This window comes from Leptinotarsa decemlineata, unplaced genomic scaffold (assembly GCF_025532065.1).
Source record: "Leptinotarsa decemlineata unplaced genomic scaffold, Ldec_3_MD MMD2_P_RNA_scaffold_14, whole genome shotgun sequence".
Classification (NCBI taxonomy): domain Eukaryota; kingdom Metazoa; phylum Arthropoda; class Insecta; order Coleoptera; family Chrysomelidae; genus Leptinotarsa; species Leptinotarsa decemlineata.
The window spans coordinates 7,484,824-7,629,002 of record NW_027412528.1 but is presented as its reverse complement, the minus strand read 5'-3'; the positions used below and the strand labels follow the sequence as shown (position 1 = coordinate 7,629,002).

The 144,179-nt window shown below is 34.6% G+C and overlaps 4 protein-coding genes and 2 long non-coding RNA genes across 7 annotated transcripts; 4 read left to right on the top strand and 2 right to left on the bottom strand.

Moving 5' to 3' along the window:
* The first annotated feature begins 9,949 nt into the window (after nucleotides 1-9,949).
* LOC141482416 (KRAB-A domain-containing protein 2-like) lies at nucleotides 9,950-11,053 on the top strand. The gene is made up of 3 exons (XM_074175613.1): nucleotides 9,950-10,270; nucleotides 10,428-10,618; nucleotides 10,804-11,053. The coding sequence occupies exons 1-3, from the start codon at nucleotides 9,950-9,952 to the stop codon at nucleotides 11,051-11,053; spliced, it is 762 nt and encodes a 253-aa protein (XP_074031714.1).
* Nucleotides 11,054-18,460: 7,407 nt separating this feature from the next.
* Nucleotides 18,461-27,261, top strand: LOC141483337 (uncharacterized). Of its 2 annotated transcripts, XM_074177856.1 has the most exons (4): nucleotides 18,461-19,147; nucleotides 24,035-25,154; nucleotides 26,605-26,826; nucleotides 26,880-27,261. In XM_074177856.1, exons 2-4 carry the CDS (start codon nucleotides 25,151-25,153, stop codon nucleotides 27,143-27,145), a joined length of 492 nt encoding a protein of 163 aa, XP_074033957.1. In that variant the 5' UTR covers nucleotides 18,461-19,147; nucleotides 24,035-25,150; the 3' UTR covers nucleotides 27,146-27,261. The 2 variants fall into 2 exon arrangements, with proteins under 2 accessions (XP_074033957.1, XP_074033951.1); XM_074177850.1 differs by lacking the exon at nucleotides 24,035-25,154 and having other exon boundaries at nucleotides 18,467-19,147.
* A 13,675-nt stretch (nucleotides 27,262-40,936) lies between these two features.
* LOC141483330 (uncharacterized) lies at nucleotides 40,937-42,238 on the top strand. Its single transcript, XM_074177841.1, has 3 exons — nucleotides 40,937-41,412; nucleotides 41,503-41,715; nucleotides 41,918-42,238. Exons 1-3 carry the CDS (start codon nucleotides 41,348-41,350, stop codon nucleotides 42,033-42,035), a joined length of 396 nt encoding a protein of 131 aa, XP_074033942.1. The 5' UTR covers nucleotides 40,937-41,347; the 3' UTR covers nucleotides 42,036-42,238.
* A 12,086-nt stretch (nucleotides 42,239-54,324) lies between these two features.
* LOC141483326 (uncharacterized) lies at nucleotides 54,325-58,188 on the bottom strand. The gene is made up of 3 exons (XR_012466014.1): nucleotides 56,208-58,188; nucleotides 55,961-56,109; nucleotides 54,325-54,458 (listed from the first exon to the last, which is right to left on the bottom strand). It is a non-coding gene; the product is annotated as an uncharacterized lncRNA (long non-coding RNA).
* Nucleotides 58,189-97,296: 39,108 nt separating this feature from the next.
* Nucleotides 97,297-99,015, top strand: LOC141482412 (zinc finger BED domain-containing protein 5-like). The gene has a single exon (XM_074175593.1). The coding sequence runs from the start codon at nucleotides 97,297-97,299 to the stop codon at nucleotides 99,013-99,015; it is 1,719 nt and encodes a 572-aa protein (XP_074031694.1).
* A 22,159-nt stretch (nucleotides 99,016-121,174) lies between these two features.
* Nucleotides 121,175-134,628, bottom strand: LOC141483252 (uncharacterized). The gene is made up of 3 exons (XR_012465983.1): nucleotides 132,880-134,628; nucleotides 127,917-128,160; nucleotides 121,175-123,963 (listed from the first exon to the last, which is right to left on the bottom strand). It is a non-coding gene; the product is annotated as an uncharacterized lncRNA (long non-coding RNA).
* Between the last annotated feature and the right edge of the window lie 9,551 nt (nucleotides 134,629-144,179).

The following is a 144,179-nucleotide window of genomic DNA, read 5'->3' as shown; positions in this document are numbered from 1 at the left end:
TAGGTGGGAATATACTAATTCCCAAAATTCAGCGAAATTCATTGATAGCTTATGAAAGAATGAACAAATAAACAAATAACCAACTGCAACTGTGAGATAATTTATAGTTCAACAAAATTGCTCTAAAGTTAAATATCCGAATTCGCATTATTTACTGAGCTGTAAACCTGAAAACTTGAAAAAACTCGAGGAAATCGTTAATTTTTATAAACAAATGCCTAAAACAACAAATTAACAGTAACTAAAGAATACGTGCAAAAAAACGTTTGAAAGATAATTCAATTATCTACAAAAACGATCTGAATGACTATTGTCGTATCTTTAATAGTTTGAAAGTTAGTTGAGCATTAAAGTCAACAAATGAATTAGCTGCTGCAACTTTTGCAGCACGTGCGTTTTCAAAATTGAATAAATAATGGGAAAAAAATATTTTCGGTTTTTTTATGCTCGTGGTTGTTTCTGTAATTTTTTAACTTTCAAGATAAAAATAAAACTATGAGGAGAATTTATTTATAACAAATTGTTAAGTTAATAAACAAATGAAAAGTTAATGAATTTTATTCTGTTACTCGACAGAAAAGTTTTAATTATGATTTTAGAAAAGAAAAAATGTCTTAACTGATAATTTGAACAGTAGATATATAAAAAACTATTATAAACAATCAAATATCATAATTAAGATTTTTTTTTTCATAATTGACAGTTCCTTATGAAGTTTTAAATTTTTTTTTTCCAAATATTGAAATAGTCTATTCATTTATAAAAAATTATAAACGAATGTAAATAAAAATTATTCGTTTTAGTTTATAAAAGTCTTTTATTGATATAAAAACAATAAAATAATAATGAATGAAGATAAAATGTATTTAAAACATCATTGTGTTTCTTCTTTTTTTGTTTACTTTTAATAATTATTATAAAGGAAGTATTGAAATTTTCAAAACTTTCATCACGCAATCTCCTTTTGTATGAGAAGGGCTCCACGAAGCGAAAATATTTTACGGTAATTCAAATATTTATTTTACTTTGAACGATGAAGGAAGTTTTAGAAAATGTTATTAATTTACAATTGTCTAGATTATTGAAAAATTAACTTCAATAAAAAATTCTAATGTGAATCAGTTCTCTATGGCGTTTAGATTATATCATAAAAATTATTTGCAAGTTATTTTCAGCGTTAAATTAAAATTATAAATAATGGAAACACCGTTTCGGGAATCGTAACTCTTTTTTGGTAAATTTCCTCCTCTTCAAATCACAATGATCTAGACAATAATCCGGATCGAATAAGCCTAACCACTTAATTTTACAAAAATATGTCCATTTAACAGGAATATAAACTTAAAGCCCAGACTAATTCATACAAACGTAAGTATTCATATATTCGTGAACTCATACACTAACAAAGTCACCGACAAAGAGAGGACAGCGCAATGTTGTGACATATCCGGGTCTCACTTTGCACGCAGCAATTAAATCGAAGGCACCTTTGGAATACACGAATGAAAATATACGGGAGGAACAGCGACCTCAAGCGTCCAACCATTGAACTGAAATATATGCGGTGAACGGGCTTTCATACCAAATGAGGTCAAATTTTTTTTTTTGCGAAATGACAATATCTTGTGGTGAGATACTCATTATAACTATTTAATTCACGAAACAAAGTGAGGTCCGTATATTGGTCCTCACTTTGTCGCGGACCTCACTTCAACCGTAATTTTTCCATGGAAGTGGCTCACTTCCTACTCTGGGAGACTATATATATATATATATATATATATATATATATATATATATATATATATATATATATATATATATATATATATATATATATATATATATATATATATATATATGCATATATATATATATATATACATATATATATATATATATATATATATATATATATATATATATATATATATATATATATATATATATATATAAGTAAGAAAACATATAATCCTTACAAAAAGGATTTTATAACTTCTATTCAATTATCTGCGAGCGCTTTCGACATCGTATCATGATCTAGGCTCTACTCAAACTGAACGTGTCATCCTGTTGTATGTATATTAAATACTGGAAATAAAGGAAAATTAGTTGCATCATTCAAATATACATATATATATATATATATATATATATATATATATATATATATATATATATATATATATATATATATATATATATATATATATATATATACAAGGATCTCGTCTTGTATCCCTGTGTATATAGAGTTCATCAGGTGTAGAATGGGTAGGGAAAGGCATGATTGAATTTTTGTTGGGATCTCACATTTGACCCATTTTATGCAATTTTATACTTCAGAAGTTCCTCGATGTTGCCTACAGAGGGTGTGGCAGTAACATACACCGGTATCAGCTCAATATGCATTTTACGGTAAACCTGAGATCCGGTAAATTTGACGTTATTGTGGATCTCATATCACCTTGCATTCCTCAAGACATATGTTAACATTACATCCTGATCTTTTGTGTTCGTTATGATTTGTTTCGCAAGTGTGCTCTTGCTAAATGGTGAAATATTTTATTGAACGTTGTCGAATGAGATTGCTAAAAAGGACATTACTCTTGATACATGCAATTCTGTAGGTCGTCAGATTTTCTAAATTTTTAGATATAGGTTTTATTTTAGTTATCAAGAAAAGCAATTTTAGTTTGTAGAAGTTTTTGTAACTGGACAGGGCGAGCCACAAAAAGCATTGAATGTCTAATATATATCAAGAAATTTGTCCACACATGCGTATTTTCTGTTGATTTCTGGATTTTATTTTCTTCAGACAAATCTGATCGAACTTTTTAGAAGAATTATTCCGTTCGTGTGTCTACAGGGTTGGCCAAAAAGTTGTTGAATGTCGGCCACCTCTTATGGGAAATTCTGTCTATGTTCCTGTGGATTGTTTATTGAATTATCGATATGATTTTCTGTGCAATTGACAGAATTTTTGTTTAGTGTATCAGAATGTATTCCTCGTTGGTAAAATTTGTATGCCCATATACAGGGTGTCCCATAATGATGGTAGAATATTCACTTTATTTTAGGGCTAAAAGTTCCAATAAACATATACCCTAAGATGAATAATGACCGATTTTCTGGGTGTTGAAAGTGACAAAAAATATATGTTTTCCAGATTAACTCCATAACGGCTCAACTTCTCTTAATGAAATTTGGTATGTCACATGACAGCATTCACTTCCAAATTTCAATGCAAATCATGTGTTCGTAACTTCAAACAAGAGCGTACGGCAGGTGGGTGCCCCTAATCGCCCCTCCCCAGATTTCACGCCACTGGATTAATATCGATTTCGTCTTCTTTTTCTCAATCCAGAATATTTCCTACACAAAAAAGGGATGAGTTTCGTTTCACAAATATCAACGCTTTTCAAGATATATTAAGTTGAATAAGGGCGTGCGTATCAAAATCTCCTGATTTTTGAAAGGATGGTGTAGGTAACTATTTATAACATTATAACCAACAGATTTCGTACCTTGCCATGAGTATGACTTTAAGTATTTAGAAAATTGTTGGCATTTTTGAGGGTTTTTGTTAACAGAAATTTCCCGATATAGAAAAACTTACATAGCAGCTAATGAGTATCCATATAACATACGCATACACTTATTCAACTTCAAATATCTGGAAATTCTTATATTTTCATTGGCCTTTGATATGTGTGCCAAATTTTAGATTATTCTGAGGATTGGATGTGGCTAAAAATTAAATTTCAAAATTCTTAAATTTATTATTATTATTACATTAATAATAATTATAATAAAAGTTTGTACTGTCGTCGGTCCTTGATGTGTAAGCCGTATTTTAGATTATTCGAAAGATTGGAAGCAGGTGGAATTTATAATTAATAAATTCACATCAATATTTTTTTTCATAAAAGGATGTCCCAGTCAGGCCCTAGCTCCGGAGCCCCGATACTTCCGGAGGCCGCACTGGATCATTTACTCAGGTAACCACTCCCCACGTCCGTGGGGTGAGTGATTACTGGGTCCAAGAATCATGTGCCCTGAGTAGCCGTAGTGAACCTAGGAAGATGGTCTTCTGCATTCTTCCGGCTAAGATTTCTGTCGCATCACGGCAAACCGGTATGATTTTTAGATTGGAGAGCAGCGTGTCCATCATTCCACCGAGAACCCCTATGATCAGAACCACCATTTTTACAAAATGGTTTGGGTAGAGCCTGCGGAGTTCTAAGAGTAAGTCTCGATATTTTGTGCGTTTTTCCTTCTCTTTTCGGACGATGCGATGTTCGTTTCGCCAGGAGACGAAAACTCTATGGCGAAGATTGTCTTACTTTGATGGTCGAGGACATCATTATAATCATCATTATTATTATAATTATTATCATTACATTCTCATCACGAAATTCTTGTATTGTCATTGGTTCTTGACATGTGTGCCAAATTTTATATTCATCAGACGATTGGAAGTAAGTGAAAATTAACTTCCAAGATTTTATTACATTACTTGTTAGTTACAGGTAAACCAAATAAAAGCGTGTTAAAAAAGAAATAATTTTTTGCCACCTAGCATGGGTTGATAATGAGCAGCACATCGTCGACTAGAAGAGTGTTGTTCAACAGGAAACACGCGTAAACTTTTATGAAATCAACAAAATGTGATTATATTACCGCAGTCATAAATAAACTTTTTTTTGACTGTTAGAAATCCTTATTTAGACACATTTCATATTATTGCTCGCGTTCTCTTGTGAAAGTAGAGTAGAAAGGTTAAGTCTTTTAGTCGATGATGGAATGGTAATAATTCTGTAGACTGTAACGGAGTAATAATATCCTTGGTGAAAAGGAATAACACAATTATAGAAACTTACCATCTATTTCCTTATTTGTTTCCAATAAGGATCTCACGTTGGTGTGAGTTTACAGAACATACAAATCTAATACAACACGTGGACAACTCTTTCTATGGATCTCGTTTCGAAAATTTTTTAACAAAAACCCAAAATTCAAAATTGTTTCCCCTCTCAAGGGGTAGAGGTTTGATGAGTCATTATAATGCTACTAATTATAAATATGCTTCAGAATTTACACTCTTTCAGGTAGATCTCGGGTTGTCTTAATTTTAATAAGATCTCATCTTGTATATATATAGATACAGAGATATAGATATTATTGAGTGTGTATGATATAAATCAAAAGGAGAAAATTCGTGGACAGGACACTCAATATATATATATATATATATATATATATATATATATATATATATATATATATATATATATATATATATATATATATATATATATATATATATATATATTGTTATGATATTTATTGTTTTTAAGAATCTTGACCAATGAGACTAGTTAATAAGTTTGTTCATTTAAAATATAGGTTAGATACGTTACCTCAGTTAGAAATTTCTTATCGTTTGTTCTCAATCCAGTATTGAAAAGATCAGTCACCAGATATATATTTTCCTGAAACACAAAAACAAATTAATAAAACCATTTAGATCAATATTAGAAAACAAAACAACATTACAATTTATTCAAATTATCCAAATCAATATTTTGAAAGAGTTTCAATTTGTGAAAGAGAAAACACTCAGTATATGAAAAAACCATGTAACTAAAATATTGTTTAGCCTACTAGGTGAGAGAATTGGAGATGAGCTCATGAATTTTGCCAAATGCAAATTTCAAAAATTAATTTTGTAAAATACAGAACATGAATTGTTATAAAACAACCAATATTGTAAATATTAGATATTAGAGTTTGTTTATGAGTAAAATGGTAAATAAACTTGGTGTAGTTTGAGTGAAGTGCCAAAATTTACAAATCAGAAGGTTTTGACAGCATTTAGAATTTTCCAAAAATTTATTGCCAAGGAGATGGGGAGTTTGTTGCTAATAAACTAAGAAAATTTGATGGCAGATATCGCGCAACCGCTCAGCATAGGATAAGCAATGTTTTGTTCGAACTAGAAATGGAAAAGTACAATTTCTCTCGAGGTTGCAAAGAATTTTGTCCTCAGCAATTGCCGCATTGTGCTCCAACAATGCCAAGAAGTTCTACACCACTTAGTACAGCAAGCACTAGTACCACAGGAGTATCACAATTATCACCTCATGACAATAATAGTCAAACCGGTTATTCTCAAAGATTTTCAGAAGATTATCAAAAATTGACGCATTGTGGTCCAACAATGCCAAGGAGTACTACACCACTTAGTACAGCAATCAGTAGTACCACAGGACTATCACCTTATGAGAATAATAATAGTCTAACCGGTTATTTTAAAACATTTCCAGGAGATGATGGTTCCTTGCTGATTTTGTAAGCGTTTATTATTAGATTTGCAGAAACTCACATTTTGTTTTTAAATACTTGCGTATTATATTTTTACTTATGTTTTCAATATTTTCTCGACAATCATACTAGATTAGGTAGCATCCCAAAATGTTTTTTCTCACATTATTGTCGAAAAAATATTATAAACAATTTTGTTTCATTTAGAATAAACGTTTATTTTAACTAAGTATCTCTATTATTATCACTTACCTGAACATAGTCACTCAAACAGTCGATAATATCTTGACATACTTCTGGTACTATTTCGGAAATTAACTGTTTGGATACCTTGAAAAGATGTTGCAAACTTGTAAAACGAATTTCCTGTAGCAAGAAACCGAAGAGTCAGTGCTAGCCTTTCTTCTGCTGGAATAGCCTTTCTGTACGACGTGTCTTGTCGCTCTATTCTTGGCTTTATACAATTTAACAACAAAAAGAAATCTTCTTCAGACATCCTGGTCATATTTTAAAAGAGCTCACTCGTTTTATTATCGGCCAAAAGATCTTTCAATAAACCGGTGCTATTTTCAGTTAGCTGTCTTTTTCCGTTCAGATATAATTGCGAAGACCATCGTTTTGGTTTTTTCTTTTTTTTCTTTTTCAATAAACTACCTAAAATTATAAAATACGGCCATATTTATGCACTATTACAGGCACACATGAAAATGCTCACCACATTTATGGATCGATTCCGTACCACGCCTCGTGCGTCCACTATTCAGGTCCCTAAAAAATTATGTCTTCCCGAGGCCGAACCGAATCCGAAGCAAATGGTTCGGCCTCGGACTGCCTCATTCGCGTTCGTGCTCATATGCGTACCCGCCTTAATAAAATCAATATTTCAAAATTCAGATTTCAGTTTTATACTCCATAATGGGATCAAACCCGAAACCGGTCGTATAAATAAAATTTTCCAGTGGTATTTGGACAGAAGTGTTTTTATTCATTTCATTTAAGTGATCATGAATCAACATAAAGTAAACAAGTCATCAATCACACAAATTTTGGTATGAATATTTCTACTCCATTAAAACAGTATTGTGAAATAGCATTTTCACTTTATTTGACAACTGAAATTCCATTAACAGCAACTGCTAATAAAGAAGTTGATCTTAAAAATATGATCCACATCTTCAACAGCAATTGGAGGTTCGAAGTCTCCATTCAAGCCGGTAACGATATCAACATTAAAAAATGGAATAAAGTCACCATAGTTCCACTTGAAAGTGATCTTAAAAAATTAAAATTATATGTGATCGAAAAAGCGAAGTCAGCGAAGGCGACTTTAAAAATAGGCCCAAATAGTAAGGAGGGGTATATAACTTTGTTCGAAACAATTTATTGTAGAGTATTTTTCTAACAGAAAAAGACCTGGAGAACTTCAACGAATTCCTTCACATACTTATTTAAATTCTGGAACAAATAATACAAACAACTATGCTGAGTTTGACTTTATTATATCAGATGCTGAAAAAAAACTACTGAAACGTTTTGAAAGGGTAGAGATTAGAGGGTAAAGGGAAAGGGGAATTGCCGCATTATTTAGTGAAGATGTCCAAGACAACATAAAAAGTCTTCCGGAAGTAAGATCCAATTTGGTTTACAAAGAAAATCCCTATTTGTTTGGAACAACTGGTTTATTAGGACCTATTACGGGATATAAAGTTTTGGAAAAATATGATCGTTTAAGTGGAGCAAAAAACCCTTCTGCAACTTGTACCAAATTACGAAAGTTTTTGGCCACATTATCTTAACTATTGTCACTAAAGAATTCTGAAGTTGACCAACTAGCAACTTTTATGGGCCATACACTTGGAGTACATAAAAATAATTATCGACTGCCAGATGATATACATCAAATGGCAAAATTGTCTAAACTGATTTTATTAATGGAAGGGGGAAATATTCGTGAATATAAAGAAAAACTCTGGACGAAATTGATGTCGAACTTGAAGAGGATTTATTGAAAAACGAGGATGAGAATGATCACGTAGATGACAAAGAAGCTGAAAATAGTTATATAAACACTGAAATTATAAGAAGTGAGATAATAATCCCGCTTAGTACTGACGAAATACGAAAAGGGGGAAATAAACTAGAATGTAGCCAAACGAAAAAAATAAACAAAAAAGGGAAAAAAAGAAAACTCGTACCATGGACAGCAGAACAAAAGAGCATAGTAAAAAATTTTTTTGCAAAAAAAATTAAAAACGAAAAACCACCAAAACAGTCAGAATATCAATACTTAATACAACAAAATGGCGATTTATTAGCGAACAAAGATTGGAAAAAAATCAAGGTTTTCATTCAAAATTTTTGTTATAACAAAAATCTGAATAGTTGACGCGTTTTATTTACAAAATGAATTTGAAATTCTTTATTTCAACAATTCAAAGCAATTCGTTAAAAAAAAAATAAATTTGTTATTACAGAAAAATTGTGATAAATTTTATTTCTTATGTTCCATATGTATTGAAATTCATTCAATGTTATTCACCCTAAAGAGATATTTATTTTGTTTACTACTCAAAAACCCCCTTTGTTCCTTTGTTGGAAAGGGTTGAATTTTATTTTCACATGCATTATCAAATACTCTTTACCTATATTCCGTTTAGTATTTAACATCAATCTCCATTTCTATCAAAATAGCAGAGCAACTTTATTTTTTAAGATTAGAATGTATTTTAGTGATTGTTTATTGTTTTGATGAATTGCTTTATTATTTTTATTTATCTGTCACAGAACTTAATAGGTAATAAATGTATATGTTACGGTTAAAGTATTTACTTGGCTAGTATATAAACTAGTTGGATAGTATACAAACTAACCAACTGCCTGGTTATTTTGATGAAAAATCATATTTTCACTAAAATAGCTACGAGTAATGGCTGGTTTGTATACTATCCAGCTAGTTTATAAACTATACAAAATTTATCGCTAAAACACAAACCACAAGGAAATTATACAAATTAGCTAGCATTGTTGGCTAGTTTGTAAACCATCCACATTAGTTGGATAAAGTCTGAACCTGATATTGGTAGTAATACAAAATAACCAACGAGTTGGTTAGTATGTAAACCAACCAACGCGAGTTGGTTATTATGTAAGCCAACCAATTCTCTTTGGGTAATTTAGTGGGGTTATGTTTCGTCAAGTGTTGTGTCTTGTGACGGTATACAGTTGTGTCTCGTTAAATTTGTTTGAGAATAGGAATCGGTTTATTAAAAATGAATCAACAGCAACAATTTGAAAAGCTATTATTAGAAGTTTACGACCAAAAGTCGCAAAATTCAAAATTAATGAATGATAGTGATTATAGTGAACTTTTGCAACGTATCAAGAGAATACGCGAAACTGAACCTGACAGTATTAACAAGAGTGATTATCATGTGATAAATACTTATGATTTACAAAGAATCGAATCATCTCATGTAATTCTACATAGAAGATCTGGAAAGATTATTTTACGTTCAAATGAATGTTATGATGCGATTAAAGCTGCCCATCAGGGAACTGGGCATGGAGGGCGTCAAGCAACAAAAAATTATTAAACGAAAAGTATCACAACTTGACACAGGAAATGGTAAAATTGTTTATTGAAACTTGTGAAAACTGTCAGCTTAAACGGAACAAAACTAAAAAGGGAATTGTTGCCAAACCAATTGTTTCAAATCATTTGAACTCTCAATGCCAAATCGATCTCATCGACTTACAAACTAGAACAGATGGTGACTACAAATTTATTTTTGTCTACCAAGGCCACCTAACCAAATACGTCAGGTTGAGAGCGCTAAAAACAAAGAAAGCTAAAGAAATAGCTGAGCACCTATTAGAAGTATTTGCAGACTTAGGAAGCCCTTGCGTGTTGCAGAGCGACAATGGCCGAGAATTTGCAAACCAGGTGGGTATTAGGGTAAAAGGCATGCTAGAAAGGACATGACACTGTTTATGGGCATTTTGGCCCTCTGTATTTTTTATATCTCGTAGCTGACATCAAAATTTTTTTTGTTGCTTATATGGATGAAATAAAACAAAATCAATACATTTTGATTTTGTAGGTGATTGAGGAATTAGTCGGAATGTGGCCTGACTGCCATATTGTGCATGGTAAACCGAGTCATTTACAATCACAAGGTTCAGTGGAGAGGGCGAACCAAGATATAGAGAACAAGTTAGCGTCGTGGATGAAAGATAATAACTCGACAAAATGGAGCGAAGGTTTAAAAATCGTTCAATTTCAAAAAAATCGGTGAGTAGGCTTGTATTTTGAAATCTAAGAAAAGGAACTGTGTTTTTCTAATTCATTTGCCAGTTGTGAAAACGACGCAGCGGCATAATTTTGGATCTGTTTTGTTTGCGTAAGTATAGGTGAATAGAACAGCGACTCTGTGTTTGTATAAGTTGCATTTCATCTCAGTTCATTGTTTTTTGTAGCTGCTTTCATTCTGGTATTGGACGCAGTCCTTATGAAGCTTTATATGTTGTAAAATGTAGAGACGGTTTAAATAACCTCCCTGTTTCTATCACAAACATTAAATTCATATGTACAGAAGAAGAACTGGAAACATTATTATCTTCCAGTAATGACACCGAGAATGAAGTGGAAAAAGAATCACATTCTTCGAATAATTTTGTACCCGATGAAAAATCTACCGTCACTGAAGAGGAAATGGCCGCCCAATAATTGTCTGGTACGTATCTATAAAGTATTTTCACATTATTCCACAATGCAACCTAATTTCTTTTAGATTTAATTGTAAATGCTACGCTGGTTGTGCTGCCCGATAATACTCATAGCCCAGTTGTATTCGCAGATAATACTGAAACCCCAATTTAGTCGAAGTTAATACTGAAACCGCAGTTTCACCTGAAAATAATACTGAAACCCCAGTTTCGCTCCAAGTTAATTGAACCTCAGTTTTATTTAAAGAACAAGCAAAGGCATTGCTCTCTAGTGAAACAACAGAAAATGCTCTCAATGAATCATTACCACAAAAATGTTTATTATGTTCTGAAGAAAACGTATGTGACCATTGTCAGAACAAAAACAATATTAAAGCGATAAGGGATTCATGCCAGGAAAGTCTAAAAAGGCAAGCACAAAAAATGCTACAAACTTCTCGCAAAAAATTTAAACCAGGAACTGTTGGCATGTCCGTGAGAGTACCCATTCCAGATGTAGATCGAAGTCGGTCAGATCATAGAAATATATTGGGCGTCATAATGAGTGTAGAAGATGAATTTTACCGAATTGGAACTGTTCACGGTGTCCTTAAACAGCTCTATTCCCGAAACGAATTTGAAATATGTAAGCAACAATTTTTAAAGTTGGGAAATGTCAAGACGGACACCGAAATAACATTACAAAGCGCTGCAGAAAAATTTTCGGTATCGTGTTCAACCCAAGGATATGTGCGATGCCACTGCAAGAAGAGTTGTGCGAATAAAAAGTGTAAATGTCTTGCATATGGATATACGTGTAATAGTAAGTGCCACAACAGTGCAACTTGCTCCAACAAATAATACTGTTCTTTGTTTGGTGGTTTGAATGTCCTGACATATTTTATTGTTAATATTTTGTCACCTGGTATTATTTAAGTTATATTTCTTTTATTTTTTCTGAATTAATAATATGTACCTGTAACAATCTTACATTGTACCAATCTTACATTGTTCCAATAAAGAAACCATTTTTGACTAAGGATTTCACTATCCTAAACTAAATTAACCCAAGAGAATTGATTAGTTTGTAATAGTTAGTTTGTAATACATAATAACCAACTCGTTGGTTATTATGTATTACTGCCAATATCAGGTTCACACTTTATCCAACTAATGTGGATAGTTTACAAACTAGCCAAAAATGCTAGATAATTTGTGTAATTTTCTTGTGGTTTGTGTTTTAGCGATAAATTTTGTATAGTTTATAAACTAGCTGGATAGTATACAAACTAGCCATTACTCGTAGCTATTTTAGTGAAAATATGATTTTTCATCAAAATAACCAGGCAGTTGGTTAGTTTGTATACTATCCAACTAGTTTATATACTAGCCAAGTAAATACTTTAACCGTAACATATATATCTAAGTACGTCTAATATTTATTCAACGGTTCCATTTCTTACAAACCACATTCCTGACAACTCTTCTGTTAAATTATCGTTATCAGTAATAATAATAATAATAATAATAATAATATTTATTTAACAAAGAATTATTACATACACTCTCAATTCATTATTGAAGAATGTGTGTAAACAAACACAGAGAAAATTCACAAAGGCTAACCTGTGCGTGGATCACTAAGGTTATTATACAATGAATTCTAAAATAAGTAACTAGTTATTTGTAAATATATAGTAAATTTATAAAATATTGGATGAAATATCGGAAAGTAATTAAATACATTAATGAAATATATGAAATAATTATTTATAATTTTAAATGATACACAAGTAGATACGATTTCAGAACATGGATACATTTCAATTTGCATTTTTGAGGTCTATCAAAGAGTGTATCTCATTTCTTGGTTTCATATTGATCCATTTCTTGGCTTCCCGCTTAAATAGGGACAGTAAATTGAGATTCTTAATTTCAGTTGGAATTTTATTGAATAGTTTGGGAGCAAGAAAAACATCTCTGTCCAATAGTTTTAGTCATCTTAGGTACTTTCAAGGCTTCTTTCTTATATCGAGTGTTGTATATATGATGTACGTGTTTGCTTGATGAAATATATTTTCTTTGGTATACTAAGAGTGTGAGTTAAAAAGTTCGGCGTATATCAAGAAACCCTGATTCCCCATAAAGATCATTACTAGAATAGACACATTTTTTACCAAGTATAATTTTTATGAGCCATTTCTGTAGTGTTTTGAGATTTTTCAGGTAGTTGTTAGTTACTCCACCCTAAGCAATAATTCCATAATTGATGATTGTTTGAACAAGTGTATAATACATGATGCGTAGGTGATGTATATCAAAAATTTTTTTTAATATTAGAATTTACTCAAAAAGAATCGGAGTTTTTTTATTATGTTACAGATGTGAGCATCCCATCTCAAATGTCTATCTATTGTGATACCGAGATATTCAACAGTTCTGTTTTCCATCAGAAGCATAGATTGGTTTTCAATTCTAACTTCAACTCGGTCGAAATCGGGTAAGTTTGGTTCATAACTGGTCAGTGGTAAGTATACTGTTTTTCCAACATTTACTGTCAGAAGTTTACTATTGAAGAACTTTAAATTGTACTTTTGTACAAAACTGAAAATTCGTTTTTTTATAATTTTTTCTAATATTTTACTAATATTCGAAATAACTGAAATAGGTCTATAATTTGTAAGGGAACTTTTAGTTCCTGACTTATAGAGAGGTTTTATTACAGCAATTTTCAATATTTCTGGAAATACACCAGTTTCCAAGACCAAATTTACGATTCTTTCAATAGGATAAATTAAGAGGTCAATGCATTTCTTGATGGTATCTGATCTTATTCCGCCCAGTCCTGTGGCCTCATTTGATTTCAGTTCTTATGAACTGAATATATATATATATATATATATATATATATATATATATATATATATATATATATATAATAAAGCTAATAAACATTAGCGAAAGCTCGGGCAGCTAAAAAGAGTAAATATTTATTCTAATCAGACCGAATCCCCGAAAAAACTTCTATTCTATATATATATATATATATATATATATATATATATATATATATATATATATATGATTCTGGCATTTTTTCAACATTATTATGAATACCATTTTCGTGTAAAGTTGTAATAGAACATATAACATATTTAAGAGATAGTCCATGGCTCAAAGTACAGGTAATAGAATTAAATCGGAATCAAACAATGTCGTCTCCGCAATATATATATATATATATATATATATATATATATATATATATATATATATATATATATATATATATATATATATATATATATATATATATATAGTTGAAGTCAGAAAAATTGTAGGAGAATGGCAATGGCATGTCGGAAGATTGTACGCAAGTTAACGTTAATCGTTAATCCGTTAACGCGTGATAAACATTGCATTTTTTATATTGTTGCGTTAATAATCTACTTATAAAAACTTTTTTGGGTTGTGGGAGTTGACAGCTTAGAAACAAAAAAAACGAAGTGTATAATAATTAGAATGTGTAATTTTAATTTATTCATCTGACATAATGTGGATATTATTGCCCTTCATGAACATCAATACGTTGGAGTTCTCGTCTGAAATTGAGGCTCGTTTCGGCGTTAAAATATATTCTTAAAAAAGACGTAAAACTGCAGGGCTTGTATAGCAGTATTATATTAAATAAACAGATTTATGAATATCGGTTCCCCGAGTAACACTGCATCGTTGAACGAGTCTGGATCAATGAATTAACGATTTACTTAACGTACTTGAAATTTAACGAGTTAAACGATTAACGGATTAACGAGTTAACGCCCAGCTCTGGCAATAAGACATACAGGGTGTTTGGTAGCTGGGTGCAAACCTTCAAGGGGGTGATACACTAGCCCATGTAGAACATATTCATACAAACATTTTTATTTTCTAGCGCATTTTTGATTTTTAAGGGAACTTTTACGATTTTTAGTACAAAAACCCAAAATTGGTCAATAAAATGCTAATAACTTCTAATCTTAACAGAAATGTCCGGTTTTTTAAATTTATTTCAGTAGTCTTATGTGTCCCCAATCGTACTAAAGTAGTTTGAAGCACCATTGTGTCCAAAAAAGTTATGTACAGAGCATTTAAACTTTACAAAAAAAGAAAGAAAATAAAAAATCTGATCTTTAATGCCAATTAAAAAAATAAATAAAATACATAGAGGTGTTCAGACACCTTTAAAAACATGCTTAGTTACTGCTCTTTCGTTTGAGGTATCATTTACCTAGCTAAGTCTTGAACTTTTTTAATTAGGGTACCTGAACCAGTTAAAGGTCGTAAATATGGATATTTGAAAAATTAAAAAAAAAGTAATTTAAATGAAATTCAGCTCAAAAACCTTTAAACGAAAATCCTAAAGCAATATCCGATATTATTTTTAGACTTACATGGAATAATAATAAACTTAGCCCAACTTGAAACCAGAGAAAACTGAACAAAGGCCGGTGCCGGTGGCATTTTACAACAAAGAATTGGACCTGAAGCTAGTCATTAATTGGAATGCATTGTATTGTTATGAATTAGACCTTATGCTAGGGCCATAAACTTGCTTTTGAGTTGATCATTTTTTAGGTACGTGAGTTGAGTAATCATCGTGGACCACTCGCCGGGTCGGTTAAGTTGGCCAAACAAGTTCTCTAGTCACTGCTTTGCCCTTTCGAGTTGCGAGTAGACGTTGGTTTTGTGTTCCAAATTTTTGTTATTCAACGTGTTCAGTTGTAGCCTGTCGCTCCTGCAGGTGTTGTTTATTTTGGACTATCGAACTTTTTGTTGTGTGTGCTGCCATGGCTGAGTTTACGAGTCATGAACAAGCCGATATCATTTTTATGTATGGCAGAGCTGATGGTAACGTTAACCGAACCGCAGTTATTTTATTGCAGGGTGCCTAATGTCCGTGTGTTTTCCAACACATATCGTAGGCTGTCTGAATCTGGTATTCATCATGCTGAACCTGCAGTAAATCCAGGAAGACATAATGTCAATGTTGAGGAGCAAATTCTCGCAGCCTCCTTCGAAGCGGATCCTACCAGCATCAGAGTTGTAGCGAGAGATTTAAACCTTCCGATATGGAAATTGTGGAGTACGATGCACAACGAAATAAATATCCGTTTCACGGCACGGGTGTGCAAGGCTTGGAGGAAACGGATCCGGCGAGACGGATACGGTTCTGCCGTTTTTTGCTAAACGCAGATATTGACGACACGTGGTTCTTAAATTCCATCCTCTGGACTGACGAATCGAAGTTCTCCAGGGAAGGAATTATTAATTTCCACAACCTTCATGAATTTGAACACCAACAATAAATTTTTATAGTACAAAACACTTTTTCCTTTAATTCCACAAAAATCCATATTCACGACCTTTAACTGGTTCAGGTACCCTAATTAAAAAAGTTCAAGACTAAGCTAGGTAAATGATACCTCAAACGAAAGAGCAGTAACTAAGCATGTTTTCAAAGGTGTCTGAACACCTCTATGTATTTTATTTATTTTTTTAATTGGCATTAAAGATCAGATTTTTTATTTTCTTTCTTTTTTTGTAGAGCTTAAATGCTCTGTACATAACTTTTTTGGACACAATGGTGCTTCAAACTACTTTAGTACGATTGGGGACACATAAGACTACTGAAATAAATTTAAAAAACCGGACATTTCTGTTAAGATTAGAAGTTATTAGCATTTAATTGACCAATTTTGGGTTTTTGTACAAAAAATCGTAATAGTTCTCTTAAAAATCAAAAACCCACTAGAAAATAAAAATGTTTATATGAATATGTTCTACATGGGCTAGTATATCACCCCCTTAAAGGTTTGCACCCATCTACCAAACACCCTGTATTTCGAGTTAAATTAGCCACCTATCCAGTAAAACAAGAAGTACAAAGAATAGTATATAAGACAAACTAAGTGATTTCAACAAAGTAATACTATTGTCTTTAGGTCTTTATCTACCATTGTCATGAGGTAGATATCGAAAGTCATACAATTGAATACAAAACGCTTTTTTAGCTTATGATTATGTCCAACATAGTTGGATAGACTATTTATAGCAATTAGTAACATCGAAATTTTTTCGAAAATGGTGTGAATCGAATAGCCAGACAATGCACAGTCTGACAAAATGGAGTCGAGATTTTAGAAAAGATTTCAGTAATAATTAATAAAATTGATTGAAATAAAATGAAAATTACAGCGACCTCTCATGGGTAAGGTTGGAATCTTGAAGAGAAGAAGAGAGAGAGAGACCTGCGATAAGAAAACAAGGTTGAACTTGAATTATACAGGTTATTTTTACCTAGATGGCGGGAGTAGGAAATGCATTGAAAAATATGTTATTTAAATATTAAGAAAATTAAAGAAATTCAAATAATCAAACGTATAGCATAACCTATATGAGGCGTTTCAACACCGATGATTCGCTTTTAACAAATTTTACAGTAGACAAAAAAAATTATAAAATATCTATTTTTTAATGAAGACATAAGTACGTGAATGCCATACCCCTTGTTAACTTTCGAATGGGGCAAGATATCAGAGTCGGACAAAATTTGTCCTCTATCTGTATGGATTCTACTGATTTCTATAAAATGCAGAATTATTGTATAGACAATTTTACACCGACCAATAAGGAATATTTATTATAAAAAATTATATATCAGTATTAACATCAACAATTTTGTGACTCATCTGGTTATAAAAATTGACTCCTCGCATATATTATGATAATGTTATCCTCATGATTTTGAGGATTATTGATCATATACATTCCAAACAAGAGAAAAAAGCTATTTTTCATAGACATAAAATAATAAAATTGAATTCAAAATAGTTTTTGAAAATATTTTTTTTGAATTTCTACTTACTCCATCGTTATTCAAAAAAAACTCCACGAAGATAAGTAGAAAGAAATTAAGTTGAAAATAAAATCTCAACAAAGATGTGTGAATTATGCAAAGAAGTTACTTTCAGATACAAACCAGAATGAATATTGAATAATCATTTTTTCTATTCAATTTATTTCTAATTATTATACAAACTGTACATAAGTGATATTTTGAAGTCAACAATCATGGAATATATCATAATATTGTTCTTGTCTCCCATTTTACTTTTATGTTTTTCATCGAATTTATATTAGAATATATCATTTCTCTCAAATCTTATTTTGTAAAATTTTGGTAAATCAATATATATATATAATCTATATCACTAAAAATAACTTGAATATTTGCCAATGGTTGATAACATTTATTGTGACTATTAGATTTCTTGAAGATCTCGTTAAATGGTTATGTGGATCCCTCTTAATTTTGACACTTATTTTAGTGTTTTCGTATTTGTTTATTCAACAAAACAAGTTTGACTTCATTACAACTGTAAAAATGTAGTGTATAACGTTGCAATATTTTTAAATTATATATTTAAGAGTAATGACAGCCAACAAACAACAATAACAAGATCGGCCGAATTCCTCGAATTAAACATTAACACAGTGGAGAATCCTGATAAAGTACAAGTTATACCAAAAAACTATTCTAATTAGAATTCAACCTGTTGAATTTTCAAATGGTTCTCGATAGCTCACAGTCCGTACTTATGTCACTTAGTAAGAACAAGAAATTCAACGTTACCGATATATCAGCCATATTGCAGCTATCTATCTTTGATGCATGAGTCAAGAGTCAATGTTCTCTTTCTAAAAGCAAATCCAACCTATAATTTCAATATTGTCAATGTGTACAAATTATAACAAACGAATTCGCTACCCACTGGACAGATAGTCTTAGTAGCTGAGGCCAATATATGAAGAAGAAGAAGAACAACAAACGAAGTTGTGTGTTTTTGAGTGATAGGTGATAACTGATAAACTGATGTAAATGTAAATTTTATAGACCACTAAAACGTAGGATTCCGGTCAGCAGCGTGGTTTATGGTCATGTATTACCTAGTAAAATTTGAAGATGGGATTTACTACATTTGTAGTAAATCTCGAATAAATAAAACCACCACTTCTATAAGTGTGAGGTATACTGGAGGGGCTTGGTATTCAGCTACAATTATAGCTTCTAACAGTAAGTATATATGCCTACCATGTAGACTAAAAATCAAAAATTCATTCATCATAACAAATGCTATAATATGAAGGTAAAAAGAAGGTACTTAATATACTGAATTTCTTAAGTAAAGAAATGGAAAAGTGCATTCCAGAATTGGTAGGTTTGTCCTGGAGGAGGATTATATATCAATTAATAATATGTAATGGTGTTGATCTTCTAACAAAGATTTAGTCAATGTATGTGTGACATCTTTCACTTGATCTGAATGCTGCTGATTAATGTATTTACAAATAAATATAGAATTCTAGTGAATGATTGATTCCATATTATTTTTTAGATTGCATTCAAAAGTACTATGCTGAATAAATATGTTGAAGCAGTCTTTATTTTTGAAATTAATTTTTGAGTATGAATATAAAATTGTCAATTAGAACTATTGAGTTATTATAAAAAATGTACTTTTTTGGACCAAATTCCAAAATTTCAGAATTGAATTCAATAAGATGACTATGTAGTAGAAGCCTAGAAGTACACATCTAACCTAACCTAACCTAACCATTTTCAGATGATAAATCTGCCCTAGTAACATTGAAAACACAACTGGAGAAAGAAGAACACATCATAATCCATTCTGATGTAGAAACTGAAACAAGAAACCAAGATACAAACAATGATTTGGAAACTGAAGAATTGTTACAACCATATGCAGCCATAGTTGAAAACTCAAATATAGACACTATATCAGTTACTACCGAAAAGGACCTCAAAAAAGACAAATTTCCTGACAAATGTGAAGCTGCTGAATATAATTCAGTTAGTTTTGAGATATGATTAAGGATCCTATTTCTGTTAATGAAAACACACTCCTTTACACAAAAAATAACAACAGTATCACTCTGCAAAATTTACCAAAAAAAAAATTTTATTTTCATTTCAAGTAATTATCTGATAAATAGCAAAGGTAATGTGAGTTCGACAAATTTTGAGATGGAGAAAAATAATGTGACACTGGATATTGAAAAACGTATACCAACTGTTGTTGCTTCGTATGAAAATCCTATTTTGAATATGGAAGAGATACCTTCAAATGATGGAAATGTAATACATGATTTTCCGGAAATAAAGAAAAATCTTTATTTGAATAACATGAACCCAAGTTGTAGTGGAATATTGAACAGATCAACACTTTCTAATACAAATAAGAAAAATTCATAGTACCTGATGTTTTAGAAAATGATCTACAAGAAGTTATGTTCTTTTCAAAAAGATGTGACCATCTGAAATAGTTCAAAATGATTTTTAATTGATATCTCTTTGAAACAAAACAATATCATTTTAAAAAGGTGAAGGTTTGCTCAGTCCAGTTGATTCTATTTGTGGATTGTTAATTTCCATCAAGATACTACATGCCACTATCTGCTGCAGAGTGGACGATAATTATATATAATACCTAGGTGCACTCCAAGGGATATATACAGGGTGTCCCTGGACTTCCTCTTTTCCTCTCGGGAATGTATAGATGGGGTCAAAATATCACCAGTACTTCATATAACTTTTTTTCCTAAAAGTCTTCGTAACCAAGTTACGGGCCCTCGAAGTTACAAAATGAAAAATGTTTTTCTTTGATAACTTTTCAAGTGAATATTCAAAATCATCCAAATTTTGGTAATTGACTAAACAAATGAATTCCGTCGATGAGCTTTCATGCAGGAGTCAGTTGTTTTGCTACAAAATCAGGAACGGACTACCCCCGATGGTCCACACCCCAAAACTTTGAAATGACAGATATTTTTCAACAAAATAAGGTTACTTGGACAATTTTATGAATAAAAGTACTCGTGTGGAAAGTCGATCGGAGCAACGAGTCTTGATAAAAATGTAGTTCTACTCGACGACATCAAACCCGCTCGTCCACCATTATTTGAAATGAATAATTATCAAAGCAGAAATAATAATGATAACGTTAATTCAACAACATTTATAACAGGAATAATACAAAGTATGCTAAAATGAAGTCGTAAACAAAAAGTACAGTACCTATATGGAAGTTTAAGTCACAATTGTGATAGCAGATATTTTTTCAAAAGAAATATCAAGTTCTGTAGATTCGTGGTGTTTTTAAACTAACAAGCTACTCTACTATAAAATATCGAATTCATTCCATATTTTGTATGTACATAATACGTGTGGAATAATCACGTTTCGTGTTGATCAGTTATCTGAATCTCATGAAACTCAACATTCAAATGTTTCAAATTCTTCTTCACAGCTAAACTGTTGAGGAGTTTCACTGATAATTATAATTTTATGGGAGAAATTCTTTAACACGAATCTAAATTTAGCTGAAAAAAACGCACATCGGAAAAAATATTTACTATACTAATAAAAAGCAAACGAATGAACTACAAAAACGGCTGCACATGATCAGGTGAAAAATATCCAGGGAATAATATTTCTTTCACAGATGTTGACAAAAAAACCTTTTAAAAAGTGTTGATAAAAAATGAGAAACTGGAATGCGATTTTGTTTTGTTGAGTGGTGCGTTGTCATTGTATTGTCAATTTTCTATAGGATATTTTGAATTTTTTTGATATGGCCGAACAGTTTACATTCAATGAATATGCAGATATGCATGTATTTTATGGACGAGCATTTTGTAATGCTGCAGAAGCTCGTCGTCTGTATTCCGAGCATTTTCCCAATCGAACGGTACCATCAAGAGAAACATTCGAGCGTGTCGATCGCAGCTTGAGGGAGATAGGTATGTAATAATTGATAATTAATTTGAGCACGTTGTTTTATTTCGATATTATTGTAGGTACAGTTTTGCCAAAACGAGGTGGTGAGGGCGCTCCTAGGACTGTACGTACCGTTGTATTGGAGGAAAATATTTTGGAAGCCGTCGCTGATGATCCTTCAATGAGCATCAGAAATCTATCAGAACAGTTCCATACATCCAAGTCGACTATTCATAGAATAATTAGGGAACAACTGCTCCACCCATTTCACATCCAGAAGGTACATGCCATGACACCTCAAGATTTTCCAGCACGACTGGAATATGCCAATTGGTAGGCAAAGAGAGGATATGACTTTTATTAATCGAGTTTTATTCACTGATGAAGCAGGTTTCAGTAGAGATGGAGTTATCAACTCTCATAATCTCCATATATGGGCCGAAGAAAATCCCCATGGGATATTGCAAACCAAACACCAACGGAAATTCAACGTGAATGTTTGGGCTGGTATCATAGGAAACCATCTTATAGGACCATTCGTTCTACAGGACCGATTGAATGGAGAACGTTAGTTGGAGTTCATTCAGAACGATTTGAATGGACTTTTGGAACATGTTCCATTGCAAACCCGAAGAGATATGTGGTTTATGCATGATGGCGCTCCTCCTCATTTTAGTTTGATTGTGCGTGACCATCTGAACCATATTTTCCACAATAGATGGATTGGTAGAGGTGGGCCATATTCATGGCCATCGCGGTCTCCGGATTTAAATCCATTGGATTTCTTTCTGTGGGGGCATCTAAAAAGCCTTGTTTACGCTACACCTATTCACACAAGAGATGCATTGTTGAATAGAATAACATTACATTGTGAAGCCATACGAAACGACCCTGGAATGCTATTTCAAGTACAGAGAGGGTGTCTTCGCAGACTAAGAAAATGTATAGAGAGAGAAGGTGGTCATATCGAGCAGTTTCTGTAGCGGATTTTTCATTTCTGTTTGCTCTTGAGGCTCTTGAGTTTCGTTAGTTAAACGTGTTTGCATTATAAAAATTCGTTATGAACATTTTACCTATCATTTCCATTTTCCTTAAAAACTAATATTTTCGAATAATGGTAGACATCTCAGGATAAATGTTGTTGAATTAACGTTATCATTATTATTTCTGCTTTGATAATTATTCATTTCAAATAATGGTGGACGAGCGGGTTTGATGTCGTCGAGTGAAACTACATTTTTATCAAGACTCGTTGCTCCGATCGACTTTCCACACGAGTACTTTTATTCATAAAATTGTCCAAGTAACCTTAATTTGTTGAAAAATATTGAAAAATATCTGTCATTTCAAAGTTTTGGGGTGTGTACCATCGGGGGTAGCCCGTTCCTGACTTTGTAGCAAAACAACTGACTCCTGCATGAAAGCTCATCGAAGGAATTCATTTGTTTAGTCAATGACCAAAATTTGGATGATTTTGAATATTCACTTGAAAAGTTATCAAAGAAAAACATTTTTCATTTTGTAACTTCTAGGGCCCGTTACTTGGTAACGAAGGATTTTAGGAAAAAAAGTTATATGAAGTACTGGTGATATTTTGACCCCATCTATACATTCCCGAGAGGAAAAGAGGAAGTCCAGGGACACCCTGTATAGAGTCGATGAAAAGTAGATATCCTGTTTCATTCAGGAATGGTCATTGCAGAAAACCTATACAAAAGGTATAAGTGGGCTGGAGATCCATCAGATAACAACTACTTTCTTGGTTAACACTTCGATGAACATTGGATTACATCTGACGAATTCTCTTGGCAGAGTTCCCACAAGGGTTTATAGCAATCGCTTGCTATAAAGACGGAAACTTGATCGAACCATTCGGGATGATCAAGCTATAGACCGGTTTTGGGATATTTGCCCTTCATCAGCATAAGGTTGGATATATCAGATATAATCCAATGTTCGTCTAGGCATCAGCCATGAAAGTAGTTGTTTTCTGATGGATCTTCATTTTACCATATATCAATGGTATAGGTAAGCTGCAATGAGCATTCCTCTATGAAAATCAGGATACTTTTCAGCATTTAAATGACTTATTATATTTTTTAATTGATATACTTTTCCTTTACCAATGTGCTTTTAATTGTAAATGTTCAATTTTGTTTTTAGCTGAAGATAGAACATTTCTGGTAAAAAGAGTTGGACACAAGCAGCATTCGTGTTAATTTTGTAAGAAAATTCTCTTCCAGTTGCCCAGACATTGGTTCAAAGTTCATTTCAGAGAACCCGAAGTAATGGGATTGCACCAACAAAATTTTCAAAGAAGGAAAAAATAAATGACTTAAGGAAAAAGGGTGATTTTGAGTATAATCAACTGTGTGTAGATAGAGAAAACATTGTTATGAGAAATAGCAATATGGCAGATAGAAAAACTCGTCCTTGCCCCTCATGCTTGGGTTATTTTAGTAAAGATAACTTACGACAATATAAGAAGAAATGTTCACCGAAGAAAGGCGACAGATGCCTTCAAGGAAATTCACTCAGGCTAACTAATTATATTCATGTTAGGGCATCAGAGATGTTGCGAAACCAAATTGCTCCCAATATGTATAAAGATGAAGTTAGCAATCATTTTCTTTTTGATGAAATATGGATAGTTTACGGAAATTTCCTCTGCATTAAATACACTCAGTCTCATCTAAAAACACATATACGGGCCCAACTACGATTACTTGGGCGATTCATGTTACAAGCCAAAATAATAGATCCTAACATCAAGTGTTGTAAAGATTTAATGCATCCTTCTTGCATTGATACAGTGCGAAAGGCAATTGATGTAGTTGCTGGATTGAATCAAGAAAGTGGTATATACAAACATCCTACAAATGCAAGAACTTTGAGCACTGAATTTAAAAAAAATTCAGATGTGGTTTTATCTGAATGTGATAAAAATGAAGACGAACATTTACGTAAATTAACAAAAGCAATGACTCGCCGATATAATTTAGAATTGGCACCTTATATAAACCGAATATGTGAATTAAGTGAAAACAGAAATAACAGGTTGAAAGAAGTAAATAGTTTGCCAGAAAATAAAGACGTTGAGGATTATTTGGAATATTTAACTAAAGCAGCAGATTTCCATCACAATTGTTTAAAAATCAAATTTGTCTTTGAAGATTGGAATAAGTAATGTCAGTATATTTTGGTAGCATTGGCTGTTTTCAATAGAAAACGACCAGGAGAAACACAAAGGATTGAATTAGATGACTTCAATAAAAGAGAATGTGTGAGTGAAAAAGATTTTATAAATCTTACTGAACATGAAAAATTCAAGCTAGTAAATATATTCGTGTTGAATTTAAAGGTAAACTTGGCAATACCACTGCATTACTCGTAGATAAAAACCAGATTCTTCCTTATCTAAAAACTATTATCAAATATAGAGTGAAGGCTGGTGTTCATCCAGAAAACCCATATTTATTTGGCTTTCCATCAAAAGATAAATATAAAACTTATGACACTTACAGATGCAATCGTCTATTTTTAGAAGACAGCGGTATAAATAAAACACTAACACTCACTAATTTGCGAAAACATTTTGCAACAGAAGTTGCTAAGGAAGGTACTTCTCATGAAGAAGAGTTAAGAATTTCAAATTATATGTCACATAAATATAATATCACAAAACATTTTATGATCAAAGCACACCTTTAATAGATATCACAACAGTTTCTCAGCGTCTTGAAAAAAGTGCCAAAAAGAAAATCAGAAGCTCCTGTCCCAAAAAACAATGTAAACAATAATACTTTGAAACTAACAAGAGCTGAAAAGAAAGGTGTTGAAGGCATGGTACTAAAAAAATTGAGAGGGCTAAGAAAGAGCAGGGCTGAAGATGTAGAATATCAACCAGAATCGAATTCTGAAGATGATGAACTGGATCAAAGATTAATTAAATCCTTTCTAGGTACACTTTTATTTCATCTAATCAGTTGACTTGACATAGTATTTTGTAAAATTCTACCTTTTTCTGTATATATTCAGTTGGTTTTTATATTCCATTCAATATTTCATATATTCAAAAAATAGATATTAATGCTATTTAATCATAACTGAAGTTCATATCAAATCTTGACATCACTTTCATAAATAATATTGTAAAAATATTCGTCATTCAAAAGAAACTCTTTTCCATACTATAGAATAAACAGATTCTACAAATAATTAGATTTGGTTGTTATATCTTTTTAACGAGTTATTTGATTTTTATTCAAAACTAACCTAAGAGGAGAAGGCCGATATTGAAACTGGATAATTCACATTGTCATAATCATGCTAGAACTAGTGGTGACAATAGTCAGTGAAGTTACATCCTTTCATTCAGTAGGTCAAGGTTGGTTATTTGTAATCCCTGATACTGTAAAGTTTTAAAAATCGTACTTTTATGGAAATATCTTCAAATAGGGGGATAGATGTCTAAATGGAAATTATCAGGATGGTCTATCAAAACGTTACCAAATTTTTTAAACTAATCATGCTGTATGTTTTAACATCTATATTCCCGATAAACTGATTTCTAAAATAAATTGGCATAAATAATGGCATAATTAAGTGAATAATAATTCAAGTTGAAAAATGTACTTCGAAAGTTTTTAATACTCAAGTTTATGTATCAAAACTTGTAGCCAACAAATGTATTTTTAACATATTATATTATTAAGAAATGACTTATTTTGTAGGTAAATTCAAAAAGAGAAAGTTGTGGAGTTCTGATGAAAAATATGTAACACGAACTTACTTCAAAGATGAATTGGCTAACGATACTTATATTCATTCTGATAAAATACTTAAACTGAAAAGTAAATATGACGAAATACTGAAAAACAGGAGTGTTTCTATGATCAAACAGTGGTTGGAACGAGAAAAAAATGCAATAAAAGAACAAGCAGATGGAGTGAATGGTATAATTTTTCATAATTTTCAAATATATATTTTATATTGGAATATTTCATAGCAAAACGATCAAGATATTCTTCTATGGAAAGAGAGATATTAGAGAGAAGTACTGAAAAACACTCTATTGATGGATCTGAACCTTCATTGGTAGAACTTGAAGAACTAATTGAAGAACATGATGTACTGATGTACACAGAAGTGCTGACTCACTTCTACGCAAGTTCAGATATAGGCAGAGAAAAAGTAAATAATGTGAAGAAAAAAAATAGTTCCCAAAAGTTTCATTATTCCCCTGATTTATTTCTTTTTCTGGCTCTGAATTGAGTAGTGGGTCCGTGGAAACTCACTACCATGTTGATACCATGTATGAATTTTTTGTTCCTTGAAGGTATTTTCTTTCATAATTGTCGATGAAAAATCATTTTCTCCCAAACTTCCATTCAGCACTATTCACTTATAAGTGAATAGTGAATAATAATTATTAAAAAACATTGATGTTTGATATATTTTATTTCATTTTCAAAAGTATGAATGTTTTTCTCCTTCTATTCTTTATTTTTTTTTCAATTCATTCAGTGAAAACTGATTTTTCCCTGAATCTATATCTGTGAGTCTTGAATAAATTGTCTTGAAACAAAGATGTAGTTTTAATATTTTTTTGAAATGGGTCCTTAGTAAGATGTGAAGTTATCATTTGATGAAAACAGTGCTTGTACATAGTAACATTTTCATTTGAGAATAAAGTAATATCAAGCAACCAAGTTTTAATAACAAAAATATTTACAGTAATTTTTTAGTGATTTATTTTTGTGAGTGGAACGTTCAGTAATGCGTATGCGAAGTTGATGTGGGTACTCATTTTCATCGCTACAATATTGCATTCGAAAAGTTCACACATGAACATTGCTTACAATACTTCAGGAAGCTTGGGTCAATATCATTGCTGAACATTAAAATAATATAGTGACGAGTCATCCTGATTTCATCCAGGTTTGGAGACCAGCTCCCCTACCCTTTTGGCTGATTATTGGCCTTGAGAGGGACCAATGGGTACACAACTGATAGATGACGGCATGAAGTCCTTAGACATCAGTGCCGCCCTTCACGGGATACCCCTATCTGGCTGGGGTGGGATGGATGAAAAACTTATTCTTCCTTTAATGGGGGACATGAAGGCCTCATTCGACAGAGTGTCGGGGCCTTCTATATCGGGAGGGGTCGTCTAGAGCATAATCTGTGGCTTCCCTAACTAACGGGTTTAAAATAATATACACATGATTATGAATTAATATAGCATATAACAGGGGTGGCCAACTTGATTAGACATAAGATCTACTGTTTACTAACGAGACCCTGTGCGATCTACCACTCACATACTTCTTGAAATCTTAAATGAAACAGCATTGTGTTCAGTACACAGTCACAAAATATTTTTACTGAACAGTCTTAGGAGTTCCTTTTCGTATCACATATGAGATTGTTTGCTTAAATTTACTTGATACTTTGGAATGGAAGTCTGAGTTGATGATGTTTAATCAACATTTATAGGTCCTATCTGTATATTAGTGTGAGTATTGCGTCGCAGTATCTTCCACTAGTTTAGTATAATCAGGTTTGTAGTTGGAAATTGCCAACCTTAAAGAATCCAATGTATGAGCGTCTGTCAAGCGAGAACGGTGTTTATTTTTTGTTTGTTTTAAGTAAGAAACTGCTGACTCACATAAATATGTTGAACAAAACACGAATGAAGTTGTTTAACACATTTCTTCAAATTTGGATATTTTTCGTTGGAAACCAATGCCCAGAAATGTTGACCTGAGGATGACTTTGCTTTTGGGAATATGTCGCAGCACAGAGTAATAATTTCGTTTTGTAACATCATGTGCTCCATTTGAATTATATCTGCGAATTTTGTAGCCAATTCATAGATATCACTATGATCAATGGAAATTGTAGGTGGGATGTTTTTTCATATGATCCTTGATGTTTACAAATTGTTCAAATGTTTTCTTCTCTATGTCAACTATCATAGACGCTGTTTGACTTTGTCTGGTCTATTTATTTATATTTTTTTCCCTTGCCACGATCGACTGGACTAATGGTCGCGATCGACCGGTCGATCGCGATCGACCGGTTGGCCACCCCTGGCATATAACTTTGGAACAACCTTTCTTCAATATTATGCAATTTTATAAAAAGTTCGCTTATAAACATTGTATGTAAGAAGGAAAATAAATAAAGACTAACTGAAAATTGAAGATTTTTTCTTTGGTAACTTAAAAAACATTTTTCATTTGTTATAATAAGGAAAATCTAAAGCATCTATAGTTCCTGGTAATTCTACTCAGTCTTTTGTCTTTCATATGGGACTGGTATATTATGCAGCCAAGTCATGACTAGTTTTCCAAAGTCTTTTCTGTCATTTACTATGTGTTCTGACAGCAGCTAAAATGAAACATTTCAGAACATTATTGATTTATCAAAGTTTGAGGAGAATAATTTTCCGATAATTTTGTGTTTTTATAAATTTCATAAATGTAAAAGTTTAGCGTGAATATTCTATTTCTTTAATTTTTTTGTGACCCACTTCAATTCAAAATAAGAAATAAATAATATACATATATTCTTTTTTGACAATAAACTACTTTCCTTGTCATTACAATGATGAACAATGAATTATATATCATTTGAATGACCTACATTCACTCTAGAAATATAAGCATAATTTTCGAATCATCACGACTGAACACCACTGTACCAGTTTTCCCCTTTCATGATTTTTTGTTTCGATTTTACTGATAGACTAGTGGTCTACACTCTACAAGAGCCAATGTCAAAATTCATTTATGGTAGTTCTCAAGTTGAATTGAAAAACAAAATTCATAATGCGCACTTAATTTTTTATCATTGAGATGAACATGGCAGTAAAATATAATGTTCATTCTAGTATTAGTCAGCAAAATAGTTTTCCTCCATAGTCATTCCAACATTGTTAAAAGGTAAATATTTAGTCAAATGATGATTAGTTCAGCATTAAAAAATGTTCATTTTTATTGTTTTTTTTTTGTCTGAAAATTCTACATAAAATTATCCTGATTTCAAAAATATGGAATATGCAACAGTAACTTTTATGTAAACTTTTTTCCAACTAATTATTTATAGGTGATAAGATGTTATAGTTTTACATCCTCAATTAAACAACAGGGCCACTAAGGTTTAAAACCTTAGATATCATTTTTTCAAACTTGTATATATAAATTAATAGGTAGTTATTATAATGTCTAGTAAATCCCAGCTTTTTCATTTCTACATATTTTCATCCAAACTGACAGTCTAGATTTTTTATTCCTTGATTCATCATATGAATTTATTTGAATTCTTGCTAAGAATAGATTAACACTTTAATCAAAACTTCGCAGCTGCAAAAGATTAGTATAGTACCTATAAAATTCATTTACAATGATTAAACAATGGGTTTGATATTTTTCAAATTTTAATAACTGTAGTATATGTGCATAGTACTTTTCGGTTGTTAGTGGTGTCGCTAAAACATGTACTATGAAATGACAGTTGACACTGACGAAAGAACAGTGTTGTTGGCGTTGTTTGGCGAAATTAGACACGTTGTGCGTGAAAACCAAAAACTATGAAATATAAAATTAATCATGTATATCATTGTGAATAAGTATGTAAATGAAGCTTGTAAATAGACTTCATAGTGTGTTAAATGATAACACATGGCGCAGTCTGAAAAAGAGGAACCGAAGCTCTAAAAATGGATTTGAAACCACCATATTTTAAGGTTGGAGATTCAAAAGCCGCCAACTTATGGCCAAAGTTTAAACAATCTTTTGAGGTATTCCTGGTGGCTGCTGGATTGACGGAAGCTGATGACAAAAGAAAGTGCAATTTATTACTACACTGCATGGGACGAGAAGGCCTTGATGTATATAACACTTTTGAGTTGAAAGCAAATGAAATTGATAAATTTGAAGTGCTAGTTATCAAGTTCAATGATTATTTTGTGCCCAAAGTCAATGTCACATATGAAAGACACAAATTCTTTATGAGAAATCAAAAAACTGGAGAAGGGTTTGACAACTATGTTACAGAATTGAAATCTCTTGCAAGTTCATGTGATTTTGGAAAATTGAAAGATACACTCATAAGAGATCGTATTATATGTGGCATAGAACACATTAAATTAAGAGAAAAGCTATCAACAGAGCCTAATTTAACACTGAATAAATGTGTCGATATGTGTCGAGCTACTTTAGCAACAGAGAGTCACATTAAGGACATATCAAGCGAAGCAATAGCTATAAATAAAATAAATAAGCACAGAGAAAACCACAGAGGAAAGAAGCAAGAAGATACACAGCCAAACACAGAGAAGACCATAAAGGACTGTACGAGATGTGGGTACGAGATGTGGTGAATAAATGTCCAGCGTACCAGCAGACCTGCAAGAAGTGTAATAAACTGAATCACTTTGCTAAAATGTGTGGACAGAAACAAGTGAAAGTGTGACGAACCGAATGACCGTGCGTCGGTAATTAAAAATACGTAGACACGAAGAACTGTTAAATTGATCAATTAACGCCAGACGACTCGCGAGAACAGTTAATATCAATTAAGCGAAAATCCCGATGCGTTCAGCCCATCGCGAAAGATAAAGAGTTGGCGGCATCCCTCTAATAATCATAAAACTGTCATCAGTAATTTATTATAGAAAATTAATGAGGCCAGGTGGTCACTAAAACAAAGGGAATCTAACAGCTGCAAATTGCACGTGTTCTGTTATCGCCTATTATTCTGAGTAAAAATTCGAAGCAAAATTTGCATTAAATCAGTCTAGATTGACCAGACAAGATGAGACCATCTCCGTCAGTGAAAAGTTTTCGCGAAGTAAATCCGAAGTGTTAAATAAGTGTATATGTCTCCGCCAGCGAAGTTAATTATTAAAATGTAACCCAATCTAGTTTTGAATCGTCGAAATTGAAGTGCTCTCCGTCAGTAAAAGTTCACGTGAAATGTTAATCAGTCGGTTTAAATGTGGAAATAATCTCTAGCAGTAAATTTATGCGTATCGAAAGTTTAATCAGTTGGAAACGAAGTGTCATGTTAATCCCGAAATAAACAAAGTCCGAATAATTCTTCGAGCTTAGAATAAACCGATCCAAGGACGAGTATTTATTACTAACAAAAATGAAGTATTACTTCTCATTTTTACGTGAGTATCATTCGAAAAGGGACTCCGCATTTACTGTGGTATAATCACAGCCTCCATCTGAAGTAAATTTTGCGTAAATACCTGTGGGTTATTTATTATGACTTGAAGAGTTACTGAATCCATGTTTGTCGTATGTCGTATATTTTCCCATGTTCATTGAAAATGTTTATACAATGGTGTTTGATTTGTCGTTGATGTATATGTAATAGGTACTTTGATATGTGAATAATATTGAGACCTTGTTATCTATAGATGTTAAATCTTGCATTTTTATGGATACGAAACGTTTATTATTTAGTTACCTTTTTGAAATATTTGAATTATGAGTTATTTCTATGTTTTGATTATGTATAATTGCTGATAAATTACAGGTGAACAAGGTATTGAATATAATAATGAAGTCCTATATGTTATGCGTGTACTACTTGTCATGGTTTTTATTGTGTATTCGTTTATTATTACTGTTCTACTTGATTATTGATGATTTATTGGTATTATGTTCCCTGTTGACTATTTGGATATTTTTAAAGTTTCAGAAAAGTTTAATGACCCCCTTGTAAATGATTGGTAAACATGTCACTTTATTTTTTGTGCGTACAGTATTATGGAAAACAATGATTATATATCATTATCGTTTCTGCCCTGAGTTATCGAAATAGAGTAAGACGGCGTACCTGTTATTCACAGTAAATATTATCTAAAATGAGGTTAGAGTTCACGTTTTTTTATTCTAATTAATATCAATCAAAGTTTATGTGTTTAGGTAATTGCATGCACCTAATGTTCGTTGTTCTGGTATTAATTTATTGTAATATTGATTTTTACTTCTTAATTGAATAAACTATTTAAAATGTACAAGACTCGTATTTCAGTTGGGTTTATACTGAACACCTAGTTAAACATAAAAAGCTACCTGTTTGGGAACAGCCGCTCGATTCCAAACAGGAAGTTATTATTGTGGCATACTCAAGTCGTTTTTGAATTTTCCCAAAACATCTTTCTCTGGCAACACAGCTCCCTTGTCGTTGAGAGGGTGAACTTGAACGATCTCTGAGTATGAAAGTTGGCCGGTTTGGGCCACGGTATAAAATCAGGTTGGCGACGTGGTTCATTCTTCACCTATGGTAAGTGTCCCAAAACATCAAACCATAGGGGCCCATCACAAAAGAAGTTACAGCGAAGAGCAAGAAAGAAGAACTAGAAGATGAAGAGAAAGACTCATTGTTCATAGGTTCAGTACATAGTAATAAAACAGAAGACTGGGTAGAGGTAGTACAAGTTTGTAAAAAGCCAAAGGTATTTATAGAATTTAAGTTAGATACAGGAGCTCAAGCAAGCATTATACCAAAGCGTGTTTTTGAACAAATCCCTTATGTTAAACTACAAAAAATCAACACTAAACTTAATAACTACAATGGAAGTAGCATAAACCAGCTGGGAGAGTGCAAATTATACTGTATTCTTTCAAACAAAAATGAATTTGACCTAGAGTTTATTGTAGTAGACACTGTAAATCATAGTCCAGCCATTTTAGGACTAGAACACTGTAAAATGTTAGGGTTGATCAAAAGAATTAATAATATTTCAGCAAGTAATGTTTTAGCTCAATATGAAGATGTGTTTACACGTATAGGGTGTTTAAAACAAAAACATAAAATTATTTTGAAAGAAAATTCAGTGCCAGTAGTCTTTAATGCCGCAAGATTCCTATATCTAGTGAAGAGGAAGTAAAATGTGATTTAGATAGGTTGGAAAATTTAAAAATAATTGAAAAAGTCACAGAGCCCACTGACTGGGTACATCCATTGGTAACAGTAAGAAAGCCCAATGGAAAAATTAGACTGTGTCTTGATCCGGTAAATTTAAATCAAGCAATTGAAAGGGAATATTATCAAATACCCACAATTGAAGAAATCCTGGCTGAACTTTCAGGAGCAAAGGTTTTTAGCTTATTAGATGCAAATCAAGGATTCTACCAAATACAATTGGATGAATCCAGCAAAAGGTTATGCACTTTTGCATCACCTTTTGGGAGATACATGTTCTCCAGGCTCCCGTTTGGGATTTCATCTGCACCGGAAGTGTTCCAAAAGCAATTTAAACAAATTTTTGAAGGGCTCGAAGGTCAAATATCATACATAGATGACTTGTTAGTTTTTGGAAGAAATCAAGAAGAACTTGATAAAAATTTAGTAGCTGTTCTGAACAGAGCCAGACAAGAGAGAATTAAATTCAATAAAAGTAAATGTACATTTAATGTAACTGAAATAAAGTTTGTAGGTCATGTTATAAGCAGTATGGGGGTAAAAGTTGACAATGATAAAATAAAAAGTATAAATGAAATGCCATTGCCTAAGAACAAAAAGGAACTTGAGCAGATATTGGGCATGATCACTTATGTCTCAAAATTTGTACCTAATTTATCTGAATTAACGAATGATCTGAGACAGTTATTGAATAGAAACGCAGTTTTTCAGTGGGAAGAAAATCATACTGAAGCCCTAAAAAAATTAAAACAAGCGTTATCGTCAACTCCTGTGTTACAGTATTATGACGTAAATAAACCAGTCATATTGTCAGTCGACTCCTCAAAAAATGGTTTAGGTGCAGTTCTGCTGCAAGACAATTTACCGGTGATTTATGCATCCAGGGTACTGACAGAAACAGAGAAGAATTACGCTCAGATAGAAAAAGAGCTTCTCGCAGTTCTGTTTGGGTGTACTCGTTTCCATCAGTATATCTATGGCAAAAAAGTGTGTGTGGAAAGTGACCACAAACCAATAGTCTCAATTCACAAAAAACCATTAATTAATACACCCTTAAGACTACAACGAATGTTGATTAAGTTACAGTTGTATGACTTAGAAATTACTTATAAACCAGGCTCACAGTTATTTATTGCTGATTGTTTGAGTCGCAATTTCCTAAATGAAGTAACTGATAAAGACAAGTCTTGTTTAAATGAAACAGAAGCCCAGATTGATTATTTCGAAAAATTCCTACCTGTGTCTGATAAAAAATTTAAAGAATTCCAGAATGAAACCAAAAATGACAAAAATCTAAATAATTTAATGAAACTAGTAAAAGAAGGTTGGCCAAGTGACAAAAACAATTTGTCAGATGAGTTACAACCATTTTGGGGTCATAGACATGAAATAATAAGTCTGAATGATGTATTATTCAAAAACAATAAAATAGATTATACATTTTAATCATCTTGGTATCACAAAGTGCCAGTTTAGAGCAAGACAATGTTTATATTGGCCCAACATTAACAAAGACATTGAAAACTTTGTAAACAATTGTGATACTTGCTTAAATTTCAGAAAATCAAACTCAAATGAACCATTAATTCAAACAGAAGTTACTGGAACTCCTTGGGAAACAGTTGGCACAGATGTTTGTCAAATAAAAGGAAAAAACTACTCAATTGTAATTGATTATTACTCTAAATTTATTGAAACAGGACATCTAGAAAAATTAGACAGTAAGCATACTATTGACCTATTGAAGTCGTTTTTTGCACGACATGGCATTCCAAAAATTATTAAATCTGATAATGGAACTAATTACAGTTCAGAAGCATTCAAAGCTTTTGTGGAATCATGGCAAATTAATCATGTAACTTCCAGTCCAACTAATGCCCAGTCAAATGGCATGGTTGAACGTTGTATCCAAACATTCAAAAATATCATGAAAAAAGCAGAGTATGATAACAAGGATCCATACCTTTGCCTTCTTGAATATCGAAACACACCTATCGACAATGACATTCCATCACCCGCTACATTACTACTTAACAGAAAAATAAAAAGCTTACTAAATCAGAATGGGTCCCAGGTAGAATTTTAAATAAATTAGAGAAACCAAGAACTTATTTGGTTGAACTTAATAATGGTAGTGTAATAGAAAGAAACAGAAAATTCTTGATAAAAGACACAAAAAGTAAGAGGACTCCTCCTGAATTAGATTGCAAATCCAAGATTGTAGATAAGAGACCTAAACGAAGTATAATACAACCACAAAAATTGTCAGATTTTGTATTGGACTAATTACTGAATTTAAATATTGTACAAAGGCATATTGTAAATAATTAGGCTAAGTTTAGCTTAAAAGACAGAGGTGTAGTATATGTGCATAGTACTTTTCGGTTGTTAGTGGTGTCGCTAAAACATGTACTATGAAATGACAGTTGACACTGACGAAAGAACAGTGTTGTTGGCGTTGTTTGGTGAAATTAGACACGTTGTGCGTGAAAACCAAAAACTATGAAATATAAAATTAATCATGTATATCATTGTAAATAAGTATGTAAATAAAGCTTGTAAATAGACTTCATAGTGTGTTGAATGATAACACAATAACTATTTCCTACCAAAAGTTTAATCAGATTATAATATTACTTTAGATTCTACCCTTCAGTTCAATTTCTTATGAGCTCCGTTTTCTTTGTTTTTCTGTTTTCATGTAATAGTAATATATATCTTCATTATTTACTTGAAAAACATCATGGTTTATTTTGTTTATTCTACTCATTGACAGTATAAGTCTGACGTCCAATTTTGACTCATGCGTCAAAAAGACATACCTAGCTTCGTTAGGTAGCAATGTGGCAAATATACCGGTAACGTTGAATTTATTGTTCTTAGTGGGTGACGTGAATTCATATTTGACTCATTTTATTACGGACTATGAGCTACCGAGAAACATTTGGAAATTTAACAGGTTAAATTCCTTCCAGAATAATTTTATCCTGTTATCAAGGGTTCTTCACTGTGAATCGAATATATTATTCGTGTTAATGTTTAATTTGTGGATTCAGTCGATCTTGTTATTGTCATTCGTTGGCTGGCATTATTCTTGAATAAATAATTAACAAAATTTTAATTGATCGTTCATTTTCTTAGGAAACAGTGAAAAACATTTTAGCACACATTGCAAGGTTGTGCAATACATTTTCAACGCTATAATGAAATCAAACTTGTGCCATCCAAAAAATGTATCCTTGGTTATGATATGAAAATGACATGAGGACAAGTTCAACCTATAATGGAAACGATTTTAAATCCAACAGAAAATTTCTGGTGCAATTGCTCAACCAATAGAACGGCGCTAATGCTTCGAATGGACCAATGGATGAATCCACCAGATTGATCAGTGAATTTAGAAACACACCCAATGTTACAGGAATTAGAGAAGGTTGTGATAATGTCAATGATTTTACTTTTTCATTCGTTCCACATCGACCACTGCTTCCAGATGCATTTCCCATACAGTGTTGTTCCAAGTGAATTTGTGAAGGTGCATTAGTTTTCGTGGTGCAAACTGTGTAAAACCAAACTTTAAAAGCAAATTTTGGCATTAAATTTTTCGTGCGAAAAAATTTCACTAGAAATAGATAGATTTTTGTCGTTTCTAACTCGATTTTTCTGGCAAAAAACCCAGAATTACATTCTTTCTATCGAATTTAGTATTTTTTCGATTATGAATAAAAAAATTTCAATTTTGTCACTAGAAATAGATTTTTGTCGTTTTCATCTCGTTTTTTGGTCAAAAATCCCAGAATTAAAATCGAATTTAGTATTTTTTCGTTTATCAATCAAAAATTTCAATTTTGTCACTAGAAACAGAGTTTTATCGTTTCTACCTCGATATTCTGGATTTATTACCGAAAAAACGAGATAGAAACGACAAAAATCTATTTCTAGTGGCAAAATTGAAATTTTTGATTCATGACCGAAAAAATACTAAATTCGATGGCTAGGATGAAATTCTGGGTTTTTTTGGCGAAAAAAACGAGTTAGAAACGACAAAAATCTATTTCCAGTGACAAAATAGAAATTTTTGATATATAACCGAAAAAATACTAAATTCGATGGCTAGGATGTAATTCTGGGTTTATTGCCGATGAAATCGAGTTAGAAACGACAAAATTGAAATTTTTGATTGATAACCGAAAAAATACTAAATTCGATTGTAATTCTGGGTTTTTTGACAAAAAAACGAGATAGGAACGACAAAAATCCATTTCTAGTGACAAAATTGAAATTTTTGATTGATAATCGAAAAAATACTGATTTCGATTGTAATTCTGGGTTTTTTGACGAAAAAACGAGATACAAACGACAAAAATCTATTTCTAGTGGCAAAATTGAAATTTCTAATTCATAACCAAAAATATACTAAATTCGATTGCTAGAATGTAATTCTGGGTTTATTGCCGATAAAATCGAGTTAAAAACGACAAAAGTCTATTTCTAAAGACAAAATTGAAATTTTTGATTGATAACCGAAAAAATACTAAATTCGATTGTAATTCTGGGTTTTTTGACCAAAAAACGAGATAGAAACGACAAAAATCCATTTCTAGTGACAAAATTGAAATTTTTGATTGATAATCGAAAAAATACTAAATTCGATTGTAATTCTGGGTTTTTTGACGAAAAAACGAGATAGAAACGACAAAAATCTATTTCTAAAGACAAAATTGAAATTTTCGATTGATAACCAAAAAAATACTAAATTCGATTGAAATTCTGGGTTTTTTGACGAAAAAACGAGATAGAAACTACAAAAATCTATTTCTAGTGGCAAATTGAAATTTCCAATTCATAACCGAAAATATACTAAATTTGATTGCTGGAGTGTAATTCTGGGTTTTTTACCGAAAAAATCGAGTTAGAAACGACAAAACTCTGTTTCTAGTGACAAAATTGAAATTTTTGATTCATAACCGAAATTATACTAAATTCGATTGCTAGAATGTAATTCTGGGTTTATTGTCGAAAAAATCGAGTTAGAAACGACAAAAGTCTATTTCTGAAGAAAAAATTGAAATTTTTGATTGATAACTGAAAAAATACTAAATTCGATTGTAATTCTGGGTTTTTTTGACGAAAAAGCGAGATAGAAACAAAAAAAATCTATTTCTAGTGACAACATTTAAATTTTTGATTCAAAACCGAAATAATACTAAATTAGATTGCTAGAATGTGATTCTGGGTTTTTTGACGAAAAAAACAAGATAGAAACGACAAAACCCTATTTCTATTGACAAAATTTGAATTTTTGATTGATAACCGAAAAAATACTAAAAAAATGGGTTTTTTGACGAAAAAACGAGATAGAAACGACAAAAATCTATTTCTAAAAACAAAATTGAAATTTTCGATTGATAACAAAAAAAATACTAAATTCGATTGAAATTCTGGGTTTTTTGACGAAAAAACGAGATAGAAACGACAAAAATCTATTTCTAGTGGCAAAATTGAAATTTTTGATTCACAACCGAAATTATACTAAATTCGATTGCTAGAATGTAATTCTGGGTTTTTTGACGAAAAAATCGAGTTAGAAACGACAAAACTCTGTTTTTAATGACAAAATTGAAATTTTTGATTCATAACCGAATTTATACTAAATTCGATTGCTAGAATGTAATTCTGGGTTTTTTGACGAAAAAACGAGATAGAAACGACAAAAATCTATTTTTAGTGGCAAAATTGAAATTTCTAATTCATAACCGAAAATATACTAAATTCGATTGTTACAATGTGATTCTGGGTTTTTCACCGAAAAAATCGAGTTAGAAACGACAAAACTCTGTTTCTAGTGACAAAATTGAAATTTTTGATTGATAAACGAAAAAATACTAAATTCGATTGTAATTCTGGGTTTTTTGACGAAAAAACGAGATAGAAACGACAAAAATCTATTTCTAAAGACAAAATTGAAATTTTCGATTGATAACCAAAAAATATTAAATTCGATTGAAATTCTGGGTTTTTTGACGAAAAAACGAGATAGAAACAACAAAAATTTATTTTTACTGACAAAATTGAAATTTTCTATTCATAACCGAAATAATACTAAAATCTATTGCCTGTATGTAATTCTGGGTTTTTTGTCAGAAAAATCGAGTTAAAACGACAAAAATCAATTAAAGGTGACCAGATTTAAATTTTTGATTCATAACCGAGAAAATACTAAATTCGACTGTTAGAGTGTGTTTCTGGGTTTTTGCCGAAAAAAAAAAACGAGTTAAAATCAACAAAAATCTATTTCTAGTAACAAAATTGAAATTTTTCATTCATAACCGAAAAAATACTACATTCGATTGCTAGAATGTAATTCTGGGTTTTTTGCCATAAAAATCGAGTTATAAACGACAAAATTCTATTTCCGTTGATAAAATTGAAATGTTCGATTAATAACAAAAAAAATACTAAATTCGATTTCTATTCGGTATAATTGGTTTGTGGCAAACCTTTTTTTTTTGCTTTTTGTTTTATAGCGGAAATCATTATGAGAACAAAATTGAAATTTTTCATTCATAACCGAAAAAATACTAAATTCGATTGCTAGAATGTAATTCTGGATTTTTTGCCGTAAAAATCAAGTTAGAAACGACAAAATTCTATTTCCGTTGATAAAATTGAAATGTTTTATTAATAACAAAAAAAAATACTAAATTCGATTGCTATTCGGTATAATTGGTTTGTGGCAAACCTTTTTTGTTGCTTTTTGTGGTATAGCGGAAATCATTATGAGAAGAGCTGGACACTACTTTTTGTTTGGTTCCTTATTTCGTTACTTCAGACACCGAAGGAAATATTTTCTAATTAACCAATCAAAATTTGAGTCTCTCAATTATAATTTCAACATTATGCTATTATATAGAATAATATCAAATATTTTGGTTGTTGTTCATATTGATATTATACTAAAGCTGCGTTTTGTCCAGGTCTATCAATAGTTATTAAAGAGATTAGTTGTTCCAGAATAAGTTATCATGGTCCACAAAACGTAGCTAACTAATATTATAGTGGAAGTTGGAAATGTGAAAATTATTGTTCTACATAATACAATAATTCCTTCCTGGAACAAAAATACACTTTCTCCATCTCGCAAATATTATTAGTCCTTCATATATCATTGCAGTCATATTCCAAATTAGTTTCACTGCTTGTGCGAGATATTCGATGCTACCACTGAACTGTACATACAAATGGAACGCCAGTGCGCTAGGATGCGCGAATACATTTTACGTCCTACCTACATCGAATGTTAGCGAAATGAGCGCAGACGCACTAAAATCATCTGGAAAATGTAAGTCGTTGATAGTCTTATAATAATTGGAATATCACCTACGTCTGAGTTAGTTGAGAGGGATTAACTTTTACAGGTACGGCCTTTCATATTATCTGACGTCGGATGAGTTTTCAGTTTGTGTAGTTATTGTTATTAATTTAAATAAATTTCAAATTAAACCAGGACATTTGATTGCCTGCAATATGAGAATATGCATGGTTCTTTTTTACAAGAGTCGAGACACCATGGAGGGTGTATCCTTTTTCTAGTAAGTATTCAATATATATTCGGTATGAGAATGATTCAGCTGTAAGAATTTGAGACTAGAGATATATAGATATATATTTTCATTTTGTAGTTTAACGAAGAAAAGGTATACTATTTGGATGATAGCCTTAGGAAGAGATTTAAACATCGAAAAATTGAGTGGCAGAAACGTTGTTTGCAGCAAACACTTCACTGATGATGATTTTCTTCACGTAAAAGGGAAAAAACGGCACAAGCCCAATGCTGTTCCATCACTCAATGTAGGGCCTCGAAAGCCTTTGTTCTCACAGACCAATTTGATACAGTAAGCAACTCATACAAAAATGATAAACATTATCCTATAGCAGTATGAATGAAGTTATTGGCTGCATCTAACAGCTCACAGCAGTTAAAGCCACTGAACAAAACATGACATTTCATCATCGAAAACTCTCAAATTTTGTGCAGAGGCTATAAGTGCTGTAAGCTGTTAGACGCAAACAATGTAAACTGAATATTTGTTTCAGACACCACTGTCAAAAATCAAATCTCAATATGCCTACCACATCATCAGGTTATGATCAAATTCCATCAGTCGAATATAAGGAGAATATCCCTGAAGATATGCCTATGAATTCTACTTAACATATAAAAGGTTGGCTTTGCGGCATGATATAAAAGCTGTAAATGGAAATTGTATTTCGGATGAAACATCTATTTTGACAACAACATCTGGCAACATGAAGAAAATCGAAGCAGAAATAACAACAGACGAAATTTCTATAATCAAAAAATATAATTTAGATGTTTCCGATATGACTGTAATAAATCTCCAGATCTAGTGAAAATTTGTCTATTTTCCGAAAAAAAAACTGCAATTTTTTTGCAAATTAATGACAACCAGTTGCCAAGAGAGTCTAATTTCTTTGATATTTTCATAAATCAAATCTGCTCCGAATTATATGAACAGATATTATTTATAAATCTGGACAATCATACTTTTGACAATCCTATATTGAATAGCCATAAGTTGAGATTGATAAAAACAGCTGTCCAAATTTATGTTAAAATTAGGTTTCATGTTTTTGGTAAAAAACAAAATGAAAAGTTGAAAGGTACAATTCTTACAAAAAAATTGAGTAGGATGGTAATATTCTCCCACCAATAAGCGACAGTAATGTGTATTTCACATTAAAAATTAACTAGTATTATTTTACCCTCATTTACATTTTCATAATTTGTATATTATTTTTGAATACTGTCTAATTTCATTTATTTTTTTGGACTTGATGTCCTGATAAAGTGCATGCATATAAATGCTGTTGTTAAGTTGTCTAACGTTTTAAAATATTCCATATTTCCTGTTTTATGAAATAAAAATATGTTTTTTCTTCAATCGCATTTCTGGTATATTTTTCTGTTAATGACCTAAAAGTATAGTGTATTCAAGGCACAAATTTCCTTACACTCCTTAATATAATTCAAACCTTTTCCAAAATTTCCTAAATTCAGTAGAGGTGACAAGGTATTACAAAATCATCTGTGAGTAGTCTGAATGCGTATTATTAGAGTCAGTTTGAGGTTTTTTTTGCTAAAAACGGGGTAAGGAAATACATTCCCCATTTTTTTTATTTTTCTTGTATTATAATGAAATTTGGTAAGTGATAGTTTTGTAAGTCGCCCTTTTTAGTTTAGCGCAATCTATGATTTTTGTGGGTACCACCAACATTGTATGTAACTTTTGTAATATGTATTTTTTTTTCAAAGTGAATAAACATTAATATTATTATTAAAAGCTCATGGTCATTGAGAGAAGTCATTGTATAAACCTACAAATTTTATTCTCTCTTGGTTATTCAGTAGAAACGGTTAGAGTATCTGCAAGCACATCGGAAATTCCAAAAACGAAGGTATCCTTTTATATCTTCGACTAACAACTGGTTTCGTCAGAAATTGAACCAAGAAATATTCAAACACCAGATTTCATTCAGATATGCATATGTTATATTAAACTCCTAAATCACGTTGCTTGAGAGTGATTACCGACTACCAAATTGGAAAATGAATATCACCAAGTGATCATCTTCGAAAGGAAGATGATCACTTGGTGATCGAAACACGTGTCGAGGTGTAAAAATAACGTTTTGGTGTTGGGAAAAAACTCCAGTAATATTCACCAAAGGTTCCAAACAGTACATCATAAATTGGAAAATATTAAATAACCTAGTAAATATAAATCTTTAGATACATGTCGACTGTGCGCTTGCAATTCTTGAAAAAATCGATATCAGTGTCTAAAGAATCAGCTAAGAAAGCAAAAATTCACCACAAATCGCAAAATATACTTCAGGATAAATAGTAGAGTCATGTAATGTAGGCAACTGAGACTACACCATTTCAAACATTTAGTTGCCTATTCTGCAGAATTCACTTATCCTAAAATGACTGGAAAGCTAAGCATCTTTCATCAATCATATAACTATAGGACTATGCCAAGAATAATGCCCATTGAAACTATGGTTTTAGCTCACCTCACAACAGAATGAAATTGATGCATACAGATTTTTTCCAAAAAAAATATATTTATCAAATACATTGAGCCGGATCTGTATCGTGTTTACATGTCACTTATTGATTTTTGGTAAATTCCTACTGCGCATGAGTGTAAACGACTCTGCGCGAAATCAATTAGGCGTAAAAATGTTCAAATGTATTAGCATTCCATTTATATATACAGTTCAGTGGATGCTACAGGACTCACACTATCTGGAATGATTTTTTTTACCCTAATTTAAAAAATCCTGATAACAACTAAACAGTTTATTTTGGCAACTGTGTAATGCTGGAAAATAAATCCATGAAAATCAAAAGATAAATAGATTAGTACTTTTTTATCATTCCCATATTGATTTCAATTTAATATATATTTATATATAGTTAGAGGAATGGTGTAGACCTGAACCATAAATAGTTAATTATAGATACAGTACTGAACCACCGTTGCAATTCTTAGCCATATATATGGTTCATGTTTGTTTTGGCGCCAAATGTCATCCATTTTGGCCCATAGAATATTAGTGATGCAAAATTTCAGTCGACCATATTAATTTTCAATGTTTGACTTATCAAATATCAATTGAATAGTCCCTTGGGAAGCCCTAAAATCCATTAAAATCTGGTTCAGGTTTGTATGCATCTCAAAAATTGTAATTCAAAGAGTTTCCGTTGAGGGCGTTTTCATTGTCAGGTTTATATACCAGTATATTCCATATTAACATGCAGTTCTGATCCAGCTAGAAGTGGCAATAGTGTACTGCAATACATTTTATAATATTCGTGAATAATGTCTCAACGAAGTAGACGACTTGCTTTTTTGGGAAAGCAATTGGGAGCCAGCGGTAAGTAAATATTTAACATAATACAACGGTGAAAATATTTTTCAACTGACATCATGTAACGTGCCTTTTTAGTTACGGGTTTATGCAGTCACGATTTTTATGACAAGCATCTATCGGTTCACCACAGTGGAGACGGGGTGGGTTCAAAGTATATTGATAGCAATATTTGGGCGCCAGGTAAATTTAATTGCCGATATAGAATGCCTGAGTAGTAAACTATTCCCCCAATTTACCAAGTGGAATAAAAAATAAACAAATGACAACGTACCAGTACCAAACTTGTATTACAAGATCTCTTATTATGGCTTTGTACAACGGTGTGACCGATTGATAACATTTGGAAACAAAATGAATACATTCACCGGAAAATTATTTCCATAAAAAAATTACAAATGAACAAAAAAAAAATTCGCGATTTCTGCACATCGAATCTCGAAAGAGTTCTCTCAAAATAAATAAACTCCCGTGGACAAAAGAACTAACTCAATATATCTATATACATACATATATACACAAGGACATGAAAATATAGGATTCAATACCGTACAACCTATATACGTTTACAGGATAATATTGTGCATTAATTCGTCAGAAGCTTTGGGCCCAGAGCGCAGACGCCGCAAAAATATTTATATAGGTTGGACGCAAAAGGTTAAATTCGATATTCCTCTCAAAATAAATAAAAGTAACAATAATCTATAGGTGTCTAGCTTTCCCCACTACTTGCGTGTCTTAATGCCTCCCTGGTCGTTGAATGAACTGTCGTGAAGGCTGGTAAGTTCCCAAATTCCCTTTCTGTCTTCCAAGAATCAGTGTCATCCAAAATCTAGCCGTACCAAACAACCCTTATGAAGAACCAAAAACAATGTATCAGATAAGTATCGAACGTTTGCAAAACAAACAAAAAAAAAACTACTGGAGGTCAAATCTCCAGAATTATTGATTATCAATTTTGAACCATTAAGATTTATTGAGATGGTCTGGTCTTCCTAAATTTATTAAATTTTAACGTTAACGGAATATAATAAGAAAAGCCGAAAGTGATTGAATGTTTATACTGCCCCCCGTATATAAAAACGAGACATTATGATCTATATATCGGTTACAAGTGAATTAAGAAGCTAATAATGATAGTAGCAGATCGGTCTAGATTGGAGTCCAATCATAACACTCCTGAGGTCCATCCGGTATATTAATGCATTGGAAATAATAATAAATGGGAACGACTATAAAGGCCATTGAAATGAATTAGGTAAAGTAACTTTCTCAATCAATTCCTTAATTTTTTTTTCATGACAAAATAGGTAATCCTCTTATTTTCAATATATTTTATGATAAGAACACATCGGGTATCCAAGTATACAATAAAGTTTATAAATTCCCTCTTTAAAGTGATTACAATAACTATGTCTAGGCAAACCGAGAGTAATTCATCATATACGTGACCTACCTTCTTTTCAGAAGAGTTGTTTTTTTTTCCTCCTTTCTGTTTCTGATCGTATACGTAACTTTGTAAATGTTAAGAGGCAGAACCTTGCGCCTTTGTTTTGCTGATCTTCTTATGATTTTATGTAAACGTTAGAATTTCGATAGCCACTAAAATTTAATGAGAAAATTAGTTCGAAGCATTTTTTTTTTCATTCGAGAGGTAAAATGGCGTGACTGACTTACGTAGTTAGCTTTATTAATCCTCATAAGAGTGCGGAAATATGGGTCATCCCTTCCAAATTCACAACGATATATTTGGAACAATACCCAATACACACTTTCCACTTATTATTTATCCAAATGAACCTACTCCCGTCAGGATGTTTGAGAAAACATTTATGTCTATTTGGAAAATGCTAACTATCACGTACAGAATAGGGCACCGATCTCCAAAAAAGTGAGAGGGCCTCGGTTTTCTTCCTTCCTCTCGATTTATCAATCTCATTGAGAAAAAAGAACAATCGACTACGTTAACAACTTGCTGTCACTATTTTGGACCAATAGGGTAGCAAGATAGAAAATAAGTATTTTTGATCGTAGGAAAATCTAGTAGAATAGTTGGATATCTGTATAATACACGAGATACAATAGAAATGGCGGCGAAAACACCGTTGTTTTTAGAGAAAAATCACGGAAACTCTTTGAAAATGTAGGTTGGGCACACTGGCAAACCAGATGTGTCCCTAGCTGTGACGAAAAGTTCGTCATCAATAAATGACAATTCTGTCGATTCCATAATAAATAAACGAACAATATCTACAATATTTACAAGTAAATTTAGACCGTTACAATTCCCCCCTTGCCTCAAGAAATTTTACTAGTGTAAATTTTCATCAGCGCTAGCTGACTTTAGGTCTTTCGCATTCCATATCCCCTTATAATTACCGTCTTCATCTCTTAATTCATATGTCCACGGGGATGCCCTTTTTTTAATATAAAAAGGCCCGACAAATCTTGGCGCTAGCTTAGCACTAAAATATTTGTCCGCCTCTGATACCACAAAATTCTTCCTCCAAACGGGTTGATTTGGCCAAAATTCTTCACACCTTCTTCGAAGGTTATAAGATTTTTCATTCTTTCGAGCAGCCACATCTAACCTTTTCCTTATCTACTCAAAGAGTTTTCTAAATCCTTCAGGCCTCGAATCTTCGGCAGGTTCAGTATCAACCAATAGATTTTTCCTCCGAGAGATCTCCTCTCCGCACAAAACCATTGAGCGGCCGAAATTCACGAAATATGGAGTATGGTTAGTCGTCTCATGTCGAGCCGTTCTCGAGGCGCATGATAGCTTGGGTAAGTTGAAATCCCATGTCCTGTGATTATCGGACACATACATAGCCAACATTGACTTCAATGTTCTGTTCACTCGTTCAGTCGGGTTTGCCTGAGGATGATAATGGGCATTATACCTAATTTTCACCTTATATTCTTCCACGAGTTTTCTCATCTGTCGAGATCGGTATTGCGGCCCATTATCGCACAAGAGAATTCGGGGAACTCCATATACCAGAAAAACTTCCTCTTCGATCTTCCTTATGATGATTTCTGCTGTTGACGATCTTAGCGGAAAGACTAATGAAAACTTGCTAAAGTAATCTGTTACGACTAAGATGAATTTATTGCCTTTTGTAGAGATAGGTAAGGGTCCCATGATATCACTGGCGATCATTTCCCATGGCCGGGTCACTTTCGGTTGTGGAGTCATTAGTCCATTTGGTCCTCTGAGGTCGGGTTTATAGGCGGAACAAGTGGGACAATTTCGAACAAACTTCGACACGTCAGATTTCATCTTTGGCCAATAATGCCTTTCCCTGATACGATGGTAGGTTTTGAATATTCTTTGATGTCCTGAGATCGGGTCTGCATGAGCTTCAATAAGAATTTTCTTCCGATCCGCTTTTGGTACAACTAACTTCCAAACCAGACCAAGGAATAGTGATCGGTTATTGCGGTGAACGGAATAGCTTCTAAATAAGGTCGCAGTTTTTCAATCGCCCACAGCACGGCCAAGCATTCCCTTTCTGTAGTAGAAAAATTGCGCTCTTGTTTCGTCAATGATCTACTCAAATAGCAAATTACTACGTCCTCATCCTCGCGAGTCTGAGTGAGAACAGCGCCAATTCCAAATGCCGAGGCGTCTGTTTGCAGAACAAATGGGAGGGAATAATCCGGACAGCTCAAGACTGGTGCTGATATAAGACGTTCCTTCATCTTTTGAAAAGCGATATCACAAGTTTCGGTCCAATCAAACTTTCTACCCTTTTTCAGCAGCGATGTGAGTGGAGAAACGATGGATGCAAACTCAGGTATGAATCTCCTGTACCAGGAAAAAGTACCCACCAGTCTCCTGACATCTTTTACCGATTCTGGTCTAGGAAGCTGCAACATAGCCTTGACTTTATCGGGGTCGACATGCAACCCATTTCTATCTACAACGTATCCCAAATACTTCATTTCTGGCCTACAAAATTGACACTTTTCGAAGCTAACAGTGAGATTTGCTTCTCTCAATCTGCGGAAAACTTCATCAAGAACTGTCAGATGTTTCTCCAGAGTTTGGGTAACGATCACTACATCATCCAAATAGACGAAGACGTGTGGTTCTAGTTCAGGTCCTAGGACGGTATCGATCAACCTCTGCCACGTTGCTGGTGGATTATGTAATCCGAACGGCATCCTTTTAAATTGGAACAAACCACGCCCAGGAACGGTAAACGCTGTATACGGTCTCGACTTTTCCGCCACAGGAACTTGCCAATACGCAGACTTGATATCAAGAGAGGATAAATAATGTGCATTTTTCAATTTATCGAGCGTGTGGGAAACATATGGGAGAGGGTAGCTGTCTCGTTCCGTTACCGAATTTAGTTTTCTGTAATCAACGCAAAAGCGGTAGCTCCCATCTTTCTTCTTAACGAGAAGAACCGGTGACGACCAGCCACTATTCGACTTCTCGATAATATCGTTCTTCAACATCTCTGTTAGTTCTCGATCAATATGTTGTTGAATAATAGGCGACACTGGATAATAACGTTGTTTGATGGGTGGTGAGTTGGTCACGATGACATGTTCAGCTAGATTCGTACAGCCTAAATTATTCCCAATGAGCTCCTTGTTCTTCTCTACTACAGCGTTCAGCCGGGCCTCTTCCAATGGTGATAAAACTGTTTGTCCTCGAAGATGGTCCAATGCGTTCAGATAGCAAATTTCCTCAGAAAATTTCCACTCGTTGTGCCTCAGATTCGGAACCACTCCCATTGCTCTCCAGAAATTCGTTCCCAAAATTAAGTGATGAGGGACATCAGGAACCACTAAAACTCGAATTAATTTCAGCTTGCCTCTTAAACAAAATGGCACTTCACATTCTCCTATACTTTCACATACTTGACCATTGGCAACAGTGCAACTAATTCTCTTTGCTGAATTCAAATGTACCAAATCTTTTACGATTTGCCAACCTGGGTGTCCCAAGATAGTGGCTGAGGCACACGAGTCTAATAACCCCAGTAAACTACGCCCCAAGACTTCAACTTTAAGGTAGGGTCTCTCATCGTTTTCGGCGTGATCCAGAATATAATCAAGGATTGGTTGAATAGCAGTCGCCGAGTGCAATTTGCGAGCGCCTTCCCCTCGACGATTCAAAGGCGCCGCTTGTCGTTTCCCGACACGGAGCAGTTTGGACAATTACGAACGGTATACCCTTTTCTCTTACACCTATAGCATTCCAGTTGCTTCGGTAGAGCACATCCTATAGCACGATGTCCGGGTTGATTGCATCGGAAACAGACTATCTCCTTCGACTGATTGTTCGACGGAATTCGTGCCGTTGCTATCTCTAAGGCATTCAATTCCTTGGTGACCTCTACGAAGCCAAATCCTTCTCTATCACGTTGCCACGACGTGCTGATGGTTCTACGTAGCTATTGATTATGTCCCTTCTGGCTTCCATTCTTCGACATACCGAGCGAAGTTCTGAAATGGTTGTGGGTAAGGGTTCACGTGATCTGTCTTGGTAAAAGGGATGTAAATTCTTCATAACTATGTTCAGCTTAGCTTCCTCTGTCATTGGGCAACCTAGGCGGCTGAAGTAGCTTGACATCACTGCAAGATAAACTCCGATGGTTTCTGAGTGGTGTTGAGTCCTTTTCTGCAATTCTTCGAACAATGCGTCAGAATGATTGGCAGAGAGATATTCTTCTCGAAACTCTTCCACTAGTTCTTCCCAGGTCGATACTCGATTCCGACAATCTTTATAAAATTGATACGCCTTGTCAGCAAATAGGTCCACACCTGAGTCCAACAAAATAGCGTTGGGGACATGTCGCGCTAGTCTCAACTCCTCTATTCCCTCGAAAAATGCTGTCACCGACATTCCTTTACCATCTCCAGAAAACTTCTTCAGATTCCATTTATAAGGCGGAATCATTTTACTAGTTGAGCATGGGTCAAAGACTGGATCTTCCGTCAGAGACGATCGAGCAACTGCTCCTAAGTTAGCATGGAATGATTGAGCTCCCAATCTGCTTTCTAACTGATTTAGTGCAACCGGCACACGCTTCGTATCACTTCTCTTGCTGCTGTCAACTTTATGTGAAAATTCGTCCATCAACGACAGAGCCAAACCCAGGATTTCGGATTTCCGGGTTTCTTTGTCCTTATACTTATTCGGGTCCATATTGTCTATACGATTCAACACATGTGCTAGCTTGATCTGAAGTTTCGTTGCCCCGCTACTCGTTCCGGAATCGGTTATGTCATCAATCAGCCTTCTGATGTCATCTAGTTTCCCTCTGATTGCAGCTTCATCTTCCTCGAAAGTGAATGGATATGAAGGATATCGAAGACTCTCGCCGTACCTTTCCATCTGCATTGCTTGAACCAGACGATGCCTCATTTCCTCACAAGTGCCAGTTGCTACGCCCCGATATGCTAATTCATAGGTCAGTTCGTCTATATCAAGACGATTTATTACCAGTCTTCTCGCCATAACGCTATTCTACTACAGTGGTATCAACAAAAAACACATTTTTTACATAAATGTTAACCATATTAACGAGTGCTTGAAATGAAGGAATTTTCCTATAATCGAGCGAGTCAAATTGTAGGTTATCGTTGAATATGTATAATGTTATTTATAATCACCGACTGAATGTTGCCATGTGCTAGTAGCACACAGCACCAAAGTTGTTTTTGTAACGCGCATATCGCATGATAGAAATCAATCAATCAATCAATCAATTTATTTAATGAAAAGCAATGGTTACATTGGAAATTTACAAAGAATAATAAAATTACAAGATATAAACAAGAACCCTACAAAAGAGAATCTTGTCCGTAGGAATTAATTTTGATTTTATCCACTTATCCTAAGGTTATTATGTGCGGTTTCTCGACTAAGTGAGAGTAACATGATAGCTATTAGTGGAAAACTCTACAATGTTCAAAGTGTGGTTAGTATATAATGTATATTGGAGTATAAAAGTTATGAAACACATTTCACATAATGAATATTAGCAATTATTTTACATATATAATGTATGGTTAATAAGTCTAATTCAGAATTCACATCAAAATTTATTTATTTTTAATATATTCAGAGACGAAAGTGTACATATATACATTGAGAAGGATAATTCAGTCAATTTATTATTCCCAGAATTGAAGAACTAGATGATACGTGTGTACCCATATATACACATATGCATATACATATATTTCCTGTAATGGTTGGTGGAAATTTCTCATATTAATAAGATCGTGTATTTTCATTCAATCTACGCCCGTGATGTATTTCTTTAGACTTTTTTTGAATATAAAAAAAGGAGATTGTCCAAGTTCTGAACTCAAGGTGTTGAAAAGTGTTGGTCCAAGGTAAGAGTGGCATCTTTGCCTGATAGGATATAGGTATGGTTGAGTTTTTGTTTACGTTTGCTTTTTTATGAAAGGAATGCGATACTAAAATTAGTCTATCTTTATTTTTGTATTGATGTATCAAAATTTTATGAAAGAATAGCTGCCTGATTTAAAAAAAAATTGTTTCATCATATAGGAGATTTGTGGAGTAATATCGATCTTTTTTGAAAATTATTTTAATCGACATATTTTGTAAAGTTTTTAATTTATTTAAATGTGTGCTAGCTACATCTCCCCAGCCTATTATTCCATACGAGAGCCTACATTCAACGATTGCATAATAAGTTGTGATCAATTCAAGCATATTGTCAAATATAGAAGATAATCATGAAATGATTCAGATTCATTTGAGTAAATATATGAATTGAAAGATATTCCAACCTCACTTCAATATTTTAACACAAGAACACTCAGTATTCAGAATTCCATCTTTTGATATTTCAAGTTCATAGACATCGAAATTGATCCGATCACAGGATATGGAATATAAAACAATCTCCAAATATGCAAACTTGGCACAGATTGCATGCTGTGCATTTTACCTCAGTACAGTGACCGGATCAAAGTCGCAATGTCAGCGTATAATTCTTTATAAATATTGAGGGAGGTCAAGATCATGGACCATAGTTAACAATTAACAGTTAACAGTCAACAGACAGTATTCATTTACGTATCGATTGGGTCATCAGAAATGCAGCACATCTCCTTCTTTTCAATCCTGCTGGGTGGCAGTATAATGTAAGTTTTTTGATTATTTTAATGTATTTTTCTTATTAACATTTGAGTTTGAGTTTATTTAAAGTATTTTTTTCCGTTTCTTTTACAATAAACATTTAATTAAGTTTCAAATGAGTTCTTTTATTATTTGGATGAATGAATGAATGGGTGAAACAGCAAATAAAAATCCTCTCGTTAATAGCCAAGCGAGAACTGAGTTGCGACACGTGGTGGAGGCGCCTCTCTCGTTCTCGGGGGCTTCATTCTTCATAATGGGCCTGTGAAACTAATTTTCTGATACAAAAAGTTGAATTGTTCAAGTATTAATAATATTTTGTGGTAATTAGCTGAAAAGTGTATTTTTCTTTTGGTTGAGAATAATGAGAGAATTTAATAGCTGTTTTTTTTCCTTCTTTTTAATATACTTCAAATAAATGTTTTTTTTGGTAGTTTGATAATTAGTTTTGAATATGTTATAAGTTGGTTCTTGTGCTTCAATTTTTTTTCAAATCCAAATACAACCTATTATTTCAGTCAATTTTACATGTTTCCTTTCTCCTCAAATTATGAGTGATACACTTTCTAATAACTGTTCATCAGCTTAGAAAGAAAAGTATTACTGAAGTTGAGCAATCGTAAAGAATATCTGTTCATTCAGCTTCTTATGATTGCCAATAGAAAAATTTGACAAATTTTTTCATATCTTGTCTGTAAATTTCGAAAGTATGAGTGGTACATTTTCCAATATCTGTTTCATCAGCTTGGAACTGTACTGTTGAGATTGGCTAAACGTATGGAATACCTGTTCATCCAGCTCCGTACGATTACCCATTACATGATTTCGAAATTTTGCATACGTATCTGACTTTTTGAAAAATAAATGATACACCTACCAATATCTGTTTCATCAGCTTGGGAATGTGTATCATAGTATCAATTAGTTGGATTCATAAGATATTCCTTGTTCCCAATCATTCTTTAATAATTTATTGGTAATGACTCGTAAAAATTATAGTAGTCATCAACGTCAGCTCATTAAGTAATTAATATATTTAATATAATCAATAAGAATATTGACACAAGAAAAAGGTCCATTTTTGAGTTTTATTAACTTTTTGAAAACTGTTGAGATAAGGAACGCCATCATGGTCGCCAACATGAAAAAATCCTCATTTTTGACATACAGTATAAATACGTACCCTTGTCAATTGATTTATGATGTTGTTTTCGATACAGCGCAACGTAAAATATTTAAAAAATCCCTCAGATTTACTATTTTTAGTAAATTCTGGAAATAGTTTCATTTGAATATAACCAGCAAATATTCAAACTTTTTTTCTTTGAGTTTGAAGAGTAATAATTCATTTGCTATAAATATTTATTGCGAGACTGATATCAAGAGGTAGTAAAAGATGATGGTCTTCAAAAATTTTATTAAAACATGTTTTACATGGCAGTGTTACACTTCAAGCATACTTACCTCTCTTTCACAAAAAGTTTTTTCCTCAAATACTATTGTTCACTATTTTTTGCATAATCTTAAGCGCCACGCCTAAAACAAAATGAAACTTGTTAAACTATACTCTGTAAATGCATATAATCCTTCATGAAAATGTTCAGTTAATAATGTCCAGAGTACATATAATATTAAACAAAAAATAATTCATCTAGTTAAGTATGTGTTATACAAAAAAAAATTCAGAAATCTGAATTGTTTTATGAATGAGTATCCTGACTAGAAATGCAATATACACTCTTAAACATATAAGAATCCAGAATAGTTAGGATATAATAATTAGAGAATAGTAATTGAATGAAATGCAGATACAAAATATTTTTTCAGTTGCAATTAGTTTTTTCAAATAAAATTTTACATAAAATTAATTGAGGAAAAATATGCAGTAATTACATAAGAAAAGAAACATAATGATAACGAATGCATTATTGACACACTCCTTGCCAGAAGTAGTACAAACAATTCAATGTCACCACATAGTTTTATTTTTTTATTTTGCATGGAAAGTAATAGAAAATAGCATCTCAGACTGATGATCTACAAACAGTGAAGTTTGTAATATTATGAGAAATAAAAGAAGCGTATAGATATATTGAAAAGGTGAGAATTGATAATTATGTATTGAAGAAGAATCATTTATATAGGTAGACTATACACACAAGATGAAAAGGCAGACTGTGGAGAACGCTCCCAAAACTGCATGAAATTTTTCATTTTTGAAGGTGTGTAAAATGTGCTAGATGTTCATGAGAAATGATGATGATAATAATATGAATTTTGTATGAGGCATGAAATGAAATGCGCATATATGAGGTCTTCAGAAGAAAGACAATAGGTACGATGTTGTAGGAAGTACGACACAGAAAGTTGTCTTGAGAAAAGACAAATATGATGTTTCAAGATGTAGAAAGTAACTACGTCATGGTAATTATGAAGAAAGGTGAAAGAGTATATAGAGAATAATAATAATATATGCAAAATCTGAGAGATGCAAATTACATGTGGTTTCTAATACATATTTATCAGATATAATTCAATATTCGTCGTTGGTACTAGCCAGGAAAATAGTTGTTTTCGATAAATATTTCCAATAGCTGTTTATTTTCATCGAAAAGAAAATAAATTGCTATTGCTATTTTCAATTTCCTATTATTCAGTGAAATGTATATCACATGAGGTGACAATTGAATAGGCAGGTGACAAAGACTGTAAGGAATCAGTAAAAAATTGTACAAAAAGAAATTAATGTTGAAATGGGTGTGTCATAAAGAACCAATGGATTTTGACAGTATGCTCAAGCATAAATCAAAAAGTATGTTTCAAAGTTGAAAAAGAAAGTCTGTGAGCTATTTGCTATTTATCGTCAAATTAACTTTAATGTATATATGTATATTATATGTACTCTAACCAATTAGATTAAACTGTCAAATGATTGTTAACTATATAATGCAGTGATTTTTGTTGATTTTTTTTGTTATCGAATTTATCAGTAACATAACCTAGCTATAAGAATAAAAGTATATCATGAAAGAACTTACTGCCGAATTTCTCTCTTGTTTCATGCAATCGAGGCAACACCACACCCCAAGGCACTTCGAGGCAGTCACTACTCCACTACTCCATCACCACTGTTACGGTTTTCCACTCCAGGACATTCAGCAGATCGTACAACAGACAGCACGATGACCTAGGGAAACATGAACTTGAATCATCATGGTTCAAATGAATGGACTATCGGAATATCGCAGTCACTAGTGCCATATTCAACCAGAAACGAATACTTACGTTGTTGCGTTACCAGTTGTTCTGAGTAGCTGATAAACAGTTCCTGTGTGGGCAGACACCATCCACAGACATAATATGTGAATAGAATTGTAATACTCAAAACAATTCAGAATCACCATCATACCGTTGAGTACCAGGATAATCCAAATCCCAAGCAGCCTACAGAAAATATTTCGCAAGTAATTTATGAAAACAACGCTATTTTCATAAATGCTGACAAAACAGAACCACAAATGATGATGTTTGAAGTTTCCAAAAAGCACTCGACGGAGTAAATTTCTATAATCCAGGGCCGCTAATAACTCGATCACACTATTACACGATGAACACACAGATATAAATACATTTCAAAGTGTAAAATCAAAATCGTTCAAATGGCGCTAAATATTCACATATTCATCAAATTATATGTATGTCATATGTCATGTCAAATCGTAAATCTTCTTCTCTATACACAATTGAGAGAATAGGCATGGAACAGAATGACAGATACATTTCACAGAAATCATAAATACATGTTCTGGTAATACGAGAAAACGCAAAGCACAACGTAATACGTAATTATAGTCCAGTCCAATTCAGTCCACTGTTACGTTGCCAATGTTTCCATCCAGTTGAGTTGTGGTAGCCGAGCAGCCGTCAACCAAAACAGTATCAGAACCAAGACACGGAACGATGTGCGGACAGATTGGTGGAGTGACACAAAGACAGATAAAGTTCAGTGCCGAACTATGACAAAATTAGTGTGGGAACTCATAGTTGCAGAATCAATTGGACAATATAGTTTTTTCTAACTTTTATAGGACATGTAGTTTGTAATTGATGTTTATAATCATATTTTAAACCCATTGTTTTTTTTATTATTCAAAATATTTTTATTGAATTGTGAGTTTTCATTTGAATTTCAATTTGTTTTTTTGTTTTTCATTACCACCAAGAAAGCTGGGGGCCAGCTTTAACGTGGAGGGGAGATGTGTCAAATATAGAAAATAATCATGAAATGATTCAGATTCATTTGAGTAAATATATGAATTGAAAGTTATTCCAACCTCACTTCAATATTTTAACACAAGAACACTCAGTATTCAGAATTCCATCTTTTGATATTTCAAGTTCATAGACATCGAAATTGATCCGATCACAGGATATGGAATATAAAACAATCTCCAAATATGCAAACTTGGCACAGATTGCATGCTGTGCATTTTACCTCAGTACAGTGACCGGATCAAAGTCGCAATGTCAGCGTATAATTCTTTATAAATATTGAGGGAGGTCAAGATCATGGACCATAGTTAACAATTAACAGTTAACAGTCAACAGACAGTATTCATTTACGTATCGATTGGGTCATCAGAAATGCAGCACATCTCCTTCTTTTCAATCCTGCTGGGTGGCAGTATAATGTAAGTTTTTTGATTATTTTAATGTATTTTTCTTATTAACATTTGAGTTTGAGTTTATTTAAAGTATTTTTTTTTCGTTTCTTTTACAATAAACATTTAATTAAGTTTCAAATGAGTTCTTTTATTATTTGGATGAATGAATGAATGGGTGAAACAGCAAATAAAAATCCTCTCGTTAACAGCCAAGCGAGAAATGAGTTGCGACATTATCAAGCATCTCTGATAATACTTTGAATTTATATAATAATTTTCTGAGGGAATTTGTTACGTTGTCGTATATGAGCTATTACCCCGCTGGAACGCCACTGGCTACTGATACTGAAGCAAACATACCACTGGAGGAAGCACATTCTAGCTCGTAATCGATTTGCTGAGTTTCATTAATTTATTCCTTTTAGTCCGGGAGCTACGACGAAAAGGGTCTTTTTATTTTGCAACTTCAACGCCCTGTATTTCTGAAACGGCTCATTTCCGGACACACATGTCCTACCTCATTTTTCATAATTTTGCAAGAGGAATGACGTGGTATAAGTTTGTCCGTCGAATTCTGAAACACCCTGTATATTAAAATCACATGACATTAACATCTTGCTGTAGTGTTGATAGTACAGTTGATGAGTTATTTAGTTTTGCGTATCGACTACTATTTAGCGTTCTAAACGCTAAACGGAAGTAAGTATATTACCTTTAGTACTTATAAAATGTATCGAATAATAGTGAAAAATCATTGAACAGGTTACAACTAAGTGTTATTATCAACAGAATGATGTTCTGTTTATGTTTTTACTTATAATGAGGGCTGAAACATTGCCATCCTTTTAACCCTTTATGTGTTGGTGGCTTCTAATCTGGCCACTTAGTTTGTATACAAACGTGAATATCGATCCCTTTTTTAAAACGTGTTGTGATCTAGAGTTTTACTAATTTTTGAGGAAGTTTTCAATAATCTTGTCAATGTAAGTATTATTATATTCTCAAATAGAGTTAGATATCATATTATAATCTATAAGTCAATAAAATAATTTACGGTTCGGATGATATAAGAGTTAAAAGTAGTTGGAGTATGATATAACCTAAAATAAATTTTATTATACTGTTACTGAAAAGTAACATGCAGTGTTTGGAGTTGTTCTCAATGCAATAGAGATTTTGAGAAATATATTGAGGATAGCATTATGTGCTTAATCATGAAAAAAAAACAGTTTGAATGTTAAAATTATTGTTATACATAAACTGAAAAATTAATTACATATTTGTTCTATTTTATAGAATGGAGCGGTACCGTTTGGCTGATTTGGAAACACTGGACACAGAAGAGTTATACGATTTTATTGATGGCATATCGGAGGAACAAGCCGTCGACTCTGATGTTGGGGGCGATAGTGATGCAGACGATCAGCTAGTTCATGAAAAGCGCCCACAAAAGGTCATAAGAAGTAGATCCTCAGGGTCAAATAAAGAATTGAAAGTTCTTGATGACTTTGGCTCTGATGATTCTGTAAACGATCCGGATTATATTCCCGAGAACTCAGAAAACACACCATTATCTATAGTACGACGTCGACTCATATACCAGAGATATTCTACTGATATAGACAGTGACAGTGAAATAGAGGACTCTCACAATAATGGTCGTACTAATGAATCCAACAATCAACCATTGACTAATAAACCGTTTAGTATGCTAATGGAGTAAAAATGCACACGCGCCAACAAAATATGAAAATTATTCATTCAATGAAAATTTCGGCGGTATTGGTGACTTACACGAAAAATCGCCCTCTTAAATATCTCTGCATTTCATGTCAGAAGATATCATCCAGAGGATTGTAAACGAGTTACAATTGAAGAAATGAAAGCCTTTTTTGGATTTTTGATAATCATGGGATTTCATAATTTGCCGAGCATTCGACTTTACTGGTCCAAAATATGCGTGTTTTCAGAATAGCCAATACAATTTCTCTAAAGCGTTTTTTTAACAATTTTACGGTATCTACATATCAACAACAATGAAAATGCTCCAAAAAAAGGTGATCCCAATTTCGATAAACTTTATAAACTCAAACCTATGGTGACTCACCTCAACCAGAAATTCAAAGAAATGTTTTCTTCGGCTCGTCAACTCTCCATCGATGAAAGCATGGTGGGCTTCAAAGGACGTTCGTCACTGAAGCAGTACATGCCTATGAAGCCCACCAAGCGTGGATTCAAAATTTGGGTAATGGCCTGCGCTAAATCAGGCTACATGCTTTCTTTCAAAATTTATGAAGGGAAGGGTTCAGAGGACATCGAGGGCACGTTGGGCGAACGGACTGTTCTAACATTGGCTGAAGATTATTTGAATAAGGGCTACTGTCTTTTTTCGACAATTTTTTTTCGAAGTTCAACTTGCTGAAAATACTCATAGAAAAAGATACCTTTGCTTGAGGAACATTCCGTTCTAATCGAAAGTATTACCCTAGAGAACTTTTAGCTGATGAAAAATCCATGAAATTAAGAGACAGTGACTTTGATTTGATTTATCTGTGTCGAAATGGCGTGATAGGGAAAAAAAGTCAGTTGTAATTATAAGCTCGTTTCATGATCCATCTGTTTCCAAAGAAGTTCTACGAACTAATAGAATTGGCGAGAGAAAATGTGAAATGCCCTCATTCCATAGCAGAATATAATGCTTTCATGGGTGGGGTAGATCTTTTTGACCAACTCCATTCCAGCTATTCAATTTCCTGGAAATCTCGTCGCTGGTGGTTGAAGATATTTTTTTATCTAATAGATGCAGTCATTGTAAATTCCTTTATTGTGTACAAAACGTCCATGATTGGAAAGGGCAAGAAACCGATATCTCATCTTCACTTCAGGTCGCGGCTGGCAAACGAGCTTATTTCGAATTTTCGGTAGGAAACGAATAGGAACACCAGTAGTGATAAATAAAAACAAACTGAAAAAAGTGGATGGGAGGGCAGTTTCGGTGGAAACTTGTCAAAGAACTACCAATGTTGGAGCCCACATACCAATTCAAGGACCAAAATATAGGCGATGTGCGTTTTGCAGTACGAAAAAACAAGTAAAACGCTCAAGATAAGTATGCGAAGCCTGTAATGTGGCATTATGTCAAAGTTGTTTTCGACCTTTTCATAAATGAAATAATTAGATTTTAGTTTTTTACGATATAAATAAAACCTCTTTTTCAACTTGCTCCGTACTTTTTTCAAACTGCTTGTTATTATATATATTCATTATGTGGCCAGAATAGCCACCAAATAAAGTGACATATTCAGAGTACCAGACGTTTGGTGGCTAGTATTTGTGACATCTAAAATAAAAAAACCACTGACACTTTTAAAGCATAAGTTGCTAGAATCCTTCACTTTGTTATGTTTCAATATAACTTGCCCAAAATAATCAATTTTTCTTGGAAAAATAAAGTTGCCCTATAAAGGGTTAAAAGGATTGCAGGTTTTTAGGCTACCCGCTGAATTATTTATATGCAATTTCATATATATTTTCTCTCTTCAGTTACAGACATCGTGCCTTAACACTTCATGACCTTCTGGAAGAATTGGAAGATCCTGACAATATTTCAGAGTCACCTCAGGATATAATATTATTTCCCCCTGATAACGCCAATGACGATGTAACGGATGAAGATCCTGGAGACGAGAATGATATGAGTATAAATAATCTACCTAGAAGCCAGTTACGTGCCGAAGTTGACATTATTGGAGGTGATAGTACTGATTTCGAAGATGACTTGCCCCTTTCGTATATTCAGAGCAAGAACAGAATTCAATTACTTGATGATATTGATATCCCAAGGGTCGATGATGGATTTGAAAGCGAAGATGATTTACCGCTCTAGCATTTCCAGAACCCACTTGATGGTCCTAGGAGACCGATTGCAAAAAAGAAAAGAAGTTATCAATGGGTGAAAGAAGATATGACAAATAGTTTATACTCATGGCCTGATATAATGACCGTAAACAATAATCTCTCCCCATATCAGTTATTTTTTTGTTTTTTTGATAACTCGGTAATCGATATGTTGGTGGAATATTCAAATAGATATGCCAATCAAAGGAATCAAAATCCCATGATAACTACTAATGAAATATATTGTTTTCTTGGAATATTGATTCTTAGTGGTTATTCAACTGTACCAAGACGTAGAATGTATTGGGAAAATGCCGATGATTCTAACAATAAACTTATAACATCTGCAATGTCCAGAGATAGATTTTCTACCCTGATGAAATATATCCACTGCTGTGACAACACTAATTTGGATCCAACTGATAAATTTTCGAAAATGAGGCCATTGCTAAATAAAATCAATGAAATGTGTTTACTGCATAGCCCTATCGAAGAATTTCACAGTGTTGATGAAGCCATGGTGCCCTATTTTGGCCGCCATGGTGCCCTATTTTGGCCGCCATGGCTGCAAACAATTTATTCGCGGTAAGCTCATTAGATGGGGCTACAAAAAGTGGACAGGAACAACACGGCTTGGTTACGTTATCTGGATGGATCCCTACCAAGGCAAAAATAACAATTTGCTGTCAAAATATGATATTGGCTTGGGCGGTAATGTCATTCTACAATATGCTGATGTCTTAGGCTCCCCAAATTACAAACTTCCTTATCATTTGTTTTTGGATAATTTCTTTACATCAATGCCTCTGATGGAGGAATTGAAAAAAAGAGGCATCAGAGCTACAGGTACCGTGCGAAAAAATCGCAAACCTTCCCATCCACTAATTGACTCAGAGATTGAAAAAGAGCAAAGAGGAACATACGATTATAGCTTAGCTAAAGATAGTGGCCTTCTCATTTGTAAGTGGAATGACAACAATGTGACTTGTTTTGCCACAAATTCTGTCTCTGTTTTTCCATTGAACAATGTCAAGAGGTTTTCTAATAAGGAAAAGCAGCATGTTCATGTACCACAGCCAAATTTAGTAAAACCTGGCAAAATGCCTGGCAATTACATCGCATCAATAGGGGAATGCTTGACCAACTTTCGTTTCGACGTTCTCTTGCCACCAACATCTTAGAAAGCCATAAATGGAATACTAAAAGAGGACCTTCTAAAACATCAATTCATCTTCAGGAGCACTCAAGATATGATCGTCTCGATCATCTCATTATATACCAAGAAAATCAAACGTTTTGTGTTTTTTGTCACAAAAAAGCTAATTTTAAATGTAGCAAATGCACTTCACCCCAAATATTGCTTCTATTCATATCATACCCCACAGTGAAAACTGATGTTATATGTATTCTGTTGCTCATAATAAACAAAAAAATTGAAAATAGTTTGTTAGTAATTCAAAGTCCTACCATCCTTTTAAATTAACACTTTTTTTCAAAAACATTATGAATTTTCGACTTGATTCAGTTTCAATGATATTTTGATGCGAATTCATGAGAAAAAAAGTCCTAATACTTCAATACACAATAAAAAAAGTTTTAGGTCCATCTGGGTTAAGTGTCTGTCAACAGTGACACCAAGGTATTTAATTTGGTCGGTTGCGCCAATTTCAAAAGTAGTTCCGTGATTGTTGAAAGATAACATAGATTTTTCAAAATTGATGGTGAGTAGTTTGTGATTAAACCTATCAGGTGGCTGAAATCTTCTTTAACGATATGTTTCAAGTTGGCCCAAGAACCTGCGTTATAAAAGATAGCCGTATCGCCAGCAATATTTGATTACACCATAATATATTCGTTTAAAATTTGTCGCATAAATTGTTGATACTATATCATCATCTTTCTAGTTACAACTACATCGATACAGAGATGAGCACTGTTCCAATTACTCTTTTAATGAACATTAAAAACACAAAAGTGTTTCCTGTAGACTTGTGGTGGTACTCAGAGTTATTCAATTTCTACCTGTGAATGATTCGAATTTCAACAATTATCTCTTTGTTATAGATATGGGGTGAAAGAGATAATTAAAAAATCTGAAGACTGCATTATTGTCTACTTGAAATGAAGTCCACAGATGACAACATCGAAAAAACAAACATTACCACTACCAATAGATTTAAATGACTATGAAGATGATGAAGCTCCACAACTACCTTCGGAACATTCACAAGCTTTTATATGATTATGATAATAATAAGCATAAATTATAAAGGAATATATAACAAAAATTGAGAAATAGTTATTTATTATACAAGGGAAAAAGTATAAGATGTTAGCTCGCGTCTCCCAACGTGAAGCGGAGGAACAATGTGTTCGACTTATTCAACTATTAAAAGTATGTTACAATCCAATAATAATGTAGACATTTCAAAATATTTCAAACTAATTACATTTCTGAAACAAAATGGTAAAGGTTACACGCCCAAGAAAGCTGCGATATTTACGATATTTACACATATTGGTAAGTATCTGGGAAATCATTATTTGAATATAAGTAGGATGTACAGACTTTACCTGGATGAATGTAAAGAAAGTGGTTTGGAGTCATAAAATATTGCAAAGGAGTGGCTATACTCGGAGATTTTCAATTTTGAATATAACTATTCATTCAAGAGCCCGGACAACGATACTTGTCACTTATGTGATCAACTTCAGCTTCAAATTCGTGAGGCAGAATCGCATGTTTCACGGAAGGAGCTACAAAATAAATATGATCAGCATATTGCAGATACGACCAACAGATACAAAATAAAATCGAAAGATGAAAGGAAGTCGAGAGAGAACTTACCACAAGAAAAAATTATAATGATTGATCTCCAAAAATGTCTACCTACACCAGATTTACAAAATGCACAGTTTTTACTCCCTTAAGCTTTGGACTCATAACTTAACTATCCAGTATGCGACTTGTGACAAAAGTTTCTGCATGATGTGGGATGAAAGCGTAGCCGGACGGGGAGGAAATGAAGTCGCCTCATGTCTCATAAAATGGGTTGAACAGAATATTTCGGATGGAATCAAGGAAATAACAATTTGGTCGAACAACTGCCCAAGCCAAAATCGAAACATCTTAATGATCATGTGTTATTTTTTTATCCTGCGGATTAAGCCAAACATTACTGTTGTAAATCACAAGTTTTTAGCAAGGGGACATACACACTTGGAGGCTGATGCTGTTCACTCCATTATAGAGCGTGAAAGAAAAAAACTTCCACAATTTCAAATAATAACCCCTTGGGATGGGCAGCAGATGGTCCGATTGTGTGGAACAAAAAACAATTCACTGTAGTTAACACGGAATGTTTTGACTTTGAAGACTTTGAACATCTATTCGAAGGATCCACTGCACTGTATATCAACAAGAAAAAAGACAGTGCAAGCAACGATTTTCTTATATCTCATGCAGTTCACTTGCAATTTGGAAGGAGTAACCCTGGAATTCTCTACTACAAATCTGATTTCAGTAAGTGTTTTTCTGAAGTTGACTTTCACACCGATTCACCGATTAGAGAGGGTCATAAAAAAATTTCAGAGAAAAAGTACAGTCATTTACAAAAACTTCTGAAATGGGTACCTAGAAGGTTCCATGACTATTACAAAAATTTGGAATATGGGCAAAACGAAGATGAGTGATGAAAAAGAACAATTATTGTTTTTATTTTGCAACCAAAGTATTTTAGGTTATATAATGTAATATGTTAAAAAATAATTTATATAGTAAATACATCTGAATTTATCTAAATGTTATGTCCAAGGAAATTGTGTTAAGTCCATACGTTCGTACTTAACATACATGTCAAATCTATAAAATTTAATTTTTGTCTATACAAAACTATGTTAAGTCACATAAATCAAAAAGAAAAAACAAAACCGAAATTTGCTGTTATTCTTCTTAATATCAAGCCTAAAACTTATTGAATTATGAAAAAGTTACCAAACTTAGTGAATTTAGTATATATATATATATATATATATATATATATATATATATATATATATATATACATACAGGGTGTTCATTTGAAAACTTCCCACCACGGATTTATCGAAAACTACTGATTGAAAGAAAAAACGCCGAGACACGTCAGAAGATACATCAAAGGGGACAACTTTTTAACCAATAACTACTTCACCCCCTTTCACCCTCTGCACCCCAGGATCATTTCCTTGAAAATTTTAAATGACAAGGGGTATCGAGTGATAGCTTGTTTGAAAAGTCTTCCGAAGTCCTTCATTTTGACGTTTATTTTTTTCAAATCGGTCGATTCGTTTTCCAGAAAATTAGAAAAATCTGCATTAATTTTTATTTGTTCCGATAGAAAACAAAAACACACGAAAATATCACTTTTCATTTCAATTACATTTAAGGTTTGCCAAATCCACAATTCGTTTATAATTCAAAACGAAAACTACCAACATAAACAGCAGTTCGAATGATTAGACGTGGCAATAACCAGATACCAATCCCAATTTTTTCCGCGATTTTTTCATCAACACAGATATCCTAGGCGAACTGTTTTTATTGTTTACATGTGTAGTTATTCTCAGTTGCTAGGTGAAAGAAGGAATTGAATTTCCTGTCAGTTACCTCTGTCACAGTTTTCAGATCGTGAAAAGTAAATCATTGATTCAGAATCTATTTCGAAAATGGTTTACACACTAGCCGAAAGAGTGGAAATTATTCTGATTTATGGTGCTCAAAATCAATGTGCTCGGCAAACTGCCGTCACGTTTAATGCCAGACATCCAGATAAGTTAAATTCGCATAGGTATGTTTTGGACCTAGTTACTAAATTTACTCAAACTGGATCGGTTGCAAATAAAAAACGTGATAATAGAAGAGTTTTGGATGAAGCCGCTCAAATTGAAGTTTTAGGTCATTTTGGAATAAATCCTAATACTTCGTTACGCAAAATTGCTGCTGCGACTCATATTTCATTAGGCTCTGTACACACAGTTACTAAACTCCATAAATTTCATCCATTCAAAATGAAAATATTGCAAGAGTTAACCGAAGATGATTTTGATAGGCGAGTGGAGTTTTGTGAAATAATGACTGCAGCGATTAATGATAATACCATTCGTGTGAAGAATGTCTGCTTCACTGATGAATGCACATTTTATCTAAATGGATTTGTTAATAAGCATAACTGTAGGTATTGGAGCAATGAAAATCCGCATGCTTTTGTGGAAGGGCACACCCAGTACCCTCAAAAAATTAATGTATGGGCAGGCATTTTAGGAAACAAAGTGCTTGGGCCATTGTTCATTGATAGAAATTTAAATGGAGACATTTATTTGGATATGTTGGAAACTACTATCAATCCGCTTATCACTGAAACCATTGAAAACCAAATCAAAGAGGATGGTAACCCTACACTTGATGAGGCTCAGATATATTTCCAGCAAGACGGTGCTCCTCCTCACTATGTTCTTCCGGTTCGACAATGGCTAGACAACGAGTTTCCCGATAAATGGATAGGGCGAAGAGGGCCTATAGAATGGCCTGCTAGGTCCCCGGATTTGACGCCATTAGACTTTTTTCTATGGGGCCATTTGAAGTCCATTGTGTTCACTCCCCAACCTGCAAATTTGAATGAACTTCGTCAACGCATTATCGACAGCTGCCATGATATCCAACAACATGTATTTGAAAATGTCCGTCAGGAATTTGAACATCGCCTATATCATTGTTTGGCCACCAACGGGCAACATTTTGAACAATTATTGAAATAAAATGTAATATTTTTGTATGTATTGTTTCGAAAATTCCCAAATTAGGATTAATAATATTTTTCTAATTTTCTGGAAAACGAATCGACCGATTTGAAAAAAATAAACGTCATAATGAAGGACTTCGGAGAACTTTTCAAACAAGCTATCACTCGATACCCCTTGTCATTTAAAATTTTCAAGGAAATGATACTGGGGTGCAGAGGGTGAAAGGGGGTGAAGTAGTTATTGGTTAAAAAGTTGTCCCTTTTGATGTATCTTCTGACGTGTCTCGGCGTTTTTTCTTTCAATCAGTAGTTTTCGATAAATCCGCGGTGGGAAGTTTTCAAATGAACACCCTGTATATATACACACAGTACGATGCAAATGTATGGAATAAATTCGATATTTACAAAATGAGCGTCTTTCGGAAGAAATCCAAATACAGGTCAACTTTAATTTTTGACGGCCCATCTCATGATATTCATATGAAAGACGTTTCGTCACCGGTGTTGGCGTGATGACGTAATCGACAATTTTTTTAAATGCAAACAGGGGTCATGTGGCACCTCATTCAAAAGGTCTACTAATCATCTATTCAACGGTATAACCATGCCAATATTCATTTATACAAGATGAACCAAAACATGTTATTTATTGAAGTACAATAAAATTATAATTAATGTTCAAATTGATGACCTTCAGCTATGATGCAATGTGAAAGCCGGGCACTGAATTCATTTCTAACGTTTCCGAGAACTTCGGGGGTTATTTGTGCAATCTCCGCTCTGATGCGTTCCTTCAACTCTTCTAAATCATTTGGTCGATTTTGGTAAACTTTACTCTTCAAGTATCCCCATAAAAAAAGTCTAACGGGATCGAATCCGGAGACCTTGGTGGCCATTCGATCGGCCCTCTTCTTCCTATCCACTTTCCTCGGAAAACAGTATCCAGGTAGGTTCGTACATCAACGGCGTAGTGTGAGGGCGCCCCATCCTGCTGGAACTACAAATCATTTCTATTTGGAAATAGCTGATTCAGTTGTGGCATCAGATAATATTGAAGAAAGTGTAGATACCGAGCACCAGTTACGCTTTCCTCAAAAAAGTATGGTCCTATTATCTGGTTGTTCAAAATTCCGGCCCAAACATTCACGTTTTGTGGATATTGTGTGCTATGCTCCTCCATCCAATGTGGATTTTCTCTTGCCCAGTATCGATAAGTCTGACGATTTACGTGACCGTTGAGCATAAAAGTAGCTTCATCTGAAAATATTATATTTTGTATGAAACTTCGATCTCTGTGCGAGCGCTCCATCATGATTTCGCAAAATTCAGTTCTTGAACCAGCTGAACTTTATACGGATGCCACTTTTCTTTTTTCAACACTCTAACAACAGTCGATTGGTGTAAATTATTATCCAGTGCGACTTGCCTCGTGCTGGTATGGGGGTTTTCTTGGAACGCAAGTACCACATCAAGTTTTTGGACTTCTGAAATTAATTTTTTATCACTTTTAGGGAGACCTTTAACATGGCCCGTTTCTCGAAACTTTTTCTCAATTTTACTTATTGTTGATTGAGAAACGGGTTCTCGGTTGCGGTATTTCGCATTGAATAAATCACGAACTTCTGCCTGAGTCCTTACTTTATCTTCACAGCCAATCATAATTAAAATTTCGATTCTTTGGGTTTCTGTTATTTTCATTGCCAGATTATAAGTGATTTAAATATTTTTCTAGAAATAATGTCAACCGCTTTGTATTTTCCAAATCAAGGCGAGAACTTCGTGAAATTTTGTGAAATACCTTTTAGTGAGGTGCACTAAGAATTGTCGAATTGTCGATCTCGTCAATACGGGTTCGGGGCCATTCCTCGTTTGGGTCCTTCAGGAAGTTGGGACCGTTTAACCATCTTCTAGATTCCCAACAATGAAGATTATTTTCTCTTGTGGCATCATCGACAACATTTTCTTTCGATGGTACCCAATTCTAACTCCTTACATCAGTGGTTTCTATTATTTCAGACACCCTGTGTGCCACAAAAGGTTAAAAAATTGCGGATTTTGATTTGATCCAGCCTATAACAGTTTTAGAGTCTTTCCAATAGGAAATTTTGTTGATTCTGATACTGTGTTGTTCTTTAATGGTCACTGCGAGTTTGCTCCCTAAAACTGCAGCTTATAGTTCTAGCTTAGAGATGGATATCTGTTGTTTTATTGGTATAACTCTGGACTTCACCATTACGAAACATGTTTCATAAGATTATTTTTTGTTGATACGGAAATAAGCAACCTATGCTATGCACCGCCACTGAGAATAAAGTATCGTACTGTCTTCTATTGTTTTTGTTGATTAGAAAAAAGAAATGGTGATAAAAGTCCTACACTCTACTTGAGATAAGTCAATGTCATTGAATGTTTAATGATAATTCTTTTTCTAAATCCATGTCTTTCTGATTTATAGCTCGATATTCATCTGGAATGGTTTTCAAGAGTTGCTTGAGATGCTCGACCAATTTCGTATGATGAAACCTCCTTTTCCATGTACTTTAATTACAGCAGATGTGATTGTTTTAGCCTTTTGAGTATCGAAACTGTCCAAATAATCGTCAACATAATGGCAATCTGTATGTAATAGCTCTTACAGCTTCTGGGAAGTCTTCTCTGAATTCTAGTGCGTTTCTTCTTATCACAAATTGGGCAGAAGTTGGATACGAAACTGCTCCAAATATCATGGAAACCATCTAATATTCTTCAGGATTTTTTCCATCTCTTCTTCTTCCCCTCTACAAAAAACGCTGTGCATTCCTATATTTCTGTATAATTTGGACACTATGAAACATTTCCTGTATGTCTGCTGTTACTGCTATATTTCTTTGCCTGAATTTAAAAATGACTCCCAGTATAGAGTTAAGCAAGTCTGGGCCTTTCAAAAGAAAGTCGTTGAGGCTGATACCGCTGAATTTTGCTGTACGTCAAATACAAAACGTATTTTGTCAGGCTTATTTGGATTCGTAACAGCAAAATGAGACAAGTACCATATATTTTGGGATATATTCTGAATTTCCTCAATGGTTTATTAATTTCCTGGCATATCCTTCTTCCAAATATTTTGAAATCTTCATCTCATATTGAACAGCAAAGTTTTTGTCTTTGTCCATTTTTTTCTCTATAGCTTTCAGCAGATTTATTGAAGTAAATTCACTATTTGGTAATTTGAACTGGTGACTCTTCCACAAAACTCCAGTTTCCCACTTGTTCGAATCAATTCTTCTAGTAGTTTCTTCCAAGATTGTTGTGGCTCGAATATCATCTGGACTTTGTGATTTCTTGTAATAATTCATTCTCAAACTGTCAATTTTGAAAAAATTCTCAACAAGATCCTCTAAATCTTGCAAATTTTCACGCTGGTGGCTGGCAAAAAGAGAATATTTCTCATCGACCCTGCCAAAATGACTTTTGTTGAGATTGCCATGTATAACCCATCCTAATGTGGATCTAGACAATATGGGATCATTTTTTCCTCCTTCGTGGCCTTCTCTGGCTATTATTAAACTGATATTGTCTTGCTCAACGAGTATTTTTGGCTTTGCATCATGGAGAGATGATAGTTTTACTTTTCTTATATAATCCAATTTTTGGATAGATTTTTCACATCCACAGACTGCACAGGAAGAAACAAATCGTCAACGGAACAGACATTGCTCAAGTTGTATGTAATACTCTCACTTAGACCACGTATTTTCAATGATATCTTCTTCGAATTATAATCTTCGGATGTAATTGAATTTGTCCATTTGATTCTCAAAGTTTCACAAACACAACACGACCGTCGTAAAAACAAACCAAAATAAAAATAGTAAACAAGAGAAATCGACCACATGGGAAAAAAGGAATATCCCAGCTGTGAGTAATTCAAACATTGAAAGCACCAACAACCACAAAAACATCATCGCATATGAACTTACAAAAACTGCAATAACAGAAGCATACCGAAATATCGAGTGGACCAATAAATATAGACATCGTAATCCAAGATGTAAACCTGTCATTGGAACAAATAAAGCTATGGAAAACGTGAAAACTTTACAAATAAAGGATATCTCCATGTTTATAATCTAGATGCTGCAAACTCGCCTGAAACCCTTCAGAGTGACTTGAAATGCACTGCACCACACATACCTTTTGAATGTGAAACATTCAGCAGAACAGAATCAAAATGTTTCATGAAGGTAACATTCCCGATGCAATACGTCAAAGAGGTTTACAACCCTGAAATATGAACCGATGGAGCAGCCGTAAATAGGTGTATGTTCAGGCCAGGAGGACCTTTTTCATCAAAAAATGGTACGAAAGATGACCAACATACAAAAAACTTCGCAATAATGACAACATCCCAGAACCTGGAAAAGCAGAACTAAACGAACTCCAATCATTTATATATAGTATTTTCAGTAATAACGTTCAAAGTTTGTGAAATAAAATGAACTTATTAGATCTGTTTTGTGATTGGGAAAAACCAAGATAACTTTGCATTACAGAACATTGGATGAAAAAAAACACATTGAAAGCATTGTTTTACCCGGTTATGGACTGGCATACAAATTTTGTAGAGAAAACCGTCAATACGGAGGTACTGCAATATTCATACGAGAGTCACAGGTGAGTTACAAGAATATCGAAAGTTACATTAACATCTCATCCGAAATATGTTTTGAGTGCTCCACAGTTGAGTTCAACAAAGATACCTGCATTATTTCCATTTATAGACCCCCCAGTGGTAATTTTGATGTTTTCTTAAAAAAATTTAATGAAATACTACAAAGAGCTATCATTGAATATTCCCGAGTATATGGTATCCTTAAGTGAAAAGACGTGATCGCAGAGAGTTCTTGGTCGAAAACACAAAAGTGGTATGTTAAATTGAGTATGAAATAGTGAAACACTTCTAGATAAGCAGACAAATGATCAACATCATCTAACAATTTAAATTTCAAAGTGAAGTATAAAGGTGCCGTCTGGTGATAAGAAATACCATCAAGTAAGTGCATTTGCCACTATTTTGCGTCCAATCTCGTTGCAAAGATTCATATCAGATAGACACACACCGTACCTATCCACCAAAAAACTTCATAAAGTAAAGACAATTACAATTTTTTTTTTATCGTAGTTGATAAAGATATCTATGAGGGTCATATTTTTCATTGAGTTCGCTACATATCATCATTGGAGTCACAGTATCAATAAATAATTACTAAATATAAAATGGACGACGTTAAAAAAATGTTTGCAGAAATACAAGAAAGCAATAAACTAATGAACCAAAATATCAAAGAAATAAAGAACGACCTAAAATACCTTACTACAAAAATAGTAGAAGTTGACCAAAGAATTCTAAAAATTGAAACTGAAAACTCTTCATTGAAAGAAAAACTTAAAATAGCTGAACGAAAATTAAGGCGAAATAACATAATTATTTTTGGGATACCTGAAGAAGAACAAGATCCTTTGAATTACTTTAAAACGATAATCGAAAAGAACCTCGAAGTCACCTTAGAAGAAACCGAAGTAGATTATATCAAGAGAATTGGACTACCAAGCAATAACAAACCTAGACCAGTAATCTTAGAGCTCGTGCGAAATTTAAAAAAAGCTGAAATATTCAACAAAGTTACAAAATTTAAAGGTACAGGTCTCTCAATTACAAACGACCTTAATAAAGAAGACAGAGAGGAACAAAGATTTCTATACCAACAATTGAGAAGTGCCAGACAAAACCATCATCGAGCAGTACTGAAAGGAAATACACTCACAGTTAACGGAGAGAAATACACATATCAGCAGCTGAAAGAAAAAGAAAACATCGAAGAAAAAGCTCCTCTGCTCGTGCACCCTCTATACCACAAAAATAACAGTGAGCTAAATACTCCAATAAAAATTTTAGAGAAGAACCAAGAAAACCCTCTTTTCCAAATAGGCACCGAAGGGTTCATTGCTACAACCATTCCAGTTCAGATCGAAACTACACCTAGAAAACCCCGAACGAGAAAAGGATCTGAAAATCAACTGCAGAATCAGTTTAGAAAGAAGTGAACTCTCAATATTTTTCAAATAACTGTCAGTATAACTATTTCTACTTTCTTTACCACTTAGTGATTTACTTTATATAATTCTTTTTTTTTATTTGTTAAAATTGTATATATAATAATACTCACAACAAATGGATGATTACATAAGAAATTTTGAAACTAAAGACATTGAAACTCGTCTTATTTTAGATAACTTACAGCTTTCCGAAACACTGAATTGCACCGAAGAAACCCTTAAATTATTTCACCTCAATATTAGAAGTATTAGAAAAAATATGGATCAACTCCAAGTATTCCTTCATCAGGTCAAACAAGACTTCGACATAATAGTATTGACAGAAACATGGAATATAGAAGATGAAAGTATTTTCAATGTTGACGGGTATAACTTAATCTATAATTCAGGCAACTTAAATCGAAGCGACGGCATAATTATCTATATCAGAAAAGAGCTGAACTATCAAGTCCACTATCCGTATATAAATGTAAATAAAGTTATAGAAATTAACATTAGATTTGAATCAAAAAATATAAAAATAACTTCAGTGTATAGGTCCCCATCAACCTGTGCTAATGAATTTTGCAACAGCCTCATAAAGTACCTGCAAATTCCAAGAAATATTGAATCAGATATACATATCATTACTGGTGATATAAATATGAACATATTAGATGACAAAAGCGATGTAACTCATAACTACCTTAATATCATGAACTCATTTGGTTTTCTTTCTTATATTAATAAATACACGCACGTACAGGGCTTAGCAGCAACATGTATAGATCATTTTTTCATAAAAGATCAAAAAGAAATTTTTACTTATACACCTTACATAATACAGGAACATATAACTGATCATCTTCCTATAGTTCTCCAACTCACATCACAGAAAAAACGTGTAAATAATCCGTCCATAATTAAATACTACCTGGATAAAAATAAGTTGATAAAAAATATTCAGAAGGAAAACTGGTATGAAATCTACACGGCTGAAAACATTGAACTTTCAACAGAAATACTCGTCAGAAAAATACAATCAGCAATCGAAAGCAGTACAAATAAAGTGAAAGTGAAAAAAGAAAATTTCAAACGAAGTCCCTGGATTACCAGCCATATAATTAAACTCACGAATGAGAAAAACCATATTTATAAAAAACTTAGAATTCAATCAACAATAGAAAATAAAACAAAGTACAATCAAATGAAAAATGAACTACATAAGATTATAGATACGGCAAAGAAAAAGTACTATCAAAAACAAATTGAGAAAAACGGTAATAACTCTAAAGGTTTATGGAAAACTGTAAACGAATTATCTGGAAACAAAAAAGAAAAGTGATAAATGAAATAAAAACAGAGACAGGTGATATAGTAAAAAATGATAAAGAAATAGCAAATGAATTTATTAGTCATTTCACTAACATCGGTAAAATACTGGCTGAAAAAATTATAGATAAAAAACAACTACCCCGTTTCTCAAAAAAATTCTTATGTAATTCATTTTTCCTAGAAGAAACTACTCAGTCTGAGGTCTTGAAAACAATACATGAATTAAAAAATAAGAAATCTCCAGGAATCGATGGTATTCGATCAGAAACTTTAAAACTAATAGCGCGTGAAATTGCTGAACCCCTAACTTACATCATTAACCTCACATTTTCTGCAGGAGAATGCCCTTCGGTATTCAAGACAGCGGTAATAAATCCTGTATTTAAAAAAGATGACAGATCTGACGTGTCAAACTATAGACCAATTTCCCTTATCTCAAACTTGGCAAAAATCTTTGAAAAAATTTTGAAAAAACGTATTATTAACTTCTTGAATAAAAACGACATTATATCAGATCGCCAGTATGGATTCAGAGAAAAGAGATCAACAGAAGATGCTATAAACTATCTGATGAGTAAAATTAGCCAATATGTCGATAAAAAGAAACCTAGTTTATGTGTCTTTGTGGACCTAGCAAAGGCTTTCGACACGGTAAGCCATAAACAACTACTGGAAGTATTGGAAGGGATTGGATTCAGGGGAATTCCATATGAATTAATGAAAAACTATTTAACATCAAGAAATCAATGCGTAAGAATAAATAGACATTATAGTGAATCGAAAGAAGTTGAGTATGGTGTGCCTCAAGGAACAATTCTGGGTCCAATCCTTTTCAACATTTACCTCAACGACTTATATATGCAGCTAGTCAAAGGAGATATTATCAGCTACGCAGACGACACCGCTATACTATATACTGCAGAGAACTGGATAGAGTTAAAGAGTATTGCAGAAACAGATTTCAAACAAGTTATCCAATGGTTCAGTAGTCGTCTACTAACAATAAATTTTGACAAAACCATTTTCATTCCCTTCACCTCATACCCCAAATTTCTTCCAACATATAAATCCCTCAGTATTACTTTAAATGATAAGGAAGTAGTGAAAATATCCACAGCAAAAAATATAAAATACTTAGGTATCATTGTAGATCCACACTTGAAATGAAAGGACCATATAAATGTCACTGTAAAGAAACTCCGGTATGTGCTTTATAGAATGAGGTATTACAATAATATTCTCAACATCCAACAAATGAAAACGCTATACTATGCCCTTGTACAAAGCCTCATTAATTACGGTATAATTGCATGGGGAGCAGCATATTCCAATCATCTGGCTCCGCTGGAAATGATACAAAAGAGAATTCTCAAAGTTATTTTCCGTAAGCCACAAGACTATCCAACGGAAATGTTATATAATGAAACCAAAGTAATGGATGTCAGACAGCTATTCTTCTTGAAAATAGTTCTTAATCTACACAAAAACAAAACAACGGCGACTAGTAGTAGCCATGTACATGATACTCGAAATAGGAACTATATACTCACAATACCTAGACCGGAAAAAAACACCCTAATGAGAAATTACACCTATTTGGCGCCTCGATGCTACAATATGATACCTAATGAACTGAAATTAGTAAATTCTATATATTCATTTCACAAGCAATTGATTGCCTGGATAAACGCCCAACCACGGAAAAAAATCCACCAGTACATTGACCTGAAAAATCATTACTAGATAGACTGTCCCTTTGAGTGTAAATGTGTACTCGGAAAGCTAATGAATGAAATCTTATAATAAATTTTAATGTAATCCTCCTCGGATTTTATTAATGTTGTATTGTGAATAGTCTTTATATAAGTGAGTATAATTATCGTGAATATGTGTGTGTGACTGTGCAGACTGTGTTATTGTGTCAATATGTATTAATTTGCTAATATATCCGTAGTTATTAAATTATTCCTACCCCCTCCACATACAGGGGAAACCCTCGTGGAGTTCAACTATATTTATTTCATTATATATCGAAATTTTGTATCATTCTTTGTATTAATATTCTGAAATAAATATTATTATTATTATTATTATTATTATTATAAATATGTTCAGTTCATATCCATGATATTGAATATAACGTGAAATTTCAACGATTTATATCAGCAAACAAATAGTGTCTCGTCTAAAAACTGACAGATATAATCGACAAACTTTCGATAAAACTGAAGGCGACCACGCACGACAGTTTATATCACGTGAAGATGAACAGCGATGGAACAGAAATTACTATAAAGTAGTTATTTGATGAAATCGTGAGAAATAGGAGAGAACTGAAAAACTCAGTTAAGGCTAGTGAAGCACCCGTTTTATTGAAACTTGAATAATAAATTGAAAAAATTGGAGAAAAAAAATACCGAGCTGAAAAATGAAGTCGAGATTTTATACAGAGATAGCAAACAGGAAAACTTGATAATTTTTGGCCTTAATAGAAATTCTAGAGAGGTGTCTGTTGCTTTCACTTGTAGTGAAATAAAAAAGTTACTAGTAGTTGACATAACTGAATTAGACATAAGTGACATATATCTACTCGATAAAGCTGATAACTCTCCGATTAAACTTGAATTGGTATCCCAGCTAAGAAAAAAAGAGATCCTTCAGAATTGCAGCAAACTGAAAGGCTCGAAAGTTTTCATCGCTCATGATTCAACAGAGAAACAAAGATCTGAAAATAAAATTCTAAGAACGTACCTCAATCAAGCTAGAGGAAGTACCAGTGATCGGAGCTACATAAAAGGAAACAAGCTCTACGTGAATAATATAGCTTATACTATTGATGACTTACAAAACTTACAAAACGAAGAAGATACAAAAACAAAACATAATAGTGCCCCTCCAACACCAAACAGTTGCCCGAATCGATCACTGGAAATAGAAATAGACACGCAAAAACCTATAATCTGGAAACCTAGCATAAACGCCGAAGATAAACAAGCGAAAATTGGAATAAGGGAAGAACAAAAAGAACGAAAACAGGTACAATTAAAAAAAACAACTGAACAAACCGCAGGTTTGTTCAGGTCCAATAAGTCCAATAAGTGAATTGTAGACATTTTTACTATTCCCTCAAATTTATTTTTTTCAATCTTGTCTACGTTTTGAACTAATGACTCTATTCCTTTGTTTCAAATAGATTTCTCTTGATGAATAAATTAAGAGCTAGATGAAGTTGCACACATTCAGATTCGCAAATTATATAAATGTATTTTTCTCTGAAATATTATTAAGGTAGGCTGCAAACACAAAATTTCAAAATAATACACACTAATATCAGAAATATTGCAAAAAACTCGGACGAATTCAAAATTTTCATCATACAATTTGACTTCGAATTTGATTGCATTGTTCTCACAGAAACAAGAAAGATTCAAGATCACAGTATATTTAACATGTCAGGGTATAAAATGCTTTATAATGAGGAAAATTTGAACCAGAACGATGGCACTGTCGTATATATAAAGACAGATATTTAGAAAGATCACGAGTTGTTGATATTAGCTTAAAAAATAAAAGATGTTAATTGTCGCGCCCTCTAGTAGCATATGTAGCAGTTACTTTGTATTCCCGTTCTTTTTCTAATAAAGCAGTTTCTTGCTGATAGTTGAACAAATCGGAGTGTTTTCATTGTTTCCTTCCGCCTGCTTTTTAATAGGTTATGGGCCCAGAACACCACGTGTAAATAAAAACAAAAAAACATTGAAACAAGTCTTACCGCAGTTTGTTCATTCAGTAAAGTGAAATGTCGATCAACTATTTAAACAGTTTTCCAAAACTACTCGGTCGCGAGAACTTCGACGAGTGGAGTTTTGCACTGGAAAACATCTTTGTCTTGGAGGGCTTGACCAAATGTATTGATGGGACCGAGACGGACACAGTTTTAATCGCGAAAGCGAAGGCAAAACTCATCCTTACCATTGATACCTCTTTATATATGCACGTTAAAGATGCCGCTACCGCAAAGGACGTCTGGTTAAAAATTAAAAACATCTATGAAGACACTGGTTTTGTCAGAAAAATCGGGCTCCTGCGTACGTTAATATCCCTTCGTTTGGAAAGCTGTGAAAACATGGAAAGCTACGTCAACCAAGTCGTTGAAACGTCTCAGAAATTGAAAAAGACAGGTTTCAACATCGACGAGGAATGGATCGGTTCTCTGCTTTTGGCCGGTCTCCCAGAAAGATTTGCACTCATGATCATGGCAGTGGAGCATTCAGGTATGAAGATTACTACCGATTCAATTAAAACAAAGTTATTAGACATGTGCACAGATGGCACCACCAGAGACAAAAGTGGAAACGCTTTCGTAGCTAAGCGAAACTTTACGACACAACCAAGAGATGGCAAGGCAAAGATATTTAACAGAAAATCGTCAGACAGTTGTCAAAGTCAAAACGACAAATATCAAAAACAAAAACAAAAGGATTTAACAGAAATTATTTGTTTTAAGTGCAAGAAAACTGGGCATTACATGTCTCATTGCCTTTAGTGCAGTATTTCTTAGTGGCAAATATAATAAAAACGATTTTTACCTAGACTCTGGAGCCAATAAACATATGACTCCTAATGAAAGTTGGCTGCATGACTGTTCAGAAGCAACTGTAAAAGAAATTTTAGTGGCAAACGAAGAAATTTTACCAGTAAAATTCTCTGGGAGTTTAAATATTGTCACAGATTGCAATGGAAAATCTCATGAAATAGAAGTTGAAGAAGTTTTGTGCATACCAAAACTAACCACAAACCTCATATCAGGTAACAGAGTTATATTCACCCACGAAGGATGTTCGATTGTTAATAGCTCTGGTGTACAGATAGCTACAGCAAGCTTAGTAGACGGCGTTTATAAACTAAACTTGAAGATAGAACAATGCTTATTGGTCATATCCCCTGAAACGTGGCACAGACAATTAGCTCACATCAACAGCCAAGATATGTACAAAATGAAGGATTGTGTGAATGGATCATCACTGAAAGAGAAGGTAAACATAGATAAATATAACTGCATAGTTTGCTGTGAGGGCAAACAAACAAGATTACCTTTTTCAAATACAAGTAAGCTTAGTCTGAACTTATTAGACATAATACATGGTTGACATCTGTGGAACCATGGAAAATGTGTCCATTGGCGGCTCTAGGTATTTTCCAATTTTAGTCGATGACTGTAGTCGCATGTCATTTGTGTATTTCTTAAAGTCTAAAAGTCAAGCTTTTTCTGAGTTTAAAGAATTTAAAGCTATGGCAGAAAAACAGAAAAGCAAAAAAATAAAAGTATTCCGCACAGATCAAGGTGGTGAATTTTGTTCAAATGAGTTTAAGACATTTTTAAAAACCGAAGGAATAATACACCAAATGACCAATGCCAAAGCAGTCAACACTGCTAGTTATCTAAGAAATCGTTGTGTAGCAAGTGGTATTGATGGAAAAACACCATATGAAATTTGGGTAGGACAAAAACCGGACCTGTCAAAGCTCAAAATTTTTGGAAGTCCCTGTATGGTGCATATACCTAAGGACAAGCGTACAAAATTTGAAAAAAAGGCAAAAAGACACATACTTGTTGGCTATTTAGAGAATATCAAAGGTTATAGAGTCTATAACCCAGACATTGATGACATAACAACCAGTAGAGATGTCATAGTTTATGAAGACTATACAAGTAAAAGATTTGAAAATACATCAGAAGTAGTAAACTATGAAGAAGTTGTTGGAATGTCAGAAGCAGTAGGGGATTTAGATTCCAATCCAGCTGTTGAGAATATTAGTGAAGGCAGTTCGTTCACTGACTTGGACGATTTAGATCCAAACTATATTCCAAATAATGCTGATGATGTTGAAACTCGGACAGAAGAAAGAAGATCTGGAAGAAAAAGAAAAGAAATTTGAGGATTATGTTACTTATCTGAGCGCTGCAGATAGCAACATCTGTTTTGAGGAGTTCCCAACCACATACTCACAGGCTATGGGTAGAAACGACAAAGACGAGTGGCAAAAGGCCATGCAGGAAGAGATGAACAACCTGGTGGAAAATGAATCGTGGGAAGTTGTCGACCTACCTTCGAACGGTACATTGGTTGATTGCAAGTGGGTATATAAAATAAAATGTGATACTGAAAATAATAAAAGCTATCGTGCTAGATTAGTGGCGAAAGGTTTTACTCAAAGAGAAGGAGTGTACTATGGTGAAACCTTCTCACCGGTAGTTAGGTATTCTACACTTAGGTTACTAATGGCATTGTCTGTAGATTTAGGTCGAGACGTAAGTCACTTAGATGTAACTACGGCCTTTTTACACGGACACTTAGACGAAGTTATATATATGAGACAACCTGAGGGTTTTATCAAATCAGGATATGAAGGCCAAGTTTTAAGGTTAAAACGTGCCCTTTATGGCTTAAAACAAGCGTCACGTGTCTGGTATAAAAAAGTCGAGGATATATTGTTGTGTCTAGGCTATAGTGAATCAGCACTTGAACCTTGCGTTTTTATAAAGCATGTCAATAGTTTTCTTACTGTGATTGCACTATACGTTGACGATTTTTTAATTTTCTCAAACAACATAGCCGAAAGTACGGATTTGAAAGAGAAATTGGCAGACCATTTTAAACTAAAAGACTTAGGTCAGGCCAAACATATTTTGGGAGTAAGTGCGTGCATTGATAAGAAAAACGAAGTTATAACCCTAGATCAAAGTAAATACATTGATTCACTATTGACTCGATTCAACAAGATTGACTGTGAACCTATTGATAATCCTATGGAAAATGATTTGAGCTTAAATAAGGGTGACAAAAACTGTAATTCATTGTTACCATATAGGCAGCTCATTGGTGGATTAATGTATCTCGCCGTAATGACGAGACCTGATATTTCTTACTCAGTCAGCTATCTTAGTCAGTACAATAGTTGCTTTGATGTTAGTCATTGGAAATCCGCAAAGAGTTTTAAAATATTTGCAGAAAACCAGAAATTTTTGTCTTAAGTATAAAAAGGGTTCTGGTCAATTACTGGGTTTTGTAGACTCTGACTGGGGTAGCAGCACAGTTGACAGGAGGTCTTATACTGGTTTCTGCTTTAAATATTCCGAGTATGTTATTTCCTGGGAAAGCACCAAACGAAAAACTGTAGCACTCTCAACGACGGAAGCCGAGTATATGGCCTTGTCTGAGCCATCGAAAGAAGCCGTTTATCTGAGGAACTTGTTAGGTGAAATTAAAGGCTCATTTAATTGTGTTCAGTTATACTGTGACAATCAAAGCGCAATTAAATTGTGTAATAATTCTGTACATCAGAGATGTTGTTACTAACAAATTTATAAATGTTGTGTACATTCAAACAAATGAAATGGTGGCTGACATCTTGACTAAGGCTTTACCTTCTGTTAAGCATTATAAGTTTCTGAAGACTCTTGGAATAGAATGATTTTTATTGTTTAACCTAGTGGGGGTGTTGATATTAGCTTAAAAAATAAAAGATGTTAGTTGTCGCGCCCTTTAGTAGCATATGTAGCAGTAACTTTGTATTCCCGTTCTTTTTCTAATAAAGCAGTTTCTTGCTGATAGTTGAACAAGTCGGAGTGTTTTCATTGTTTCCTTCCGCCTGCTTTTTAATACGAGTTAATACATTTCAATGGTTCGATATTATTAAAACTAGAAGTAGATTTCTTTGGTAAACCCATAGTTATCCACACCTTCTACAGGTCTCCCTCCACTTGTATAGACCAGTTCAACCAGAACCTACAGAGTTACTTAGATACCCAGGCAATAAATAATCATAAATATAATTTCATTGTTGGGGATATGAATATTGACATTGTTCCGTCTTCACCTCCATTTTTTTTTGTGTTCATATAATCAAGAGATATTGTGTTTGTCTGATTATTTTTTCCCATATTTTTTTTTCGCATTATCGTGAGAACGACTGTGCGTTCCAGGTTCGGAGAAGGCTGGCTCGCAGAGAAGTGAACAGATACCTTTTTGAATCGGTTGTCAACGGCTCAATAAGTGATTTACCTCAATGATAATGATTTCGCTCTACAAGTGCAAGACGATAATAATAGTTATTCATATAATCACTTGTGTTATGCCCAGTTTCCTCTCTAAGAAAAGGAATTCAATCAACGTTGGATCTGGATGCAGAACGATTCCAAGGTAGGAAAACACAGTCTGGCCATTGAAAGGCAACTTTATAAAACCAGTCAAACACTCTTTGAGATAGCGAACTCCTATTTTTTTTACAGTCCATTTATCAAATACAAAACATGGTCCATTACGAACCGGATACTTTCGTTTCGTTGTGAAAGGAGTTTTTGACTGCTTTTATATAGTTTTTCTCATTAACTCAGACAAACACATCCATTTTTAGATTCTCATTTTCGATAATCAAATTATATCCAACTGGAGGTTTTGAATTTTTTTTTATTGACTATCGTCTCGTTTAAAGATAGAAAAACAGAGTTGTTTTTATCTGTTCAGCTGCCGGTCGTATAGAATCGTTTCGTACTCCAACGATTTGCTTTTGAACCTATTCGAATATTTTCTCTCCAAGAATATAATTCGCAGATTCTCTTCAACAAACATTTTCAATTTTGTTGAACGTATTCTACATACTCCACTCGGGAGTTTTATAGTGAATATCTCTTATTTCAATTACAGTGACCGGCACAAAATATTTATTCGTGAGTGGTCGAATGCTCTGATAAAGATATATTTTTTTCTCATCAATTAGTTCCGGTTGATCACTGATATTTTCATATACGGGGTATTATCAGAATACAATACTATTCGTACTTCATCAAATATCGTTTTGGTATTTTAGAAAAATTTATTCAATTGATTGTTGAAATGTCGAATGCAAGCAAAATAAAACAGTTTCAAGCTTTACAACAAATGTCCGTAGATCGCATGAGTGATTTAGTTGTAATAGCCGAAATGGCTCAAACTAATTCAGATTTACACAACCAATTCAAAGCTCGGTATTCTCATTGTGGGAGTATCTATGAAGAATTTGAAAAATATAATTCAACCCTCGTTCCACTTCTCATTTCGGCTGAAACTTATGACAACGAAGAAATGAAAGTTGTCAAAGAGTTTTTATCAGGACTATTATACAGTTAAATCAATTTATTCCCAGTTATTTGAACCAGGTAACACTGTAAATTCTCATACTCCAACTAAGAGTAATGTCAAGTTGCCAAAAATAGATCTTGTCAAATTTGACGGAAATCCTAGGATGTGGAAAACTTTTATAGACCTGTTTAATAGTGCAGTGCATGAAAATTCCACTTTAACGATTATAGAAAAATTAAATCATTTGACAACATCTCTTTCTGGTTCATCATTAATTACCGTTAAAGCTATTACCGCAACTGATGCAAATTATATTGTTGCATATAACACTCTCCTCAAAAAGTATGAGAATCAAAGGGTATTAGCTAATGCTCATTATAACGAATTAGAAAATGCTTTGAAAATTCCAGAAAACAATAAAACCTCAAACAATCTTCGAATACTTCTAGATACTTTCACAGAAAATATCGCAGCATTAAAAAATCTCGGTTTTCCTACAGATCAATGGAGTTTTATTCTATTCAATATGCTTATGAGACGATTGGATTCAGACACCGCTTCTCGATTCGAATTATATCATGGATCTAATGACATCCCAACCTTCGATAAGCTTTATGACTTTGTATCAAATCAATGTGATGCTTCAGATAGAGCTGCTGAATGCCTACAGAAAAAGGTGGTATCTCAGAAATTTTAAATGAAAACTCGACCCTCTCATCATTTTCCAACCCATTCTCCTTGAAGGTCTTTCCACGTTCAAGTCAGAAATACATCTTCTCCTGTGTGTAATGCTGACCATCGGATATATAAGTACCCTCAGTTTTTGTCAATGCCTACTCGTGATAGGTTCAAGCTAGTAAAAACGCGCAAATGGTGTGTCAATTGTCTAGGTTCGGAGCATGCAATCAGAGAATGTCCTCGAAGTCCCAATGTTTGAACTGTGGACAATTGCATCACACATTGCTGCATTTTGGTGAATCTTCCTTCTCCAAAAATCGACCTTATCAAGCCGAAAATATAGCAAGTCCATTCCGTTCGACAGAAAACTCCCAAACTCAAAATCCCAATGATGTAACTGCATCTAATTTAGTAAACACTCGAACAAATATTTCTTCTCAATCGCCCATAAGTATCCAACCTTTAACTTCATTTTTCACTCATGCTGTTGAAATAAATCATACACCTCCTCATTCACTCTCGTCTCATATCCCAAATACAACAGTTCTTTTGTCGACTGTGCAAATTGAGGTTCTGGATTCTAGAGATTCATATCAAAAAATGTGTGCCTTGCTTGATACAGGATCGCAAATAAATATAATAAGTCAAAAATGTTTTAATCGTCTGGGATTACATAACCAGAAACAAAATGTTTCTCTCTCTGTCCTCGGCATAAACGATATGAATGTTTCTGCATCCAAAGTTGTCCCCCTTTCAATCCGCCCTCGTAACAGTTCCAAACCTACTCTCAAACTGAATGCCGTTATAATGCCCAAAGTTTGTAATAATATGCCTAGTTATACAATTTATATCAAGTCATGGTCACACATATCAAATTTGAGGCTTGCCGATCCTCAATTCCATATATCCAGTGAAGTTGATCTTCTTCTAGGTGCTGATATGTGCTCTCTTATTTTCGAAAATGGCCATATTCGTGGTAATGATAAGCAACCCAGTGCACTTCATACAATTTTCGGTTGGATTCTAATGGGAACACTATCATCTCCTGACTCTCATTCAAGAACCTCCCTACATTGTAGTTGTGATTCTCCTCTCGACTTCTCTCTCAGGCGCTTCTGGGAAATTTAAGAGGTTCCTAGAATTCTTACTTCAAGGCCAGAAGACACTCTTTGTGAGAATCTTTTTATCAAAACCGTTTCTAGAACCCCCTCTGGCAAATATGTGGTATCGCTTTCGTTTAAAACTTCTGAGCCGTTATTTTCTGGCTCTCGCGAAGTTGCTTTCCGGAGATTTCTCTCCCTTGAACGTAGATTATATCAGAATCCCTCCTTGCATGAGGAATATCGCAACTTCATGCAGGATTATCTCTCTCAAAATCACATGAGTCTTGATACGACCCCTTCAGATAACTCCGATAGCTACTTCATACCACATCATTGTGTAATTCGACCAGAAAGCACAAGTACCAAACACAGAGTGGTATTTGATGCATCTGCGAAAACACCAGATGGCATTTCTCTGAATGATACATGGTTGACAGGACCAAAACTTCAAAGTGACTTAGTTACTCTTCTGTTGAACTTCAGAATGCACCCAATATCTTTTATGGTAGATATCCGTCAGATGTTTCGTCAAACTCTGCTCTCAGAAAATCATAGAAAATATCAAAAAATCCTCTGGAGATTCTCGTCGGACCAACCTGTTCAGGAGTATCTTCTGAATACCATAACTTATGGAGTGATCTCTGCTCCATTCTTAGCTATCAGAACTCTCCATCAACTAATTCATGAGGAAGGCTCAAATTTTCCCTTGGCCACTGAGGCGATAATAAACTCATCATACGTTGATGAGTCACAAGTTGTGAGTCTTTACAACAAGCCCAAACTCTGAAATACCAACTAATTAATCTACTTAAACAAGGAGGATTCGAACTCCATAAATGGAGTAGTAATCATCCATCTCTTCTCTCTACTGGAGATCCCGTAATTTCCACTTCTCTTGATCTCGATAATAGCTCAACTGTCAAAGTCTTAGGCTTGCAATGGAACTCCTCTGCTGACTGTTTTTCTTTCAGTATTTTTTCCCAAAATATTCCATGCTCTAAAAGAAATATCCTTTCTGAACCCGCACGGATTTTTGATCCCCTTGGGTTTCTGAGCCCCCTCACTCTATCAGCTAAAAAACTCATTCAACGCCTGTGGACCCTTGGACTGAGTTGGGACGAATCTCCACCCCCCGATATCATAGACCTCTGGTGTCGATTTAAAAAGGAACTCCCAATTCTCTCAAAAATAAATATTCCAAGACATTTGTCTCTGTCATCAATGACGTCATGTATCCTGCACGGTTTTAGTGATGCCAGTGAACATGGTTACGCTGCTGTTATATATTGTAGATCTGTCGCTTTCGATTGTATTCGAGTACCGCTGTACCAAATCGAAAGTTTCTCCTTTGAAAACTGTATCCATTCCGAAACTCGAGCTATGTGCCGCTACTCTTTTATCTGATCTTTTTTCCTTCGTCTTGCCTATTTTTGAAAGGCATTTTCACATTGAAAAAATTCTCGCTTGGTCTGATTCCTTAACAACCCTCTGTTGGATTCGCTCTTCCCCCCACAAGTGGAAAACTTTCGTAAGCAATCGAGTCAGTCGAATCCACGAGAAATTACCTCCCGAGATATGGTATTATGTACCATAGCAAAACCCTGCTGACTGTTCCTCTCGTGGACTGTTTCCAGCCCAGATTGTAGAGCATTCCCTATGGTGGGCGGGGCCTTCCTGGCTTCTCGAACATCCTTCATTGTGGCCTTCTTTGTCAATCCCTTCTGAATTAAAGGCTGACTGTCTCACAGAAGAAAGAAAGGTGGCTCTGTTCACCCAAAAGGACGATAATAACGACTTTTTCGACACATTGTTGCAAAATTCTTCTTCCTTTCCTAAAATACGAAGAATTCTTGGCTATTTTCATCGTTTCATTGAAAACTGCCGTGTCCCTCATTCCCAGCGGAATGAGACTCACCAAGCCTCATTGTCACTGATTAAATAAGTCCAGAGTCAAGTATTCCATTCAGAAATATCCTCACTTCTGAGTGGGAAATTATTACCAAAATCTTTTCGCAAATTAAATCCCTTTCTCGATATCAATGGGATTCTGAGAGTTGGCGGTAGGCTCACTCACTCACAACTTTCATATGATAAGCGTCATCCGATATTACTCCTCAGTCATCACAGACTCACCGATTTGATTATCGAAAGTACCCATCGCCAATATCTTCATCCTGGTTTTCAGATGACTCAATTTCATCTACTTCAGAAATATTGGATTATCTCTGCTAAGAGGTCCAATCGCAAAATACTTTCAAAGTGTCTCAGTTGCTGGAGACAAAATCCAATTTCGTTCAGTCCTCCGATGGGCAATCTCCCTTCACTACGTGTTTCTCAGGTTAAACCCTTCACTTGCGTGGGTGTCGATTTTGGCAGACCTTATGCTATATCTACTGGTAGATACCGAGGTTCAAAAACACAGAAGGCTTACATTTATCTTTTTGTGTGCTTTGCCACCAAAGCACTACATTTGGAATTAGTCCGACTTGTCTTCTGAAACATTTTTGGCAGCTCTAAGACGATTCATTTCCCGACGCGGTGGAGTCTCAAAAATATTTAGTGACAACGGAACTAATTTTGTTGGAGCATCCCGTATACTAAAAACTTTAAAGGGAGTAGCTCATCGGGAGGATATTGAATGGCACTTTATTCCACCCTCCAGTCCCCACTTTGGCGGTTTATGGGAGGCGGGAATAAAATCGTTAAAATCACATATATCAAGAGTTGTTGGAGAGCAAATTCTCACGTATGAGGAATTTAACACGCTTTTCATACAAATTGAATCGCTTTTGAATTCGAGACCAATCTGTTCAACAAGTACAGACCCCAATGACATTTCGATCCTCACTCCAGGTCACTTTCTGACATTGGAGCCATCGAAGCTTAGCCATTTGTCTCGCTGGCAGTTAATTCAGCGCTTGCACCAAGACTTCAGGTCTCGATGGAGTAAAGAATATCTCCATACACTATACCAGCGAGGCAAGTGGACAGATCCAACTGTCAATATTAAAATTGGCACCCTGGTCTTGATAAAGCACGATTCGCTACCACCTTCCCGCTGGCAGCTCGGCCGTGTCTTAGATACTGATACTTAGGTACTGACGGTGTAGTACGGATGGTAACTGTAAAAACCCCTCAAGGAGTGTTTAAGCGATCAGTGGTGAAGATTTGTCCTTTGCCACTATCCGAATCGTTATAGTAAAATGCTTCTGCATTTTAGGTGGGCGGTTATGTTCCGTCTTCACCTTCATTTTTTTTTTGTGTTCATATAATTAGGAGATATTGTGTTTGATTATTTTTTCCCATATTTTTTTCTCATTATCGTGAGAACGACTGTGCGTTCCATGTTCGGAGAAGGCTGGCTCGCAGAAAAGTGAACAGATACCTCTTTGAATCGGTTGTCAACGGCTCGATAAGTGATCTACCTCGATAATAATAATTTCGCTCTACAAGTGCAAGACTTCGATAATAATAGTTATTCATATAAACACTTGTGTTTATGCCCAGTTTCCTCTCTAAGAAAAGGAATTCAATCAACGTTGGATCTGGATGCAGAACGATTCCAAGGTAGGAAAACACAGTCTCGTGTAATAAATTCTCATCATCATTCTCAGGCCATTGAAAGGCAACTTTATAAAACCGGTCAAACACTCTTTGAGATAGCGAACTCCTATTTTTTTACAGTCCATGTATTATCAAATACAAAACAGACATCCTCGACAAAAATGACAACAGCGTCAATAACTACTTAACAGTCATGACAGAGTACGGGTACAAATCTCTCATAAATGCACCAACGCGCCTTGCAGCTTGTCTTGACCACATCTTTATTAAACCCTGTATTATACAAGATATCGAATTTTCAATCCCGATAGTTACTCTCACAGATATAACAGATCACTCAACCATTATTGTTCAAGAAGTATTCGGAAAAAACACTGAACCAAAAAAATATGAGAAAAAAACCATAAGACAGCTCAATGAAAAAAAGTTTATTGAAAATATAAAAAACACAAATTGTCAAAACATTATCTCAGATAGTAACTTGGATACTATAGTTGAGAGATTTGTTGCACATTTACAATATGAAACTGTGCAATGCACCAGTTATATACCAATGAAAGGAAACCAAAAAAAAGAAAGATTGGATATCTACATCTTTGGTCAAATCGGTAAATAAAAAAAATAGTATGTACCTACAACTCAAAAACAACCCAAACAAATCACGACTCAAAGTTGAGACAAGAATTACAAAAACACGCTTGAAAAGATAATAGAAAAAACCAAAAATGAATACTATAAAAGGAAAATTAATGAAAACACGAATAATGCTGCCAACCTGTGGCGAAACATGAATGAAATGTTTCGTGGAGATCAAAAAAAAGTTGAAATAAATTCCATAAAAAATGAAAATGGAAACATGGTTAATGGTATGAATGAAATTGTAGACAATTTTAACAGTACCTTTATCAACACAGGAAAAGAACTTGCAAAAAAAATCAAGAGAGCATCATACCATAAATTCACAGAATATATAAACGAAAAATCTATATTTTTGAGTCTTACAACCCCTAAAAGAAGTTTCAAGCGTTATAAAAGGACTTGAAAATCAAAAAGTACCTGGAATTGATAATTTATAGGGTGAAACATTAAAATTAGTCACTGAATTCATCGCTGAACCGATAACGCATATTTTCAACCAGGCTGTAGAAACTGGACACTTTCCATCATGCTTAAAAACATCGATACTAACTCCAATATATAAAAGTGGAAGCAGAGATGAAGTGGTTAACAAAAGGCCAGTTTTATTAATAACAGACTTCAGCAAAATTATAGAAAAGTTAATTAAATCCAGAACAAATTCATTTATCCAAAAACACAAAATATTATCAAAATCACAATTTGGTTTTCAGGAAGGGAAATGCACCCAAAATGCACTATTGCAGCTAACTGATAGCATATACAAAGCACTAGATAAAAGCAAACCGTCAATGGGAGTTTTCATTGACTTATCAAAAGCATTTGACACAGTTAACCACTCCATACTATTAACCACTCTGGAGAACATTGGAGTAAGAGGGAACGTAATCAAATTAATAAAATCATATTTGACAGATCGGAAACAAATCATTAGAATTCAAAATATAAAGAGTACTGAGAAAGAAATTGAATATGGAGTATCACAAGGAACGGTTTCAGGTCCAGTACTATTCTGATATATGTGAACCAATTATTTTCTATAGGATCGTCAGGTGAAATAACTAGTTTTGCAGATGACACTGCGGTTTTCTACTCTGGGGAAACATGGTTGAGGTCAAAGAACAAGCAGAAAAGGACCTGGAAATGATTAAAGATTGGTTTGATTACAAACAACTTTCCTTAAATTTCAACAAGACATTTTTCTTACCTTTCTGTAACTATAAATCTCCCTTGCCACAATATCAATTCATAACTATTCAAAATACATTCAGAATATCTTCAACGACGAATATAAAATACTTAGGAGTTTTAATAGTTTCTCATTTGAGATGGAACTTCCATATAAATTATTTAGGGAAAAAATTAAGAACTATTCTTTATAAGTTCCGCCAACTTAACAGATTGGACCTGAAACAAAAAAATAGTTTATTATAATCTTGTACAAAGTCATTTGACATACTGCCTAATAGGATGGGGAGGAGTATCCAAAACTCACCTGTATCCATTAAACGTAATACAGAGAAAATTCTTAAAACTAATGCTGAACAAGTCTCTCCGCTATAATAGTGACAATTTGTATGAGGAATCTGGGATGTTCGACCTAAGACAATTATTTTATAAGAAAAGGAAAAGAGAAAACTAAGTCGGCCGAGCCATGAGTATATCACACGCCACAAAAATAAATATATCATACCATATGCATTCAAGAATGTAGATCAGAGGTCCTATAATTTTCTGGGACCAACTGTATTCAACTCCCTACCAGATAGCATACATTCCCTAGACTTATTTTCACATCTAAAAAAAGCGGTCGATAAATTAATTAGAAGCCAACCTCGTGATAAAATTGGTCAAATATTTGATGATGCCATATGAAATGTTCTATTTAAATAAAAAAAATGTACTCACCGTTACGCTCTCGTAAGACAATTTCCAACTTGTAAGAAATTTTATTTACACCTCCCATGTGATCTATTTCATCCTTACACGTCTCCAATTTTTTCTTTCGTGTAATTCAAACTTTATATGAAAGTAGCTGTTTCAGGAAGACTTTCTTTCAGTTTGTGTTTGGAAGTTACTTCTTTGCATGATCTACACATCCATGTATAGAGTTACTTATTTTCAAATTGATTACTTCCTTTCTTTCTTTGGAAGATCCCATCATCCTTTTTTTGTATCAAGATGGAATAGTAGAAAGCCAAAAACTTTCTTTCCTATAACAGGATATTCTGTGCAAGTAATTAACCCAGGTTTCTCCGACCATTTGTGTCAGTTCTTTAACTGGTCTACCAGTCTTGCAACCATGTGAATATCCAGAACATGAGTTGAGAAAATTCACTACACAAGGAATTGAGGAACCCTTGACGCGATAGAATTATCAAGCACAGATAACATGATGAAAGAATTTGTCGATCACTTTCATTAGTGTTTTGAGATTTCTTTTGAGAAGCAAAAAGTTAGGCCTAAACGAAACCGCCTCAAGGCCCCAAAAATATCGCTCTCTGAAGAATTATCATTTGAGCTAGAAAACTTAAAATCGCTCAATCGGTTGAGAAATTGCTTTCTTGAGAGCAATAACTTGAGTGAAACATTTGAACAGAACAAAAAAATAGTCGATAAAAAAATTCAAGAAGAAAAGCAAATACACACAGCACAAAAGATTATTGACTCTAATAACAAAACTAAAACTCTGTGGAAAATGGTAAACATCACATTCGGTAGAGAACAACGAACGCACGAGAAAATCTCCCTGATATTCAACGATGAAATGACCTCAGATGATAAACAAATATCAGATATTTTTCTAATACTTTGAAAAACCAAATCGATAGCATGAACCTACCAGAAAACTCATGTACAACCTCGGATTTCTCACTCTCACACTCTATGTACTTTTCGCCCATATCTCATATTGATGTTGAAAAAATCCTATACAATTTCAAAAATAAATATTCCAAGGGCATCCATGAAATACCTATGAAACTATTGATTGAAAGTAGCTCTATGATATCTAAACATTTAGCTAACATTATAAATGAATTCCAGTCCACAAAAAAAGAGAGAAGACTAATGAAGGAAATTTCAGAGGAATAGGCGTCTTGAACTCATGAACAAAGTGATAGAAAGAGCCGTATATGAACAAATTATGCTTTTTCTCGATAAAAAGAATATCATCTTCCCACAACAGCATGAATTTCGTAGGAATTTCTCGATCGAGACTGTCTCGGCCGAAATGATCAATATATTAATGAAAATTCAAATGTTTCATGTTTGTGATATCTTTTTTGACCTCACACGAGCGTTCAAGAACATAAATCCTAAATTCTTGTGTGAAAAATTATGTAAAATAGGCATACGAGGACCCATCAACAGTTGGATTCATTCATACATGACTGAAAGAATAATTAAAGTAAAGATAAATAAGACGTGCTAAGAAGAACGGCAGACCAAAATCGGTACGCCGCAAGAGAGGAATACTGGGACCTCTTCTTTTCCTTCTTTATGTTAATGACTTGCCCCGTTTCATTGAACTTGGTAAGCCATTCATGTATGCCGACGATACAAGCATCATAGTAATGGCGGAGAACGTATCCCTCCTGAAAGAAAAATTAACCCATGTAATTAACAACTTCACAGTATGGTGCCAAAAAATCATCTCATTAATAATGTCTAAAGCAGTTTGCGTTGAATTCATCACCAAGATGGGTAAGTCTAATCTAATATAGATTAGTCTAATCTAGATAGATCTAAATATGGATTCGGTTTACTTGACAACCTCACCTCTTACAAAATTTTTAGGAATACAATTAGACAGCAAACTTGACTTCAAAAAACACATCGAATTCCTCTGCAAAAAACTCGGTAAACGTTCTTTGCATTTGCGACTCTGAAAATAACTTCAATAAAAGGCATTTGCTAGATTTGTATTACTCTCTCGTATAATCAACTCTGTGTATGAACATAACGGTTTGGGGACAATCAGTGGAAGTAGAGTTTTTGTTTTCCAAAAAAGATTTGTAAGATTAATCTTCGATATAAAATACAACGAATCATGTAGAGAAGTATTCTTTAAAAATAAAATTCTGACGGTATCTTTATGAATCACTGTCTTACATCCATTCAAATTTGTCATCCTTCACTAGATCTCACGAAATACACGATTACCCCACTAGACAAAACCATGAAATTCATGTTAGGAAATGTAATCTTACGGAATATAAAAAATCGCCAAGATATGCCGGAGCAATGGCTTTCAACCACCTCCCAGGAAAAATTAAAGATATTCCCGATCACAAAGAGTTAAAAAAACAATTAAATACATTTTTATTGGAAAACAATTTTTATTCAAGTAGTGAATTTTTAAATTATAAAGAAAAGTGAATTACGTTTTTCTTTTTACATTACTTTCAAAATGAATGTGGCGGTATTTTTATGTTTCTACAATTATCTTCAATTTTCAGCTTTTATGTTTTTTTATATTGACCTGTCTTATGTATACCATGTGTATCTAAAAAGATGAAATATATATCTTATCTTATCATGGACCTGTTGGACCTGTCTGCCAATGTAGAATTGATCATGGTAATGATGAATGCTTCATCAAAGAGGGCAAATGTATTAAATTCACCTCCAAGACCGATTAATTCAACAGGGGCAATCCTTAACAGTATTTCAGTCATCTGGGAATGACTGACATGATGATTAACTTGCTCCTCCACCACCTCAACTGTATTATCTTTCACTACTTTATGCAAAAGAGATGTGACGATCCAAGACAAGTAAAACACTCTGTATTTTCTCTTGCCCACTCTCAACATTTTTCAACATCAAGTTTCTTGAAAAATATGCATGTTTCAACTTCATGTTCATCTTTTTTGCAATATTTACATTCATAAACTATTTTTTCTTGTTGACTGGTAGTAAAAACGTACTTCTTCTTTCTGTCCTGTTCCTCTTCTGAACCAACACCGTATGTAACTGCTTCACTAATTTCAGTCAGCCATATGGAAAATTCTGTGATGGTAACTGCATTTTTACATTTTTTCAATTGTAGAACTTTTCGGTCATTTGAGAGTTGTGGATTAGACAAGTAATCGTAGCAGCCCAAACTCCTAATAGTAACAGCCAAGTTTTGTATTTTATTTGAGAAGTCCAAAATGGTGAATGATGATGTCGCGTCTGCCATATCTTCTCTCAAGGGTATCGATAATTTTGTCTACTTCTTGAGTGAAAAACAGTAACGCATTTACGAATTCTTTCGTTTTGCCTTTTATGCACCTTTCTAAACGTATAATGTTTTCAGTGTCGGAAAATCCGCAGAGTTTTGTCGTTTTTCGGAATTGATGTATAAAATTCATCCATTCTACGGGCTCATCGGAAAATACTGGAAGTTCTTTACTGAATGATTGTCTAGCCATAAACTGTTGTTCTTCCGACATATTTCCCTGAATATTTGCCTTAGTGGATTCTTTTTCCTGTTTATTATTTACATTTTGTGAAATCTCTTCATTTTCGTCTAGAGTATTTACCCAGTATTGAATGAAGGTTGATTCATGTGCCGCCGATTTTCCCAATTTAAAAGAAAACTCGCTTGAATTCAGACTGTACAATTCTGCTATTTTCATTTCTGCTTCTCGTTCAATCAACCTTTTTTCAATTTCTGCCTATCTTCTTTCCTTCTCGAATTCAATTTCCAACTGCATTCTTTTCCTGAATTGATTACTCGTAACTTTGGTGGTTTTATGCGTTTTTGATGAAGGCTTCCATTCATTGTTTTTTTCAAGAAACTTCATCTTCATTCATCGCTGCCTGTTTGCATTTTCCCAAGTCTTGAGTGACGTCGACATATCTTGCAGTTGGCATTGCTTTCGTTTCTCCTTCACTTTTTCTCAGGGGTAAGGATTTATTTTCGCCATCTTCCACAGGGAGATTCTTTGATGGATCGAGGGACCACTTATGTTTCTGACTCCGGTTAGTTTTGGTTTTGAAATTGCCGTGGGTTTCAATAGATTTTTGGATGAAAATACTCTGAATGACAAGACGTGGTTTTTATGTTTGACAAGTATTTAAATTCTGTTTATTTTTGCCAACTATTCAAAAAGTCTCTAATAAATTAATAGTACATGAGGAAAATAAATAAAACAAACATTTCAGATAAATAATCCGTAGGAACACTCCCTCGTGGTGAAGAGCTCCTGTTCTTCAACTAAGAAATAATAATTCGTAAGAACAAGAGGGTTGTACTAATAGAATGAATCATCAAATCAGCGTGACATGCCGTACCGACTGTGATACGAATTTTTATTGTTAGGAAAATGGAAAATTCGTATTTTCCAATCTACGATGAGTATCCTCGTGAAATTATGTGAAAGACCATTTAGAGGGGTGTACTAACAGGGTGACTCCTGAAATTAGCGTGACATGCCGAACCGACTGTGATACGAATTTTTATTGTTAGGAAAATGGAAAATTCGTATTTTCCAATCTACGATGAGTATCCCCGTGAAATTATGTGAAAGACCATTTAGAGGGGTGTACTAACAGGGTGACTCCTGAAATTAGCGTGACATGCCGAACCGACTGTGATACGAATTTTTATTGCTAGGAAAATGGAAAATTCATATTTTCCAATCTACGATGAGTACCCCCGTAAAATTATGTGAAAGACCATTTAGAGGGGTGTACTAACAGGGTGAATTATCAAATTAGCGTGACATGCCGTACGGATTGTGATGTGAATTTTTATTGTTAGGAAAATGAAAAATTCGTATTTTCCAATCTACGATGAGTACCTCAATGAAATTTTGTAAAATATCATTTAGAGGGGTGTACTAATAGGGTCAATCGTCAAATTAGCGTGACATGCCGCACCGCCTGTGATACGAATTTTTATTTTTAGGAAAATGAAAAAATAATATTTTCCAATCTACGATGAGTACCCCCATGAAATTTTGTGAAAGACCATTTAGAGCAGGGGTTCTCAAACTTTTTGCCACTGCGAGCCCCTTTTTAGACCTAGTATTTCGGCGACCCCCCTATTTTTAAATATAAACAAAAATGAAAAAAAACACTATTGGCTAAGTTTTATCCATAAAAATACTATTAACTAATAAAAATAAATACAAATTGTTGTCACTTGAATTGTTTATAATAAGAGAAAGTGGGATAACTCACTTCGTGGCACGAACAATGACAAAGCAATGATGACTCATAGGGCCTGTTTGCGCGCGCACTCTCTGCTAGCCGGTGGACGGCAGACGACATGACAGTCTGGCTTCTTGAGTCGATCACTCAACACTGTGTGTGTACTTGTGAGTAGTATTGCGAGCAAATACAGTTAGAAAAAGTAGCAATGGATAGGTATTCTAAGAAGACCGTCGTCAAGTAGTGATGCTAGTGCTAGTGAGTACAGAAAGACAAAATTCCGCAAATATGACCAGTCGTACATACAATTCGGTTTCACTGAACTGGCAGACAAACCTCAATGTGTGGTGTGTAATGAAGTGTTGTCAGCTGAAAGCATGAAGCCTTCGAAAATGAAACGCCATCTAGAAACTAAACATTTTGCTTTGAAAGACAAACCAGTGGAATTTTTCCAAAGAAAACTGTTCTCCCTTCGAAGTCAACAGGTAAACATTACGGATCTTGCTAATGTTGATAAGAATGCTCTTAAAGCTTCATACGAGGTAGCACTGAAGATTGCTAAAAAAGGGAAACCCCATACAATTGCTGAGGAATTAATTCTTCCTGCTGCAATTGATATGGTTTCAAATATAATCAGTCCTCAAGATGCTGAAAAATTGAAAAAAATCCCGTTATCAAATGATACTATTTCAAGAAGAATATGTGACATGGCTGAAGATGTTCAGAACCAGCTAAAGAAGCAAATAAAAGACAGTACTTTTTTTGCAATTCAGTTGGATGAGTCAACAGATGTTGCCAACTGTGCTCAGTTTTTATGCTTCATCCGGTACGATTACGGTGATGCTATTCATGAAAATATTTTGTTTTGTAAGCCCCTGCCGAATAATACAACAGGTGAAAGTCTTTATAAGGTGTTTGTTCAAGCAACTGAACCTTTCGAATTTGATTGGGAGAAATGTGTTTCAATTTGTAGTGATGGAGCAATGGCCCTTACGGGAAAGAAGAGTGGCTTAATTGCCAGGTTGAAATCATTGACACCGAATGCAAGCTGGGTTCACTGCTTTTTACATAGGCAAGCTTTGGCAGCTAAGAAAATGCCAGATGAATTACGGCAAGTTTTAAATGAAACTGTCAAGATAGTGAACTACATTAAAAGTCGCCCGCTGCAAAGTAGGATGTTTAATATTTTGTGTGAAAAGGTAGGAGCCTTGCATAAACATCTTTTATTTCACACTGAAGTACGGTGGCTATCCCGTGGTAATGTATTAAGCAGACTGTTTGGATTAAAGTCAGAAATGTTGTTATTTTCGGTTGATAGTAAACCCGAACTTTCCACTTTTTTCAGTGATGAAAAGTGGTTGGTTAAGCTTGCTTATTTGGCTGACATCTTCTCTCACCTTAATATTTTGAACTTATCCCTACAAGGACCAGACAAAAATATGATATATGCTCAAGACAGAGTAAATGCATTTGTAAAAAAACTCAGTGTTTGGAACGCAAGAGTTAAGAAAGAAGATTTTGAAAATTTTACACTAACTCAAGAGTTTATAGGGTTTCTGTCTACATCCTACTGTACATCCCCTGACACTTCATCTCTTTCCTTACTAGTATCTTCTCATCTCGAAGGTTTGATTGAACAGTTGACAGATTACATTCCAAATAAGGATACGAGTGGGGTTTTGTGGGTAGTCAATCCGTTCAGTGATCAAGTCGTAACAAAAGCTGAGCTAACTGCTCGTCAACATGATCAACTGATCGAAATTTCAAGTGATCAGTCAGCAAAACTCACTTTTAACAGTGCTTGTATCGACAAATTTTGGATAGGTATTGAAAATGAATACCCAGAACTGTCTACAAAAGCATTACAGACTTTGATGCCATTTTCTACGTCTTATAACTGTGAACAAGGTTTCTCCAAAATGGTGAATATCAAAACAAAATCAAGAAATCGTTTGACCCTGGAAAATGACATTCTTTTGTGTATTACAAAACTCATTCCGGACATAAAAAAATGGTTAATTCCAAACAAGCTCATGTTTCCCATTAAATATTATTACACCTTTTTCAACTTGTATGTGTATTACAAATTTGTGTAGCCTATAAATTTTGTTATTAATAAAAACTACAGCTATGACTGATTTGTTTTTTTGATTTTCCTTCTTATCCCGCGACCCCCCTGGACACACCACGCGACCCCCCTGGGGGTCGCGACCCACAGTTTGAGAACTGATGATTTAGAGGATTGCACTAACTGAGTGAATCATCAAATTAGCTTGACATGCCGTACCGACTCTGATACGAATTTTTATTGTTAGGAAAATAACAGATTTAGATTTAAATGATTCGTAAACTTATGAAGTGATTGTTAAGTACAAACATTATTTTAGATTTATGATGTGAATTTATTGTTTTGTGAACTGCGAAAATTTTAGTGAGGTGAGTTAATTAATTAACCGAGGTGAGTTGAATATCATCAAATATTTATTACTATCATCTTATTTTCATAATGTATTATGTCAACGTGTATTATTGTCAACGCTGGGTATAACTTTAATATGTTAGTAGAAAAAGAGTATAATGAGGAAATATATCATATGTTAATAAAAACTGAAGAAAAAAATACCAAAAACAACAGATATAGCCTTTATAAAGCTATTAAACTAAATTGCGGGCAAATTGAAGATTTAATTGATAATTTGGGTTTATCGTCAACTGATTCATTTTTTAATCGTTTCAAAAGGGCGGTCAGTTCAAATGACATAAATGAAAGTCATTCTCACCATCCAAAAATTGGAAGTTTTGGTACTTCATTTCTTCGGGTCGAAAGAATAGTCTTAAGAATGGATCGAAATCAAAACTATTTTATGTAAGACAAAGACAAATTTTGTAAAATAAGATGTTCAACTCCTTTACCTGGCTAACTTCTCTCTAGATATATCGAAAACTTTTTCACAAATAGAAGTGTTACAGTCAAATGAAAATATTGATAATGCAAATATTTCAAATTAATTCAGTAAAGACGTTATTTTGAAAGAGGTGTGCGAGAAAACTTCAAATCTTAATCATTTCAGTTTTGCGATATCAGAAAATAAATCGGACAGAAAAGAGGACAAATTAAATTCATAGTATTTCTGAAGAGGGTGAAAAAATCAAATGTAAATTGAAAAATATACAGTGCGGTCCATATGTATGAAATAAATTCATTTTTACCGTTTGTTCAGTCAAACTGTTACTTAGACAATTTTTTTGTGCGACGCCTCTGGAAGGCCTGATGCATAGACATTTTCACCACGCCGCGCTGTGTGCCGGGAAGTCTGCGCACTTCACCGAAAAGACAACATGCGGCGGCAGTACTGATGCGAAACTCATTGCATAAACATCATTTAAAACTCTTGTTACTCTGTTCACGTTTTAGTTGTTGTGAAATACATATCATAAGTGAAGTGGTATTTTTATTAAATTTTACCACATAACCCAGTTGATCACATTCAATATTACATGGTCCATCGAGCGGATAATTTACACCTATCATTTCAAGCGGCATCGGAGCAGATTCACACATCCAAGGTCAGGGGACTTCGGGAGTAGCAAACAACCATCGGCGAATGTGAGCAGAGAAAGGGGCTCGCTCCAGCGTAATCAAACAAGTGGAAGGAGTTGGCGCGCATTTCAACAACGTGGCCAGGCATTCGGCGGCATCAGTGCTCCACTTTCTTAAAATAGCACCAAGCAGAGACGGCGCAAGTCGAACTTCGGACGAGGGAATTCAGAATTCATCGCCTTCGAGTTTCAAGGCGGCTAGGCACAAAAAAGCGGTACGGAAGAAGTAAAGTGAGTACGTTCCTTTTTATCCTTCTCCATTTCATTTAAACGGTATTGTATATGTAAATTCTTGTTAAGAAATACGTAATACTTTATTACAAAAATGCATATGACAAAAGTGATAACAGAATGACAGACTTCACTGTCTACAAACATCGGTAAAATATGACCTATACAGTGTGAAATATAAATGAACATATACAACATATATCTTCCTCTTTATTTAGAGGTTTAATCTTTGCACAGGTTTTCTCACTCGCGTACCTCGCCTTACTGCTTGATTGCTCTTCTCAGTATTTGATGTGTTCGTTTGTTGATCTTTATTGCCATCCGAATTTTCTATAGATGAATAGTCAGAAATTGATGCTTCATTCTCCGGTAGTGAAATAGAAATCCCTTCCTGTTGTTCATTGTCCATTTCCATTGTTTCCTGATTGGAGCTTTGAGTGGTAGATATGTTAATGCCTTCATTGGGTGATATATTTCCGTAAGAGCAACATCGGATATTTCTGTAATTATCCGACCAATCTACCTCCGTTGGCGCTATTTGATCCAAATGTCGTCGCCACAACTTACCATCAACCTCGATGTAATAATGCAGTGAACCTTCTCTTTTAACAATTTTTCCGAATTTCCATTTCGAGCTTTTATCATAATTCAGAACTCGAACTCGTTGACCAGGGATGAAATACTTCATTTGAGGTCGAATTAAATTTTTGTTGTCTTCATTTTCAATGTATCTGAGTAAATCAATTTTTGTACGAATTTCTCTTTGTAAAAAAAGCATGGCAGGTGACATTCCCGTAGTTGAATTTGGTATTTTTCTATATTGCATTAGAAAGTTGGCCAATTTACAATCCAAATTGTCTCGGTTAGATGTCAATTTCCTCAGTGCATTTTTCATTGTTTGGACGTATCTTTCAACCTGGCCATTTGTTTCCGGATGATATGGTGCTGAGTACTTGTGCAAGATACCATTACTTTTCAAAAACAGTTCAAACTCTTGAGATCTGAATGTTGGACCATTGTCGCTAACTAAAGTGACTGGTAGACCATAACGGGCAAAAAGATTACGTAAAATGGAAATTGTTCTTGAAGCTACCATAGAAGTCATGGAAATGATCTCTGGCCATTTAGAAAATGCATCTATTACTAGTAGGAAATATTTACCCATGAAAGGACCAGCGAAGTCAATGTGTATTCTTTGCCAGGGAGAGCTTGGGTATTCCCAACAGTGAGGTGGTACCTTCATCGGTTTATTTTGAGCACTTTGACATGGTATGCAACTTTTGACTAATTGCTCAATATCGGAGTCAATTTTTGGCCACCAGACGTAAGATCTGGCTAGCGCTTTCATTTTCACTATACCTGTATGAGCTTCATGTAGTTCTTCCAGGATTTTTCTCCGTAGTGTGGTCGGAATAACCACCCTTGAACCTTTTAAAATAACTCCATGTGTAAGAGAAAATTCCAAATCATTACCAACGTATCCAATTTCTGTGATTCTCTTTCCTTCAAGTAAACTTTTGTAGACATTCATTAGAATAGAATCCGCTTGCGTTTCTTTGGCAATTTCAGTATGCGTTACTGGTAGAACTAACAACTGTTGTAATTGGTAATGTGCTACTGTATCAATGGAAGTATGTGTTGTGTTTGCGGTTTCTGGTAATCTAGATAAGGCGTCTGCATTCGCATGCTTTTCTGTTGATCTGTATGAAATTTCGTAATCAAAGCCTTGTAAGAATTGAGCATAATGAAGCATTCTAGTAGCCACCATACTAGGAAGATGCTTCTCTGGATGAAAAATGGACACTAATGGTTTGTGGTCTGTGATCAGTCGGAATTTTCTCCCATAACAGTAACGGAAAAATTTATTGCAAGCCCAAAATATCGAAGTAGCTTCCTTGTCTATTTGGCTATAGTTTTTCTCTGATTTACTGAGAGACCTGGAAGCGTAAGCAATCGGTCTTTCAGTGCCATCCGGCATTATATGGGAGAGGACTGCTCCAAGCGCATAGGGACTTGCATCTGTAGCCAGTACTAATGGTAACTTAGAATCATATGGACAGAGAATTTCACTTGATGTAATTTCCCGTTTCATAAGATCAAAAGCATTTTGACATTGTTCTGTCCATTGAAAAGTAACGTTTTTCTGGAGTAAATTATACAATGGAGATAGTTTCGTCGCTAGATTCTTGAGAAATCTACTATAGTAATTTACTAGTCCCAGCCAACTCTTCAGCTCAGATGTGTTTGTTGGAATTCTTGCATTGACTACTGCCTTGATCTTCTCTGGAGTCTTTTCTAGACCTTTGTCAGATACAGTATGTCCCAGATAAGTAATTTTGGACTCGAAAAATTTACATTTATCTTCTCTAACTCTTAGGCCAACATCTTGCAAACGTTTCAGAACTTTTTTTAATGTCTGAAGATGGTCATGGAAACTTGATCCTTGTATTTTGATATCATCCAGAAATACGCATACCCCCGGTATATCGGATAAGGTTCTTGTAATGTAACGTTGCCAAATTGCTGGTGCCACCTTGGTTCCAAACATAAGACGGTTAACAGTATAATCTCCTTTCATTGTGGTTATAGCTTGGATTTTGGCGCTATTATCATCCATAGGCATATGAAGGTAAGCTTCTCTGATATCGAGAGTTGTGAAAAGCTTACCACCAATCATACTTGTAGCAAATATATCTTCCAATGATTCCGTAAGAGTCTTAATCAGGATACTGAATTGTTCAGAATCCATTTTATTCTATCCCGTCCTCGTCGCCACTATTGTATATGTAAATTCTTGTTAAGAAATACGTAATACTTTATTACAAAAATGCATATGACAAAAGTGATAACAGAATAACAGACTTCACTGTCTACAAACATCGGTAAAATATGACCTATACAGTGTGAAATATAAATGAACATATACAACAAACGGGTTCTGTCTGTGTTTTTATTATTACGTTGTTTTATTTTGAATTATTTTACAAAGGTTTGATCACTCAAAATGTCGGTCGATTTGAATGATTTAATTCGTAAAAGAGGTATAGTTAAAGGGCGGTTGACAAGATTTGATTCATTTCTCACGTCAATAACAGAAGATTTACTGGGTCAATTACCGGCACGTATAAAAAAGTGTAGGGAATGCTGGGATGAATTTGACGAGTTACAAACTAGTATTGAACAATTGGATAATTCTCCGGAGCAGGAAAGTGAGAGAGAAGCATTTGAAGATACATATTTCAAACTGATAACTATAGCTGAAAGTAAGTTAACGGTGAGCAATGTCTCGATAACAAATTCGAATGCACAAGGTAGTCAAAACATTGGCCAAACTAATCAAATAGATAAAAACGTAAAATTGCCAGTAATGGAAATTCCATCGTTCCAGGGGTCTTATAAAGAGTGGCTGAAATTTCATGATACTTTCAAAGCGCTGATTCACACTAATGCAAATCTAACAAGCATTCAAAAATTCTATTATCTCAAAAATTCACTAAAAGGTGATGCAGCTGAAGTTATTCGGGCTTTGGAAGTATCTGAACAAAATTATGTGGAAGCATGAAAATTATTGAGAGATCGTTTTGAAAATAAAAAGCTCATTGCCTTAAGCCATATAGATTCGATCTATAATTTTCCTCAAATACAAAAGGAATCTTTTCAGCAATTAAGAAAACTGGTGGACGTGATAAATAGAGATACTAGATCTTTGAAATCTTTAGGTCAGCCTATTGACTCGTGGGACACTCTATTAATTTATATTTTAGAAAATAAATTAGATCCGACAACAAAACGAGAATGGCAAAAAAGCGTTCCCAGTAATGCATTTTCTAAAATGAGAGAATTTCTAGGTTTTTTAGAAAAGAAGTGTCAACTTCTGGAGGCTATTGATTCAGCAAAAAACGAGCATAAATCATTAAATAAATGTATGGAAACAAAGGGTAAATTAGATAGATAACACGTATCTAGGTCATTTGTAACTGTAAGCAAACCTTGTGGTATTTGCAGAGAGAATCACTTCCTATTCTCTTGTAAAAAATTTCAGAATCTGAGTATGTCAGCAAAACGAGACGAAATTAAAAAATCCAATGCTTGTTGGAATTGGCTAAAATACGGCCATCGGGTTGAGCAATGTCCCGTTGGGGGATGCAAATTATGCGGAAAAAGGCACAATACTCTATTGCATAACGGCGAGCAAGTACAAGGTAAATCGGTAGGTACATCTGCGGGGTTAGATCAGAATTCAATGCAATCGGTGAATGATCAACAGTCGGAAATACAAACGGTTTCACGAAATTACCAGTGTACAGCAACTGTTACTTCGACGGAAATTCTTTTATCAACAGCATTAGTACATATCGTAGATGGTCATGGTAATCGTCAAGAATGCAGGACATTACTTGATTCGGGTTCACAATCTAACTTTATGACAAAAGAATTGTGGGAACGACTACAACTTCCTACACAAAAAATCAGGATTCCAGTGGCGGGTATCGCACATAGTATTACAAATATCACAAATTCGGTAAAAACTATAGTTCATTCCAAATTCAATGACTTCAAATTTGAATCAAGTTTTCTTTTAATTGATAAAATTTCGGGAAATTTGCCATCGTTAGACATCGACTCAATTTGCTACAAAATTCCTCCAAATGTCACTCTGGCAGATTTTGAGTTTAGTAAAACTAGTAAGGTGGCTCTTTTATTAGGTGCTTCAATATTTTGGGAATTAATTTGTGTCGGGCAAATAAAATTGGGTAAAAATCAACCGGTTATTCAAAAAACTATGTTGGGCTGGGTAATTTCGGGACCAGTCCTCGGTTTCTCGGAAGTACGGAGTAATACGGTTACATGTAATTTATCATCGAATGTACAGATACAAAAACAAGTCGAGAAGTTTTGGGAGGTGGAAGAGTACCAACAAAAAAAACCATTGTCAAGGGAAGAGCTTAACTGTGAAAAAATCTTTAGGGAAACAACAACAAGGGATTTATTGTAAACTTGCCTTTAAGAGACAATGTTCCGAAATTGGGTGACTCATTTGGTATAGCTCTAAAAAGATTTCGACAGCTAGAAAATAAGTTGAACAAGGATGATAATATGAAAACTCAATATCATGCTTTTATTAAGGAATATATCGAATTGGGTCATATGACATGTTTAGGAATTTCAGAAGAGTTCGGAAAAAGCTCAGAAAACGGTTATCCACTTTACTATTTGCCACACCATGGAATTTTCAAAGAGACTTCATTGACAACAAAGTGCAGGGTGGTGTTTGATGGGTCTGCATGCACGGACACCGGTATTTCTTTGAATGACGTTTTGATGGTTGGGCCTAAATTACAAGATAATCTTTTCAACATTTTACTTCGTTTTCGTAAACATGCTATAGTCACAGCAGGAGACGTTGAAAAAATGTACCGGCAGGTGTACATTGAAGAAGAACATCGTGACCTTCAGAGGATATGTTGGGAGGTTTTCTCCAGATCAGCCGATAAATATTTATCGACTCAATACCGTCACTTATGGGACGGCACCGGCATCATTTCTAGCGGTTAGGTGTTTGCAACAAATGGGCATTGATAATAAAGAAAGTTCTCCCATGGCTAGTCAGGCCATATTGAACAACTTTTACATGGACGATTTGCTATTAAGCACGGAATCAGTCAATGAAGCCAAAATTTTGAAGGTTCCAAATCAGCAAAATTCTGAAAGAAGCTAGATTCATTTTAAGAAAATGGACCTCGAATCATGCGGAAGTTCTCAACGATGAAGACGACAGATCGGAAATAGAACGATAAAACTACGAAGGCTTTGGGGTTGTTGTGGAATTCAGAACGGGATATTTTACAGTATAAAATATCGATTGATGATTCTCAAACTAGAGCGACAAAACGAACAGTTTTATCCGTTACAGCGCAAATATTTGATCCTTTAGGGCTTGTAGGACCTGCAATCATAAGGGCTAAGTTAATAATGCAAGAGCTTTGGAAAATGAAATTAGGTTGGGATGAGTCACTTCCCCTTGATCTACACACGTCATGGGTTAGGTTTAAACAAGGTATAAAGAAATTGGATGAATTGGAAATAACACGTCAAACTATTTGTACGAATCCTACAGAAATTCAATTGCACTGTTTTTCAGATGCGTCTGAACTTGCATACGGGTCAGTAATTTATATTAAATCCACTAATCAAAATGGGTCCCAGGTGAAATTGATTTGCGCCAAGTCAAGGGTAGCGCCCGTGAAAACGCTAAACTTGCCACGGTTGGAATTATGTGTTGCTTTGTTAACAGCCAAGGTGGCACGCGAAGTTTTGGATTCTTTAAAAATAAGGTTTGACAAGGTTCAATTTTGGAGCAATTCTACTATCGTGTTATCATGGTTAAGTGAAGAACCATACCATTGGAAAACTTTCGTGGCAAATCGGGTAGCTGAAATTCAGCAATTAACTCAAGGACATCAATGGCATCATATATCGTCTCAGGACAACCCAGCTGATATCATATCACGAGGGGTAGACTCAGAAGTCTTGAAATCTTGCAGCTTATAGTGGAATGGTCCGATATGGTTGGTAAATGACGAACAGTCATGGCCAATTTCTAGGTTCGAGGTGCCCGTAGATATTCCAGAAGTAAAGGTTATTCGGCAAGCGTTTAGTGTTAGTATTGAAACAGACTTATTTCAGAGGTTTTCTAGTCTTACGAAATTACAAAGGGTTGTAGCGTATTGTATAAGGTTTACTCGGAATTGTAAATCTTCCTCATCAACCAGGTTTTCAGGACATTCAACTGTGGAGGAAATGCAAAATTCTCTTAAAGCATTAATTCGGCTAGCTCAACAGCAAGGTTTCGAAAAGGAAATGTATGTGTTACGCAAGTCCAAACCAATACCGAATTCAAGCAAAATTTTAGCTTTCAATCCATTTTTGGATGACATGGGTCTCATAAGAGTAGGCGGCCGACTACGCAACGCAGATATTTCCTACGATCAAAGACATCCGATTTTATTACCAAAAAATCATTCTTTTACAAAACTTATCATTTTACACGAGCATTACAAACACTTGCATGCTGGATCCCAAGCTTTATTGGCAAACGTTCGTTTAAAATATTGCATTTTGTCTGGACGAAGCACTATAAAACGCGTTTTACATGAGTGTGTCACTTGTTTTAGGGTTCGACCAGTAGATTTTAAACATATAATGGACGATTTGCCAAAATCTCGTTTAACACCCAGTCGACCCTTCACTAATTGCGGAATAGATTATGCTGGCCCTTTTGAAATTAAAGCTAATAAGTTGAGGGGGCACAAGGTCCTTAAGGGGTATTTGTGCGTTTTTGTTTGTTTCGCCACAAAGGCAGTTCATTTGGAGTTGGCTAATGATTTGACTACAGAAGCATTTATGAACTGCTTTAAAAGGTTCACTGCTAGACGGGGTATATCACAAAATATTTACTCTGATAACGGGACAAATTTTGTGGGCGCTTGTAATGAACTAAAGGCACTTTATGGATTTCTTCAAAATCCTTCAACGCAGTCAAAATTTTCAGACTATTTTACTGAAACATCAATTAATTGGCATTTTATCCCTGCACATTCTCCACACTTTGGTGGTCTGTGGGAGTCAGCAGTAAAGTTTGCAAAATTCCATCTAAAACGAATTATGGGAAATAATAATTTCACCTATGATGAGTTTAACACTGTCATAACACAGGTAGAAGCTTGTTTAAATTCCCGGCCACTTATCCCTCTATCCGAGGATCCTGATGACCTAAACATACTCACACCTGGGCACTTCTTAATTGGCTCATCTTTGGCCGCTCTACCGCAAGAAGATATGAGTCTACTAAACGTTAGCAAACTCAAGCGATATCACCAACTGACTCAAATGGTACAGCACTTCTGGGCTAAGTGGTCCAAGGACTATTTATCGCAACTTCAGCAGAGGAGCAAGTGGCGTGCGTCTTCCTCCAACAGTATTCTTCGGCCTGGTACCATGGTAATCCTAAAGGAGGATCACCTACCTCCACTGAAATGGCAGCTGGGACGCGTTGAACAAGTGCATCCTGGCGATAATGGAGTGGTGCGTGTAGTATCGATTTTGACTTCTAAAGGAGTGTTTAAACGTGCTGCTTCGAAGGTATGTGTTTTACCGATAGAACTCCCGGACTAGTTTGTAAAGTGATGTATACTGTTGTACTTTTAGCTGCGGAAACCTCCTTTGAAATATTTTGATTTTTTGAATGTTTTGTTATTGGTTGAAAGGTAAACTCTTTCAAGGGAGGCGGCATGTTCAGTCAAACTGTTACTTAGACAATTTTTTTGTGCGACGCCTCTGGAAGGCCTGATGCATAGACATTTTCACCACGCCGCGCTGTGTGCCGGGAAGTCTGCGCACTTCACCGAAAAGACAACATGCGGCGGCAGTACTGATGCGAAACTCATTGCATAAACATCATTAAACTTTTACTTGTTACTCTGTTCACGTTTTAGTTGTTGTAAAATAAATATCATAAGTGAAGTGGTATTTTCATTAAATTTTACCACATAACCCAGTTGATCACATTCATCAATACACTAGCATTAAACCAAGCAGTAAAAAAACAAAAATTGATAGTAAGCATCAGTCTTTCCCTTTTAGTAGACATCTATGAAACCAACCCCAAATTTTTTCATAACCCTGAACAAATGTCAAAGTGTCCCAAAATAGAGTTGACAAATGAAGAAAAATTACAAGAGAAATTTAAAAGATTATTTGGTGATGATTGAATATGATTATATTTTATGACTTCATGATTATTATTAACTAATTATTAATTCTATTATATTATTTACACAAAAATGAATATAGATTAGGTGATTTTGTTTTTTTAATTATCAATATTATAGTTATCTCTGGCGAAAGTTCCTTATACGAAGAAGTAGATAGATTCTAATATATTCTCATACATTTTTGTAATATTTCTTGTATTTTATAAAGACCACATATGTTGGTAGAAGGTTTTTATTGATTGATGATTTTTTTTAACAAAAAATACATATACACAGCATAAACATAACTTATCACTAATGTTTAACCACAATTAAATAATCTATATATAAAATACAAATAACATGGTAATAAATAGGAATGTTAGGTAGAAAACCTTTTACTAGAGGAGATAAACTTTTGGTGAAACTAACAGAGAAAAATTTTAACCCCAGCCACCGAAGTACGGAATTGTTTTTGAACCCAATTGACCGATCAGAAAATATATTTGCCAGATCCACACAAACCCCACGTTCCCCACAAAAACAACTGAGTCCCATAACTGTACAAAAAGAATCCAATAGACTTTTCGAAGAAGCTTGTAACGTTGAACCTTTCACTGAAAACAAAGACAGATTTTCAGACAATCAAGACAGTGAAAACAAAATTTTTGACGAGAAAACACAGTTGACTCAGGAAAATTTTGAAATTAACGACAGTTACTTCGAAACTTTTCAACAAGATTACTTAAGAAATACCGGAGAGGAAACTGAAAACAACGAAAAATTCATTCAACAGTTACTCACTCAATCGATCAATAAATCTTTAGACGAATCCCCAGCACGAACTCACACTCAAAAACCAATCTTAAAAAACATGGCCAATATTACACTGACAAGACGCCTTCACAGCAGCAAAATCGGCAGCGACCCCAACCTTTATTTCACCACAAACTTTCAATCCAAACAAGGGGAATGCAAACTCATTCATTAATTGCTATGAACGTACCTCAATAGCAAACGGTTGGGATGATAAACTGAAAATATACTACTTCGGGACATTCTTAGAGGGTGCAGCGAACATCTGGTACAAAATTTACAGTGAAGAAGCGGATAATGCAGCAAAAACCTGGAAAGAAATCTGCAAGGATTTTATAAAGGAATTTGGAGATGAAGATATCAAAAGGAGTTTGGAAGCTCGCCTACTTCAAAGGAAACAAGAAGAAAATGAACCCGTTAAGTCCTACTACTACGACCTGAAAACAATGTTCTACGAATATGACCCTTCACTAAATGCCGAGGAATTTCGCAAATTCTTTGAGAATGGAATCAGACCCGAAGTATATGCAGCATATCGTCTGATAAGACCAGACACAATGGAAATGGATAGTTTCAAGACTATCATCAATAAATTAGATGATATAATTTCGAAATCTTCTCTCAGCACTATTCCGCTAGCTACTCAAAATACTATTACAACTATGACAAATCGAAATTCATTTCATGGGCCACAAAGATACCAATTCTCAAATCAACATCATCAAAACAACCAATCTCAGCCACAGGATCACTATGCCAACCAGCGCCAGTCAAACTACCAACCGAATCAGTTTTTTCGAGGAAATCAAAGACATAATTACTACCAACCACGTCCTACCTACAACCAAAATCACAATAACCAATACATGGGACCACGATACAACCCGCAACAAAATCCAGGGAATTTTCAAACAAATCCAAGATCGCAACAAAATTCTAATTACCTAAATGGGCCAAGAAATAATCAGAACAACAGACCTCGTCATCCAAACCAGAATACATCATATGTTCCAAACACAAGAACAACAGACGGTAGGCCTAAGTGCTACAACTGCGGAAGAATTGGACATTTTGCTTCAGGGTGTCGGGATGGACAAAATCTAAACGGCAATGGACACCACAACTGAACCCTGGTGCTGTCCTATCCACAAACAGGGTTCACAACCCCTCACAGCAATACAACATACTGACAATAGACGGCTCCGTAAATAACCAAAACGTTAAAATAATTTTAAACACAGGGGCAGAACAAAATATAGTAAGCAGAGACTTGGTTAACTCTTATATACCCAATGATATCAATAAATATCTGTTACCAGTAGGGGGTAGAAGAATTCCAACTCTTGGCAAAACAAAAATATCAGTGAAAATTGAAAATCTGAGTACAACTTGTGATACTATAGTCATAGACAATAGAGAAATCATAAAGCAATAACAGATTTTGATAAGAATTCAATAAAATTCAGTAATAAAAATGCCAACGCAATTATTAATTTGTCCCAGAATAAGGAAGAGAGATTTGTAGTGACTACGATACAAAATTTAGGAAAATGTTTCTCATACAAGGACCTATATTAGGCCAGTAAAACGAGCCTCAAAATGGACGTTTAGTCGGCGTAATTCGAGGAAAGCTGGAGATGGTTTTAATACCTTCTAATGGTCCTAAATACATGTAATCTGAGTTTGCACCATCGCAGGTGGTAAGCTTAACTTTTGGTAGCAAAAAAACCTCGAAATTTTTACATTTTTTTCAGTAAATACACGCGAAATCGCTTATAACTCGTAAACGACACATCCTACAGAAAAAATCATACTTGACAAAATTAAAGAGCATTAAATTCCACGTCTAATGACCTACTCAAACACCCGAATCGGTTAAGTGGTGTAGCCGCAATCGTCCGTCAAAGATTGGCAATTTTCACCAACTTTGCTCAAAATTCCACTTATGTCACTTTCAGACAGCTGTAACATCTAAGCGGTCAATCCAATCAAAAAACGTCATAGAATAAAAGTTGTAGAGCATCAAATTTCAATTTGAGTGGACACCATAAATTTCAAATTCAGTACCTACAATCTCCACAAAACCGGATTTTCTGATTTTCCGCCAAACGTGTATCAGCTGAACTTGTGAAACAGTAGTCGGACAAAAAACGTGAACGTGTTTGTAGAGGGATAGAATAAAGGAAAATGTTTCAAAAAAGCTAGAATTCAAAAAGAAGTTCAAAAAAATATTAAAAAATAAAAACTTCAAAATTAGGTAGCTACCTAATAATATAAAAGAAATGAATTAATAAATGACTGTAGGGAATTATTTTACATTTTGAACGTGATCCAAGTAAAATATGATCGGTTCGGCAGGAATTGTGGTTAAACTCGTTCAAAATGAGCTCTCAAAAATTTTGTAATTATTGCAATAAATCTGCATCAACTTATGTAGGATGTAACACCTGCGATGTCTCTTTTTTTCATGAAAGTTGTGGTAAAAGAATCATAAAAAGTGGAGTTCTAAAATGCTCAACTTGTGTCAAAAGTGGGGTTATGGATACCACAAAATCTAAAAATGAAGGAAATCAAAAAGAATTAAATGTGAATCAAATGAACATTACAGATATAATTAATGCGATGGGAAGTCTGGAAAAAGCTGTACAATTTTTATCGGACAAGTTTGATGATTTACTTGGTGAAAACAAAAAAGTGCTACAAGAGGTTAGAGAGCTTCGAAAAGAAAACAGTTATCTGAAACAAATAACAACACAATTGGAGAATAGAGTCAATTATCTGGAGTGTAAAGAATATGCCTGTAACCTGGAAATCCATGGGACACAGGCAGAATCTGATCCTATGAAAGTAATGAAGGAAATTGCTAATGACTTATTGGAATGTCAACTAAAGAACGAAGATATAACAGAGTGTTACATAAAGAAAACACGAAAAGGAAACATACTTCTTGCAAAGTTTTCAAACTGTGAAATAAAACGTAAAGTCCTAGCAAGTAGAAAGAAACGCAGCCTTGACTCTGCAATGTTAAAAACAAACAAGAATAATACCGAAGCAAAAACCAAAATATTCATTAATGAACAGTTGACAACTCGCAACAGAAAATTGTTCAATATGGCATATAAGTATAAGAGAGAGAAGGAGTACAAGTTTTTATGGACCAAAGACGGAAAAGTTCTCATTAGAAAGGATGAGAATGCACCAGTAATTGGCATAAATAGTGAGGATGATATATTTAAACTCAAGTAAAATGGCAGAAACACTTAAATCAAGTGCTAGTTTTTATAATAACATTAAGGAATATGTTAACAATAATGGGGACAATAAAAATTTTACTGTTTTGTATCTGAACGCACGCTCAATAAAAAATAAAATGGAAGAGCTAGAAATACTGATTAACAATTCTGTTCATCCTGATGCTGTAATTATAAGTGAATCGTGGCTAAACCCAGCTGATGAAAAATTTTATAATATACCAGGATATCAGGCTGTATTTGTTAGCAGAGACAAAAGGGGAGGAGGAGTTGGAATCTTGATTAGGGACAACTATACCTACAGAGAAATAGCTAGACAAGTAGATAATTGCTCAATGTTATTCATTCATATAGAGAAAGTAAACTTAATTCTGTGTGGGATATACCGACCAACAGATTATAAATTTGAAATGTTTATCAATTCTCTGGAAGAAAAACTGGAAATCATAAATAATGGAAACAAAAAATGCTGTATAATGGGAGATCTGAATATTGACTTCTTAACAAATAATGTTCAAAAGGAAAACTTAGATATAATGCTTGAAGCGAATGGTCTGAAGAAATTGAACAGCACAATACCAACAAGAGTGACTCAGCACAGTGAAACCTTGATTGACTACTCATTCACTAATGATGATACCAATGAATACTCCTTAGCTATAGTTGAAAATGCTATTAGTGACCACAGGTTTCAGATACTACAAATAATGAAAATCAAACCGCCACAAGTAAACTTTAATGATTATTGTATGATCAAAGATCTCAACAAAATGGAATTCAGAAATGAACTGCAAAGAATTGCTAGGCACAACTGGGAAGATCCGGATATTCTGTGTGATGCAATGATTAGAGCCTACCAAAACAATATTATAATAAGAAAACTGAAGAATAGATTCCGAAAGAACAGCGCCTCTTGGTACAACAGTCACATCCATAAACTTAAAGAAGATAGAGACTATCATTATCAAAGACATCGACTGTTCCCTAATAGTGCACACCTAAAAAGTATGTACCAGAATGCACAGAAAATATTGTCTGCAGCTATTAGTTACCGGAAGAGACAATATTATCAAGACAGGCTTGAACAGGTAAAAAACAATCCAAAAGAAACCTGGAAAGTATTGAACACCATTGTACACAATAAACCACAAACAAAGAAAACTGTGAAAATACCAAAAATAATCACGAATACTAATAGTATATTAGAAAAACCTCAGGATATTGCCAATGAATTAAACAACTTCTTTACCAACATTGGCCCAACTTTAGCAAGGACAATTCCAAAAACAGATTTTAAGCCTCCAAGAATAGCTACGACAGGGGCTGTGTTTGCTTTAGAACCAACAACCCCGGAAGAAATAATACGGATTATTCAAAAAATGAAATCTGGTAAAGCTGTAGGAGTTGACCGTATATCTGTAGAAATACTCAGGGACTTCGCAGATGAAATCACAATTATTGTAAGCCTTCTAGTGAATCTCACTTTCACAACTGGCTCTGTACCTCAAGCACTAAAAAGAGCAAGAGTCATCCCTATCTACAAAGGAGATGATCCCACAGCTAGCAACAACTATAGACCTATATCCCTGCTATCAGTTATCTTAAAAATATTAGAAACGTGCATGAACAACAGACTTGTCACCTTTCTTAATCACACACATTTCTGGTATCATGGTCAATATGGTTTTAGAAGAAATAGCAGTACCCAAACTGCAACAACTGACTTAATTACAAACATGATAGATAAATTGGACAAAGGTTTAAATTGTGTGTTTCTATCCCTAGACTTAAGGAAGGCATTCGACACAGTGGATCATAGACTTCTGTTGGAAGTACTACAAATAGCCGGTGTGCGTGGTATTCCTCTGATATGGTTCAGCGACTATCTGGTGGGACGCACACAAAATGTGGTTCTTAATGATACAGTTAGCCAAACAACTGATATAACTTGTGGAGTTCCTCAGGGGTCTATCCTGGGGCCATCACTTTTCCTGATTTATATAAACTCACTGTCATGTCTCGCCTTGAGCGGCCAACTTCAACTGTATGCAGATGACACCGCAATTGTTTATTCTGGCACAGACAAACTCCAAATAAAACATCAAATAGAGGAAGATCTATCCCACATTGAAAATTGGTTAATTTATCACAAATTAACTCTTAATGCCAACAAGTCAAACTATATGATAATAACAAGGAGCAATCCATGGGATGATATGACAATTGAAATTGGAACAAGTCATCTGACCAGAACAACTTGTATCAAGTATCTTGGCCTTTATATTGATGACAAGCTGAAGTGGGACAAACATATACAGCAAATTTGTAAAAAAATAGCCCCTGCTATTGGTGTCTTGGGAAGAATCTCAAAATTCACCTCTATAAGCCAGAGAAAATTAATATATTACTCCCTTGTGCATAGCCATATCACATATCTGACACTCATCTGGAGTTGTACGACACAAAATCGAATAGATCAACTGAAAGTATTGCAAAACAAAGCTGTTAAGAGAGTATATAATCTTCCGTACCGATATCCAACAGCACAATTATATCTAACCAGACGAATCATGGACGTACACTCACTGTACATAATTCAAACCTGTACTTACATACATAGCACCCAGCTGAATAGTATTCATTCAAACATTCACTTCACGTCGAATCTACAAGTCCATAACTACAGTACCAGAAATAGGCAACAATTACGAACAACTGCTGTGAAGACTTCTGCTGGTCAGCAGAGTATTACACATCAAGGCGTCAAATTCTACAACTCAATTCCCGATTATCTAAAGGCTCTTGGAGTGTTCTCTTTTAAAAAGAAATTGAAGGACTTAATATTTAGTGGTTATTTCCAGACACAGTATTAGTATTAATAGTATTAACGATCCTATCAGATTGATGCTGTTATATAGATTTATATATATATATATATATATATATATATATATATATATATATATATATTTTGTTTTCTCTTCTTCAGTAGTATTAACATTACTGTGAGACTGATGCTGTAATAGTTTTTTTATCTTTTTCTTATATTTTATGTATCCAGAAAAATATTTTATTTTATCTTGTTTATTTTTTTTTAATTTGAGAAGCTTATAATAATTACCTCTCATATTTATTTTCTTCTAATTGATTGACATATGTATCTTTTTTTTTATGGCCTACATAGCTTACTTAAGCTCAAGGCCTTAACCATAATATGTACTATGCAGAATTTTGTACTCATATTTATTTGTAGTTACGCAATTTATGGAATAAATAAATAAATAAAATTTGTTCAGAATAATTATTTCAAGCAGACACATCTTATCGGGGAAGGTGGCAGGTGAGGGTTTTTTTTGCTTGTTGGTCTCTCCCCTCCTAAGGCTCAAGGTATGGTCATCGACCCCTCTCAACAAAAGAGTCCCGCTATGTCCCTTCCTTCACGGCCATACCTGCAGATCCCCAACTCAACAGAACCCTCACAAGTTGGCAGTTTATTTTGTGCCTCTGTGGTGGACTGACAGTGTTTAGTTAACTAAAACGTTTTTTTCGGTTTTCAACGCCAGTTCAGTTTAGCGAAGTGACGTAGTTTTGAAACGCGTTTTTTATCTTTCCACAATGAGCGGAGGGAAGTGTATTTTTTGTGACCGAAGTTTATTTGTGGAAGAGGTCACGACAGTAAAGGCAAGGGGAATTGCGACTTTCATTAAGGTCAGCAAAGAAAAGAATGATGACCATTACAAGACCCTGCAGGGGCTCAATTCAATAGCTGTTCACGAGAGATGTAGGAAACTTTACGTGAGGGAGAGGGTTGCAACAAAAGAGAGTGGGGTTACTCGAGCCAAAAGACCGTCAGGAACAGTATTTGATTTTAAGAAAAACTGTGTGATATGTGGGCAGGATGCATCAACTGAATTTCGTAAAAAGAATTTGAAAAAACCAGTCGGGCGACGTGACTCCGTTCATTGTGTTGAAACATTGGAATTCAAGGATTCTCTCGTCACAGCAGCAGAACGGAAGGGAGAAGAGGAGGTGTTGAGACGAATTCGTCTTGAATCTGATCTGGTTGCAGCTGAGGCTCGCTATCATGCATCGTGTGGAAAACAGTTTTTGAGATTTAGTGAGACACCAGCACTCATCAGAAAGGCAGGTAGGCCTGAGGAAGAGAAAGTGACTCAGGCATTTAATTACTTATGTCAATATATAGAGATCAACGAAGAAAAGTGCCAATTCACTCTGCCCGAAATCTTTAAGGGATATACAGGCTACATTCCAAGTGACAAAACCCTGAAAACCCGGCTGGAAAAGAAATACGGCGATAACATTATTGTGACACCTAAAGATGGCGGCAAGCCAACCGTTATATGTTTTCGAAAGACTGGCTACAAGATAATTGAGCAGAGTTGGTATGATGCCAGGAAAAATGATGAAGAAGAAGAGCGCCTTCGAATCGTTAAAGCAGCTGCAAGCATCATAAGAGAGGACATCAGATCACAGAATTACGATTTGGATACATATCCAGAGATTGAAAATTTCCTGGGAGACATTAATAAACCTGTCCCCGACTCGCTGCAGTTACTCCTCAAGACAATTGTACAGCGACCTAAAAAAGTGCATCCTGAACAAGATAAGATGGATACAAAAATAACTGCGATCGCACATGCCATATTGAGTGCTACGAGACCACGTTCGTTCATCTCCCCACTACAAGTTGCTCTGGGCGCTACTCTGTACAAGAAGTATGGGTCTAAAGAACTGCTTGAAGTGCTTTCCAGTCTCGGATTTTGTTGTTCATATTACGATGCTCGATTATTTGAAGCATCTTGCATTGAGCAACCACCACAAATCACAGAGGAGAATTCATACAACCAATTTGTGTTTGATAACGTGGATCTTAATATCGACACGATTGATGGAGCAAATACTTTTCATGCCATGGGAGGGCTTCAATGCATCACCCCGCACACTTCTGTCCGTTCAGATGGAAGGATCTCTAAATTAAGGAGATTAACTAGCGCGCAAGAAATAGGGGATTCGAGGAAGATTCCGTTACTTCATTATCAGAAAACAACTGAAAATGGACTAAATTCAATCACCATTTACAACCTGGACGATCGAAATCCAACTGAAAACGTCAAAATTTCTTCCGGCGACTTTATGTGGCTGTACAGCAAATGGCAAGATCGCCCAGACATCCCTGGCTGGAACGGATTTATGGAACGGATAACGTCAGGCCAAGAATATACGAAATCTCGTGTTGTCTGCTTGCCATTCATCGACTCCCCACCTGGAGACGCAGATACTTTGTACACTGCTCTGATGACTGCTGTACAAAACAAAGGAAATCAAGAACTCACCTTTGCGACGTTTGACCAGCCTTTGTACATAAAATCAAGGGAATTGGTGGCAGGAAGTGGGCCTCCCTTGACCAGTGTTATTGTCAGGCTGGGTGGTTTTCACCTCTTGATGTCGTACATGGGCACCATTGGGTTTTTGATGGATGGATCTGGGTTGCAAGATGTGTTAAGTGTAGCCTACGCCAGAGCATCCACTGAAAAAATGATGACAGGACACGCGTACTCCAGAGCTGTCAGAGGACATATCTAAGTCCACTTGGCTTTAGCTAAATTAATTCTGTCCAAGCTTGAAATAACTGAAGAACAGAACGAACAGGTACTGGTCATTCTCAGCAGCATTGGAGCTCCAAACTTTGACGATGAACTGAATAGACCACCCCTTACGAGTATTATGGACAAGTTCTATGACAAACTAGCTGAACTTGAGGAAAGGGGGCCCACTGCCAAGCTGTGGGTTCAGTACTTCCATATGGTCACCATCATCAAACGATTCATCCAAGCCGAACGAAGTGGTGACTTCCAATCACATATCCAATGTGTTCAACAAATGTTGCCCTACTTTCATGCCACAGGCCACTTCCTTTATGCAAAATCTGCTCACCTCTATGTCCAAGACATGTTGGAACTTGAATCACAGCTTCCACCTGATGAATTCAATCGATTTGTCAACAAAGGATTCTTCACCATTCGGAGGTCTGACAAATTCTGGTCTGGAATATGGACTGATATGACCATAGAACAGGTGGTTATGAGAGCTAGCAAGAGCACAGGTGGCATATCTGGGCGTGGTGTTACCGATGCTGTCCTTGGAAAGTGGATAGCATCAATGCCTGCTATCATGGAAATTTTCCTCCAACTTGAAGATTTTTGTGGTATAACTTTTGCTAGCACAGAACAACATGTAGATGCCAGGCTGTCCAGGATAACAAGGGATGAAACAGACGTTGCCAAATTCGTTTCATGGTTTGCTACTCACGACCCTTTCCCAACAGGTGACTATGTCATGTCTATTAGTACAGGAGTTGTGGGTGACACGACTATAAACTGCCACCAGGCATTATTGAAAGGAAAGGAAAGTATTGGGAGGATTGTTGGCAACAACTTTCGTGATGTTAAGTTTCAACGCAAAAACCGAGTTGTCCCTCTTAAAGCTTTCACCTCTCGAGTAACAATTAATAAAGAAGTGGTTCCAGTCAACCCAGAAACCATTTTCAAAAGAATAACCTTCCTCCAAAAAACAAATGCACAGTTGAAGGATCTGTTTACGTATGAGTTGGCACCTTATCCTCTGTCCATGTTTGATGAAACAGGAATGAGGAAAACCCGCAAATCAGTGTTTTATGATCTATTCTCACCTATGAAGAGTGAAGACATCGACATGTCCAAAGCAACATTCGTACTTGACGGAGGATTTCTTATTCATCGAGTTGTCTGGCAATCAAAGGAAAAGTTCTCAGACATCCTCGCTAAATATGTCAATTACGTCAAGCGGTACTTTGGCAAACAAGGAACGACGATAGTTTTTGATGGCTATCCACACGATGCGAAGGACAAGAGTACTAAGACTGTCGAGCGATTGCGCCGCCAACAGAAAGCCTCTGCAGTCAGGGTCGAATTCGACGAGACCATGACAGCGACCATGCCCAAAGATAGATTTCTCGCAAATGATTCCAACAAGGATAAACTTATCCAACTGCTGCGGGAAAAGTTGTCACAAGAGGGGTTCTGCGTGATACAAGCCGATGAAGATGCAGATACCCTAATTGTGGAAACCGCCTTGGAAATGGCCCACGAAAAGCAAGAACGTGTCATTATAGTTAGAGAGGACACCGACCTGCTTGTTATACTAACTGGGCGAGCTCCTTCATCAGATGTCATTGTCATGAGACCAGGAAAGGGGGTGTTGAACAACACCTTTTATTCTCCCAACCACTTCAGACATGATGATATTATCAAGGAGCATCTCCCCTTTTTTCACGCATTTAGTGGATGCGACACCACATCTTCTTTCTACAGGCAAGGTAAATTGAAATTTGTGAAAGTCATGGCAAAAAATCCTCATTTAGCCACATACGCCTCCGTCTTCTCTGATGAGAATGCGTCTAAAGAGGATGTTATACATGCAGGGAAACAATTCCTGATGTACGTATACTCTTCACAGCATGCGGAAACAATCAACAACGTGAGGTTTTCCCAACTCAAAAACAGCCTCTCCAAACCCGGATTTGACCTGGCATCATTGCCCCCGACAGATGCGGCACTTGAGCACCATTCACTGAGAACATACCACCAAGTTCAGCATTGGTATGGGTACGAGAAACCTGCCACGTTATGGGGGTGGGAACAGAGTGGGCATGGGCTGATCCCAACAACGACCACCAGGGATCCAGCCCCAGCAGACGTGCTTAACAGCCTTTCCTGTAAATGTGTGAAGGGCTGCATGGGAAAATGCAGCTGCCGCAAGCATGGCTTGAAGTGCTCAGTGATATGCCGCAGCTGCAAGGGTCAATCCTGCACTAATGCCCCTGTTGAAATTGAGATTGCATCCGAAGTCGCGCCCTGCTATGATGACGATGAGGCCGATGAGGAAGCAATGGACAAGGAAATGAACGAGATGCCGCCTCTGTTGTCCATTTTCCAGCATCCTTCAACTTCGGCTGACCCGGTGCCATCAACTTCTGCTGATCCCGAGCCGTCAACTTCCGCTGACCCCAAGCCAACCTCGAATACTGGCCCAAGACCTTGTGAGCAAGAAGAACCTGTCCCCTCTGTCTCCAAAAGACGGCGAAAATAATTATTGTACAAATAAATAAACGACGAGCCTTGTATTTATATTCATAATTATTTAATGTATTACATTCACAAGTTGTTTTTCATTTTTTTTTCATTTTTTGTATTACAATACCTAACTCTAATATATACAATGCAGTTCTATGATGTGTAATCTTAAGACAATCATGTTAGTAAATAAAGACTAAGAAAGAAAAATTAACTTTTATTCTTGCTACCTTGGTCCCTTTTCAATGAGCGACTTTTATGATGACGTCAACATGGAATTTTAAATTTCCTACCTACTTCATTAGGTATTTTACGTACTTTCTCGATATAATTCTGGGAAGTGAACTAAGGCATTGGTCGTATTAGATTAATACACATGATTATCAGATTACAGGTAAGTTCTGTTCACAAGCTCTGCTGTGCATTTGGCGAAAAACCGGAAAACCAGTTTTTTGGAGATTGTAGGTAATGAATTTGAAATTTAAGGTGTCCACTCAAATTGAAATTTGATGCTCTACAGCTTTTATTCTATGGTGTTTTTTGGTTGGATTGACCGTTTACATGTTACAGCTGTCTGAAAGTGACATAAGTGGAGTTTTTAGCAAAGTTGGTAAAAATTGCCAATCTTTGACGCACGATTGCGGCTACACCAGTGAACCGATTCGGGTGTTTGAGTAAGTCATTAGACGTAGAATTTAATGCTCTTTAATTTTGTCGAGTATGATTTTTTCTATAGGACGTGTCGTTTACGAGTTATAAGCGATTTTGCGTGTATTTAATGAAAAAAGTGCAAAAATTTCGAGGTTTTTTTGTTCCCAAAAGTTAAGCTCACCACCTGCGATGGTGCAAACTCAGATTACATGTATTTAGGACCATTAGAAGGTATTAAAACCATCTCCAGCTTTCCCCGAATTACGCCGACTAAAAATCCCCTTTTTACTGGCCTATATCAGGAAGAGTGCAAAAATAATTTAAGAAAAACCCTTAATGATATTGGGACTGTATCATCAAATAGAAATAAAGAAAATTCCCAAAAGATAGATAAAGAAAAAATATCTAGTGATGCTCTATTCAACATTAGTTTCGATAATATTTCTCAGTTATATGAAAACCCAGCCACTAATCTGCATCATAAACACGACAATTTCGAAGAAGAAATACACAAGGATCATCTTATTATACAACCACTAGCGGAATTCAGTGATAATATTACCATGGAAAAAAAAGGGTACTTCAAGAAACCCCTCAACACTTGAAGATAAAATTGCTATACAGGATGACTGGCACGACGATAGGAAAATGAAAAATGTAATAAAGGTCACACTCACTGACGATTTTGTTGTTCTACCAGGCATCGATTACTACTTACCAGTTCAAATCGAAAATAGCACAACAGATCAATACAGTTTTAAAATTAATGAAGAATATTTTTTGAAAAATGGACTCATCTGTATTGAACATCCAACATTGTCAAACCAGCCCTATATTCTTGTGCGTTGCTTGAAATATCACCAAATAAAACTTTTCAAAGGGTCCACAATTGGATTATTTTTTGAGAATAATGAAATATCGAATACAGCCCTACTACTCTATACATCAGAATGCGATGAAGAGGTAACCATTAAAGACCACAACTTAGAACATATAGAAGAAGGAGTCTTCAAAACTCAGCTTACGGAATTACTAGAAGAATATCAGGATGTATTTTCGAAATCCACTAGGCACATGGGTCTCACTGATATCACTGAACATCGGAGAGACGTAGGAGATGCAACGCTAATAAAATGTCGTCCTTATAGGGCAAGCCAAAAGGAAAGGAAAATAATAGAGGAGCAAATTTCTGAAATGCTAAAATATAATATAATTATACCTTGCCATTCTCCGTGGGCTAGTCCGGTGGTGTTAGTTCGGAAGAAGGATGGTTCCATTCGTTTCTGCGTCGATTATAGAAAAGTAAACAGTGTAAAAAAAAAACCACATACCCAATTCCCAACATGGATGACATCCTAACATATGTTTCTACCCTAGATATGTTTAGCGGTTATTGGCAAGTGAAAATCGAAGAAAACTCAAAACAATACACAGCATTCACTACACAAGGTCACGGCACTTATGAATTTAATGTTTTAAGTTTCGGCTTATGTAACGCTCCAGGAACTTTCCAGCAACTCGCAGATAGAGTATTTGAAGGGATGAAATGGAGGGACGTCCTTGTCTATCTTGATGATATAATTGTCTTCTCTGATACACTGGAAGCTCATCTGGAAAAATTAAAAAATGTGTTTGAGAGATTACGGAATGCAGGCTTGACCTTGAAACCAAGCAAATGTGTTTACGTAAAAAATAATGTAAAAGTCTTGAGACATATTGTTAGTGATGAAGGAATTTCACCTGACCAGAGCATTCTCGTTTCAATCGAAAAATTTCCTCAACCTAAGAGTGTTATTGGCCTATGTAACTTCTACAGAAAATTTATAAAGGATTTTGCAACTGTAGCCCGTCCTCTACATGAAGTCACAAAAAACAATTAAAATTCAAATGGGGTGAAGAACGACAGAAAGCTTTTGATACGCTCAAAACAAAACTTATAACTGCCCCAGTTCTACAGCATTTTGACCCCAACAAAGAATGCGAATTACGAGTTGATGCGAGTACAGTAGGAATTGGGTCAATTTTATTACAAGAAGGTGCAGACAAACAACAACACCCAGTAGCATATATAAGTAGAAGTCTAACAAAAAATGAAGCAAACTATACCATAACTGAATTAGAAAGACTTGCAGCAATATGGTCATTATCTTATCTGCGTCATTTAATATATGGTAGGCCAGTGAAAATTGTAACCGATCACCACGCTCTCTGCTACATAAAATCACTGAAGGATCCCACAGGAAAACTTGCTAGATGGTCTCTAAAATTATCGGAGCATATATCATAAAAATGGAAGCAAACACATGGATGCAGACTGCTTATCAAGGAATCCTGTCCTTAATAATGAAAACGATAATACGTTCGAAAATATCCCTACTTTTCTGCTACTACCAACAGATATTGCAGAGCAGCAACAACTTGACTCCGAACTTCGAAAAATATTCAACATTATAAAGGACCCTTTGAATACATCTGCCACCATCGGCATGAAAAGACGCGTGGTGTACTATACAAATCCAATCCTAATCCGGAAGGACTAAGAAACCTGCTAGTAATCCCAAAACAATTAGTGACCGAAATTTTAGTTACAAATCACTCTGAACCACTTTCTGGACATTTGGGCAGAGCTAAAACATTACACAGAGTCAAGTCTGGATAGACTTGTACAAAGATGTAGAAAAATTTGTAAAAGGATGCACCGATTGCCAAGCTCGAAAAGGACAAAAGAATAAAAAACCAGCAGGCTTTTTACAGCCAATCCCTGTAGGAACCCCTTTTGAGAAAGTGGGAATAGACCTGTTAGGCCCTTTCCGCAAAAGTAGAAATGGGAATACGATGATTGTGGTAGCCACAGATTACGCAACGAGATGGGCAGAGGCAGAAGCCTTGCCTAATGGAAAAGCAGGTCCAGTTGCGAAATTCATTCTAGAGAAAATAATTACCCGTCATGGTTCACCAAGACACTTATTGAGCGATCGCGGAAAAACCTTAATGTCACAACTTGTACAAGAGTTACTACTCATAATGGGAACCGTCAACCAGTACACAACAGCATACCACCCTAGTTGCAATGGGCTGGTAGAGCGATTTAATGGTAGTTTGGCAAACATGCTATCAATGTACACCAACACCGAACAAACCGACTGGGACGAATACATACCTCATGTCACTTTTGCATACAACACAGCAAGACAAGACACAACTGAATATTCACCTTTCATGTTAATATACGCCAGAGAACCCATTCTTCCAACCGAAGCTAACCTGATGTCAACCTTGAACTCACCAGATGCCCAGCAAATAAGGGAAAGAGCACTTGCTGTACTAAATGAGGCGATTGAAAATATTCGTAAAAGGCAAGGACTAGACAAGGAAAGATACGACGACAAGCATCGTCATTTAGAATTTGACTCCAAAAAAGAAATAGTCCATGTGGGTCGTATTCTCCCCTACTATGACCCATGGACTCCCAAACCAAAAGATAACAAAGAAATAGAGGATTGAGAAATATGAAGAAATGAGTGAATAGTAACTCCTGACACGACATACACTTTGATAGAGCACAAAGCTCCAATCAACTCAATCACAATCCCTCAACCCAATATTTTTACTAAAATCCCCTGTATATATTATATATCTTTTCAACATAAAGCACATACTCTAATCACAGTCAGATCCTCATTCAGAATATGTCACCCATAGAAGATACTATCTGTAAATAAGTATTATGATTAACCATGTACATACAGAATATATATATATATATATATATATATATATATATATATATATATATATATATATATATATATATATATATATATATATATATATATATATATATATATATATATATATATATATATATATATATAGCATATAGTAATTAAATAATCAACCCCCAGGTTCTTCATCCTTGACATAAAGAGAGTCCACAGTTCTCACAATTTAGAGGTTACAGCAGACGCATTTTGGAGACCCCTTCCTCAAACGGTGAGTTAGGAGGCCACAATCCCTCTAGTTCACCAATCCAACTGGCATGAAAAATCATAGATGAAAAATAATATAATCCAGCAGACCGGTACTTGCAAAGGAAAAACTGATCAGACTTCATACAGATGTAGGGCAATTGAACATTTCAATTTACTACAAAAAGCATTTAATATTGAGTTTCAATCACTTTCAAAAAGTTGGAGTCCCATTTACCTCAGAAATTGTTCAGGAAATGACAAACGTCACATTTTAGACAAAAAGTCATTGGATTTCTTAGGAGACGCACTCAATTGGTGTTGTAGCGTTGCTACTGAAAATAAATTAGAAGGTATGATTCTGAACGAAAACACATTGAAAGAAAAAATGTTCAATATTAAAAAAGGATTGACCAAGTCAATAAGAGCTATAAGTGAAAACTCAATCAAATTCAAACAATATGAAAAGTCTGTGGCAATGTCATTCAGAACAACAGAAAAACACATTCATGACCTGGAAGGATTCATAGACAATTTGAAAAATGATATTAACTCAGAAGAAAATGAACAAAATCAAATTCTGAATTCACTGTTGAACAATGAATTCCAAAGTTTAAAAATATTATACAAGTTGGTAGAGCAATAAAAAGGCAAGGCATTCTGGCTTCATGTCGTCAACACCAAATCCCAATAGCAATTTTAGACCCATCCATACTCCTTCATGACCTCAGTTATTTACTGAAAGAGCTGCAGAATTCCAATCAAACATGCAATTCCCTATTTGTGACTGCACATTCACTGATGATAATATCTATATTCATGTCCGTATACCAATCTCACAACAATTTCATTCTTGGGAACTATATCAATTAGTAACCACCCCCTTTGCTTGGCACAACCAAACTTGTAAAATCATTCATGACACAGTATTTTTAGCAGTTTCTAATTTCAAACAATCTATACAATTAAGACAAATATCCGGTACAGGCCTTCAGTACTGTAAACCATTCCACGATAAACTCTGTTATTTACCACGCTTCTCAGCCGATTCCATTAGAGGACCAGCATGTGCAAAACAGTTATTCACAGGAGCAACTGTAGAAGAAATTAACCATCACTGCCCCCTAACTTGCCACAAATCATCAACTACAGTTATTTCAGAAATTGAGGATGAAATCTACATAATCACTCACCCAAAAAAAAACACCCGAATACAATGTCCTAATTCTATAATAAGATTCCCTGACCTAGCATACAATATCCCTGGGACAATAAAAGCACATATTCCCTGTAACTGTAAGTTGTCAATGAATAACGAAGAAATAATTCCAGAAAGGTACCCCTGCATTGAAATATTGCCACAGACAGCCATTATTTCACACATCATTCCTGCTGCCTGGTCTAACCTGAAATCATTCATCATAAACCCTGTTACAAAAACGAACTTGCCAACATTCGGTAATATATCAGAATGCCTGAACACAAATTGGACAGTTAATATTCCTTACATCAATTTAACGTCATCTCAAGAAAGTATGAATGATATCTTGGAAACACTCGAAGAAAAGACAGCCTGGTCTTACTCTGATACTTACGGAATGCATGGACACTCAATTTTTATAATATGGAACTCAATCTTGTCTATTTGTGTAGTATTCATTCTGTTCCGTAACCATCCAAACCTGGCCCTCCTACCAGCACTACCGCGCGCACAAGCCGACAGAGAGAATAGCACTCACCATGATGTATTATTCTCCCTCCTATGTACAGCCTTCCTCATTTTTCTTTCATACCTCTGTTACAAAATCATTGTCAAGTTCTTCTCATCCCACAAAGAACCTAAAACAATAACAGAAAGTCCTGTACCAGCTGAAAGAACAGGAAAACTAGAAGAACAAGGAAATAGATTTGTTCTAGAACTTTCTGAAAACCCATCATCCTTATCAAAAGGAAAAAGTGTGTCATGCACACTGCATAAATTTGAGGATTCTGACTCAAATTAAAATATTCAATTTTAAACATATAAGAATCCAGAATAGTTAGGATATAAACATTAGAGAATAGTAATTGAATGAAATGCAGATATTAATATTAATATTTTTTCAGTTGCAATTAGTTTTTTAAAATACAATTTTACATACAATTAATTAAAGAAAAATAAGCAGTAATTACAGAAGAAAAGAAACATAATAATATTGAATGCATTATTGACACACCCCTTGCCAGAAGAAGTACAAACAATTCAATGTCACCACATAGTTTTATTTTTTTATTTTGTATGGAAAGTAATAGGAAATAGCATCTCAGACTGATGATCTACAAACAGTGAAGTTTGTAATATTATGAGAAATAAAAGAAGCATATAGATATATTGAAAAGGTGAGAATTGATGATTATGTATTGAAGAAGAATCATTTATATAGGTAGACTATACACACAAGATGAAAAGGCAGACTGTGGAGGACACTCCCAAAACTGCATGAAATTTTTCATTTTTGAAAGTGTGTAAAATGTGCTAGATGTTCATGAGAAATGATGATGATAATAATATGAATTTTGTATGAGGCATGAAATGAAATGCGCATACATGAAGTCTTCAGAGGAAAGACAATAGGTACGATGTTGTAGAAAGTACGACACAAAAAGTTGTTTTGAGAAAAGACAAATATGATGTTTCAAGATGTAGAAAGTTACTACGTCATAGTAATTATGAAGAAATGTGAAAGAAAATAAAGAGAATAATAATAATAATATATGCAAAATCTGAGAGATGCAATTTACATGTGGTTTCGAATAAATATTTATCAGATATAATTCAATATTCGTCGTTGGTACTAGCCAAGAAAGTAGTTGTTTTCGATAAATATTTCCAATAGCTGTTTATTTTCATTCCAAAGGAAATCAATTGCTATTGCAATTTTCAATTTCCTATTATTCGGTGAAATGTAATCACATGAGGTGACAATTGAATAGACAGGTGACAAATACTGTAAGGAATCAGTAAAAAATTGTACATAAAGAAATTAATGTTGAAATGGGTGTGTCATAAAGAACCAATGGATTTTGAAAGTATGCTCAAGCATAAATCATAAATCAAAAAGAGCGGTTTCTGCCGAGTCGGCAGCCGACTCGGCTGCCGAAGCGGTGCATCCTTTATGGCAGTTCTATTGAATGAAACAGACGGTGCGTCAACCCGCGGTTCATGATGGCGGTGGCAGCGCGTATCCTGCTGGCCATCATGCACCGCGCGCGGGTTTACGACTGTAGTCGGCACATCAGTACATGTTTGCTTATGGGACTAAACACACGTAAGCGGTTTTGTGGCGGTTTTTGTTATTAACAAGTGACTCGGCGTTGTCAGACCAGTATGGAAACTTTGGACGTTGAGAAATTAATCAATGAGATTCATATTAGACCAGCGATTTGGGATATGCGTTCAGAGGATTATTCCAACGAAATAAAAAAGAAAAGTTCTTGGGAAGAGGTAACCAACGCCTTTGTTGATGAGGGTGCTGCAGTGGAGGAGAAAAGACAAATGGGTAATCACATGAAAACTAAATTTATTTATTAATAAAAAAACATCAGTATTTAATTATACAGGGTGTTTCAGTTTGTTCGTTCATAACTTCAGTAAACGATAGAACATATCAAAATAATAAAAGTATTTTCTATAACATTTTTCTCCAAACGATTCGTTTTCAAGATACAGGGTGTTGAACTTTCAAAAAAATATCAATATTTATTTATTATCTCCCAAATAAGTACAGATTTTTTATTTAAATTTTGTACACTTTAGTCATAATGAAAGACCAATTTTTTGATGTTCCAAAAATTTTCCTTGGAAAAGCAGTGGCGTAGTTATGGGGTTCTGTCTGGATTATATTATGACTAAGTGTACAAAGTTTGAATAAAAAATGTTTATTTGTTTGGGAGATAACGAATAAATAGTAGTACTTTTTTTAAAGTTTAACGCCCTGTATCTTGAAAACGAAGCGTTTTATAGAAAAATGTTATAGAAAAGACTCATATTATTTTAATATGTTCTATCGTTTATGGAAGTTATGAACGAAAAAACTGAAACACCTTGTATTAACTTAATAATAATTTTCATATTTGTGCGTTTTGCCATTCCAGCGGATTAATATTGACAAAATAGTTAGTAAATTTTTCTCTGCAGTTAAGAGCTCTTGGATTTCCTCTGCTCAATGAATCAGTGGCTAAATTTGCCAAGCCATTTGCTGATCTAATGTCATCATCACGGTGTCCATCTCTTAATCTGACCAAATTATGGAGTACGCAGCACGCTTTGATTATATCTTGGGCGAAATCAACAGATACGTTAAGCGGTCTGTGGAAAATTCGCCACTTATTAGCCAGAATACCAAATGTACATTCAATGTATCTTCGAGCTCTTAACAATCTGTAGTTGAAAATTTTTTTTTCAAAAGATAAATTTGATCCACCATAGGGCCTAAGTAAATTTTCTGAGAGTGGAAAGGCTTCATCTCCTATTATTACAAATGGATAATCAATTACATCTCCTTCGATGGAATCTGCTGGAGGAATTTCCAGTGTATAATTTATCATTCTTTCATATAGTGTGGAATTTTTAAAAATTCCAGAGTCACTAGATTTTCCATAGGAGCCAACGTCTACGTATGTAAATAAATAATTGCTATCACACATTGCAAAAAGTACCATTGAAAAATAATTTTTATAGTTGTAGAACATAGAGCCGCTATTAGCAGGTTTTATCATCCTTATATGTTTTCCATCGATGGCTCCTATGCAATGTGGAAGATTTGCATTTTTCTCAAATCCTTCGGCTATTTCGAGCCATTTTTCAGTAGTTAACGACGGAAAAGTTATATGTCTAGCATGTGTCCATATAGCTTCACAAACTTCTTGGGTGATTAAACTTGCTGTGGATTTTTCAATTCTAAAAGCATATTGCAAATCGACAAATGAATTGCCAGTAGCTAGGTACCTGAAATAAAAGGGCACTTATTAAATAAAGCTTTTTTTCAGGCATTTTGCTTCAAAAAAAATGGAAAAACATAAGGGATAGGTACGCCAGAGAACTTAAAGAAAATAAAGGAAAGTCAGGACAAGGACGAAAAATCAAAAGTTCCTATATGTACGCTAACCAATTGGGCTTTTTGTCAGATGTAATTCAACGTCGCCCCACAGATACATCTATGGATGATGGGGCTCCTCTACCACCAAACAGTCAGAGTGAATCTGCGTCAGAAAGTCCTGCTACAATACATGATGACTCTCCTACTCTTCATGTCGCCAAAAAAAGAAAAGGAAACACACTGGAAAAAAAACTTGTGGAGGCCCTTGATAATCATAGTATTCGTCAAAAACAAAAAGCACAAACAGTAAATTCTGAAGAAGACGACGATAAATTATTTTTGTTATCATTAGTGCCATTTATGAAATCCATTCCCCCACACTTTAAATTTGCTGCGAGAATGGACATTATGCAAAGCATAAATAAATATAATCCCATACAGTCACCAGCCTCCTCTGAATTTTCACCACAATTACCGTATAACCAAATTACCACCCAGGCTCCAAGCCACCAATCTGGAATACTACATCAATGGCAATATTTAAATCCACATGCTGGACCTTCCGAACTTCCAGACTTTGACCAAAGTCCTTCACAACAAGAGCCCCAAGCTGGGCCTTCTGGGATTCAGCGGCAGAGTACTGAATCCCCTTTGATGTCGCCTGGAAGCTCGTATTCCCAAGATACGGATATAACCCAATTATTTTAAATGCTATTTTGCTAATAAACATGATAATATAATACTTTTTTAAGAATGAAAATATTTTTTTAGTTTTAATTTATTTATCTTACCTTAAAGTTATAAGAAGCTTTTCTTCTACTAGTATGCTTTCCCTTATGGCAGTATTTCTTTTTGAACATGAATCTTTAATTATTGACAACAATTCTTGGAATGTTCCTCTTGACATTTTGGTAAAATTAAAGAATTTATCTGGATCTCCGTTAAGTTCGTCATACAGTGTGTAAAAAAATCCTCTATTTTTCCTCTCATTTATTATGGGATGTATCCAATATTTGCGTTTCTTTTTTTTTCTTAATTTTGTTATATAATAAGCCTGCAGTTTTTAAAAAAAGCAAATCATCATCACTGTCAGAAGAATTCATACTTTATGCCAACGATGCGAACCACAAAGACACAACTAGGCAACTGCGAAAGATGTCTCGATAAAAACGTGTCGGTCGTAAGCTGCGGTGACGCCTCGTGTGTTTTGAGCCGCTTCTCTGCCGAGTCGGCGCCGACTCGCCAGAAACCGCTCCGTGTGTTTTGTCTCTTAAAGTTGAAAAAGAAAGTTTGTAAGCTATTTGCTATTCATCGTCAAATTGACTTTAATGTATATTATATGTACTCTAACCAATTAGATTAAATTGTCAAATGATTGTTAACTATATAATGCAGTGATTTTTGTTAATTTTTTTGTTATCAAATTTATTAGTAACATAACCTAGCTATAAGAATAAAAATATATCATGAAAGAACTTACTGCCGAATTTCTCTCTTGTTTCATGCAATTGAGGCAACACCACACCCCAAGGCACTTCGAGGCAGTCACTACTCCACTACTCCATCACCACTGTTACGGTTTTCCACTCCAGGACATTCAGCAGATCGTACCACAGACAGCAATTGACCTAGGGAAACATGAAGTGAGTGTCACAGTCACTAGTCGTAAATCTTCTTCTCTATACACAATTGAGAGAATAGGCATGGAACAGATTGACAAATACATTTCACAGAAACCATAAAAACATGTTCTGGTAATACGAGAAAACGTAAAGCACAACGTAATACGTAATTATAGTCCAGTCCAATTCAGTCCACTGTTACGTTGCCAATGTTTCCATCCAGTTGAGTTGTGGTAGCCGAGCAGCCGTCAACCAAAACAAAGTCAGAACCAAGACACGGAACGCTGTGCAGACAGATTGGTGGAGTGACACGAAGACAGACAAAGTTCAGTGCCGGACTATGACAACATTAGTGTGGGAACTCATAGTTGCAGAATCAATTGGACAATATAGTTTTTTCTAACTTTTATAGGACATCTAGTTTGTTATTGATGTTCGTAATCATACTTTAAACCCATTGTTTTTTTTTATTGAAAATATTTTTATTGAGTTGTGAGTTTTCATTTGAATTTCAATTTGTTTTTTTTTTGTTTCTTTTTTGTTTTTCATTACCACCCAAAAAACTGGGGGCCAGCTTTAACGTGGAGGGGAGATGTGTCAAATATAGGAAATAAACATGAAATAATTCAGATTCATTTAAGTAAATATATGAATTGAAAGATATTCCAACCTCACTTCAATATTTCAACACAAGAACACTCAGTATTGAGAATTTCATCTTTTAATATTTCAAGTTCATAGACATCGAAATTGATCCGATCACAGGATATGGAATATAAAACAATCTCCAAATACGCAAACTTGGCACAGATTGCAAGCTGTGCATTTCACCTCAGTACAGTGACCGGATCAAAGTCGCAATGTCCGTATAATTCTTTATAAATATTGAGGGAGGTCAAGATCATTAACAGTCAACAGACAGTATTCAGTATTCATTTGAGTATCGATTAATCATCAGCAATGCAGCACATCTCCTTCTCTTCGATCCTGCTGGGTGGCAGTATAATGTAAGTTTTTCGATTGTTTTAATGTTTTATTTTTATCAACATTTGAGTGTGACTTTATTTTTTTCTGTTTCTTCGCAATAAATATTCAATTAAGTTTCAAATGAGTTCTTTCATTATTTTGGATGAATGAATGAATAGGTGAAACAGCAAATAAAAATCCTCTCGTAAATAGCCAAGCGAGAACTGAGTTGCGACAATATATATAAAGATGAATAGATGAGTACTATTCTGATCATTCAACTTGCGTAGTTTTTATGTCAGTGTAGTGGTTTGACCAATCAACTGACTTGGGTGTCACACCAATAGGTGGTTCCACTTATGTCTCACATGCGTTTAAGCAGTTAATTTTATTAAGTACTTTTCTTGGGTATTCACATTTTGTCTTCAATCGTGAACCGCTTGCCCGGTACTGACGATGCCCAATAGGCTGAAACAATAGGCTGTATACCGATGGCTCTTAAATAGAAATCAATATGGGAATGACCAAAGAGTACTTATCTATTTATTTTTTGATTTTCATGGAATTATTTTCCAGCAGCTTGACTGCATTATTAACCTTTCTAGATTTCATATCATTTCTAGAAACATGTGGATTCGTTTTCCGGTGGCATTTCAGGTTAGCTTCCCAAATTTCTGCTACCGCAGTTGTCGGTTGATTGGTCAAAACCACCAACACTAACATAAAAACTTGGCAAGTTGACTTGGGTGTCACAACAACAGGTGGTTCCACTTATGTTTTGCTTGCGTTTACGCAGCTATTTTTATCAAGTACTTTCTTGGTTTTTTCTCATTTTGTATTCAATCGAGGACCGCCTGCCCGGTACTGACGACGCCCAATAGGCTGAAACAGCTGTATACCGGTGGCTCTTAAATTGAAATCAATATGGAAATGATCAAAGAGTACTTATCTATTTATTATATATATATATATATATACAGGGTGTTCCTAAACATCGTGCACATACGAAAGGAGGTAATTCTTTGGCTTATTTCATAACTACAAGTTCATATAAACATAGGTCCGCAAACGCTTCGTTACCGATTTACAGGGTGTTGAAATTACAAGATTTTTTCTTGTTATTTCTTTGGAGCTCCTGCAGTTTTCGAGATATTGACTTCAAATTTGGAATCTAGATTGCGTTATAGGGCATACATTAGTGGGTTTTGTTAGATGGTTGTTGATTCTACAAAGTGATATTTTTTCAGAAGTCATGTTCCATTTTCACCCCCTGAACTTTTTTACTGTGCGCCGCTGGTAGATTCTAAAATACAAAATGAAATGAAATTAAAGATTTTTTGTAGAAATGATTTATTTTACAATACAAAAACTTCTATTCAGTTGTTCTCATGCACTTCATGTAAACACTTCCGAGACAAAATAGAAAAATATGCTGGAGTGCTGTCGTGCATAAATCAAATTTCTCAACAAAAGAGGCAAGTGTTCGAGTAATAAAGGCGATTCCTGCAGTTCCTATTGAACTTCTTTGCAGTGCGCCGCTGGTAGATTCTACGATACAAAATAAATGTCTTGTTTTCTTTAGGAGTTTTTTTCGGATTTGCGTTTTAACAATTTAAGGTTTTAGTTTGACACTATACGGTATAAAATTAATTGTTTTAATTACTCGTTACAATCTCAAACACTGTCAATTTTTACAAATTCTGAAATGGCTGAGATGCATTTTATCTATGGTCTTGCGAATGGAAATGCACGAGAAGCCAGACGTTTGTACATGGAGCGCTATCCCAATAGAGTAATACCTGATCAAAGAACATTCTCGAATATCCATAGGCGTCTTGTAGAAACTGGATGTGTTGTAACGTTCAAATTTCATTCTAAGAGTACATTAGTAATTAAACGCCCTGTATGTGAAATCAATCTCGTTTATTCAGCACATTTGTACATACAATTTTAAAATAAAAGGATATCCCATTCCAACGAATCCGCCTCTGGTTATTTGACTGGAGCTGAAAAAAAAGGAATGTGTTAATTAGTTTGAGTAAAGGAAATATTTGTTATGATTTTATGGTGAATAGAACAATTCACTGTTAATGACCACATACATAAATGATGAGGCAATACTCATCTTATTTCAGTAGTTGCAGAATAAGAGTCATAAGGGTTTTGTTTATTTGTTTTCCTTAATCGAAAATCACTGAACGTAAACATTAATCCGATCAGCTTCTTCGAAATCTAGTTGATAGTATTTTATAGGTCACGAGAGTCTGTATTTCCTTGAGTAGCCGTAACTCGCAGAAAACTTATTATATTATATAGTAGATTACATATTTGTACATAGAATAATCTTAGTAATGAGTATTTAGAAATTTAGGACACGAATAAACGTAATGTTCGGATGTCTAGGTTTATTTTGGAATTATTATTTAGAACATGCGTGAGCCATCTATGTGTGGAAGTGATAGGTAGGGATTTGTCATTTTTGATTAGGTCGAAAGGTGTTCACTCCCGTTTGGATCGTGTCCTTGTGAAAGTAACCACTGGTTGAATTCGAGGTGTTTAATGATTTTTCAATCATCCTCAGTTGGGATAATCTCGAAATTCACCATTAAAGAGTTCTGTAGACTGTATAGTGTATTTGATGGGTTGGTTATTTTGAATACAATTCAGAACTGATCTCGTAAGAGGATTTTTAGTGGTATTTTTTTTGTATGACGACAGAGTACAACGTGTACACGATCCTGTAAAGCTGTTACCATCTTGTGTGATACGTGGCAATTCTCTATAGTTCACGGAGGTGATAAAACCCCTTAGCAAGGGTAAGTTAACCTTTGTATATATGTATTTATGTAATTTGTGTAACATTTCTGTTTCAATAAAGAGTCACTGTAGGGCAGATTTACCTGACCCTCCACCTCAGCGTGTTCTCTGTGGTTTAGCTGTGGTGAAATTGCAGTCTTTAGAAATTAATTGTCGTTGTTTTTCTTGTTTGTTTTGTGAACCGACAGAAATGTGTTAGAATCCTGTTCTGTTGGGAATTTAAATAACCACATAAGGTTTTAAGACATACTTTTTTTTTAGGGTTTTTTTGGGTAATTTTTATTTCCGTACCTGCTACGCTGGATTCCAAGCATAAGAAGCACCTAACCTACAGGCAGAATTCCACACATCAACTGGGTGATCCATCACAACAGGCACCACCACCGGTGTGATTTTCCACTGTGACTCGGAGCATACTACAGGGTGTCCCAAGTTCTGAGGACTTTGAAGCTGGTACTCAACGCCGTGGGAGAGACGCAAGTTTAGATTTCATTTATCTTAAATATCTATAGAACGCTATTGTGCTTATATATCTGCTTCATTGTAAAGGTGAATTTTAATGCAAACTATTTGATACTTTATTATCATACATGTGAAGGGGAAATTTAATGTTTACTATTTTATGCTTGATTATGATACTGTGCGCCTACGCTTGAGCTCTCGCGACGCCGCCCTCATTATGTTGCATGCATTTCAATTTCGGCCCTGATATTTTTCAATACGATTCATGCTCGTCGTTGGTAGGTAGTGACAGATTGAGTTGACGCTTACCAGGTTTGCTTGTGCTTTCATTCATTAGTGTTCGCATTGCTTGGAATGTTAGATTCATCGTTGTATATATGTATAGCTAAAATTTTGCTTCGTTTATGGAAATTGGTGTTGATGCTGTGAAATATAGTTTATGGAGTATTATGGTATCACGACTGTATATATAATTTGGACACTTGTGATTAGAGTTGCACATTGCTTTCTTATATTGCTATAAATTGCTACTGCTTAGCTACCGCCACTCACGCTTAATTATTATAGGAATTTTTCAGAACGAGTCATCAAACCATCCAGTTCCCTTTTAAACTTGTTTATGTTGAATAGTTCAGTTAATTTGCATATGTTGTTGATGAAGTGCACCGGTTCTGAATAAATATATTTTATGAACCCGTTGTTTCCATGTCCTTTGGTAAATTAGGGATATAGGCACATAACTAAGGGTATTTGTGGGTAAATTTACCTGGCGCCCATTATTTCTTCAATACATGTTTTTAACGAACCACTCCCGTCTTCACTGAGTGTAGCCGCAAATACCCACTTGACACTTATTGTTGGTCAAGTGCAATGCGTCTTTGGTAGATCTGAAGATCGCAGTGTTAATAAAAAGGTATGTGACGGAGGTAGACTACGTACTGTTAGAACTCAACAGATCGAAGAAGCTGTTCTAAATGAAATAAAAGAACATCCCAGTACTAGCACCAGAATAATCAGTAAACATTTAAATATTAATCATCAGGTTATTTGGAGAATATTGCGCGAGTCTCTACTATACCCTTACCATATTCAAACAGTGCAGGCGCTTCTTCCTAGAGATTTCCCTTTAAGGATCAATTTCTGCCAGTGGTACCTTAATAGACTAGCAGATGACCCGGATTTTGACTGTAAAATCCTTTTTACTGACGAAGCCAATTTTTCAAGGAATTCCATTATTAATTTTCATAACAACCACATATGGGCACAAGAAAATCCACATGGAATTGTAGAAGCACATTTTCAAGAGCAGTTTTCATTAAATGTATGGGCTGGTATACTACGGGATCATTTGATTGGTCCTTTCTTTTTTCCTGGACGACTTAATGGTCGCTTCTACAGACATTTTTTGCAACACGAATTGCCTTTGTTACTCGAAAACGTGCCTCTTTTGTTGAGAAATCAAATTTGATTCATGCACGATGGCGCCCCAGTACATTTTTCTATTTTGGCTAAGATGTATTTAAACGGAGTGTATGAGAATAAGTGGATAGGACGGGGTGGACCTCAATCATGGCCCCCTAGGTCGCCTGATTTGATAGTCTAGATTTTTTCCTATGGGATGTCCCAAATCTCTAGTGTATACAACACAAGTGAATAACGTGGATGACTTACGAAATCGGATAATAAATGCATTTGAAACTGTAAGAAATACTCCGGGAGTCTTCGCAAGAGTACGGGCATCAATGAGAAGAAGAGAGGACGCATGTATAAGGGTAGGAGGGGGTCACTTTCAACATTTGTTATAATGCAGTTTAATTGTTATTATTTAGGTTTTTGTATTGTAAAATAAATCATTTCTACAAAAAATCTTCAATTTTTTTCTCGATAACGGTGGCAGAAACGAAAAGAGTTTCTAAACAAAAAAAAAGTTTCCAAATAAAACAGAAAATTCATATTGTATTTTAGAATCTACCAGCGGCGCACAGTAAAAAAGTTCAGGGAGAGAAAATGGAACATGACCCCTGAAAAAATATCACCTTGTAGAATCAACAACCATCAGACAAAACCCACTAATGTATGCCCTATAACGCAATCTAGATTCCAAATTTGAGCTCAATATCTCAAAAACTACAGGAGCTCCAAAGAAATAACAAAAAAAATTTTGTAATTTCAACACCCTGTAAATCGGTAACGAAGCGTTTGCATACCTTTGTTTATATGAACTTTTAGTTATGAAATAAGCCAAAGAACTACCCCCTTTCGTATGTGCACGATGTTTAGGAACACTCTATATATATATATATATATATATATATATATATATATATATATATATATATAAATGATACCTCAAACGAAAGAGCAATAACTAAGCATGTTTTTAAAGGTGTCTGAACACCTGTATGTATTTTATTTATTTTTTTAATTGGCATCAAAGGTCAGATTTTTTATTTTCTTTTTTTTGTAAAGTTTAAATGCTCTGTACATAACTTTTTTGAACACAATGGTGCTTCAAACTACTTTAGTACGATTGGGGACACATAAGACTAATAAAATAAATTTAAAAAACCGGACATTTCTGTTAAGATTCGAAGTTATTAGCATTTAATTGATCAATTTTGGGTTTTTATACTAAAAATCGTAAAATTTCCCTTAAAAATAAAAAACGCGCTAGAAAATAAAAATGTTTGTATGAATATGTTCTACATGGGCTAGTGTATCACCCCCTTGAAGGTTTGCACCCAGCTACCAAACACCCTGTATATATATATATATATATATATATATATATATATATATATATATATATATATATATATATATATATACCGGGTGTCCCACATTTTATGTGACAGGCAATATCTGGTTTGTTGAAGGATATACACAAAAATGTTTCATACAAAAGTTTTAGGAGTTCATGAGAGCTATATTTTGATATAATTTTTAAATATACAGGGTGTTTGGTGTAGGTGCTACAGACCAAAATTCCATTTTTTAAAATAGAACGCCCTGTATATCATTACATATTCAGATGCTACGTTAGATTTTGATATCATTTCATGTTTGGTTTTTGAAATTCGGTTACGGCGTTGTTGAGTTATTGCACTTTTCCTTAAATATAAAGTTTCAAAAAAACTTATTTACTCGTACACGAATCCAGTCTATATCTTTTATTAAATTGAACTAGACTACTACTGAATACAAACCATTATTCTCACCTCTACGATACAATATCGATATCAGTTGAATACAATATTGAAATTCCTGAGAATGTGACTAACTTGAGGGTGAATTGCTTTATATTGCACAATTTCATCAAGTAGCTTATGCTTGTTGATGCCATAGTAACAAATGTTGTTGACTTGTATCTACTTGTCAGTTCGATTCAGTGATTCTTTGCAAAACAGTAACTGTGTTCTTTGTGCGAAAACTCCAGTATGCCTTTCGCGTTTAGTCCAAGTGATTGCATTGATATGTTATTAATTTTTGGGGAATGTCAGAAAAACCGCCGTCAAGCACAACGTCTATACCAAGAACGTTTTCTAGACAGACCCATTCCGTCACGAATGACTTTTTCGAGAGTTGTAGAAAAATTGCGAACTGGGTCATTTCCTTCTACTATAAAGCATCTTCATCATACGAGATCTGTTAGAACTGAAGATTTAGAGATCAATGTGTTGGCTTATATTATTATTCATCCACATGTTTCTATCCGTACTCTTGCAGAAGAAGTCGGTGTGAGTAAATCTAATGTACAGAGAATTCTGAAAGAAAATAAATACCACCCGTTCAAAATTCAGTTGGTACAAGGTTTGAAACCCACGGACTTTGAACGACGACTTGAATTCATTGCTTGTATTCAGGTAATATTACATGAAAGTCCTAACATATTCAGTCAAATTTTGTGGAGCGTTGAATCGCGATTCCACAATAATGGAGCTGTGAATCGACATAACAGTCACTATTGGTCTCAAGAAAATCCCCACTGGGTCCGCGAAAGTAATTTTCAAACTACTTGGGGTATTAATGTATGGTGTGGATTGTTCAATGGCCGCATCATAGGACCTTACTTTTTCAATGAAAATCTCAATGGATTGCGATATTTACATTTTCTAGAAAATGATTTGATCCAGTTGATGGAAGATATTCCCATAGCAGAACGACAAGGAATTTGGTGGCAACAAGATGGTGCTCCTCCTCACAATTCACAGATTGTCACTGAATATCTGGATAGAACGTACCCAACTAGATGGATTGGTAATTAGGGTCCAATTCGGTGGCCGGCTCGTTCCCCAGATTTATCACCGCTTGATTTTTTCCTATGGGGTTATTTAAAATATATTGTTTTCACTACTCCCCCTTTGAATGTGGATGATCTGAAAATGAAAATTCGACTAGCGTGCAGTGATATTACGCCTGATATTATAAGAGCGACTTGTACGAGAGAAGTGATTCGACGTTTCGAAGCCTGTATAATATCTAATGGGCATCACTTTGAACAATTTTATGACTTATTTCTAGGTACCTACCATTCTTATGAAATGATTTATCAAGTTATATTATTTACATTGTTATTAATTAAAGATTTGTTTTCGAATACACCTCTTTCAATTTCGCAATTGTTTCATATTCAAAATGATTCCTGACTGAATTCCACAACTCAAAATTGAAACCATTACTTCGAACACCCAAAATTTCGACTAATTTTCATGTGATCTGATGCAGAGAGAATAATTGTATGAGATATTTTTAAAAATAATAGTCGTTCTCAAGACTTTACATTTTAAGCATAAACCAACAACGCCGTAACCGAATTTCAAAAATCAAACATGAAATCATATAAGAATTTAACGTAGCATCTGAATATGTAATGATATACATGGCGTTCTATTTTAAGAAATAGAATTTTGGTCTGTAGCACCTACACCAAACACCCTGTATATTCAAAAATTATATCAAAATATAGCTCTCATGAACTCCTAAAACTTTTGTATGAAACATTTTTGTGTATCTCCTTCAACAAACCAGATATTGCCTGTCACATAAAATGTGGGACACACATATATATATATATATATATATGGTACACCAGGGTAAGTGTAACCTATAATAATTTAGGAGCTTCAGTATGCTACTAGTGCAGCCATCTATGCTGCGGTAGGTATACTATAATGTCTACCTTGAACTGTATTACAACTTTTAGATATAGAAAATGCAGACTCTGATGTGACATCAGTTCATTCGTGCTCGTGGGTTTTCAGTTGACTGTCGAGCTCCGTCGTGTCAATATTATTTTTTTGTCAGTTGAAAACAAGTGATTTAACAACAATTTTCGGTAAGTACTTTATTGAAGGTGTTATTTAGTAACTAATAATATTATTTTTGTTAGAATCTTAACTATTTTTATTTCAATGTAATGGTTTACACTTTCCCACCAATAAATCGTATTTGGGGAAAATGTAACCGGCAATAGGTTACACTTACCCCTGCTATAATTTTAAAACACTTAAGTATTTTATTGTTACAGACTATGGTACGAAACTATATCCGCAAAAAACCTCCACCGAGCTATACCAAAAATGAATTGGGAGAGGCAGTACAAGCTGTAAAAACAGGTAGTCTAACTTTGTATAGGGCAGCAATAGCATACAAAATGCCCAAAGCTACCCTTTTCACTCATGTTAAGGGTACCAGGGGAACAAAAAGTAGTACTGGAGGCAGGGCTCCTATTCTCCCTTTTGAAGTGGAAAAAAGAATTGCAGACAGTATCAGACTAGCTGAGAATTGGGCTTGGGACTATCCAAAAAAGAAGTTCTTCAGTTAATTGGACGCTTTGTAAATGAAAATAACATCGCGACACCTTTCAAAGACGGAATCCCTGGAGACGATTACTTTATTCGGTTTACGAAAACATTCAACTTAAGTCTCAAAAAACCGCAGTCGGTTGAAGTTGCTCGTAAGAGAGCAATGGACCCATTCATTATCTACAATCATTTCAATCTTCTCAAAGAGCATGTTCAAAATATACTGCTATCTCAAATATATAATCTTGATGAAACCAGTTTTTGCCTAGATCCATCACGTATTAAAGTAGTTGGAGAAAAAGGTAAAGCAGCTCATAGAACAAGCGGCCCCGGTCGTGAAAACATAACAGTTCTCGAAACATTGTCAATCACCTTCAAACATAACAGTTCTCCTTGGGGGAAACGCTGCATGTGAAAAACTTCCACCTTTGATAGTATTCAAAGGGAAGAATATTTGGGATAGCTGGATTACCAACAAGACCGAGTATCCTAAAATGACTTATTCAGCAACAAAAAACGGGTGGATGGAGACAGAAACGTTTACAAAATATTTTGAAAATAATTTTTTGCAAAATATTGGCAAGGAAAGGCCCGTTATATTAATTTATGATGGCCACACCTCACACATTAGTATTTCTTTGATAGAAAAAGCAATAGCTAATAATATAATAATAATAAGGCTTCCACCCCATTCTAGTCACTTATTACAGCCTATGGATCTATGTGTATTTAAGTCATTAAAAGTAGCATGGGATGTAGAACTGACAAAATGGCAGAGACAAAATTATGGCACCAAATTACCTAAAGCAATATTTTCCACCATAATTTCTAAAATATGATCAGAAGCAAGTCCTGCATTACTTATTAAGGGATTTGAAAAAGGAGGAATATACCCCTTTTAATAATCAAGTGATAGCAGCTGAAAAATTTGATCCAGAAGCATACAGAAGGTGGAATCTAGAAAACAGCAATAACAACTCGCCAGTAGCTGTTCCAGATCCGTCTGTCGCAGAACAAATTAAAGAAAACCAAATTAACTTGCCATCCACTTCATGCAGTTCTCAAAAATCTTTAATCGATGCAAGTTTGTCATTTGAATCTAAAAGCTT

What these genes read in the sequence shown, in the direction of transcription:
- LOC141483330 (XM_074177841.1), top strand. Translation starts at nt 41,348, where the DNA reads ATGAGAATATGCATGGTTCTTTTTTACAAGAGTCGAGACACCATGGAG. An exon ending in GAGGGTGTATCCTTTTTCTA is followed by an intron (nt 41,413 to 41,502) that starts GTAAGTATTCAA and finishes TTCATTTTGTAG; the next exon opens with TTTAACGAAGAAAAGGTATA. An exon ending in TCACAGACCAATTTGATACA is followed by an intron (nt 41,716 to 41,917) that starts GTAAGCAACTCA and finishes TATTTGTTTCAG; the next exon opens with ACACCACTGTCAAAAATCAA.
- LOC141482412 (XM_074175593.1), top strand. Translation starts at nt 97,297, where the DNA reads ATGAAGCCTTCGAAAATGAAACGCCATCTAGAAACTAAACATTTTGCT.
- LOC141482416 (XM_074175613.1), top strand. Translation starts at nt 9,950, where the DNA reads ATGGTAAAATTGTTTATTGAAACTTGTGAAAACTGTCAGCTTAAACGG. An exon ending in GCCGAGAATTTGCAAACCAG is followed by an intron (nt 10,271 to 10,427) that starts GTGGGTATTAGG and finishes TTGATTTTGTAG; the next exon opens with GTGATTGAGGAATTAGTCGG. An exon ending in GTTCAATTTCAAAAAAATCG is followed by an intron (nt 10,619 to 10,803) that starts GTGAGTAGGCTT and finishes TGTTTTTTGTAG; the next exon opens with CTGCTTTCATTCTGGTATTG.
- LOC141483337 (XM_074177850.1), top strand. Translation starts at nt 19,006, where the DNA reads ATGGTCATGTATTACCTAGTAAAATTTGAAGATGGGATTTACTACATT. An exon ending in TACAATTATAGCTTCTAACA is followed by an intron (nt 19,148 to 26,604) that starts GTAAGTATATAT and finishes CTTATTTTGTAG; the next exon opens with GTAAATTCAAAAAGAGAAAG. An exon ending in ACAAGCAGATGGAGTGAATG is followed by an intron (nt 26,827 to 26,879) that starts GTATAATTTTTC and finishes AATATTTCATAG; the next exon opens with CAAAACGATCAAGATATTCT.